General features: G+C 39.3%; 4 protein-coding genes and 1 long non-coding RNA gene across 9 annotated transcripts; 4 read left to right on the forward strand and 1 right to left on the reverse strand.

The window, feature by feature from the left end:
• The first annotated feature begins 26,246 nt into the window (after positions 1–26,246).
• On the forward strand, positions 26,247–49,268 carry LOC306996498 (uncharacterized protein). Of its 4 annotated transcripts, XM_079609033.1 has the most exons (9): positions 26,780–26,913; positions 27,010–27,115; positions 27,197–27,330; positions 27,443–27,616; positions 27,715–27,922; positions 29,044–29,256; positions 45,990–47,067; positions 47,744–47,810; positions 47,958–49,268. In XM_079609033.1, exons 2-6 carry the CDS (start codon positions 27,083–27,085, stop codon positions 29,113–29,115), a joined length of 621 nt encoding a protein of 206 aa, XP_079465159.1. In that variant the 5' UTR covers positions 26,780–26,913; positions 27,010–27,082; the 3' UTR covers positions 29,116–29,256; positions 45,990–47,067; positions 47,744–47,810; positions 47,958–49,268. The 4 variants fall into 4 exon arrangements, with proteins under 4 accessions (XP_079465161.1, XP_079465160.1, XP_079465159.1 ...); XM_079609035.1 differs by lacking the exons at positions 27,443–27,616; positions 27,715–27,922; positions 29,044–29,256; ... (1 more) ...; positions 47,744–47,810; positions 47,958–49,268 and adding an exon at positions 26,247–26,597 and having other exon boundaries at positions 26,712–26,913; positions 27,197–27,321; XM_079609036.1 differs by lacking the exons at positions 26,780–26,913; positions 27,010–27,115; positions 27,197–27,330; ... (1 more) ...; positions 27,715–27,922; positions 29,044–29,256 and adding an exon at positions 44,719–45,821.
• On the forward strand, positions 42,112–44,402 carry LOC306996799. Of its 2 annotated transcripts, XR_013797185.1 has the most exons (3): positions 42,112–43,254; positions 43,759–43,831; positions 44,112–44,402. It is a non-coding gene; the product is annotated as an uncharacterized lncRNA (long non-coding RNA). The 2 variants fall into 2 exon arrangements; XR_013797184.1 differs by having other exon boundaries at positions 42,112–43,831.
• A 7,434-nt stretch (positions 49,269–56,702) lies between the features above and the next one.
• Positions 56,703–58,363, forward strand: LOC306996881 (uncharacterized protein). The gene is made up of 4 exons (XM_079609794.1): positions 56,703–56,944; positions 57,073–57,333; positions 57,443–57,535; positions 57,905–58,363. The coding sequence occupies exons 1-4, from the start codon at positions 56,815–56,817 to the stop codon at positions 58,165–58,167; spliced, it is 747 nt and encodes a 248-aa protein (XP_079465920.1). The 5' UTR covers positions 56,703–56,814; the 3' UTR covers positions 58,168–58,363.
• A 585-nt stretch (positions 58,364–58,948) lies between these two features.
• Positions 58,949–61,046, reverse strand: LOC306996929 (uncharacterized protein). The gene is made up of 2 exons (XM_079609882.1): positions 60,682–61,046; positions 58,949–60,080 (listed from the first exon to the last, which is right to left on the reverse strand). Exons 1-2 carry the CDS (start codon positions 60,990–60,992, stop codon positions 59,183–59,185), a joined length of 1,209 nt encoding a protein of 402 aa, XP_079466008.1. The 5' UTR covers positions 60,993–61,046; the 3' UTR covers positions 58,949–59,182.
• Positions 61,047–138,500: 77,454 nt separating this feature from the next.
• On the forward strand, positions 138,501–143,587 carry LOC306997447 (coiled-coil domain-containing protein 106-like; the record flags this gene model as incomplete). The annotated part of the gene is made up of 5 exons (XM_079610752.1): positions 138,501–138,543; positions 138,661–138,780; positions 138,946–138,974; positions 141,611–141,757; positions 143,462–143,587. The coding sequence occupies 5 exons, from the start codon at positions 138,501–138,503 to the stop codon at positions 143,585–143,587; spliced, it is 465 nt and encodes a 154-aa protein (XP_079466878.1).
• Positions 143,588–144,179: the final 592 nt, after the last annotated feature.

Raw genomic sequence — 144,179 nt, forward strand, 5'->3', positions numbered from 1 at the left:
TTAGTACATTTTATATTAGCCTATTAATGCATGTCATAGCCTATTATTAATGCAGACAATCAAACAAACAAAACATTTTTTTTATACAGGATATAAAACATTTTTTTTAGTTCCTAGCCTATAAAGAGTTTGTAAAAACATGGTTTTAAGGAAGGTGCGATTTGCCAGGGGGACGGGGATTTCCTTCTGGTCTAAACATCCCTGCTTCTGCTGAATTATTTTAATCCCCCCTCCCTCCACAGTATTTAATGCTATAAATTACTTCACCAATAGACCATTTAAAATATATAAAATAAAGATATGCAACAGGCACGTTTAAACGACAAACAATAAAATCAGAACCAGTTTCAGTTACGTTCATTTCCAGTGGCCTTAATGCAAGCACGGCTTTCAAAATGTCACAAAGCGTTTTGAGATTATTTTGAATGAAATATTGAAGTTTATAATTAATTATTTTGGGTGGCGCTATCCATTGTTCTAAAGTCGGGTTTTATTCTGGCATGTTGAATTAGTGTTCGGCAGACGCGGCAGCGGGTTCATTTTGATTTATTTTTCTCATAACAGACAGCTAAAATAACTTAGGCCCTAGGCTACTCCGTAGTTTTTTAGTCATACAGATCAGAGTAGAGTAGCCTACATCGGTCAAAACTGTAAACTTTTATTCATATTAGGCTAACGACAAAAGTTTATCTGTCGTCTCTGTCTCCGGGAACTGCGCGTCACAAAAATGAACCGAAAGCCACTTTCCTCCGCTCAGTCACGATAAGAAATCGGCTATGTCTAAAGCCTTTAAATGTCTAAATATTTAATAAATGTTATCTGATTAGGTAATCCGTATGAAACCGAGAAGTGCAGAGGATCTACTCAAACTAGCTATTATGTGAGCGCTTCCCAATGATGAACGGACAAGGGTGAAAATCTCGCTATAATTAAATGTAGTCTAGGCTAAATCGCCCTGAATTAAATTGTAAAAACAGATCAAGGCAAGGCAAGGCAAGGCAAGTTTATTTATATAGCACATTTCATACACAATGGTAATTCAAAGTGCTTTACATAGAAGAAATTAAAATAATCAAAAGAAATAAGAATAATTAAAACAGTTTAGAGTAAAAAATAAAAATAAAATACAGTGCAAACAGTCGGACGCACAGTAGCACAGTGCTCATTCAGTAAATGCTAAGCTAAACAGATGTGTTTTGAGTCTGGATTTGAATGTGGCTACTGTAGGAGCACACCTGATCTCTTCTGGAAGCTGGTTCCAGCTGCGGCTGGCATAATAGCTAAAAGCGGACTCTCCTTGCTTAGAGCGAACCCTTGGTATTTCTAGTTGATGTGATCCTAATGATCTGAGTGATCTGTTGGGTTTATATTCAGTGAGCATATCTGCAATGTATTGAGGTCCTAGGCCATTAAATGATTTATATACCAGTAATAATACTTTAAAATCAATCCTAAATGTGACTGGAAGCCAGTGTAAAGACCTGAGGACTGGTGTGATGTGTTCAAATTTTCTGGTTCTGCTCAGAAGCCTGGCGGCAGCGTTCTGTACGAGCTGCAACTGTCTTATGGTCTTTTTGGGAAGGCCAGTAAGGAGTCCATTACAATAATCCACCCTGCTGGTGATGAAAGCATGCACAATTTTCTCTAAGTCTTGACTGGAAACAAAGCATCTAATTCTTGCAATATTTTTTAGATGATAGTATGCTGATTTAGTTATTGATTTGACATGACTACTGAAGCTAAGGTCTGACTCTAGAGACACACCAAGATTCCTGACTTGATTTTTAGTTGTTTGACCTCTAGAGTGAAGGTATGCGTTCATCTTGAGAACTTCATCTTTGTTTCCAAACGCAATGACTTCAGTTTTGTCTTTGTTTAACTGAAGAAAGTTTTGGCACATCCAACTGTTGACTTCATCAATGCATTGGAACAGGGAGTCAATGGGGCTGTAATCGTTAGGCGATAGGGCTAAGTAGATCTGTGTGTCGTCTGCATAGCTGTGGTAAGAGATTTGGTTCTTTCTCATTATTTGGCTCATTGGAAGCATGTACAGGTTGAATAGGAGTGGCGCAAGAATTGAGCCTTGAGGAACTCCGCATGTCATGGATGTCCACTCAGACTTATGGTCACCTATACTCACATAATAACCTCTCGCTTCTAAGTATGACCTGAACCATTTTAGGACTATCCCAGAAAGCCCCACCCAGTTTTCCAGCCTGTCAAGAAGTATGTTGTGATCAACAGTGTCAAATGCAGCACTGAGGTCGAGTAGTACCAGCACTGATAATTTGCCTGTATCAGTATTTAAGCGAATATCGTTAATTATCTTTATGAGCGCTGTGTCTCTGTGCTGTGATGCGATCGGAAACCAGATTGAAAATTGTCAAAGTATCCATTCGAGCTTAAGAATTTGTTCAGCTGATTGAAAACAACTTTTTCAATTATCTTGCCTATGAAAGGAAGATTTGAGATCGGTCTGTAATTGCTTAATATAGTCTTATCAAGATTACTCTTTTTTAGGAGGGGTTTGACAACTGCAGTTTTTAAGGAGTTTGGAAAACTTCCAGAGAGAAGTGAGGCATTTACCACTTCTAGGAGATCTGTTTCTAAGCTGTTTAACACACTTTTGAAGAAAGATGTGGGAAGAGTGTCAAGGGCGCAGGTTGATGTTTTAAGGTGCTGTACGGTTTCTTCCAAAATTTTGCCATCAATTTCTTTGAAATCAGACATAGTAACTACTTTCTCAGGTTGTGGTCTGATCTGTCTGACCCCAGTGCAACTCAAGGATGTGCTGATCACCTTTCTGATATTATTGATTTTCTCAGAGAAGAAAGAAGCGAACTCACTGCACTTGCTGTCTGAGAGCATTTCACTGGGAATCTGGCTCGGGGGGTTTGTCAGTCTCTCTACAGTAGCAAAAAGAGTGCGTGTGTTGTTTAAGTTGCTGTTTATAATATCTGAGAAGAAAGTCTGTCTAGTTTTGCCTAGCTCCATATTGAAAGCATGGATGGTGTCTTTGTAGATGTTATAATGGACTACAAGTTTTGTCTTCCGCCACATGCGCTCTGCTTTTCTGCATTGTCTTTTCATATTTTGCACTGCTGTTGAGTTTCTCCAAGGTGCCTTTTGTCTACCACTCTTCCTGACCTTCACAGGAGCAATATCATCAATTACACTTTTAACTTTTGAGTTAAAAGAATCAAGGAGAAAATCAACAGAGTCAGCAGATATGCTTGGTGTTAAAGATATAGCCTTCATAAATAGTACACTAGTGTTCTCATTTAAGCATCTCTTTTTGACAGACACAGATCTAGCTTCAATGGCAGGAGAGATCAATATATCAAAGAAAATACAGAAATGATCAGACAGTGCTACATCCTTAATAACAATCGATGAAATGTTTAGACCCTTACTGATAAGTAAATCTAGAGTGTGTCCACGATTGTGTGTCGGTCCATGTACATGCTGAGTCAGATCAAAAGTTTTTAAAACAGTTTTGATTTCTTTTGCCATATTGTTTTCTGCATTGTCTATGTGGATGTTGAAATCTCCAGCAATAGCAAAACAGTCAAACTCTGAGGAAATGGTTGATAACAGTTCTGTAAAGTCCTCAGCAAAAGCTGAAGAGTATTTTGGAGGCCTGTAAACATTGATAATTAAAATGCGTGGAGCACCTTTTAACACAATACCCAGATATTCGAAAGACGGGTAATTACCAAATGATATTTGCTTACATGGATAGACATCTTTGAAAAGAGCAGCTACTCCCCCACCTCTCCTACCCGCTCTGCAGACACTCATAAAAGAAAAGTTAGGAGGGGATGTTTCATTGAGGACAGTTGCACTGCAGTTGTCTTCTAGCCAAGTTTCATTTAGAAACATAAAATCCAGGTTGTATGTGGTTATTAAGTCATTGACTAGAAGTGATTTATTTTTAAGTGAGCAGATGTTTAAGAGTGCTAACTTAACAGTCTTACTTTTTGTCCGCACAGCAGTCTTAGTTTGGCGTGTAATAGGCACCAGATTAGATGGGTTTGCTGTACGGCTTTTGAAGGCCTTAGACTTTCTATCATGTAATCGAACAGCAATAGAGAAAGATACAGGCACACAGGGTTCCCGCTTGTTCTGTAAACATTTGAGAAAGTTACTGTTATCATAGCGGGGACCCGGCACATATCAATGAGAGCTGGTATCAGTTGTTTTTAGTTCACCTCGAGCAGAAGGAGGAGGGTGTGAGCTCTGTCGTTGTGGCAGAGCCCGAAGAACTCTTGCAGGAGGAGGGGGAGGGCGAGCGGGGCCAGCTGGCTTTGGTGGTTTTGGGGCCTGCCGTTTTTTGGTTGATATCTGGGGGCTTGCAAAAGAGTGGGATAGTTTGGTTCCAGCATAGACCAGTTTTTCCATTCTCTCTGAGAAGCACAGAAGTGGAGATGCTGGAGTTAGAGATAGCGTGTCTGGTGAGAGGGTCTCTGGTGTTATCGGAGGCTGTAATATGCTGTCCTGGTTTCCCTGGCTGTTTTCCAGGAAGTCGTCCTTGGGTGCTGAATCTTGGAGCAGTTCTAGTATGTCACAGTCTGTTTGTGGTGTTGAGCTCTGTGGGCAGGGCTCAGCTGAGATTGTGTCCGTGAGCAGAAGTTGTTGTGGCTGAGTGGTGTTATCATTGTCCTTGGGTGACGTGTCAACCGCATGTCCATTCAGGTGCTGGAGTGAAGTCCTGTGGTCATCCATACTGTGTCCAGGTGTGTGTGTGCCATTCAGGTTGAGTGGATTGGCACACACTGCAGAAGGATGATTGAGGGAGAAGTAGATATTGTCCTTTAGCACTCTTGAACCAAGTTTGTTTGGGTGGAGGCCGTCCTGTTGGAACAGTTGGCTCTGACTCCAGAAAAGATTGAAGTTGTCAATGAAGTTCACTCCTTTTATATTGCAGGTTTTTTGGAGCCATGTATTAAGCCCAAGCAACCGTGAAAACCTGTTTGTTCCTCTTGCTGGGAGTGGTCCACTGATGAATGTTTGTACTTTCAGTCTTTTAAGTGTTTCAAAAAGTTCATTGAAATCCTTCTTGAGGAGTTCTGACTGCTCTTTATGAATATCATTTCTCCCCACATGAATGATGAGTCGATTTGCAGTCTTATGTTTCATCAGAATGTTCTCAAGTTCCCTGTTTACATCAGAAATTGTTGCTTGTGGAAGGCAGCACGTAGTTGTATCCCTGCTACTAGTGTTTCGGATAATGGAGTCGCCCACTATCAGAGTCGTGTGCCCGGCTAGGCTCTGAGCTGTGTGCCGCTGTCTGCTCGACCTTGAGCGCCAGTTAGCATCAGTGTTAGCTACTGGCTTATCCAGTCTGTGTTCGATCACATTCATCACGTTTGGAGATTCCTCATTTACATTCATTAATACTTCAAATCTGTTCTCAAGATGTATAGGCGGTGGTAGGACACCAGTGTTTGCAATCCTTGTCAGAGCCATATCTGGGGTAGAGGATGCTACTGCGGCAATATGTGATATTCGTGACAATCTGATGTCTCGGGTGCCTTTGGGTCTCGCTCCCTGTGTGTGCCATCGATTTGTAAGTCGATCGGCTTGTTTCTCTACACTCAGTATAGCCTGTTGAGGAGCAGTAGATTCATGGCACTCACCGGTATGCTGAGGGCGTCCATGACGGAGCTCTGTTGTGTGTTCCGTCTGGTTTGGTAGTCCCGCAAATAACTTTGTTTCAAGAACTGCAATCCTTTGTAAAAGTCTGTGGCAGTTTGTGCAGCAAGTAGATTCCAGAAGTGGCATTTTCTCTTATCCTTATGCAGTTGTGTTTTCTCTTCCCCGGAATGTAAGCTTTCAGTGGGAGGCTGGTCGAATAAAATAATTCAGCTTTTTTTGTAGTAATCCAAGCATTTGAGCACTGTGCTGATTTGCTGAGGTTAAAATTAGTTGATAAAAGAAGATAAAATATAAAAAATATAAAAGCGATAGAGCAAAGCGCGGAGCAGTAAGCAAGAGCGTCCGAACAGTAGCTGAGCAGGAAGTGGAAGATCAGATAATTTATTTGTCGAAATGTTGCAATATTGTTTCATTTAAGTTCATAATTCTTATATAAATGTTATTTAGTTTAGCAGCAGCAAGCACTGTGGTTCTAGATTTATATATATATAAAAAAAAAAAAAAAAATCACAAATCGCGCACCCTGGTTGTAGGGATCCAAAGATCCCCGTGGAATTTAACATTGAGTTGAACATTGTATATTTATGACAACAAATGAACATGCGTTTGAACAAATGAACATGCGTTTGTATTTATGTTTGCTTGGAAAAAGCTGGCCAAACCGAGGTAGCGTTTTATTTCTTCAATTATTGAAATAATTAAATGTTTATTTATAAACTTTTATGACAGAAATATTAGCTTACTAGCCTACATGTAGCTTAAATAATTAAATTATTTCATTATCAACACTTTACTAGCCTAATGCTAATGTATAGAATAAGTGTGAATTGCGACTTCTCTTTGTTGTAAGTCGGTCTCATACTCAGATCGCCTGTGGGGGGTTGGGGGTTCAGGAGGTGTTAATGTTCTGTCTTTCATATGCAGAGTGAGCCTGATGACCAGGCAAAGGCAAAATACTTTTAAAGATAAATCTCTCGAAGTGTCCAAATGTAGGCCCTTAAATTATAAACATTGTAGTTTTATGTATTGTATTTAAAGGGGTTTCACACACACTTTCAGTTGAAGTGTTCAATCCATTTGTTTCAACTGGTTTTGTAGAATTTTAACATGTTTGACCAGTGAGTTTGTCAACAATCTGGCATTATCTAAACATGAACTATCGACGAAACGGGTTCTTGCCAACGAATGCAAGTGAGCCGCAGATACAGAACGCTTTTATTCTCCACCTTGTTTTATTGTACGGTGAATTCAACCAGGCATTCTGTTTGAAGCAAGACTCAATCATTTGTTACAGTTTTTTTTCGTGATTTGTATGGATGACACACAGTGACATACGTATTTATCAGCTGTATGATGGGTCGAGAGACCCGGTGCGCGCAGTGAGCGAGACCAAAAATAAACTAAAATAAAAGAGATCCAGCGCGAGAGAGAAGCAAAGAAAAACGCATGATCTTAATTTATGTTGCTTTGAACTATTTTCGTTTTGTAGACTAGCCTACTGTTTTAATTGTTTATTTAGCTGCAATTTCTTTGGCAATACATATTTAAAATGTCGCAAGAATAAGATTCTGTTTCTTACTTAGAAAATAAACTCAATGCAACCCTGTTTTAAATAAATAAACTGCCCCCGACACTTTATTTAAACCTTGAAATGTCCAGGATCTGTTTTTTTTTTAATTTCTTCCTTTGCTATGGCGGGTAGCCTATCAATGTCAGTCATCGTGGATGATTCACAAAACAATAATTTAGCAGATTAAAGATAGCTTCATCATTTTCATTTTCTGACGCGATCGATTGATAATCTTCATTCATCAGTTTTGTCGTCTGTGCGGCTCTACTGGAATGTAGCAAATTTATGTTGTAATGTGCCATTGATAATTAAACAAAACGCTTGACTTCAATAAACAGTTACCTATCTAAGCATCAAGAATGGTAAAACATTTAATGCTGTCAGCTAAGGCTAGTGAGATTCGATCTTGCATCGCTTGAAGCTCCGTGAAGCTCGTGCTGTTGCGTTGTCCACAGAGTTATCATCGGACCGCTGTTAAGATCACGTTTTATGCTCTTACAAAGCCTCATTGATGTAGCCTAATATTTTTCTATTGCAATGTTTTGTGTTGAAATGTTTTCATTATTTATTAAATGTATTACATTTAATTTCAGTCTTGTGATTATATGAATTCGTTTAACTACATGTTTTACTTGAATTGATCTGCTAGTACCACATTTCAATCACTCTCAATGAGCCGCGGCAGATTACGCAATAGAGAGAATAAACTGACACTTTTCAAAGTCTGCGATTGTAGCGCCTCTTAGCGGTCAAAGGCAGCAAATACACACCCGCAATTCCCGCGGCGGTAAAAGTCTTATTCTGGTTGAGTACCATCTGTACGTGCAGGGCTGCATAAAATAATAACAATAGTAGGCTATAGCAGGCATCCATCGTTAAAAAGGAACACTTCAGTAACACTACACTAGAGAAAAATATATTTATTTTATTATCATATGTTACTCCAAATGTTTACATCGATATGACGTTATGAAATGAGATTGGAGTAAAAACATGAAGCCTATGTTTGGTGCGTTTTGCGGATCGGGACACATTTTTCTGTCCGAGCCCGGCCCGCGTCCGATAGGCATAAATATATATTTTTCTCATACTAATTACACATGTACGTTTGTTTGTGTGGAAAGTATTCGGAAATGTCAACAGATGAGCGCATCAGCGCGCAGAGCAACAAGGCTCTTAACACAGGCGCGCATGCACGTGTTTCGTTGTCACGGCTACATAAACAAATTTCCGCACACAGGAAGACAGATGTTATGGTAATATTTTACATACATTTTAACGAACGTTTGCATCAAGTGAAAGCATTAGGCACATTGGCTATCTACATAATAAGCTGTTTTAAATGTAAAATGTTCAATGCCGCTCTGATGTGGGCTCGGGTCGGGTATCCATCCTCTATTTCAAACACACAGCGCGACTGAGAACATTCACTGAAGCATCGAGCAACAGTTCGACTGCAATGTGAAGTTTATGCAACAATACTATCTAATATAATTCAGAATTATTTCTTACCTTAAAATCTTTCTTGTCTTCAAACCGCGTTCTTCTTCTTCTTCTGATGTAACTCCAATAATCTCACAGCGTGTCTTCCAAACTCGACGAACAGCAGAGGATTGATGAAGTTTGGCGGCGCTTTGTTGTTGAGGTAATGGGTGCGGTCGCGCGACGCATGGACGATTTGCATCTCTAGGGCCGTTTCTCAATACCAAGTTCGCAGAGTCTGGACTTGCGTCCTTCCGAGTTTGGACTTGCTAAGTTCGACTCAGAAGAACGAACTCTCGAGGACGGGAGTCCAGTCATTCTACAAATGGAACGGCAGCGTACTTGATAGCGTCACTCAGCACGCAATAAGGCCTACATGCTTCAATTAACTTCATATTTTTTATTTTCAATGTATTAGATATATTTGTATTAACAAACTAATATGTACCTACTCTGATTATTTTCACTTTATATTTATAATACAATTGTATATGATATTAAACAACTGCCTCTTTTTTATTTTAAAAACTATTAAACATTAGGCTAATATGTGGTTCAGGTAACATTAGGCTACCTACTGTGATTATATTTACGCCATTTAAAATAGAATAAAATATGTGAAACAACTGCCTCTTTTCATTAAGAACAATCTAGCAACAAATCCAATCAGCTACAATTTAAATGAAAAAAAAAAAGCGGGAAAAATGGTGGAAAGGTGTAAATCAAAATGGTACAGTTTAGGATTGCCATTGCAATTGCTATTCTTTATCAAGATGCTGAAGAGGAGGCTGCCGAATGGAGGAGACAAATCCGGCAAAGAAGAGCCAGGGTGCAGCGGAGGATGGCGAAAAGACAAGACATATTAGCATGTCTCTCCAGCTTTGTACGTTTTTCTAATTATTCTTTCTTCATGAACTGCCCATATACTTATGTGGACTTGATCGTTTTCTAGGTACATCCAAATGAAAATGAATAATAACAATGTATTTCTAACAGGTGTTTCAAATATATATATAATCTATTCACTCATATAGACACCTTACTAATCTTACACCTTACATAAAGTACTAACTCACTAAAGTTATGTGAACTATTGCAGGGATATCATGAGACTAGATTAGATTTTTCAAAGTGTACCTAATAAACTAACAAATACAATAGAGGTCTGACAGTTAATAACATTTAAAATAATTAGCCAACACTTCACACACCTTTTATTTGTCTTTTTGGTGCTCAAATAAGTTGATACTTTGTTTACCATCTTTATATAGTTAGGTGTACATCAAATTACTGCATTAACACAAACAGGACATTTAATGTCTATAATAATCATATAGGCTACAACTTTTAGACTCTTAAGGTTTAGACAAGAAGGTTGTGCTAGTGCTTATTAATAAATGAATGAAACCGAAATTGAAAGAAAATGTTAGAGGGAAATTTAATTCTGGCAGACTTTAATTTTAGACAATATCCTTAAAACAATTGAATAAATAGCCTATAGTAATAAATACATGAAATATAGTAAAAACATTTGAAAAAATATAATACATACATAATGCAACAACAGTATATAGTAAAAACTTTTTTTAAAGCAATAAATATAACAAATACATAATACAACAAAAGTAAAAACATTCTTAATTTATATATTATCTATATATTGTAACAGGAACAAAGTCCCACTTGAAAGTATTCGCAGATCAATGACCAGGTACCTATCCTGGTCAAGTTTTTTTCTGGAGAGGATTTAAAGCCAGCCTTCAGGCTCTCCAGGAACAGCATCAACACGCTGGTACAGATGCTGCCCCGTCAAAAAGCCCATGGATGGAGCCATGAAATTGAAGTGCTTGTTACGGTTTATTGGCTTGCCTGTGGAGCGTCCTACATGGTCACTTCAGATAACTTCAGCATGATCGGAAAGTATTTACACACAACTTGGTAAGGCTCTTTCAATAACAAAAAGTAGAGAAACAGGCAGATTACCTTGTATTTATCTTTTAGGTTGTTCCATTTTTTCTTGGCCTGTTTGACAGTTATGGACAAACCAGAAGTGGAAACAAAATGCCTATATGCAAAATAAAACCATAAAGATTGACATGATTCCATCTCAGTAACGTATTAATTTTTATGCATGAAGACTGTCGAAATCTATCTCCAAACCTTCAGACATACAGGGAATTATACAAGCACTCAAAATCAATACTCACTCCCATCCACTTTCGGAGGAATTGCGCCTCCCGTTAAAAAGGCTTTCGTTGGCCACCCGCCACTCTATCAAGGCCCGAGTTTCCTTAGCAGTCCCTTGATAAAAAATAATGCTCAAGTTAATGAAAAATAATAAAATTCTAAAAAAATTTGGTTAAAAAAAAAAGAAATAAAGACAAGCAAACTATTTGGTCAAAACGACAAGAGCACTCAAGAATAAGATTTGCGGCGTTTGAGACAAGTAGTTAGGAAACTTTTCCCTCAGGCAAAATAATTGCCCATTAGATATACCCAAAGCACAGTAGATCAAATGTTTATCCACTACAGAAACAACACAGGCAGCACCATATTTTACATTACGTTATATTTTTTAGGAGGACTTGCCGAGGGTTAACATACTTAACGTTAAACCAGCGCTGGATCGAAATCTTCTGAGCAAATTTTAAAATAGTTGCTAACCTTAAAATTTGACGGAATAACATGAAATTTTATACGGAAGTATAAACATTCTGGCATCAAAACTCTTACAACTACATTTCGTGATACAACAACAATAGTATTTCGAAATGTATTACTTACAGTTGTGAGTTTTCTCCTCCGCCATTGATGATAAACGGTGAGGAGAACCTGGTGCGAACTGAATTTTGGGTTATGGCCCGTATCAAGTCCGCACAAGTCACCTCTCCATGCATAATCGGTAAAAGGGTTTTCGTTTTGAATCAGATAATTTAAAACTACACACTTAAATGATTATAAAGATATAGAGCTCATAAATGTGTGATAAGTATTCGCTGAGTTTTGTTTATGTTTAGAGACGTGCTCAAGAAAAAAAAAGTTCACGAGACAGAGAGGCAGAAAGCACACCCTGTTTAATTTCTTTATTTTACAAAAGCACAACGTTTTGTTTTGATTGTAAGTGGACACATACAAAAGTAGACATCTCACAGATTCTTTTTTCATATTTATTAAGTCTGTATGACCATATATGACGGAGTATTTTAAGTTTATTTAGCTGCTATGTAAAAAAAAAATCGCACAAATCACGCCGGCGTGATTGCCGACCCCAGAGGGTTAAACAGAGAATATTTGGTTTCGTTTTGAATCAGATAATTTAAAACTACACACTTAAATTATTATAAAGACACGGAGCTCATAAATGTGTGACCAGTATTCGCTGAGTTTTGTTTATGTTTAGAGACGTCCTCAAGAAAAAAAAGTTCACGAGACGGAGAGGCAGAAAGCACACCCTGTTTAATTTCTTTATTTTACAAAAGCACAACGTTTTGTTTTGATTGTAAGTGGACACATACAAAAGTAGACATCTCACAGATTCTTTTTTCATTTTAATAAGTCTGTATGACCATACCTGATGGAGTATTTTAAGTCTATTCAGCTGCTATGTGAAAAAAATCGCGCAAATCATGCCGGCGTGATTGCCGACCCCAGAGGGTTAAAGCCATTTTAGACTTAATAATGTATATTGCAATGCCTGAAATGCAGTCTGAAGTTCCTTCATTGCTACTGATATGGTGGAAGCCTGGGTGTAAACCACTGTATCATCAGTGTATAAATGTAATTTAGCTTGAACATCTCTATCCAAATCATTTATAAAAATTGAAAACAGAATGGGTCCTAAGATTGATCCCTGAGAGACACCTTTAGTTATCTCAAGAAAATCAGATTTATAACCTTCAGCATAAACACATTGATCAACAAAATAATTCTGGAACCATGCAACAGCCTTCTCACTTAAACCAACTGAACGTAGTTTGGTCAATAACAATCCATGATCAACTGAATCAAATGCCTTAGAAAGATCAACAAATACTGTGAATCTGATGATGATCAGAGCAAGACGCTGATGATTAAGACACTGTGAATCTGATGATTCACAGTGTCGAAAGCAGCAGACAGATCCAGGAGAATGAGAACTGATGATTTGGAGGCAGCTTTTGCGATCCATAGGGCTTCTGTGACTGACAGCCATGCAGTCTCGGTTGAATGCCCTTTCTTGAAGCCAGATTGGTTTACATCTAGTTGGTTGGTCAGAGTGAGGAAAGATGATACTTGGTTGAAGGCTAATCGTTCAAGTGTTTTCACAATGAATGGTAGGAGAGAGAGACAGGTCTGTAATTCTCTAAGAGTGATGTGTTTAATGTCGGTTTCTTAAGCAGTGGGGTTACCCGAGCCTGCTTGAATGCTGTAGGAAAAGTGCCAGTGTGGAGGGATGAGTGGATGATGTGTGTGAGTGGTGGTAGAAGTGTGGGAGAGATGGCTTGTAGAAGGTGTGAGGGGATGGAATCTAGAGGGCAGGTGGTAGGGTGACTGGAGAGGAGAAGTTTAGATACTTCTTCCTCGGTTAGTGGAGAGAAGGAGGAGAGAAGGTTTTTGGGAGTGGGAGGGGTTGGACTGGGTTCATGTGTGTGTGGAGCTGAGAACTGACTGCTTAAAGAGGAGGTGGGTGGTGGAGGTGGACAGAGGAAAGAGTTGAATGTCTTGAAAAGTGTTTGTGTGTTAGCGGTGCTGTTGATCTTGTTGTGGAAATAAGAAGATTTTGCAGCATGAACATCAACAGAAAAGGAAGAGAGCAAAGATTGATACATACTCAGGTCAGTTGTGTCTTTTGATTTGCGCCATTTCCTCTCTGTTGCCCTGAGTTTGGTCCGGTGTTCACGAAGAACCTCAGATAACCAGGGGTTAGAGGGAGTAGTGCGTGCTGGCCTGGAGGAGATAGGGCAGATATTGTCTAAAGAAGAAGTTAAAGTGTAGCATAAAGTATCTGTTGCGGTATTAACATCCAGAGATGAGAATTGAGAGGGTGAGGGAAGAGAAGATGACACAGCAGAGGAAAGATGGGAGGGAGAAAGTGAACGCAGGTTTCGTCTGAAAGTAACTGGTAGGGGGGTTGGTGGAGCATGGGTAGAGAGTTGTAGATTGAAAGTAATGAGGAAATGACCAGAAACGTGGAGAGGTTTCACCAAAATGTTGTCTGTGATGCAGTTGCGTGTGTAAACCAGGTCCAGTTGGTTGCCTGATTTGTGAGTACCTATGGTGATGAGCCGTTTGAGATCGAATGAGGCTAGGAGAGAGATGAAGTCTGTTGCATTCGGCTTCTCTAGATGAATGTTGAAATCACCAAAGACTACAAGTGGGGTGCCATCCTCAGGGAAAGAAGACAGCAGCACATCCAGCTCCTCTACAAAGCTGCCCAGTTGACCTGGGGGGCGATATATGACTACAATATGGATCTTAATGGGAGTTGTAAGTGTAATAGCATGATATTCAAATGAGTAGTTATTGCATAGAGAGGAGAGGGTTGAGTATTTCAAATTGTTAGAAATAAGAAGACCTGTGCCCCCACAACTCCCAGACTGGCGAGGAGTGTGAGAGAAAGAGAAGTTGTTTGAGATATCAGTCGGGGTTGCTGAGTCTTCTGGACGAATCCAGGTCTCAGTCAAGCCTAAAATATTAAGAGTAGAATGAGATGCAAAGGCTGGAATGAAATCAGCTTTGTTGACTGCTGACTGACAATTCCATAGACCCACAGAAAGAGAGAGAGGTGTGTGTGAGGATGAGAGAATGGGACGCAGATTAGCAGTATTGGCCTGCCTTCTGTGCGTGATGAGAGAGCGTTGTCGAGAGACAACAGGAATGTATTGAAAGCACATATTGAGTAAGGGAAATACTATACCAGTGTGAAAGGAAGAGGGAGAAGAGGATACTTAAGTGCCTTTTAGGTGTCCTTGCTCGGTGGAGTCGCGCAGGTAGAGTCGATGGTCTTTACACGAGTCGGTCTTCACACGAGGAGAGCTGAGCGCTACCGCTTCCGCGACAGCGCGCACACTACAGAAATATAGTGAATCAAACGCCTGAGAAAATGGGAGAAATCAAAACTGCCTGTTGGACAGCACTACACTTAAGTGCTATAAATTTAAAACTGCAATACTTTTCAGACGCGGGTGTTATTTAAAGTAGGAACGCGTCTAATTAAAATACAGATTTGTTTGAAGGTAAAAATGTACAAATAACCAAAGAATCAAAAATAGCCCTACACTCTAAAAAAAATGGTTCTTCAGCGGTTCTTCAGGGGTTCTTTGCGTGCTTATGGTGCTATATAGCACCACTACCATTTAAAGAACATGTTAAGCCCAGTTTGGTTCTTCAGCGGTTCTTTGGAGTGTTTAAGGTGCTATATGGCACCATTACCATACGAACCTGTTAAGCCAGTTATTTAAAGGTTCTCTCTCTTAGTTTAGTTGGTGATAGGATTAGAAAATCTACATTAAAATATAGTGATTTTCCTGAATACAAGGCCAGCCTATATTCCATGGCCACCACAATACTTTTTGACCACAGAAAAAAATAATAATAATTGTGTGGATGTGAAGTCTGGCTATAGGCCTACTGAAATTATCACAAACTTCAATCAAAAGCTATATTCATATATTAACTGCTTTTGTTATTTGTGTAGGCCTAGTCAAATAATTAGGCTCAACAAATGAGTGACCGGGAAGTTGTTTAAAAACGTGTTTAAATGTATACTTACAAAATGTGAAAATGTGTCAAAAACTTGCTGTTGAATTCTGTCATTTTGAAAGTAAAAAAAAAAAATAATAATCATAATAAAAATATATATAATTAAATAAAAACGTACACGTGCACTGTGCATGCCAGGTGCACGTGAGCGAGCGCGAGCGCCGCATTCCATAAAGAAAATTCTAGAAAAACTGCTTCGTTGGACCGTTTTACTCGACGTCAACCAAAACCAGGACGAACAGACTTCAAAACAAGACAGAAGAAGATATTTTTTGAGGTGAGTGTCATTTACTGTGACAGGAATATGCTATTGATGTTGAGTTACTTGTCAGGGGGAACTTTTTCTTGTATTTTGCAAATGTTTTACCATGTTTTGTGACGTTAATGCTAAGGTTAGTGTCATTCTAATGTTAGCTGACTGTGGTGTCTGACCAACCGTGTTGGCTAAATAAAACGCTAACTTGCAGGTTGAATCTTTTGCTCAATATAACAAAGCGAATAGCATCCAATTGACGTAAGTTTTAACCAAACATACTGAAACGCCTGGTCTAACGTTAATCGACAAAGCTCGAGCAATAACTTAACTGTTTTTTACAGTCTATGCTTTACACAGAGAGAGTTGTAACTTAAGTTAACGTTGAGGAGAAACGGTTAGGGATATTGTTTCACCAACACTGAAGTGTAAGTAAGTGTAACGGGGTTGTTATTTTCTTGAATATCTCTAGATATAACGTTTAGAGGTCGACCGATTCATCGGTTTTGCCGATTAATCGGCACCGATAGTTGACTGGTGGAACTATCGTTATCGGCAAAAATATATACCGATAGTTTTTCCTGGTTGCGTCCATTGCTGGAGCGGCTGAGAAGCGCGCGCTGTCATTCATTACACATGAGAGCTGAGAAGGGTCTGCTGGCATGATGCAGTACAAGAGCGGCCTCTAGAGGTGTAATAAAAACACGTGCCTCGTGTTGTTTATTTCGACACGTGATTCTGCGTGCTGCAATGAGAGCACATGCTGCGCGGAGAGCGCTGACATCAGATGCGCGTTTAAAGCACCGACAGCTCAAATGTATGTATACAGTACATTTTGTCATATCATTATAAAGTGATTAATTTGTTGACTAAATGCTGCATTAGTAGAGAAAGAACAGCACAACAGTAACGTTATGTTTGTTTGCCTTCGAGGCTGAGAGGACACTAACATTAGTAGTACCTCAAAGCGGTTAAAACACTGACAAACATAAACGTAAGTCCGACCCGAATGTTTAATGTCACAATTGTTACCCTCTATTTGCATTAGTTCATATCCAGCTGGTCACTTTTATGCATTAAATATGCAGAGAAGTTGCATATTTAAAGCTAGAGACGTAAGCAAACTGATATGTTCATACAGCCGACAGAAACATAAACGAATCAGAAAAGCATTCGATTTCGGTTATTTATTTTTTTCATCTTCACTTTAATACAAATTTTGTTACTTTTTTATTAATTAAGTTGGCTTGAAAAGAACTGTTAAATAGTTACATTTTGAATGTAACTGGTTTTATTTGTTATTTCAGTATTAATTTTTGTTTCAGTTTGAATTAATGTCTTTTATTGACTTAAATATTTATTCACATTTATATCATTTCATTTAGCATGTTTTCATGGTTCAATACAGTTTTATAATTTTTATAATAAAGTTCAGCACTGTTTTACTTGGAGTGTTATGTTTGTTTTTATCCAGTATCAATTTTAAAAACTATCGGTTCATTAATCGGTTATCGGCAAGTATGGCCCAACCTAGCTATCGTTATCGGTAAAATCCACTATCGGTCGACCTCTAATAACGTTATGACACTCCCGTGTAATATCCTCTATGGTAATATCTTTATAATATTGGTGGTCTAACGGCTGACAGTTTGTTCCCCCAGTGGCAGGCTTTTCGTTTCCATGGATACTGTGTTGTCTTTACTTGTAGTGTCTCGCCTGCAAGTGTCTACGTTTAAGGCGAGACACTACAGGTGAATAGGGTAACATTTTTAAATAATAGATATCACCATGAAACTTCCTCAGTTGATTACTTGCACAATTAAAAAAAAATATTAAAATTTCTTAAAATTTGTTTGTGCAATTATGCAAATTATCTCATTAAATATGCATGATTTTGCATATTTCCGGTAGATAGAGCCAGGTGTAAAATTCTTTTTTAATTTTGTTTACACACAAGATGAAAAAAAGGGATATATTTATATGCTTTCATTACCTAGTCCTAGGAAATCAAAATATAGGCTACTGTCCAAAAATCGATATTCACCATATTTTTTCGATCAAAATGTCACATAAATCAGGCCAGGAATGATTTATTAACAAATTCCTCTGAAAAATGTATGTATATATATTTTCAACGTTTGTTTTTATAGCAGCTTGAAAGAACTCAATGAAGGAGTAAACTAGACCAAAATCTTAAAAATTAAAAACCACTGCATGACAAATCGATGTTTTTGCCTGTGCCTGCCTTAAGGTAAATAGGGTACACAAATTTAACATAGATATCACCATGCACATTTTCTAGTTGATTATTAGACAATAGACAATATTATTTTGTATTACAGGTTCTCTAAAATTTATGTTTAAATATGCAAATGGTATTTTTGTATCTAATCAAATATCCGCTAATTTGCACATTATATTTCAAGACCTTACACACTGGATTAAGCCAGGTTGAAAATTATTATTTTATTTTGTTGACATATTAGACTAAAATGTGTTTACACTGGGAATTTCACTTATCTCTTTTTATTACTTTTTATTTACTACTCAACATGCACAAAATAATTAAATAATGAATGTTTGTGATCATTGGGCTGCAGATAGGTCTATAGGCTTACATTCATGCTAGTGTTGTAATTTGTTTTGTTTTGTTAGTTTTCTCCCTTTCTTTAGGTAATGACAGACTTCAAATGTTGGACTTCTGTCCAAGTTTGCCAATGGTTAAGAGATATTGAATTCTGTGAAACTTTTATGGGTGAGCTTCAAGTATTCTCTGATCGATGCACCAGTGCCCTAATTGCCATGTAAGAACAGTCTCTGGCCCTGTCCCAAATGGCGCACTTGATGTGGACTTTCGGTCTCGTGGACTTAAATTGCGCGTGCTCGCTGAGTCTACGAGTCCGTAGGCCGTCCCATTCATCACTTTAACGCTCTGAAGTGTGCTCAGCAGCGCCCCCTTTGTACCCTTGAAGCGCTCTTCCGCGAAGCCCGCATAGATGCAGGCTTCACGCACTTTAACTACCCAGGAATCCTTGCGAATTTGCGAAAGGCCAATCAGACAACGAATGGGAGGAGCTTTCGCTCACGTTAACATGGATGAGAAGAAAATATTTAAGTGTAAATATCATTATGGTTTTTATGACCTATGTGTACATTTTACCAGTTATTACCTACAGTTTATACAAACATTATGGTCATCAACCAGTGGTTGATATCTCAAACATAAATATAAATATATATTTATATTTTATAAACATAAATAGCTTGCTGAATAATAGGCTACGATCGCATTATGATTCATTAAATAAATATAACCGAATGTCAGGGCTTTACTGAGTCATATATAAATGTAGAAATATAATATTTAAACAACAACCGGACCGTCTTCCTATTTCCGGCGTGACGATCGAGTCTGTCCCAAAAATACCTCTCAATGCGCCCTCGTGGACTCGCGCCAAGGGCCCTTTAGGTCTGCACTACATGACGTCAGCAAAGTGTGGACTCTGAGGAAGTCCACAAGTCCGGAGTGTGCCATTTGGGACAGGGCCTCTTACAACAAATACCTCAAACACCTGCAGTATTTCCATGAGAATGAACCACATTTCTTTGCTGTATGTGGACACAATGGCTGCCAAAAAAGGTACAAAAGAGTGAGTTCTTTACGTGTCCATGTTTTCCGGACTCATAAAATCTCGAGAAACGCAGAGGATTCTGAGAACGATCAGGAGATTCCAGGCAGTTCAACTACTATAAACGATTTTGAGGAGACTTTTGATTCTGAAGAACCAAATATCTCTTTTTCAGAAAAAATAAGTGGGTTCAGATCACTAATTGAGAGACATTTCGCATTGTTTTGTTTAAAACTTCAAGAAAAGCACATCCTCCCCAAAACTGTTCGGCATACTATTACTCATGAAGTGAAAATACTCATTGAACTTTTTAATGAACAGTCTAGGGACCTTCTACAGTTCTGTCTAGAAGAAACAAATGATGTTTTATAAACAAAGTTCGGGAGGAGCACGTTCAAATAATTGATCCAATTATCACATCATTCCAACCAGCTGTCAACAATCAGTAATCAACATTTCTATCCAATCAGCATGAGTGCAGACCTATATAAATACTCATTCGACTCACCAACGTTCCTCGACAGTTTTTCAGCATCCCTCCACCACCCCGTCTCCTCACACTCGCCTGGTTACTTCCTAAACCAGCAATACGGGGGGAGTACTCTGGGTTCGGGCCGAATACCGAGCCCGGAGCCCTCTCCTCGGACAGCACGCCAAATATGCATACCATTTATTCCATCTGACTTATTTGTGAGTGTGAACTCGTGAAATATCAATATTGACAATCATTCAAACTTGAAGTCCTTGGTTGAAGACAACCTCTTTGGGAAGTGTTTTGATGTTATTGTGTCAGACTATCAGTTTGAGAGATACTGTATTAGAGAGTTTGGATTAATTGAACCAGTCGAGTATTTACTCGGATATGACTCAACAGGAAGAAAAGAGACTTTCCAGTATATTCCCATTTTGGAAGTTTTAAAAAATATTCTGAAAAACAATGATGTTTTTCATTATGTTGTGGAAAATCCAATTTTTGATGGAGAAACACTTAAAGACTTCACAGATGGATTCATTTTTCAGAAGCATGCCTTTTTTGATGGTTCTGAGAAACAGCTGAGGCTCCAGTTATATACTGATGAATTTGAAATTTGAAATTGTTTAGGATCCAAAAGACAGATCCACAAAATTTTAAGTGTCTACTTTGTTCTTGGAAATATTCCTCTGAAGTATCATTCCAGTCTTCAAAATATACATGTGGCTGTACTTGTCAGAAACCGATTGCTTCAGAAGTATGGTTATGAGCAAATTTTGCATCCTCTTCTTCGTGACCTTTGTGAACTTCAGTGCCGTGGTGTATCAGTTGACATTGAAGACCAGTCCTGTGTTTTCAAAGGCTCCGTGATTTCTATTTGTGCTGACAATTTATCAGCCCATTCCTTGGCTGGCTTCAATACTTGCTTTAGTCAAGGACGGATCTGTCGTTTCTGTCTGTGCCATCACCGTGACATTGGTAACAAAACTGAGGAAAGTGAGTGTATTCTCCGGACTCCTGACACACACCGTAGACATTTACAAGTAGGGATGGCCCGATACCACTTTTTCCAGGCCGAGTCCGATACTTTCATTTTTGGTACTCGCCGATACCGTAACCGATACCTGTATTTTTATTTTCAATTAATTTAATTCATGCATTTGTCATTTTTAAATGTATTGGTAGAGAAACCAAAAGAATGTCAAATCATATTTGTTTATTAAATGTAAACTTAATTTGTTCATCAAATATATTTAATGCACTGCATATTCATTACTGTATAAATTAAATATAGATGGATCTTTTTGTGAAGTTACCAAAAAATGTAGCCTATTTAGTCAAGAGATAATCCTTTGTCTGGTTAACATTAAAGGACAAGTTCGGTATTTTACACTTAAAGCCCTATTTACAGATCGTATCTGATGAAATAGAACGGTTAAGTTTAAAATTTGGACACATGTTCCAGTCCCGAGAATTTTGGGTTTATTTCGCTTCCCCCCCACCCCCACACAATGGTTGTCTATGGCCACTGGAAGATTCCTTCCTAAAACACATTAAACTTTCGTTTACAAAGACGTGAAACTCACCGAGTGGTCAGGGGTGTTCACTGATACGGGCCCAAAAAAAATCGCTGAAAAAGATGCTTTCCAACAGGTTTTATCGTAGTTTTTGTCCAACTCCATTGACTTGTATTGAATGTGCTGTGTGAGGTACGATATTCCTCCGCCGCTTCTTCTTCTGCTTCTTCTGTGTATTCAATGAAATGCCAGCGGTTTGCTTGCAATCGGCAAAGGTGCATTATCGCCACCAACTGGTGTCTATTATTCAAGCTCTCAACGGAAGAATCTGGGTGTGACGCGTTTGGCAAAATAGGTCCACAAACGCTAAATAAAACTAAAATTCTCGGGACAGGAGCATGTGTCCAAATTTTAATCTTAACCGTTCTATTTCATCAGATACGATCTGTAAACAGGGCTTTAAGTGTAAAATACCGAACTTGTCCTTTAAAACACAGCAGCAGATTAATTCAACTGCTGCCCCTTTAAGACCGAACGCACGGACCCCATTTGAATTATACTGTCTACGTTCACTTGACATATAATATACTTTGTTTACTAGGATACTCGCCAAGATGGGCGTTTTTACATAGTTTTGTGTGAATTCATCCGTACAAGCGCAATAGTGAAAGAATTCCACTCAGTGGCTTTGGATGTTTGAAGTTCATGTAACTTCTTGACCTGCAAATGTCCTGTAATAATGTCGTTAAACATAAATAAGGTAACAGTTCATGTTTTACTTACATATACGATTTAGTTTTAATCCAAATATACGTGCCGAGTGAACGATCAGCAATCCAGAGCATTCAACAGAAGTGCGCTCTCTCTCTCTCTGGTCAGTTAATGTTAATAATAAGCTACATGCCTCGTTTTACTTTCTTTGCCATTGACATCCGACTGAACTACAAACTTTCCACTGACGTCTGATGCACTCGACCAGCTCGCGCTTCGGTGCCGCGGCGCGCTCAATCCACTGCGCGTTTTTCTCTTATCATTATATTTTGTTTAATATTTCACTAATATGATACATTTACTTCATAGACAGCCTTCTTTTTTATCCCCATTATACTTTCTATTGTCAGTGCTTCTTTGTCTGGACACAAACACTGTACACACGCTGCCTGGTATCGGTTGTTGGTATCGGGGCGCTTTTACGAGTACGAGTACATGAGCTCAGTATCGGGCCGATACTGGTATCGGTATCGGGCCATCCCTATTTACAAGTATCAGATGGTAAATCCTTGTATGGTGTTACTGGACGCTGCCCTTTTGATAAACTGCCTCATTTTGAGGTTACTGAATCCTTTCCGCCTGACTTGATGCATGATATTCTTGAAGGGGTCATCCCACAGGTTCTGAAATTAGTCATGCTGAAGCTTACCCGTGAAAGGCTGGTAACACTGCAACAGTTTAATGAACAGCTACAACAGTTCCCCTTTGGACAAAACGATATCACTCACAGGCCTGTTTTGCTGAAGCCATCTGCTCTGCTGCAAGGTGTCATCCCTGGAAAAGCTGTTGAAAAACTGACCCTTTTCCGACTCTTACCTTTTTTGATTGGAAGCTTCATCCCTCAAGAAAATACTTACTGGGCTCTCTATTTGCTATTAAGATCTATATGTGACATAGTACTGGCACCTGTGATCAAAACAAGTTGGCTGAGTCCATTATCTGCTCTCATCACAGAATTTCTGAAGAGTTTTCAGAAGCTTTTCCCTGACAACTTCACTCCAAAGATTCACTTTCTGGTTCACTATCCTCGATTAATCAAACAGCACGGTCCACTGAGAGCACATTGGTGTCTCAGGTATGAGGCTAAACATCTGTACTTTAAACGGCTTTCATCGATTGTAAACAATTACCAGAATATTGGAAAGACTCTGGCAAAGCGCTATCAAATGCGCCAGTGTTGGGAAACACAATCAACTGTAAACCATGGCTCGGAGGATGTCCCATACTCTTTAATAGAGATACCTTTGAATGCACTACCCTCTCAGCTTAAAGAGATTATTGCAGAGGACACTGCTGAACTGAGTGAGACACTCTGGAAAACCAAACAAGTGCTATATGACAGAGTCAAATACACCACTGGAGACTTCTTGATCCTTGACCTTGTGCATGCTGAGGAAATCCCAGTTTTTTTGAAAGTTATACATATTGTTAAGTACCACAGTCAGTGGAAATTGTGCGGAAGACTCTACAAAACGTGGTGTTTCTCTGAGCATCTGCATGCCTACGGTGTCCAATCAACAACTCAGTGGGTGGCCATTACACCTGGGGAGGAAACTGACTTCCATGCCCTTGACGCATACACGGATCAAGAGGACAACCTGTTCATCACACTGCTTCATCGGCCTGTGAGATATACTAAGTTATTTGCAACTTCAAATTGATTTAAGTTTACGCTATGGTTTGTTTGATTTCAGTGATGAACAGAATCGGAATCTTGGTGTTAGTGATGCAATGTACCAGTCAAGCTTTAATTTGTGATTAACCAATACCACTTTTTTTACTAATGCTCTCCTGAAAGGAGAGTTGCAAGGTTATAAATTTGCTAAGCTACAACATCATCAATTTAGCTCTGATTGCTGCAATTGATCAACAGAATACAAATTTGTCACAAGATTTTGTCACTCCCTAGAATGTAGCTTAGGCAATCACAATGGCCCTCATTTATGAAAAGTGCGTACACCAAATTTCCAGCGTACACCCAAAACCACGGTGACTTTGCGATTTATCAATATGGACGTTGGCGTACGGCCATGTACATGTACGCACGTTTTGAGTTAGTGCTGAAATGCGCAGAAAAACAATTCCTAACACCACAAAATGCACTGACAAACTAAAGATATGATATATTATGACCCACTGTAAAAAAACAACAACATAGAAATTATAAACTTCAGTGTTTATTTTTGTGAGTCAAGCCCGGCAGGTGCGCACGGACTGGGTTCAGTAATGAAAGGCTTTCAATGACCAAAACATAATTCAGACTGACAAAATAATTAAAATGACATTATTCTTCTTTTAAATAATAATAATACAAATAATAATAATAACAAAGACATTCTTCTTCTAAATAACAATAAGCGTCATTAATAATCAAAATCATAATACTATTAAGAAGAATATTACAAATTGTCATGCAATTATTCACATCATCTTCACTATTGTACACCCCATTACATGTGACGTCATGCGAAATTCAACGCTAATAGTTTCAAAACACGTGCTGTAAAATAATGTAGTAGTAGTAGCCTTTATTGTCACTTAGTCACAAGTACCAGCGAAATTAGCCATCAACCTGTCCATACAAAACATACATACAATATGACAATGGGGTAGACAAGACAGGAAGACAGAGGATTGAGGAAAATAATACAGCATGACATGAGGATAGGTGAGGGAAAAAAAGGCAACTCCCAGACTATGCTCCTGTGAGGAGTACAGTCTGGGAACAGGAAAAAAAACACCTCAGCAACATTAGCACATAATCAGTACGACATGAATCCACAAGACTTGCAACAGGGGAGGGGAGTGGGGGATGGAGGTCACCCCAGCACAGGCAAGCAGCCATCCGGTCCTGCAGCCATTTTCAGCGCTGGTCACAGACCCGCCCGCTAGGCTGTGGGGTACAAAGCGGCGAAGGCGAGGGATGTGGGGTGGGGGGTGATTGCATATCTGTATATATATGTAAGAGTTTGTGTATGTGTAGGCCTGGAGATTCGCTCCGCCTGGCATCCAAATCTCGGTGCCTCTGTCCGCAGGATGTTATAGCGTTAACACAGCAAGTTGCCATGGAGACAACCTTGATTAGGTCCCAAACAGAGTCAACAATCAGCAGGTGTCTGTGAGAAATGGGGGAAGGAGCAAGAGCGGCTCACTGCAGTGCTCTTCCGGGGGAGTTGTTGTTCCAACAGCGGCCTTGGCCGAGGCCAGTGCTGGTTGAGGGGGGCCGAAAGCAGATAAGATTGGGATTATTTGGTCTTGGGGCGAGTAGCCGCATTCCTTTGCACGACTACTCTCTTAGTCGATGAAAGGCCCATTCAGATGTATGGCCCACAGAAACTGATTGGTGTGAATGAGTGGATTAGCAAGTTAGATTGATCTCCTGTGGGAGGTTCTAACAGGTTTCTATTGTTTGTAGCCCATAGGCTATGTCTTCATGTATAAAGTTCTGTCTCACAAACAGAACTTTGGGTTAAGATTGTTGAAGGGCGACATGATAACATCGCTGCTGAAGGACTGCTACACTACAAACCTTCAATAAATTCTTCTCCCCACAAGAACTCTGGTCAAGCTTACTTATTTTATGTATTGGAGAAATCTAATACATTGGCGAGCCACCCATACCACTGGTCGACCAAATACAGCCAAATCTAACAGTGTTTAAACCAGAGGACAATGTTTCTTTCATTTCGATAATTATTTTATTCAAGAATAATCATTTGAGGTCAGAGGTCATTGTGCATGCTTCTAATTGTTCATTCAAAAACTGCCACCATTACAAGCATGGTGGCCAAACTCTTTGTTTGTGAAAACGTTTTTGAATCATCAGCATCTTTGTAAACTGAGCTTTAATCTGATTTTAACACAAAAAAACATGATAAAAAGCTTGAGATTTTTACAGAGTTTCAAAGAAAAAAAAACTTTTATCAATGTAACAGAGTATTTGCCACTGCTTTTTCTTTTCTTTATTGTACATTTTTGTATACAGTAAAACTGTGTCACACAGAACAGGCCAGTTACATTTGAATTGGGGTTTTTGTCTTACCAAAAGAATAAACCTTGGGTTTTTAAAGTTATGTAAATTTAATTATAATTTTTTTATTATAGTTTTTTAATCTCATTCTTTCAGATCATTGTTTAAATAATTTATTCTATATCATGTAATTTTGTCTTGCAGGTCTGCTGATCGCACCGTTGTGCACTGCTTGCAGTGCCACATGCCGCAGGACAGCCTCTCTGTTCATCTGGCCCGGGTCTGCATGAAGAAAAGCACGCCTGAGGAAGGAGCCTCTGAAGTTCAGAAAGCCAAGGCTTCGGCCAGAGAGTGGGTCCGCACCAACAGGACCTGGGACTTCGAGCAGATCTGTGTGCTCCTGCCTGACCGACGCTCTCGGGTCACCATGGTCAAGGAGCTTCTTCGGCGTGGTTTTTTTATCACGAACCAGCCCCGGGAGTCTGACAGTGACGAAGAAGCTGCTGCTGCTGCTCCGTCTGATCTTCCTCAAACGTAAGGGCAATACTTAAATGCTTAAGCTGAAATGCTTAAATGTAAATACTTATCTTACTTAGTATTTTTATCAATAACTTTAATAGTCTTGTCTGTTATGTTTAATCCAAACAGCTGGTTTGTTCAGAGGGCTCCTGGCATCAAAGACTGCCAGAAGATTGTGAGAGTGGCAAAGCCAGACGTGCTGAGGATCCAGAGGGACCTGCAGGTGGGCAGAGAGCTCTCCAACACAGACCAGGCGCTGTACCGGTATTACTGCGAGGCGCTCTTGGTGTTCGTCCACATGCAGCGTCCAAGAGCAGTGGAAGCCATGACGGTAAGTTCATCTATTTTAACGAGTTTACACTTCTGATGTGCTTTAATATTGGCACACTTATGCATTTGTAAATGACACCTTTTCAATATTTTCCAGGATGCAGAGTGGGTGAACAGGAACGCTGGCTGACAGGGTTGTGATCGGCGTACAGAGGGAGAAAACTTCTAGTATGCAGATCGCCCTGACCCAAGAGGAGCAAGCTGTAAGTTTTACTATGATACAAACTGCTGATTGCTTACCACCAGTGTTTTACATTTAATAACTCATTGGTCTTTTTTCGTAGTGCTTGGAGCTGTACTTCGCATCCATCAGGCCTGAGAACATCCAGCCGGAGAAACTCTGCAAGAGTTTCTTTGTCTCGTCGTCCGGCGTGGATGTTCACAGTGTCTCGCGGGACATGAATCTGCCCCATAAATTGTACGTACCAACACAGATCCATGTGCATGTGTGTGAATGGATACACTTAATTGCATCTTGTCTCATCAGTCACCTCACAATTAACCTTTCCTTTTTCATTTTCTTTCTGCAGGTACAAGCTGGCTCCTTTCTCTTCCCAGTGTGTGCGGAGGGCTGTTGAGGCGGCAGCAGAAAAGGTCCCGGCGCAGCAACAGGGGGCGCTGCACCGTTACCTGGCCCTCAGCGCTGGTGCGGTCCGGCCTCAGGACGTCGTCGACGCAGCTCTGCTGCTGGAATCATTGGCCAGGTATGTCTCTTCATTGAACCAGGGCATAACTCATCACAAACAATTTGTGTCATTCATCATTTCTTATATTATAAACCTTATATTCCTTACTTATGCAGCACTTCTGCGGACGAGACATCCATGGCCACAAGCGGTGCAGCTCGGAAGGACTTTGCTGAGTTCGTGGCGAGATTTCCTGTTTCGCCGGAGGGTCAGCCGCCATCCAAGAGGCAGCGGGTCGAATCAGGGTTTCCTGATGACAAGGGTTTGTCTTCTATGACAAGTGGCGGACGACCCAGTACGCCAAGAGAGAGGAATATCTGCTGTGTAAGTTTCCGAATCCATCAATAATAGAGCATTGACACTAGGGGTGTAACGGTACGTGTATTCGTACCGAACCGTTTCGGTACAGGGCTTTCGGTTCGGTGCACGTGTGTACCGAATGACTGAATGCAATATTTTGTGTGCGGAACATAGGTACATTTTCGTGTTTCCACACGAACATATTAAGTGGCGGAAGTCTCCGCGTTCAGCGCAAATCCCGCCCTGCAGCTGATTCTAAAGTTTTACCCCTATGGTTTTACCAGTGTTTTACCCGTTGTCACTGTAACCTAAACCAATGAAATAGACTGCAGGGCGAAAAAAAGCTTTTCCGCTCTGCGTGCGCCGCCGCACTCTCCGTTCCGTGTGTGTGTGTGTGTGTGTGTGTGTGTGTGTGTGTCGGCCCGCTGCGCTCTCTGCTCAATGTTCGAGTCCGTGTTTGCGCTGCGCGTTCTGCTCTGTCGTTAACGGCCCAAACACTCCAATCATGTACCGATCACGCACTGGAAAAGCAAAGTCCGCTCAAATAAGGTGAAATTTTTCAGTAGTACACTTCTATTTGCTGAGCTGGTATAGTTATATATATTTGAGGAATTGCAATTTATAACAGCAAATTGTGCAATTAATTAGTTCATTTTTTTTTTATCGATTCCCAGCCTTAATTTTTAAATATGAGCAGGCCTACAAGCTGGGATTGGTAATGCTGCACTGTAATCATAGTTATTTATTTATATTTTTCATTATATTTTATTATGTGATATTGGTTTGAGACTGAGAGTATTTTATTTAGTGGAGAACTTTGCAGCAGTATTTTATTTCTTATTCTTTTTTATTTTATATATATGTTATTATATTTTATTAAAAAGTGTTTAAAAAAGTGTAAACAAACTGTTAAAAAAAAGTTTATAGTAATAAACAACCTGCAGTTTAATGTTTGCATTTCTTTCCCTTACTGTACCGAAAATAAACCGAACCGTGACTTTAAAACCGAGGTACGTACCGAACCGTGATTTTTGTGTACCGTTACACCCCTAATTGACACTCATTAACTCAACACAAAAACTAGGCCATTCATTTACAGTGACAAGTGATTCACATGAGTAACATTATTCCATTCTGTCTTTCAGCACATTTCACGGTCCGCAGGCCTTCGGCCGCAAAGGTGGCTCGACTTATCACACAGGAGGGCTGGAAGGTGAACTGTCCTAAGCCGGAGGACATCGAACGGCTGTGGACACCACCTTCGAAGGCAGCAGTTGAAGAGGACAGGTTCATCCTCCGCTGTGTGTCCGAGCAGACCTGGTCCGGCCTGGTCATCAAAGACTTTGGTGCCAAGCAAGGTGTAGTGGCGGACAACTCTTAGCTGGGACGTATTGCTTAGCTTCTTTGACATATTGCTTAGCTTCTTTGACAAGCTATCTCAAACAAGAGAAACTTGAATTGTACCTTTTTTGAGGTGGATGAGATGGGATTCCAGCAGATAGGTAAACAGGGCAGGTAAGCAGAGTGAGGCAGGCAGCAGGCAGGTAAGTAGGTTGGTAGTAGCAAACAAAGCATGGACTCCAGTAATCCAACAAACGATTGGTAAGTGGTTGAAAAATGGTGGTTAAAAAAGGCACAACTTAATATCAAAAATAATGTCGAAATAGCGATTCAATAGCGATGTAAAGAACTGTATGCTTAAATACGTTCCAACAGCTTCCTTGTTCTCTTTATTTTGTAGAGGTGAGAGGCGGCCATCTTTATCTTCAAACATTCTCACCCCCTGTCAAACTAAAAGTCCATACAAAATAAAGGACCCTAAATCTAACAAAATATACCAGTGCTCCAATAGCACAACAATTTAGATTAACCTAAACTCAAAATGGCTCCTACATAGCCGGCCCCTTATAGCTATTGTAGGAAGCAAGCTATAACTAACTAAATGTAATTTTCCAAGGAGCCATACATTATTCCCTTAAACTCAGTATGCATTATTTACAAGAATAAATGTGTGCAAAGATTCAGTATATGCATCTGTATGACAGTGTGTGCACGTGCGCAAGTTCACTCAGGTCTCATTCAGCTTTAGATTGCTGGCCTTCTACTAGCAAGCAGATCTTACTGATAGGTCTTTCAAGCTGGCTTGTTTTGGTTTGAAGCCGTACACTGCGGACCAAGCCTTTGGAGTCAGGGAAGGCTTCAGTGACTCTAGCCAGCATCCATGATCCTCTTGGCGGCGTGCTATCAGCTGCTAGCACGACGTCGCCTGGACAGAAGTTGCGTCTGACACGAGACCATTTTTGCCGTGTTTGCAGAAGAGGGAGGTACTCTCGGACCCAGCATTTCCAAAATAAGTCGGCAATGTACTGGATCTGTCTCCAACGATGTCTGGTGTAAAGATCTTCTTTCACGAACAAACCTGGAGGTAGAACAGGCTGCACCTTAAGCTGCAGTATGTGATTAGGCGTTAACGGCTCCAAGTCATTTTGGTTATCAGAAAAAGTCGTGAGTGGACGGCTATTGAGAATGGCCTCAACCTCACACATTACTGTCTGAAGGCCTTCATCATCCAGATACTGCTGGCTGGTGACTGACCGTAACGTCGTTTTGATCATGTGAATCAACCTCTCCCATATCCCTCCATAATGGGCACCATGGCCTTTTGGAACAGACTTTTTTCAATTTGTTGCATGTTCCAAGGTTTCAAGGACTCTTTTAGTTCCTTTTCAGTTGCAACAAAGTTTGTTCCATTATCTGACCGCAACTCAGACACTGGTCCTCTTCTGGCAATGAAACGTCTGAATGCATGAATCAGTATCAAGTGAATGTGCAACCTCCAAGTGTATAGCACGGCTGGTAAGAAGTGAAAATCACGCCGTACCGTTTTACAATGCTGCGGCCTCGTTTTACCTCTAATGGCCCAAATTAATCAACCTCTCCATGCGTGAAGGGCGGAAGGTCAGGGGTCAACCTGTCAACTGGCAAGTCTGCCATTTTCTGTTCACCTGCACTCAACTTGATTCTTCTGCACCTGGTGCATTCATAAACTATCTTTCTGGCCAGAGTGTTGGCGCAAGGAATCCAATATCTTTGTCTGAGTTTAGAGAGCATGAAATTTCTTCCACTGTGTCCAACTTCTTGATGGATGTGCTGAAGTAAGAGCTTGGAAACGTGATGGTCCTTAGGCAGAATAGCAGGGTGTTTCTGTTCAGTGGGCATTGCCATTTTACTCAGACGCCCACCAACCCTCAAGATGCCATCAGCCAGAAGAGGATCCAACCTGTAGATGGAGCTGTTTCTATTGTGCATGCCTTTCTGCAAACAGGCTATTTCTTGTGGGAATCCCTGCCTTTGGCAAAACTGTAAAATTGCGACCTCAGCATCCTCTAGATCACTGATTGATAGAACATATGGACCTGTCTTTTCATGTTTTCTTTTTCTTGTGGTCATGATATGTCTGTTTAGATCTTCCTCGCCATTCTTAAATAGTTTCAACAGAACAGACTTGAACCTCAGGAACCATGCCACAGCTTTCTTGAGCCTCATCCAAGTTGAGAAATAATTCATGAGGTACGTAGTGGCGTCACCGTTTTTCTTCACAGCAACATTGACAGTGACAACTCCTTTTCTTAGTTCAGGGTCATCTTGAGAGATAATGGATTCAGATGGAAGCTCTGGCCAGCAATGAGATGGTTCCTTTTGAAAGTCTGGGCCACTGATCCATGTTGTTCTTTTCAAGAATGTGTTGACATGTAGTCCCCGGGAGGCGTAATCAGCGGGATTGAGTTTTGTGCCTATATACTTCCATTGGGAGACATCTGACGTACTTCTGATGACATTAACACGGTTTGCCACAAAGGTTAGGAATCTTCTGCTTTTATTCCGAATGTACCTTAGAACAGTCATGCTGTCATCTGTCCAAAACAGAGATCTTTCCAATTCCATATGCAACTCCTCAGACACCATCTTGTCCATTCGTACGCCCAAAACTGCAGCAGTGAGCTCCATTCGTGGTGTGGTCATTAGTTTTAAGGGAGCAACTCGGGCCTTTCCCATTATAAAGGTGACGTGTACCTTGTTGCTGCTAGTCAGCCTAAGATAGGTAACTGTTCAATACCCAAGGTCACTCGCATCACAGAAGTGGTGCATCTGTGCTGTTTTGACATCTCCAAAGTTGTTTGGTACAAGACATCGGTTGACTTTGAACTCCCTCACTCTTGGAAGATCTTGCCACCACTGCTTCCAGGCTTGAGCGTGGATCTCTGGCAATTCTTCATCCCATCCAATGTTCTGCTTGCATAACTCTTGCAAGATGTGTTTTTCGGAAAGGTGAGAGGTGCAAGGAATCCAAGTGGATCATATATAGAACTGGGACAGAATCCCACGTCTGGTGCATGGACGCTCCTTTATGGTCACCTGGAATGTGAAAGTGTCTTCCTTAACACACCATTGCACACCGAGAGCTCTTTCAACTGGCAAATCTTCTATGTCAAGGTCAAGATTCTTTATGTCCTTGGCCCTCTCAGGCTCTGGAATGGAGACTAATACAGCTCTGTTGTTACTAATCCATTTGGTCAACTTAAATCCTTAAGGCCCTCTGTGTCCACCGCCTTCAACAAATCATCCACGTAGAAGTTGTTCTTGACTGTGCAAGTTGCATCAGCTGAGAAGCACCCTTTGTTATCCTCAGCTGTCCTATTTAAAGCATAACTTGCACAGCTAGCTGATGATGTTGCGCCAAAAAGATGTACGATCATCCTGTACTCTTTCAGTGTCTGACTAACGTCCCCATTTGGCCATCAAAGGAAGCGCAAGAAGTTCACATGATGAGATGGGACCTTTACTTGATAGTACATTTTCTCCATATCAGCCATGATCGCGATGTTGTCAAGACGAAAACTGACTAAGACCCCAATTAAGCTGTTTGTAAGATTGGGACCTTGCATGAGTTCAGTGTTCAGTGAGGCACCCTGATAAGCTGCAGAGCAGTCAAATACCACACGCAAGCTCCCCTTCTTTGGGTGAAACACACCATGGTGTGGAATATACCACACTTTTCCATTTTCCTGCATCAACTGGTCTTGGGGTACAAGTTAAGCATATCCGCATGATAGGACCATTTCCATAAATGCCCTATACTCATTATGAAAGTCACTATTCCTTTGAAACTTTCTTTTTAAAGACAATGCTCGTTGCTCTGCCATGTGATGGTTGTTTGGCATCATAGGATTATCCTTCTTGAATGGCAAAGGCAATTGATAATGTCCAGCCACTATTTCAACAGAGCTGTCCATTATCTGCATGAATTTGTGGTCTTCCACTGACATTTGTTTCTTTTTCTCAAAACTCTTTTCTGGGAAATCATGGTTGTATTGCTGAATCAAAAGTTCACTCAGGTTATCAACAAAATCCGATGTGCATGAACATATTTCTGACCATGCTTGTTGAGACATGCATCCTCAGCGTGGAGAAGTCCATTCACCACCCAACCTAGTAGTGTTTTAACAGCAAAGGGTCCATTACCCTGGCTATTGATAATTCTCCAAGGTTCCATCAATTTGGGTGCATTAATCCCAATCAGAAGGTCAATCCCTGCATTAATGTTGGGAATGTCAACATCTTGAAGATAAGGCCATTTTCGAACATCTTCTTGTCTGGGGATATGTTCTCTGTTGACTGGAATTTCCTGCTGAGTGTAAACTTCAGGTAATTTTATGAATTCCTTTCCTTCCAGGCTACACACTTCCAGGCCCTTGACTACCAGGCTGTTAACGTATTTCTTTTGCCCCATATGTGCGCAGAAGTATTTGTTGATGTTTTTCCATTAGCATTCAAGTTCCTCCTAAGTTGTTCTGTGCAAAATGTTGCAGAACTCCCTGGGTCAAGGAAAGCGTATGTCTGAACTACATGATTTGAATTACTCATTTTGACTTGAACTGGTATTATTGCAAGTGTACAATGTTTATCACTACAATCAAGTGCCTCTGTTTTCATTGAAACCAAACCGCTGCTCACTGCTTTTTTGTCTGAAGGACCTGCATTACTCTGCTCTTTGGTTACATTTTGAGGTATATGCAAGATAGTGGGATGTAATTTTTAACAAATTGAACAGGTTTGTCTATTTTTGCAAGTCAAACTCATGTGTCCTTTAGCAAGAAAACCAAAGCATACACCTTTAGTCTTTAGCAGCTCAACTCGTGCGTTGTGAGACTTCTTCATCAGCTCTTGACATGACACAAGCTCATGCTCACCATTACAGGTAGGACAGAGTTTTGATGAACCGTTTTTGGGCACATTGGATACTTGCATTGTGCTCTCTGTGTTGTTCTTTGGCGCAACTGCTACTGTTGTGGCGAAACTGCTCCCCCTGCTCTTCTGCATGGAACTCATTGGCTTGCTACTGTTAGCGGCTGTTTTTGGTGACCTTCTGTTTGAGGAGCCGTCTTGGAGGTTACCAAAGACTGGGTCTTGTAGAATCCTGGCCTGCCTTTCCAGGAAAAGGACAAGATCGGCAAACGTGGCTCTTGTTCCTGTTCGTTCCCTCATGCCAAAAGCATGTGATCTCCATTTTTCTTTCACTTTGTAAGGCACCTTGGAGATTAGAAGCCTCAGGTTTAATGGAAGGTTCAGCTCATCCATGTACCTTAAGGTACGCATTACATTACAGCATCCACGGAGGAAAAGAGCATAACTGTACAGAGCTTCTCCATTGTCTGATGGGATATTATTCCAATTTAAGGCTTTATCCATATAAGCATTAGTAATTATAAATTCATCTCCAAATTTAAGTTCCAATAGCCGTTTTGCCTCTGCATACCCTCTATCTGCATCCATATGAAGGCAACTTCTGACCAGCTCCTTGTGCTGGCCAGAGGTGTATTGTTCAAGGTAATACAGTCTGTCTTGGCTATTGCTGGTGTTTTTCTCAATACAGTGTTCGAATGCCTGCATAAATGGTCTGAAGTTCAGAGGTTCACCGTTAAACATGGGTAGGTGCCTAGTTGGAAGTAAGGTCATTTTCTGTTGCTGTGCAATAAGATCAGCAACAGCACCCAGGTTGCTGGTATCTGAGCTTAAAGGCGCATGTGGAAAGGAAGTACCTGCAGCTGCTTGACTGGTCGGATTCAATAGTAAGGTCTGAACAGACCTTTGCGAACTCCGCAGTCTTGTATCCTGTGTAAAAACCTTTTGCAACGGTCTTTTGGGAACAGTAGAGATTCTGGCATATTCCACTGGTGAGGGCTCTGGATGAACATGTTCATTGGTTCTGTCATAATTGCTCTCCAGATACACATTCATGCCATCTCCTGGAAATTCTGAAACTTCTGCTGATATGAGTTTAGAGTTCATAGATTCAGCATCAATGCTCTGTAACACTCACACTTTTGCATTAGTTGCAGCCAACTCTGTTCAACTCTTTCCATTACATTTTGCACTTTAATTCTTTCCATTTCCAAGGCGTGTTTTTTCTTCAGTCCTTCGGTACGTTGCAATAGAGCTGCCTTTTCAGCTTCAGCTTTTAAACGTGCGGAAGACACGGATGAAGATTTTGAGGCAACACTGGCACCAGAACTTGCTGCCACAACGGATATACTGTCCAGAGGAGACACCACAGTTTGGGGTTCAAAGCTTTGAACACTGAAACATTTTTGAATGAGGTAGAAATGTGGAAAAGGTTTGCATCTTTGGTTGGTACCAATCATCATCGTCACTTTTCTTTTCCTCTTCCTCATACAGCACTTGCACAGATTGATGCACATCTTTAAATTCATCCAATGCCACACGGAGCTGTTCAATGCCTGTGTCAACAGCTTTAATATCTCCACCTTTTAATAATTCCTTTAATTCATTCATTCATTCTGTGTGTACACACGCCAAGTTCTCTTACGTAGAGTTCTCTCCTACTGCGTCGAAGAGACGCTTCGGGAAAGATATTCTTTTTCGAGATTGAAGCCAAAAATTAATCCTTAATTTTGTAAATATGTAAAACGCTTTTCTGTAGCATACAACCTAAGGCGGAGCGAATCACGCGCCCATTGGCTGCTTAGCCAGAAAAGCACAGCCTATGCGAGGCCAGTGACGCCAACCAATGAGGACGCTCCGCGCCTTCTGCGTCACCTCCCGCCGAAACGGGCGTGGTCTAGGCCTATAAATATGAGCATAGCTGTCTTCCACTCTGATTTTCTATTCTTCACGAAGCTACACGCATCGTAGGACCGGATTCGAGCCACCACAGCCGTCTGATACAAGCACCTCAGCAGGACGAGCCCTTACCTGAAGCCGCTGGTCTTCGCCGCCTTCAGCCGCCGTTCCCTGCTGCGCTTCTCCGGCGTGGAATATCCTTTACATTATGTGTGTGTGTTTTGTGTGTGTGTTCGCCGTAGCGACACACAGTTTTTCCACCACTAAAAGAGCCGAGCGTCTTTTTCAAGATGTCTCGCACCTCCTGTGGCTCGTGTAGAGCCCCGCTCAGCGACGGGGACCACGTGCTTGTGTTTCCTGCCTGGGTGATGATCACGCAGCTTCAGCTCTCGTCGATGGCGGCTGCCATCACTGTGATTTGATGCCTACGGTGACTCTGCGGACTCGCCTGGCGTTCTTTACTGAAGCTGCATCTTTCCGCCCGCTGTAGTGCCGCGCCGTGAAAAGCGCCGTGCTCAGCGGAGCCCGGAACCTCCCTCCACCACGAGGTGCTGCTCGCCGCTGCTGCCGCCAGCTTCTCCGCCCGCTTCGCTGGACTCTCTGACCGACGGACAAGGGCCGCTGTGTGCCGCCGCGTCCGTCATGGACGAGGGTGAAGCCGCGTCTGTGGAGGACGACTGCTATTCTCTCCTCGCTTCGGGTAGCGAGGGATGGGCGAGCTCCGAGGATCTCCCCTCCCCCGCCGCTCGTGAGCGTCAACGGAGAAAGACCAGCATCGATGCGCTTACCGGCTGGGTGGCTGCTTTTCTGCAGAGGAACGTACGTTACCGTCCTCACGACCCGCGCCTTTTTCTTCCTGAATTCACGAAGAAATCGCGGAGTCCCGGAAAGCCCCGTTTTCAGCCAGGATGCGCACTTCTGCTTCGAGGAAAGCTACAGTGTTAAAATCCCGCCGCGGCCGGATTTCACTAAAATGTCTCGCTCGCACAGTCCCAACATACGCGACCGTGCCAGTGTATTTTGCAGTCACCAAATCGGCATCAATGCCCGTTTGCCTGCACACAGACGCCGTTTTCACGACGCCCCAGGTAAATCTGAAAATGTATTTTCTGGTGTCCCGGCCACGGCCGATGTTGTGATGTGTGTATCCGTAATGCCCACGACCTAGTGCCCATTCGTACACACAAGCACAGCCCTACACAATACAGGGTTTGCACACATAAAATCGACTCATGTCGGTTGTGCTTCACATGTAAGTTAGTGAACGTGCCCGCTTTTCAGTGCTCACAATTACTACACACTGCATGTCCCGTGGTTTCTGTAAAAACGAAACGAATGCACGGTCAGTCGGTTCTGATAGACAGTACTCTCTGTGCTACACGGTGTCCCGGCCATGGCCGATGATGTAATGTGTGTAACTGTATGCCCACGACCCAGTGCCCATTTGTACACACAAGCACAGCCCCACACAATACAGGGCTTGCACACATAAATCGACTCATTTCGATTGTGCATTATATGTAGTGAGCGTGCCCGTTTTCAAGCGCCCACAATCACTACAAGCTACATGTCACACGGTTTCTACGAAACGAAACCAATGCACGGTCAGTCAGTTCTAATAGACAGTACTTCCCCGTGCTATAAATGTACCCGCGTTCATGCACCCACATTTATTCTCAAACATACCGAGCCGTACGGGGCTCTCACCGCGCGCTCTCTCTTTCAGCTGAGAGAGCTGAGCGCGCGCGGGCTGCCCGCTCGATTAAGCGCGCCCCCGCATCACGCTGCAATGGCGCCCATGTTACAGCACACGACTGCTCTCGTGTCGCCGCCATTTCGCGACCAGAGCCCGGTTTTTCAACCCGTGCAAGCACAGCCCTGAACAACACAGGGTCTGCACACATAAAATCGGCTCATGCCGATTGTGCTTTACATGTAGTGAGCGTGCCCACTGTCCAGTGCCCACAACCACTACACACTGCACGCTCCGCGGTTTCTGTAAAAACGAAACCAACGAACGATCAGTCAGTTCACATACACAGTATTCCCGGTGTTATAAATGTGCCCGCCACCTCGCGCCCACATTTATTCACAAATATAACGAGCCCTACGGGACTCGTCCCGCGCACTCTCTCTCAACTCAGGGAGAAGAGCGCGCGCGGGATGCATACTGTGTTAAACATGCCCCCCGCCTCAGACGCCACGGCGTCCATGTTACAGCACACGGTTGCCCTCGTGTCGCCGCCATTTCGCGACCAGGGCCCAGATTACATTCAACCCCTAGTCACGCGTGCAGATGCATGGGAAAGACTTCCCGGGGTCTCAGAATGGGTGCTAGAGACTATAAAAAGAGGCTATTCGCTACAGTTTTATCGACGCCCTCCCCGTTACACGGCGAGAGTCGAAACCACGGTAAAAGCAGAAGTAGCACATCTACTTCGAGCCGAAATAGCGAAGCTATTGAGCAAAGGGGCCATAGAGCCTTTATCTCAAGCTCAGAGCGAAGGGGGTCTGTACAGCAGATATTTCCTGGTACCGAAAAAAGACGGGGGTCTCAGACCCATTTTAGATCTGAGGCATCTGAACAAAGCGCTAACAAAGCGAAAGTTCAGAATGCTCACGACCAGAAAATCCTCGCGCAGATTCGCCGAGGAGACTGGTTTATGGCAATAGATCTGAAAGACGCGTATTTTCACATACAAATTGCGTCACGTCACAGGCGATTTTTGAGATTCGCCTTCGAGGGCCGGGCATATCAGTACACAGTCCTGCCATTCGGCCTGTTCCTAGCACCTCGTACATTTACAGTGTGCATGGACGCGGCGCTGGCACCCCTGAGACTCCGAGGCATTCGAATTCTGAACTATTTGGACGATTGGCTGATTCTGGCTCAATCGCCTTCAGAACTCGCTCACCACAAGACCCTAATACTCGATCACCTCGAGTGCTTAGGTCTGAGAGTCAATTGGGAGAAAAGTTCACTGTTTCCCAGTCAAAGGATCTCCTTTTTGGGACTGGATCTGAACTCGCTGTCTATGACAGCACAGCTGTCATCACAGCGCAGGCAAGACACCCTGCAAATGGTGAAATCCTTCCGCAGCGGCCATTTAGTGCCGCTCAAGAGATTTCAGAAAATGCTAGGCCTCATGGCCTCAGCCTCAGCGGTACTGCAGCTGGGCCTGCTGCGCATGCGCCCACTGCAGTTCTGGTTGAAAGCGCGCGTACCGCGCCGAGCATGGTTGCACGGTCGCTATCGCCTCAAGGTCAATCAGGAATGCATTTCAGCCCTGACACCATGGAGAGCGTCAGACTGGTACCGGTCAGGTGTAAGCCTGGGGACTCCCTCGAGCCTGAAGGTGGTGTCCACGGACGCGTCCACCTCAGGCTGGGGAGCACTGCTCGACGGCAGACCGTTCTTTGGCCAGTGGTCAGAACGAGCCAAACTACCGCACATAAACTGCCTGGAAATGATGGCGGTGGACTTTGCGCTGAGGCGTTTTTGTCCCCGGATAAAAGGGCACCACGTCCTGGTCCGTTCGGACAACATGTCGGTAGTAGCCTACATAAACCGCCAGGGTGGCGTGAGATCCCGAAACCTATTCAGGTTAGCGGGACGCATACTGGTATGGGCCCAGCACAACCTGCGCTCGTTGAGAGCAATGCATGTGCCAGGCCACTTGAATGTAGGCCCAGACAGACTCTCACGGAACAAAGTTCCGACGGGAGAGTGGTCTCTACACACACAGACAGTGCGTCTGCTGTGGAAAACGTTCGGCAGAGCGGAAATAGACCTGTTTGCAAACCAGGAAAACGCTCACTGCCCAGAATTCTTTTCGAAGAGCACGAACGCGCTGGCCAGTGTCTGGCCCCGCCGTCCGCTCTATGCTTTTCCTCCTGTCTCACTCCTGCCTCAAGTGCTGGAGCGTATCGAGGAAAGCGGATGCGCGGTGCTACTAGTCGCTCCGTACTGGACGAATCAACCCTGGTTCCCAGTTTTGATGCGACTGAAAAGTACTGCCCTGTGGCCGATTCCAGTGAGGAGAGACCTCCTCTCGCAGGCCAAGGGCTCGATTTTGCATCCTCGCCCGGAGCTCTGGTCCCTACACGTATGGGCCATAAACGGGTACCCGCTAACCTCCCAAAGGGAGTGTTAGACACGATCGAACAGGCTAGGGCTCCGTCTACTAGACGGCTCTACGCTTCCAAATGGTCGGTGTTCTCTGGTTGGTGTTCAGACCAAGGTCTGTCACCACTTCAGTGCGGGGAAACGGAGATTCTCTCCTTCCTCCAAGAGCTATTGGATAAGGGAAGAACCCCATCCACGCTCAAAGTCTATGTGGCTGCCATATCTGCGTTCGTTAATCCGACGCTTGGCCATTCACTGGGCAGAAACGACCTGGTGGTCCGTTTCCTTAGAGGAGCCAGGAGGTTAAACCCTCCAAGGCCTCCTTCAGTCCCCGTTTGGGACCTTTCTACAGTGTTGAACGCTATGAAAGGGGCCCCTTTCGAGCCTATTCACTCAGTTGACATGAAACACCTGTCTTTCAAGACCGTGTTTCTTTTGGCTCTCGCTTCAGTGAAGCGCGTGGGGGATTTGCAAGCGCTCTCAGCTAGAGCTTCTTGTATGGAGTTCGGGCCAAACGACTACTGTAGTCGTGTTGAAACCGAAGCATGGGTACGTACCTAAGTCCCTCAACACACCGTTCAGGGCTCAGGTCATCTTCCTGTCGGCCCTGCCGGCCTCGGAGGACGGAAATAGCTCCCTTTGCCCGGTCAGGGCATTAAGAGCTTATGTGTCCCGCTCCGCTGTTTTTCGACAGACGGAGCAGCTCTTTTGTTTCGTTCAGTGGGCGCTCTAAAGGGCGAGCCGCGACGAAACAGAGTCTATCTCGATGGGTAGTGGATGCCATTGCGCTAGCCTACGCATCTAGAGGTTTGGAATGCCCCCTGGGCATCAGAGCACATTCTACGAGAGGCATGGCCTCTTCGTGGGCTTGGTATAGCGGAATCTCGTTACAAGATATCTGTATGGCGGCAGGCTGGGCCTCCCCGTCTACATTTATACGGTTCTATAACCTAGAGGTTCCTGCGTTGCAGGCTAAACTGCTCTCGGTCTAGAAGACTATGTTTAGTGTTCCTGCCCCGCGTTGCGGCCCAGGTCACTTCAATGTTTAAGCATCACTCACTGACAATGTGTCCCATGAGCATGCTATTACCCCTCATATATATATAATATTTCATATATATGTTGTTATGCCCTTAGAGGCACTACTATAAAGGGATGATGCTATTTTTAGCCGCTCTCCCTATACTTCTTGGGGTAGGCACTTGTATGCCAGGGCGCGCGCGCCCTTAGGTGTCTGTGTCGGTCCAAGAGCACGCACGGCGGGTTACATGGGGTTCCCGTAGCGTTCTTTCGACGCAGTACGAGAGAACTCTACGTAAGAGAACGTACTCGGTTACTAACGTAACCTCGGTTCTCTCTAGGAGAGGGAACGAGTACTGCGTCTCATGCCGTGCGTGCCCACGCTGCGTCGCTTTCGTGACGAAAATCAGTGTGTTAGACAGCTATGCTCGTATTTATAGGCCTAGGCCACGCCTGTTTCGGCGGGAGATGACGCAGAAGGGCGCGAAGCACCCTCATTGGTCAGCGTCTCTGGCCTCGCATAGGCTGTGCTTTTCTGGCGGAGCAGCCAATGGGTGAGCGATATTGCTCCGCCTAGGGTTGTATGCTACAGAAAAGCGTTTTACATATTTACAAAATTAAGGATTAATTTTTAGGCTTCAATCTCGACAAAGAAATACTTTCCCGTAGCGTTCTTTCGACGCAGTACTCGTTCCCTCTCCTAGAGAGAACCGAGGTTACGTTAGTAACCGAGTACGTTTTACATATTTACAAAATTAAGGATTAATTTTTGGCTTCAATCTCGAAAAAGAATATCTTTCCCGAAGCGTCTCTTCGACGCAGTACTCGTTCCCTCTCCTAGAGAGAACCGAGGTTACGTTAGTAACCGAGTACGTTTTCCTCTGCGCGTTGCGCAAAGCTCTTTAAGTTTGTCGTCAGCCATATTTGAGCCTTTTTGAGAGCAAAAAAAAACAAAAAACAGCACAGTTATCTTCAACTCAGTTCATTCTCATCTGGCTTCATTTAAGCTTATATGTGCATGAACAAAAAATCATGGTCCGCTCCAGTAGCAAATCCAGTAACAAACGATAATGCACTCCAATAGTGAACTTGAAAAAGGTAATGTTCTCAAAAGATCCAAAACTTTGTTGACTCCAAAGTATCAAAAAACTTTTACGCTTCAATAACAGTCAAACAAATGCTTCCATAGGTTCCAAACAATTTGATTGTGAAGCAGCGTAAACAATTGCAAAGTTCTTTACTTATTGTAGTGGCGGACCACTCTTAGCTGGGACGTATTGCTTAGCTTCTTTGACAAGCTATCCAAAACAGAGAAACTTGAATTGTACCTTTTTTGAGGTGGATGAGATGGGATTCCAGCAGATAGGTAAACAGGGCAGGTAAGCAGAGTGAGGCAGGCAGCAGGCAGGTAAGTAGGTTGGTAGTAGCAAACAAAGCATGGACTCCAGTAATCCAACAAACGATTGGTAAGTGGTTAAAAAAGGCACAACTTAATATCAAAAATAATGTCCAAATAGTGTTCAATAGCGATGTAAAGAACTGTATGCTTAAATACGCTCCAACAGCATCCTTGTTCTCTTTATTTTGTAAAGGTGAGAGGCGGCCATCTTTATCTTCAATTATTCTCACCCCCTGTCAAACTAAAAAGTCCCTACAAAATAAAGGACCCTGAATCTAACAAAATATACGGCTGCGTTCGAAACCGCATACTTCCCTACTATATAGTAGGGGAAAAGAGTAGGCGAGCGAAAAAGTATGTACGAATCATAAAAGAGTAGGCGAGAATTACCTGGGTGACGTACTAATTATCGCGAGATTCAGACTTAAGTGCGTTCGAATATGCCTACTTTCCTACTATATAGTAGGCGAAAACAGTACGTGAAGGAAGAAGTACGTTCGAAACATCAGTATTCATAAAAGAGTAGGCGAGGAGTTCCCGGATGGCTTACTGCTTCCAGACAGATTTTCGAGTGCAGTCCGATGGATACTCTTCTATCCCAGGAGGCCATGCGAGAGGATACGTCATTATCAAACATCACAGAGATCAGCGACGCGCGGGGTTTCAAATGTGAGTAAACACGGTTCCTTGTGTTAAAATTGCATGTGTTAAACTACTATAGAGTAAACGTTTTAACTGTTGAAGGTGTAAAGGAGTTAGACAGTATAGTATAGTTGTGATTTTGCTGTAAAAACAAGTTTTATTATGTATAGCTCTAGCTGACAGGGGAGCTCCAGTATAAGGACACGTAAGTTACGTCTCTAAAGGGGATTTACATAAACATCTTAAAGACGCTTATTTTAAACGTCTATTTACATCTGACAGGAAAATCTTTTATAAGTATTGCAGTATTGCACAACATGAAATATACATCTGAGTGGTATGTGTGCTATTATGTAGAACAAATCTATAAATTAACTAAACATAAGTTATCTATTTTATTTGTCCATTAGTACTGTTGATAAATTGAGGAACATCTATGTTGGATAAAAAGTTAAAACAACCTCAACATGTAAATGTAGTGTTGAGCTCATAAATCACAGAGGTCATGGGAGTCTTGTCTGGATGTTACAGGGACAGAAGAACAGATGTGTGTTTATCCGGTGGAGAGAGGCTCATGAAGCTGATGCTGCATCAAAGGCTTTGAGTGAGTATACTACAGAAATTAATAACAACAACTATTTAAATATTAAGTTGTAGTTTATTTTAATTATTGTAATTTCAAACAGAACTATTAAAGCACTTTTCTGATACTCTATTTCTGTGCATTTGCTGCTCAGCTGTTGTGGTGGAGCAGGACCTGCAAGGAAAGATGATGGCAGCATTTGTGGAAAAAAAGCGTTCTTGTCTTCTAAATAGTACTGAAATCAAATGACATTGTGCTGTTAAAATGACTGCTTTTGTGTTATGTTTGTGCATTTTTGTAGGATCTCAGCAGACTGGTGTGAGCACTGAGGATGAGGAGCACAGAGCTGAAGATCGTGCCATGGACGAGACCCTCCATCTCTCCACCGGCCCTTATTGCCTCAGATCGTGAAGCACAACACATCACGCAACAACCTCCGGCACGGCTCAGCTCTGGTGGTCGGCTGGTTCATCAGAATAAAGCGCAGAATGGGAACCGCTGTGTTGAGATGGCAGTAGATGTGGTTCAGCGCCTGTAGCCTATATACATGATTGTAGTTTGAATAAAGCTTTGTTTCATGTGTTGACTTGTATATGCATTTGTTTATTGTGTGGTGACTTTCATTCATTCATTTACTCATGTATTAATATTTATCATTGTTGTCAGTAAATCAAATATAATTATTTAATTAATTAATGCTTTAATTAATTGTTTGAATGAAAATGTAGTCATGAGGTGTATATATATATATATATATATATATATATATATATATATAATGTTTGCATTCATAATATGAGATTGTATACACAGGAAAAAGGTTGAATATCTTAATATATATTTTCTTAAATAAGTAATTATAATACATTTAAAAAATGCATTTTTTATATATTTATAGGCCTGAGGGATGAAACGACAGAAAAAGAGGAAAACAGCAGTAAGCCACTTTTGCTTGTGGATGAAAATGTTTGGAAATAAAATTAAACAACATATTAGATAGAAATAGAAATGAACAACATATTCAAAAGATGACAATTTGGGGATTTCGTTATAAAAAATAAATAATATCGTTAAGGTTAAACCGGTGGGTCACATAAGTAGGGTTAAATATAAGAACTTAAATCAACCCTAAATGTATTCACAAAATAAATGGGCAGCAGTTTCTTTAAAAATACCATAAAATGAGCAAGTTTAATCAATATCAAGATATTTACAGATAGATGAATTAAACGTGTCGTTCAAATCTTTTAAGTTGTTGCACTTGTGATAACGCGGCGTAGGTCACATGATAACGTCAACATGGCAGATATCCGGTTCGCATTCATACTTAACGAGATTTGGCTATAAAGTACCTACTCTTTTAGCGCTCGTTAAGTAAGTACTTATTGAAATTAAGTACCTACTCATTGAGTATGCGGTTTCGAACGCAGCCTATCAGTGCTTCTTCTTCTTCTTCTTCTTTTCGATTAATGGCAGATTGCAACCATGACTATAAGGTGCATACCTCCACCTACTGTACAGGAGTATGTAACATGAGCTATATTGTGACTATATCATAAATAAATAAATAAAAAAAAATAAAAAAATCCTACTATATAACCCTATATTTTAAAAATATTGTACCACTGCTTCCTGAGTATCATTAACCCCATCTCCTATTGTTCCTATCAAACCTTCAATATTCCATTCTCTTCCTGCCTGTCTTATTTTTAAATTTAGACTCCTTCTCTCCTCCCTATATTTCCTACAGTGTAGTAGTACATGTTCAACATCTTCTTTTGACCCACAATCATAGCAGTCCTCTGTTTGACCTATGCCTATTAAAAACATTGTTTTATTTAACCCTGTGTGATCAAACCTCAGCCTGGTTAAAACGCACTCTTCTCTTCTATTATTTCTAATTACACCCTGTGCATTAACAGATTTTTGCAATCTGTAATTATACCAGTGCTCCAATAGCACAACAATTTAGATTTACCTAAACTCAAAATGGCTCCTACACAAGGTTTAGGTAAGAAAACCTTTCATTTGTCTTTTAATGGCAGAAAAAAACAATAATGTAAAATGTACATTTTAGCAGCCATGAACTGCAGCAAGAACTACATTTACATTCTGAACTGTTTGTCTACATGTAATGTTTATTCATTAACTCAAAAATGTCATGTTTTCTTTATTTTAGGAGTCGTGGCTACACGGACGTTCTCAAAGCACGACGTCGTCTGCGACTACCACGGCCGGGTCATCTCAGCTGCAGAAGGGAGGGCGATGGTGGAGGGCCAGCATGACGAGGCCGGGTACCTGTTTTTCTTTAAAGCTGGTCAGACAGACCTGTGCCTCGACCCCCAGAGCTTTCCTTGCGAGTGCCACCCTGCTACTGACACTGTTGGCAGGAGGATCAACCACTCGACCAAGGCACCCAACCTGAAGCCGTTCCACTGCAGGTTGCGTGTGAATGGGGAGGACAAAGATGTCATCCTCTTCAGGGCACTGCAGGACATCAGTGTGGGCGCCGAACTACGGTTTGACTACGGAGTGAAGAGGAAGTCCTTCCGTGGAGAGGGCCTGGAGCTGGAGTGGCTGGATGAATAGGCCTGGTCCAAAGGTCTTCTGGCTGGACGTCTGATTTGTGAAATATTGTTTTATGTCACAATACTGGGAGCTTGCGTATGGACTATCGACATTGGTAGTTCATGTCAATGGAGCCCCAGTTGTGTCATAACATTGGTAAGTTCATGTAAAAGGAGCCTCAGTGTGAACATTGAAATGATTGACTACATCTATGTCCTGGAGCTGGAATGGCTGGATGTCTGACAACCCTGACAGACTCTATAGTAAGACTCTCTATAATATTGTACAAATATTTATGCTTACTGTACAGTACTTTCTATAAAGTAACATTTCTATAAAGTACCTTTTATACTACTGCTGAATCAGATCGAATCCATTAATACTATGAACAGCAGCTATGCTAATTATTTCCCATCTGCTTTTCTGCTGTTATCTCGGACGCTAGTCCCGAGTAAAATAGCGTTCGTCAGCTCCAGTTTGTATCCGGCCTCTCATGGAGACTTCAGATGCCCTGACACCTGTGATGAGACGACTCAACGCCTGTGAAGACACGACTCAATGCCTGCGAAGACACGACTAAACGCCTGTGAAGACACAAATCAACGCAAAAATTCCTCACTGGAAAGGTGTGAAAGGGTCAGCCTGAGAAAAACAACTGATGTCAAAAGGTCAACAGGTTGCAGTTCCAGGTAACACTATACACTATCATTACTAAGCAAGAAAAAGTTAAATGGATTCAAAAAGTGACAGTAAAGATTTATATTGTTGGAAAATGCAGTTTTCATTTCCTTTCATTTATTTGTTTATTTTACAGGGACAGTGCTCATTAATTAACAGTAAAATAACTGTAAATGAGCCAGAGTCAGCTCAACAGGTTAACTTTCATCTGTTGTCCCTGGCCAGTTATTATAAAGGCAAGCTAAAATCAAAATATAAAAAACATAAAATGACTTTTTACAGTCCACAAGTAATAACAACATAGAAAAGTAGTGATAAAACAGATACAACACACAACAATAAGTAACAAGCAACATCAGCATATAAGCTAAAACATAATGAGAGATTTCTAAGTCTGACACAAGACAATCTGCTAGCAAGCAACAATTCTCAGTAGACAGTCAGTAGTGCACATATCTGATTATCAATTAGCCAGTTCTTAAGCTGACCAGTAAAAGAACGATAAGTGAACGACAGTTCTTTTTTATTTTGCATTAATTTGGTCAAAAACACAGGACATCCTGATCAAGTAAATACAGGCGTGGTGATCATAAGAGTCTTCTTTCAAATAAAAATAATAAAAGCGGCATTTGTGTTTAATAATAGTAATAATAGCCTATATATATATATTTGTTATCTTTGTTTCAGTGTAAAGATGAGCAGTGACAGCACTGTGAGCGACAGCGGTGTTGTCACATCGGGAGTCAGTGATGTGGTAAGTAGAAATAAGTATTGATAGAAAATGCTTAGTCGTTTAGCCAAATCTTGATCTTTATTAACTTGATTTATAACAAATTAAAAGCTTGTGGTAATAATTCAGATTTCATTAATTTTTTCAATGTTTTTTTCCTTCTTCCCCAAGGCAACCACTGAGATGATCAGTCGCACTGATAGCGAGCACACGTCCTCCTCGGAGGAGATCATGGGAGGAGGACATATTCCTCCTCGTCCTCCTCCTCCTCCCCCTCCTCCCAACAGCCCCAATTTGCCCCGCCATCGGCCGCCATCTCCTCCACGACCTCTTCCCCATCAGGAGGGGTTAGAAGTGGACATGCAGGAATTCAATGTAGGCTGTCAAACTCTCAGTTGCAATTGTGGTGTTAATTCGATTTTTATTTCTCTCCAGTATTTTGCAGACGATGAAGAGGAGGAGGATGACTGATTTATTTTAAATAAAAAATTATATTTTACATATCATTCTGGTCTTCTCTTCTCAGTTTTTAAATATATTTCCAAACCAGTATACAGTACAAGTCTTAAACCCCCACCAGCTTTATTTTGGTACAGGTATTTTCTGTTTGCATCTAAAAAATAAATAAAGACATTGAAATTCTAATGAGTTGGGCCGTGCTAAAGCTGCTGCTAGTTAAACTTGATACCAACTGTGTTTTATGAAAAAAAGTGTTTAGATACCAACAGAAAATACCTTATAAACTTACTATAAGAGCTTCTGTGTAAATGAAATGAGTTTTTTTGTAGTTAAACGAACACACCTGTATTTTATGAAAAGTGGACAACATAAATACACAAGAAACATACAAAACAAAGTAAAGAGAACTATATACAATAACAAAACTAAAGTGTTAGAGTAACTGCTCCCATGTCTTCAACGTCTGCTCTTCTTCAGTCAGAGAGTTCACATCGCTGTGTTCATCAGGCAGGCAGACTAACCCATCTCATCTTTAGAATAACTGAACAGGGCGCCGCAATGTTTGTTTTTGTTGCAATGCATTATGGGAAGTGAAGTTTTTTTCTGCCTATATGAACAGTAGCGCGGTACAAGCTAAGACGACAAATCCCAGAGTGCTTTGCGTCAAAATCAAACATGGCCGCGGCCATGATACGCTACGATACTGTTTCCCGAATGCGAACTGAACGAAAACTCGGCGAAAACTCAACGGATTATGCGAGGACCGAGGTCGTTCGAATCGTCTTGACAAACTGAAAAGAATAATATATGTTTCATGACTTTGAAGGGGGTTTTCACGGAGATCAGTGGGCGCGCGCGGTGACGTGAGTCATGGACTCAGACCATGAACAAGGTACCCTTCTTTTCAGCTAGATTTGACCTTTTTATTCATTTGTAATGAACATTAATAACTGAAAACAGCTAGGTGATACAGATGATGATGATGATAACAGTGAAGACGACACATGATGACAGGTAGCCAATGAGAACAGGCCTGATGAGCTTGTAGAGACATGCAATGTGTATTATTTGTGCTGACGTCATTTCCATTTAGCTCAAAATAAGCTCTTTAATTTAATAGTCCTAGTTAGTGTTTGTGTGTGTATCCATCCTGCCTGCACCTGTTAGCTAATAGTGTGTAAAACATTTTTGTGGTTGTTTTTTTACAAAATATGTATTACATTAACCTTTTCTTTTTTTTTTACATTAAAATATAATGAGATGATTATTGTTTGTAATGTTGCTACTCAATGAAGAAAGTGCCAATGAATGACTGCTCTGTTTATTCTGCTGGTGCAAGTGACATAATTCCATCAAAATGTTGATCAAAAACCTGTTGTGCAATATCCACTGGTTGTAAACATGAATCCATAAACAAACCATGTTGCTGTCGATCATGAAGTGTTTCATCAGTGATTTCTTCATCCTCATTCTCAATATTGTGCTCTTTATCGACACACATGTCCTGACATCCCTCCATATCATTTTCATTGTTATCACTTGTATCATTGACCTGTTCTTCTGCTTTACTCAGGATTAATCCAAGTTTCATTAAACTCTACATCTTCATACCATTTGTTATTTTCTTTTAACCTTTTAAGTGTCACCCCCCTTTTTTTGAATATACATGAAAATGCACTTTCCGAACTTAAATGTTTGTAACTCAAGAATGCTTTGGAATATGGATGTAAGATTGGTCTTGTTTTAAAGAAGAAAATTGGCAGATTTTTGTAGAAGTGAAATAAATTAAGAAAGTGTAACAGAAAAAAAGTTATAGAAGTTGGAGTTTATGAAAATAAAATAAAATAAAAATTAATTATTCATATTTTATATAAAATATATTTTTTCAAAACCCTGGTGACTCTAAAACTGCACAAAAATCAAAGCCAAAAATCTGAACAAGTTGTGTTTTAAATTTTATGGTGATATCTCAAAAAATGAGCTTTCAGTAAGATTTTGTTTGGGCGCAGTACCACACTTTTTCACTAGTTGACATTACTGCCCATATAAGGGCGCCTGTATTTCCATATATGGTTTTTCTTTATTTCTAAAACATTTTCAGACCTTTTTTTCTAAAATAATTGAACAAATGCTATCTTTTGAACTCTTGGCATGAAAACAAACTGAGGTTTCTACCATTTTTTTCATGATTTTTCATGTTCATCACTATTTCAAAATAAAGGACTGAACACCTTAGTAGTATGAAAATATTATTGTTGCAAATTGATAAATTACACTTCCTCTGTATTATATTTTGAAAATCAGTCACCAAATATGAAAACTAGAGATTGTAAGCTTTCAAATTATATATAGTTTGTCAATATTAGTTTAGGTTTAGTATAGGATATTACTATTTTAAATATGTAATGAATTTGGGCCCACCGGTGGGCCGGTGACACTTAAGGAGTTAAGTATTCCAGAGCACTTTTGACATGATCAGCGTGTACAAATTTGTATTTATAATGTCCTTTGTACGTTAATTTCCTCTTAAGTTTTACTCGTATCATTAAATCATTATTTTCTGATCTTGGTAAAACATTCACTACATCTGTGACATTAGATGGAACACATGTCACTGGTCCATGAACACCATTCTGTCCTCCTCGAGGTAATGCCAGCATCTTCATGAATGGAATATTCTTTGCTATTAGAAGTTGTTCAAGAGAGTTTAAACAGCTCAATTCAACAGGAATAGGATCCAGAGCAAGATTGTTTGCTACACTTTCAGCAGGCATTTTACCTTCACTGATCTTTCTATCACATGTGTGACAAATCCAGAGATTCAGTTGGAGAATTTTTATAAACACAATCTTTACTGCAGTTTTTATTACACTCATGCAGATAATCTAGTGTTATACATTTTTCTGCAATACAGCCAGCATGGACTGATTTTTGTAAATATTTACTTATTTTACAGTGTTTGACCTGCATCTTAAAGCAGCAACGATGACAAACTGAACAGACATAATCAGGACCAGTAGATAATTTTTCTTTAAATTCTTCAATTACACAGTCAATCTCTTTCCTTTTGATTTGCCTGAAACTTGTCGAGTTTCAACATTTCTAAGTTTAATACTACTGGCAAAACTATTATCATTTTTATATTTTTCTGTGTTGTAATCAATCACCTTAGACTTGTGCATTTTATTTTCATTATATTTTTGAATACTGTACTTTTTCACAGATTCTCTGTGTGATATGTCTTCTTTGTATTTGTCAACACTGGACTTTTTGACTGACTGTTTATGTATTTAATTTTCCTTGTATTTATGAATACTATAGTTTTTCACAGACTTTTTGTGTGTTTCATCTGTACTATACTTACATATGCTATATTGTTTCACAGCATTACAATGCAAATCATTTGAATCGTATTTTTTTGTGCTATATTTTTTAACTTTTTCTTGAAACTGTTAATTTTGCTTGCATTTTTCAATGCTGGATTTAATTTTTTTCTCTTTGTACATTTCATGTTCATGATATCTTTTCTTTGTCTCCATTTTTTCACCTCTTTTAAGTTATCATTACTGCTGTATTGGACTTTCTCTCTATAAAGCTTACGTGGGTCTGACTTAGCTTTTAACAATGCATGAAACACCGAAGCTTCAAATTGTGACTTACAAATGGAAGCACAGCTATGATCTTTTCTCTTTACACATACAACAACTTCATAGTGACAGCTATTTACATGATTCAAGTAAATCCCTTGGTATTGACAGCTATGACTATTAGATGACACATTTGAGGCTGAATATTTAAGCCATTTATCTTGACTGTATGTAAATATGTCTATACCAATTAAATCACTGGCTGCTTGTATTTCCAGCTCTGTTGCCCAAGTTCTGACATATTTCATTCTTGAACTCTCAATGTAGTTTGCAACAGAAGTGTGCCCTTGTCTGAGATACTGAATGTACCTTCCTTCATTCTGCAGTATATGTGTTACAACAGCGTGTCTCAGTTTTCTGTGTTCTTGTTCACTTCCACTTACAGCATAAGCTACCGATCTGAAAAAGCAGTTACCATCACCCACAATATCTTTGGTTTCACAGGGTTCAGCCATTTCAACGATCTCAATTGGATTATTCTGTTCTTTTACAACGTGTACTAAGTTCAGCTTCAAGCAAATACTTTTTTGTTGCTGTATTGTTAATCGACTATTGCTGTAGTAATAGTGCTATGTTAATTGCTGTACTGTAAAATGAAAAGAAACACTGTCAATTTGAGAAATAAATTCAACATCAGCTGCATTTTCACTAGGGCAGGAAGAAAACAGTCCGGTATTCTTTATTTGATCTGTGCTTGTGAAATCAGTCAAAGAAACACTGTCAGTTTGAAAAATTCAACCTCAGCTGCATTTTCATTGCTTGGGCATTCAGAAGACTTTCCTGGGTTCTCTTGTGTACATGTTTCATTCACAAGTATTTGATCTGTGCTTATGAAGTCAATCATAGAGTGACTGCAACTTGCCATTTTTGATCTTACACCTTCACTCACTCTTTCTGCATCGGAATTTTCCTCCACCGCTGGATGACACACCAAATTTTCATGCTGACTGTGTTTGTCATTCATATTTGCCTGGACCCCCGTTACCTCAAATGGACGATTATGTGCTTTCAAGGACGCACCAAGTCTCCTGAAATAAATGACCAAAGAGTCTATGCTGGGATGGAAAACCACTACACTCTTACCACGAGCTGAAACTGTTCCATTACTGAGTCGTGCATGTGGATCAATCACTGCATACCACGAACCTTGTCTGACAGCTGCACTTAATGTTTACCAAACACGCATCAAACCTCTGGAATACTTTATTTAATGCTTCATCAAGTGACATGGCAACACCTTGCAGACCAGCATCATATCGATTAATTCCAAACAACCCAGTATATGACACAGGAGAATAGTTTATTGAAAGACAACAATTATTCAGTGTGTGTGTGTCAGGCAGCTCAGCAACTTCGATGTAGCCATTCACAGGATCGTGGATTTTGCCGGCGTCTCTCATGGCACTGTACAGGTCATCTACATACGTCAGAACATCATTCAGGTCACTCGGGGTCCATCGCAACACATTTTTCACCTTACACATCAAGATTGCAGTTAAACTGTTTGAAGCACATTGCCTGCCACTATTGTCGCCAAAACATTTATCCCCCTGATGGAAAGAGCCTCTGATAAAAGATTTCTGTGGACACAAATCAGAAACAGCTTTCATGGTCATGTTAGTATTTTTTGTGGCAGGTAAAGATGTTGAGGGAGATTCAGGTTGAATTTCAGAGAATGAAGTTGAGTTTTGTTCAGAGTCTTGTTCAGACATTTGTTCAGAGTCTTGTTCAGACAGGTTTTCAGACTGGTTTTTAGACCCGTTGTGATACACACAACGTTCAGTTATTTCTGCCAATTTTTTAAGAGGTGGCAGAGCCTCTTCAGGATCTGAAGCCATCCGGTCCACCATCCTCTTTGCTTTGTGCGTGGCATCTGTCACACAAAAACACAATAAGATACATTTACTTACACATTCCTGCATTCTAGTTGATAAACAATATATAAAAACTTTTAAAAAAACATAAATTAGTGTTTAATTAATGATAATTTGCATTCCACTTTGTTTTTTTTTTGCTGCAGATACAATGATTATTATATGAAAAAATGAAATAAATATACAAGCATTAAGTTAATTTGATTGTAAAATGTTTTAATGTTAACTACATAAGTGTACAGTTGCTAACTATTTAGGTATGACACCCCAGCTGATTAAAATACCCAAACAAAACAAAATGTATTCTGCACACACAGACAATAACATTTACCTACGTGGTATTTATGCTTTAAAATAAAGAGTATTATAGAAAACAATGGAACTGCACTAAAAACGAAAGATATTCAGCAATGCATCATTATCCGAATCCCCCAAAATAACTTTACATCTGAAAACATTCTCAAACCAACAGATTGCACAACCCTGTTTTAATTGGTTATACTTACATCTAGTGGTAAAACTATGGTTTTATTTTACTTTATATTTATAACAATGAATACTGATTTTCCTCACCTTGTTTAGATTTTAAATACATTTTTCCAATTTTCTTTATTTTTATTGACAAAACACACTGCCACATCCTGTTCAATATGGTCTTTCAAACAAACATGCCAATTGAATGCTAAGAAAAAATATATAGTGAATATATCTATATGTATTATATGAGTTTAAATCTGCATTATTAAAACAGATTTTTATTATCTTCATTTTTAGAGGAAAGGAATGTTCTGCAGGGACACATTAAGTTTTACTGTCATTTTTTTATCCTTTAAAGGTGCCATGTGTAATTGTCTGGCAAAAAAATCAAGTCATACTCCACATTCCATACCAGATGGGGGCAGTATACCTCCATAAAGGGAATTGGTCTACTCTAGAGTCACAGACGAGAAACGGCATAGTCTCTATGCTCCGCCCCTACCTTCACAACAACCCTAGAGCAGGGGTCGGCCAGTAACTTTGGCCGCGGGCCAATATTTTTTTTATCCAGTAGATGGCGGGTCAGCTACATGGAATAGGCCTATTCGTTACGGTGAAATCACAAAATATAATGCACACAAACGTGTCCCTACTAGGCTACTTATATACAACCACTGATGAGCATAATCGGTTTTGATGAAGAAGAAAAAACGAAAAAAAAAAAAAAAAAACTATACAAATGCAGATTAGAACCCAGGACCTTTTACACACTTGACGAAAGTTCTACCACTGGACCATTTAAGCACACGAGAAAATGTCGCGGATACATCTAATTAACGATAAATTAAACCCCATGTACTATTTAAATCGATTGTTGGACATGTTATTGTACATATATCTGATTTAGCATTGTATTACCAATGGACTGTTCAACTTTTGAACTTTATTCACTTTTTTAAATTATTATTTATTCGGGACACAAGAGGTCTGCGCGGGACTGTTTTTTTCCGTCCCGCTCCCACAAGGTTCAATTCAGCAACCGCTTAAAATACTTAAAAGTAAAAGCTTAAAAGTGTTCACCTGCTTTAAAAATTTAGATCTCGTTTTCAGAATCTCAAATCTCAAAAACAAGTCGTTTTTCATTTTTTTATTTTTGGTTTTAATTTGGGGGGGAAAAAACGATTGAACGAATGATACACGGCAGTGATGCGTGGGTCAATGTATAAACAACCCGCACCCGACCGACGTTTTCAACCCGCCTGCAACTCGGACCGCAAACAAAAGAAAGAAAATATTGTACCCGACCCGCTTCCTGGCCCGCATATTGGGCCATAGACGTAGGAACTAGGGGTGCGCATTTTTCTGAATGCTGTGTTTTGTAATAAAGGCTTGATTTATTCATTTATTTCGTTTCATTTTCTTAACAATTAAGATGCTGCATGTGTTTATCCAGTCTAATCGAAGTGTGCGTCTCTCCTCCGAATTTCCCAACAAAAATCCCGCCTCCTCTCAGAAAATACATAAAACTTGCATTACTGAGCTATATACGTTTAAAAGTAGCCTATTAAAATGGCACAATGGCATTGCTCAGTTCAACGTTTTGGGAAATCGGGCATTTTGTCCCGCGTCAGCTCTTGTTCATAACGCGCTCAACATTCAAAAGGTAAATAAGGATTTCCCACTGTCATCTCTGCAGACTGAGCTCGTGCGTCATCCTCGCGCATTCAGCCAATAAAGTGTAGACCTATGTATTTCATAGAACATTATGTCTAGTACTATATAAATTACAAAGGTTTAATTGGCATCTTTATTTCAAACGACCCGACCGACCGCGACCCGAATATCATTAAAAATATTTTTGGATGACTCGTGACCGCAGGCACTCGTCGCTCATTTTGGATCATCCCGCGCATCACTGATTCACGTGGCCTATTTGTAAACCGTTATAGTAATAAAAAAATAAATAAAAAAAATGGACTTCCAAAATAATCCGGCGGGCCAGAAAATATTGCTGGCGGGCCAGTTTTGGCCCGCGGGCCGCCAGTTGCCGACCCCTGCCCTAGAGCCATAGCCGAAGCCTAATCGAGGACGTTTTGCCTCCAGAGGAACGTTGGGTGATGTCAAGTGATTTTGAAACATGACATCTTCAAGGTTCAAGGAGTCTTTATTATCCCCAGGGGGTAATTCGTTGTGCAGCAGCATAAGACATAATGCTGCGTTCACACCAAGCGCGAATATGCGTCAGGCGCGAGTGATTTCAATGTTAAGTCAATGGTAAGGCGCGTTTACGCACGTCTGGAGTTCTTGCGGCGCGAATGAGGCGTTTGGCGCGGCGCGGTAGACGCGAATTCGCCTCATTCGCGCGTCTAGTTCACGCGAATTGAGCGTTTGGCGCGATACGCGCGTTAAGCGCGAATTGTGCTTTTTGTGCATTCACGCGTTTGATGCGAATTCGCGTCTGCCGCCCGAGTTGAAAAATCTGAACTTCTGCGTCAAATTCGCGCCGCGTTAACCAATCAGGAGCCTGCTTGATGTTGTGGCGGCAGGCCCGCCCAGAGTCATTCATTCAAAATGGAGGAACGTATAATTTTAGCTGTGAGCAGTCGGCCGGAGTTGTACGACACGACTTCGTATATATACAGAGACAGAAATAAAAAGGACCTCGCTTGGAAGAGTGTCGGTGAGGAGATTGGGCAACCTGGTAAGTTGTAAATAAGTTACACATTTCACTTTTGAGTCACGTACAACGGCCTTCCCGCCGTTTTTTAAAACTATTTTCCCCCTAATCTACAGCTACTTTTCGCTAAACAAGATAATGTGTTTATTCAGAGGACATGTGCAGGAAAAAATGGAAGAGCCTCAGGGACACGTACCTGAAGGAGAGGAGGAAGGAGATGGATAAGAGGAGTGGGTCAGCAGCAGGGTCGGTGAAGAAGTGGAAGTACTCACTGATCCTGGGATTCCTCGACCCCTTCGTTACCCCACGGGAGACCACCAGTAACATGGGGGGGGTCAAGGCCCAGGTCATTGAGTACAACCACCCCAGGGACCAGGGAGAGGGAGAGGCGGAAGTAGGGGATACGGAAACAGGTGAGTTTTCAATTAAGCCAGTTTACAAGGCATGTGCTGTCATTGTTTACAGATGAAGAGTATAATGTAATCTCTCTATGACTATTAACATGTAATATTGTCTTGACAGAGCCTACTGATGAAGAGGCTGATCTGAGATCCCCTGCCGCTTCTCCTGTCTCCTCAGTCCCTGGTCCTTCGCTCCCTGCTGCTGCACCCACAGGTGTGTGAACATGTCACGTGCAGAAAACATCAGTACAGTATACACTCATAGCTTTAACATTCACTAATAATCATTGTATTTGTAAATGCAGACTAAATTCTATTGCAATGTATGCAACCAATCATCTGCATGCTTTTTAATTACTGTTCATTTGCATGTTTATGTTCCTGATGTTTATATGTCTGAAGTATAACTTTATGTAAAATGTTAAAGCAAGTTCAAAATAATTTCACACTTGTATTTAAGCACTGGCTGTGTCACTCACACAGGCACAGATATTATTCTCCCAATATCTAGACAATTGTGTTATTTCAATTATCATCTTTCTGTCTTCTCATTGCACTGTGTGTTGTATTTTTGATTTCACAGGCCAACAGAGGAGGAGAGGCACTCGGCGGCCGCGTGATGGTACGTCGGAGGTGGAGCAGACGCTGCTCGAGCTCCTGAGGCGTCCTCCAGCTCCACCTCCACCACTACCACCACCACCGTCTGCTGACGAGCACTTCCTCCTCAGCCTTCTGCCTTTTCTGCAGAGCATGCCGCCTCAAACAAAAGAAATGGTTAAATTTCAAATTTATAAATTGGCGATGGAAAACAGCACCGTTGTGCTAAATTTGGAACTAAATAATTAAATTAATTAATTAAATAAATAGAGGCCGCAGGCTCTGCAGGAAACGCAGAATGCCCTCCTTCCTCTTCTCCTTTGTTCCCTGAGGCTTTTCCACCTTCCAAGCGAGGTCCTTTTTATTTCTGTCTCTATGTAAATAGTTTGTACATATAGTATTTTTTTTAAGTTTATATTTTTATTTATAATCAAATTATTTTATGTTTGGCCTGAATAAATTATTTTGAAATATGACAATGCCTAGTGTGGTTCTAATGCACAACATATACATCATCAACACATCATAACTTGATTTTAATATATGACATTCATTTTGTATTGAATGCTATTTATTCCATATCTAAATCTTAATTATATGAAACATTATTATAGTGTAGTGTGTCTACTACACTATACTGTCACTATACACTATAGTGTAGTGTGTCTACTACACTATAATAACAGAACAATAATAATTATAATAGTGTGTATACTTTAGTGTGTCTGGACAGTGTTGTGTGAGGAAAACAAAGAAATCACAGGACAGGTTAAATACTTTGGGAGGCTGGCTCCATTTATCAGCAAAACAAAAATAAATCACAGATTTTACAGTAATAACCTGAACAAAGAAGTGGCATAGACCTATAGAATTATTATCGTGGAATTATCGTGGAAAACCGTTGAAAAAGTTATTGACTCGGGGTCTAAAATTATTAAATGTGCATGTTGTGGTGGACCTGACAGCCTGGAACTGGGCCAGCAGGAGTAGAGCAGACAGATAGACCAGACATGACCTGCAAAACAGAGAGGAGGCAGAACAAAACAACATACAAACCAATAATCAACATATTGCATTTAATAATAAAAAAATATATATATATATACATATGTGTGTGTGTGTGTGTATATATATATATATATATATATATATAATATATAAATAATGGAGGTAAAACTCTTTTAAGATAGTCATGCTCTTTATAGGTTTGTGGGTGGCTCTTAAAAGAGCCGTTGTGGGGAAGTCATGAGGAGGACTTCAAACACTACTCTGTCGGCTGCCATGCTACCGCTCCCTCCGCCGAGAAGTGTGCCATGAAGGCATCCCTCACTCGGACTGCCTCTCTGGAGGAGTTGTTTGCCGCAACCCGACCCAGACCTGGCAGCGGCTCCTCTCCAGCTTGTCCCGCGCCCCTCACAGCAGGTGCCTCTCTCCCCTCCGAACACCTCATGAAATTGTGGAGAAGACACGTCGCCTTCACACACTTCTCCGCAACTTCAGGGTGGACCTCGATGAGCCGCCGGTACATCCTCCATTGTGAGGAGAGGATGCCAAAGGCGTTCTCCACCACCAGCCTGGCTCTGGAGAGACGGTAATTGAAGACACGTCTCTCCGGAGGAAGGCTGCGTCCAGGGAAGGGCCGCATGAGGTTCCTCCGCAGCGGGAACGCCTCATCAGCCACGAAGACATGGGGCTGGGGTCCTCTGTCTTCAGCACCAGGTATATGCTGGTCAGGAGGCAGGTGAAGTGTGCCAGCCTGGAGAGCCTGTCCAAAGGCGGAGTTCGCCAGAATCCCACCGTCACTGGTCCTGCCGTACCCCCCAACATCGATCACCCGGAAGCGATACTTCGCATCCACAACTGCAAGCAGAACGATGGAGAACGTTCCCTTGTAGTTGTGGAACTGGGATCCTGAGTTTGGGGGTGCCTTCATCACCACATGCTTCCCATCCACCGCTCCAACGCACAGAGGGAAGTTCCATCGCTCCTGGAATCCCTCTGCGATGGACCTCCAGTCATCGGTGGTGGGCACAGCCATGTAGTCCTCCACAAGGCAGTCCCAGATGGCAGTCACTACCTGGGCGACGATCTGGCATACTGTGGAGACACCAACCCTGTAGCTGGACGCTATCGTCCTGAACGAGTCCCCAGTGGCAAGAAACCTAGAAAACATTTTTATAAATATTATTAAAAGTACACTTGTAGTTACATATTCAACTATACAATCAACAGGTATACTATTAAATGGTTTATGGTATATTAAAATGCCAATAATCACTGTGTTTATACAGAGAAACATGACACTGAATATTTTAATTTCTAGGTTAATGTCTAGGTTATAGCTAACTCAGTATCACTAGTAAGATCACTGTGTTTATACAGAGAATCATGACACTTTCTAGGTTAATGTCTAGGTTATAGCTAACTCAGTATCACTAGAAAGATCACTGTGTTTATACAGAGACACGACAGTATCACGTCTGCCAATAGAATTTTAATTTCTAGGTTGATGTCTAGGTTATAGCTAACTCAGTATCACTAGAAAGATCACTGTATTACAGAGACACGACAGTATCACGTCTGCCAATATAATATTTTAATTTCTAGGTTGATGTCTAACTTAACGTTAGGTTATAGCAGTTAACGGAGTAACTTACGTTATCACTAGAAAGAGCGCCAACAGTGGTATCCGTACCACAGTTTAAAAAAAATATTGATAGCATAGCAAATACTGTATTTAAAATAGCATATACATTTACTAACCGAAGACAGATGGACAGGCGCTCCGCAGCTGGGATAGAGCGCCTGTAGTTGGTGTCCTGGAGGGTGATCCTCGCTCCGATGCGGGACAGCAGGTCATCAAACTGGGCGCGGGACAGGCGGAAGTACCGCTGAAACCGGCCGTCATCCAGCCGCAGCTCCTGGAGCAAATGGTGAAATTCGCCAAACTGGGTTCGCCTCCGAAGGGTCTGGTGGACCCAAATACGGCGACGATGATCCCTACGCCGCTGTTCTGCTCTCCAGAGTAAATACAGTGCGGTGACTCTCTCGGTAAATGATCGCTCATCAGACATCTTGTAAAAAGATGGCCGCCAGCGGGTCTCGAAACTGACTTTCGCCTCTTGACGCGCGTGACTTGGTAAATTTCGCTTCAAACTTTTTTTTTTTACGCGCGTCAATTCCGCTCTTGACGCGCGAATGAACACAAAGTGGTCACGCGAATAACCAGACGCGGCAGGCGCGAATTTTGACGCATATTCGCGTTTGGTGTGAACGCAGCATAAGTAACACACAAATTATACAAAACAACAACCATACAATCAGAACATAATAAATATATACTACAAGCTACTTCAAGCTACTCCCCTTCACCAGTGAATATGTTCATATTCGTTTTGTTCATATTACATTTTGAGTTGTATATACACATTGTTTGAATTAAATTAATTTAACAGACAGCATTCTGTCAACATCATTGGTCAACATCAGACAGCGCACGTGAACCGATCATCTCTACTACAGTAAAAAAAACACGAACATTGTTGAAAGATACAGTAGGCTACAAATGACCTGTTCGCGCCACAAACTGTTCTCCGTCCTTAGCGACCGAGTCATTGAATGTGAAACAGCCGGAGCTGTCGTTAGCGAGCAGCAATATTCAGACAACGAGGGCGCGCGCGCCGCGCTGATACCCCCGTTTCAGTTTCTCGAACCCGCGCAGTGCGGCGGTCAGAACACGAGACCATTCTGCCCCTAGCTATGCATGGGAAGCGATCCCGGGCGTGTCAGAATGGGTGCTGAACGTTGTAAAACAGGGCTATGCGCTGCAGTTCGCTCGCCGTCCCCCGCGCTTTCGAGCTTGGACCGTGACGAGCAGTCCTTTTCTTATCTGATTTGATTTGTGCTTCAGAGCGCGTTTTTTTCCCTGCAGCGGGTGGTGGTGGTAGGGGTCTCTCTCTTGCCAAGGGCTTCTGCCATCCTTTCTTTCTTTCTTTCTTTATTAGTTCATCCACACATAAAATCAAGACAGATGGCACAACCAAGTGGCACATATCGTAATGTGTGAATCAGGTCTCCCAGAGAAGCTATTCAAAGCTTATAATAGGGAGCCTGAGGACATATTGAAATGATACATTATAAACAAATACTTAAACTAAACACCAATCACACAACAATGATATCATACGAAAATACACAATACAACATAAGACACACAAGGACAGGACAATGCATTTAGGATCAACTGTAGTCTAGGTAAGCTACTGGAAAGGTTATAGATATAAGCGTAAAAGTTCTTTTTTTAGTGTTTTCTTAAAGATGGATACAGATTTCAACACCTTCAGCCTGCCATCTAGCTCATTCCAAATCTTTGGGCCTCTACTTGTTATGATGCTCAAATTTGCACTTTTAAGTCTTCTGATTTTACCAGTAATTTGATGTTTGTTCCTAGTGGCATGAGCGTGAAGCGGACTACTAATTGGAATGAGCTGAGATAGCCTGCTGTTTGTCACATTAACTACTTGGTGCATAATACACGCATTGTGGTATATGTTCAACTCAGTAAGCCGAAGGAGACCTAAGCGGTGAAAGAGAGGTCTTGTTGGAGTGTTGTACCAAGACCACGATATAGCTCGTATTATCTTCTTTTGTAGACTTATCAATTTATTTAAGTGACTCGGGTAGGTATTACACCAAATTACGTTACAATAACTAATATGAGGTTCGAACAAGGTTTTGTACAAGGTAAGAAGAGCAGGTAATGTAAGATAATGCCGTATTCTGAAGAACAAACCAACGTATTTTGAAAGCTTGTGTATCAAGTGATCAATGTGGCATTTAAAGTTTAGACATTTATCAATGTGAACCCCCAGGAACTTTGTAGAAGTGGTTGATAGTATCTCCTCATCATCTACATTGAGGCAAAACTGTTTTGTAGCTGATGCCCTTATATTTGATTGAAACACTATATAATTCGTTTTTTTAATGTTGAGGGATAATTTATTGCACTTGAACCAGACAACAATTTTTTGTAGTTCTTCATTTAAAATAATTTGTAAGTCACTTGAATTTTTATGTGACAAAAACAAATTGGTGTCGTCTGCAAACATCACCTTTTGAAATACTTGAGAGGAATTCACAAAGTCATTTATATATATATTAAAGAGTAATGGACCCAATATTGAGCCTTGGGGAACCCCGTATTTAAGTTCTTTCATTTGGGATATATGATTATTAATCATCACATATTGTTTCCGACCATGTAGGTAACTTTTAAACCAATCAAGTGCTACTCCTCTAACACCATAGTGATGTAATTTCTCTAGAAGAATATTAAGATCAATAGTGTCAAATGCCTTGGATAGGTCAAGGAAAACACCAACTCCACAATCACCCTGGTCTAAAGAATCATTGATTTTTTCAATAAGATCTAAAACAGCCATAAAGGTAGAGTTCTCTTTCCTGAAACCGTACTGTGGTCTTACTAGAATATGAAGCTTATCCAAATAATGACTTAACCTAATGTGTAGCACTCTCTCTAATACCTTAGACAGAGATGGTAGAACAGAAATTGGACGATAATTGCCCATATTATTTTTATCACCTGATTTATAAATTGGAGTAATTCTGGCTATTTTTGTCATACTTGGCACTATGCCATACAAAAGTGATAGGTTAATGCAATGTGTAATCCTCTCTTCCCTGAATTGAAATGAAGTAGTGGACTGTACTTTCCACACGATTGACATCAGGTTCAAGTACGCCCACAAGCCGTGCGAGTTATTCGTGTATTGCAGGTTGGCTGGTGGTTATGTTGCCCGCATACCGCCTCCCATGGCCGAAACTGTTATTACGACGCCTGTCGGGCCGTGGCTAGTAATGCTAATGCTAATTAAGGTTGATATCTCTGCAGCACTATAACTTGACATTTTTTTAATGACATCATCGCCGTTATTTCTTCTCATTCTTTTGATGCGTGTAGCTCATTTTTTGGATATTTTTACCTCAATTTTTACACATGGCACCTTTAAGTAACGTCTTACATTTATATTCAATTACATTGTTATTTATTTACAGTTACTAATCTCATAAAATATTTCAATTATTGAATTACATGTTGACCTTTAAACCTAAATTGAACTGGTTTAAATGGTGCCGGTTAAGTGATATTTAAAGTTGAATGTAGAGAAACATTCATGCAAAATGGAAAAACTTGAGTGAATTTCATGTAGCTTGAAGCGCATCATTCTGCACTCGGGAAGCGCATAAGAGCTTTGTGTTGCACTGTATTGGAGCCTTTCATATTATAATACTATTGCACAATGAAACAGCCTTTCTTGTTCTGTCCGATCTATCATATTTTGGTGCGTCATTAAAAAGCTGCGCTATACATTTAAAAAATGTCTTAATTTTATACTATATATCGCCGATTTTTTTTTAAATCTTGTTTTCCATGAATGGATTTTACAACAATACAAAGAGGAATGTGTAACGTTTTACCAGATTTCTTACTACACTTATTGTCTCTTATTTGTTCCCTACTAAATGTTTTTTTTTAAACAAAATATTCAGTTTATCAAATTGTGCATTCATGATTTTTCTAAAATAAATTTTACTGCTGAATTATCCACCAATCTAGACTATAATAGCATTTTAGTCATAGATTATGATATTTGTTTTGATTTGTTGTTTTTCTTTATAACGAAGTTGTCTGTATTAAGTAGATTGTGTTTAACACCAAAAAAAGAGTGATTATCAGTTCAACACAGAGTTATAGAAATTCTACTTGATAAAAAAAAAAAAAAACACTGAGCTGGTATCAGATCGGTATCCGTATCAGTCGATACTCACCACTTTTTCAGATGTGATCTGATACCAAAAATTTTATCAGTGCAACACTAGTTAATGCATTAGCTTTAAGCTAGAAATAAGTTATAATAATTTAAGCAGCTTGCATCAAACACATTTACAGCAGCAGCTCATTCAGTTTCTATGCTATTTTTTTCCCCATAGAAATGTGTTATTCAGAGCTGTAATTTGACACGGACCTTTGCAGTGCACAGACCCAGTAGCAGTTTCAACATTAACTGACATAACATCTGACACACAGTGGCACTTATTGGCACATTCAGTCTGCATTGCATTGGCATGTGTCAGTGTATAGTCACATTATCGCGACACACTGACACGACACCTGACTTAGGGCTGGGGGATAAAACGATAACGATAGTTATCGCGATATAATTTCTCGATAAAACGATATCAAGAGTTCAATACCTGTTTGATAATGTTTATGCAGCAAAAGCGAAATGAAACTCATTTGAACCGCGCTCCACACGGGCCGTTTATCGGCTCGGCTCAAAGTGCAAACAGCAGCGCAGCGCGAGCTCACTGGAGCAGAAGCGTTTACTCTGATCGGCCTCGTCACGAGATCCAGTGAGGAGCGCTTGAATTCAGCGAAGAACACACACCTCTCAGTGATTTAAACCAGTTTAAAGGTGGATGAAACGGCGCTGACGAACAGGAGAAACACTGAGTGCAACGATACAGTCAGAAGCTTTTCCGTCTACACATTCCCATCATTCACCATGGATTTACTGTAACGTTAGCCTAGTATATTAACTGCACCATGAAATGTGGGATATACATTGAATTGTATTATATTATTAATGTTGACAATGTATTAAAGGACTAATGGAATATAATTACAGTATTTAATCAGGGTTCCTGCACAATTTTTAAAGTCAAATTTAAGGCTTTTTAATACCTTTTTAAGACCTGAAGAAATCAAAATTAATACCGTACATTGGGGGTGCGCAATATGGACAAAAATATGTCTCGACATTTTCAAAGTTTTGTTGATAATAATTAGATGATATTTTACTGATTTTGTACTGGTACCCTGGCTGGTGTCCCTGTTGTTGACAGCAGACTCACGGAGATATTCATATTTTTTATATTCTATGCAGTGGTCAGTTCACAGTAGTGACTGAAATTAACATTTTTATTAAGGGGCAATATTCTCCACCTTAAATTGATTTCCAGGGGCATTTTCACATATGGAATTTTTTTCTAAACGTATTTATAGGTATTCATCACCTTTTATGTCAAATTCTAACATCCAAATTAAATTATATTAGAATAAGACAGTACTACCACTGTCAAATTAAATCATTAAATTAAAATCCATCCTTGCAGTGCAGAGGTGACACAGAAGCGGAATCCAAACTGGCATTACTACATTTACACTTCATTTACAATTGCATAAATAAAGCTATTCAATATTTAAATATGAAACTAAAACCATCAGTAGGTGGCGGCAAGTCACTGTCTTAATAAGCGAGTTGTTGGAATCACTTATTCAACCGATTTGTTCAAACGGCCGATTCATTCAGAAAAACAAGTGATTGTTCATTGAATCACATGATTCGTTCAAAACGCGGATTTCAGTAAAAAAAAAAAAAAAAAAAAAAATCACTGCTGTCTGTTGGACTACGGTTTCATTATGAGATTCTCATCGGCGATATAAAGTGAAAATTGACAATAATATTGTGTCTAAAAAGTAACTCACAATGTTAACTTTATTGTTAATTTAACTGTTGTATAAAATAAAAAGCACATTTGCAACTGTGCACAGGAAAATGGCACTCTTGCTCATGTGATATTCTGATATAACAACATAATATGATATAAATATAAGACAAAAACTAATTTGGGGACATATCTATAACTGCACTGACACATCACGCAGTGAAAGCAGCATGAGAGACAAACGCGATGTCAGCTCGCACTCGCAGTGCCTCGTACAGTTAAAACAATGATTACAATATCATCATAGTAGACAATATCACACACTCCTAAGCACATAAAGAATGAACTTACAATTGAACTTACAATTGAACTCACATTTACTCGATCTCTTATCCTCTCCTCTCGCGTGCAGGAGACAGACGCAGGCTAATACGCTGCCGTAAATGACGCGAATTGTCACGTGAGCAAGCAAATACACAAAGATAGAATAATAAAAATAATATGTACACTAATTAGATAGTTTTCATTTGAAAAGCATTCAGATACATCAAAGTCAAAGTGTCATCTAAAATTTAAGACCTTTCATAAGTAAAAATTAGACTTAAGACTTTTTATGGCCTTAAATTAAAAATAACTAATTTAAGACCTTTTAAGACTTTTTAAGGGTCCGCGGAAACCCTGCTTAATGTATTTAGGCTACTGTTTTTCATACAAATACTATAGAAACCATAAAGTATCATGTTGCCATGATAGTGAGGTGCTGTAGGCTATGCCTGGTTTTATCTGTGGTTATCATGATCTAAATGCATGATGCTGGATGACCAATGGTTCATTTGAATAAAACTCACAGTCAGAATATTACATTTTACCAAATAAAAATAAGCACATACAGAAATTAAGAAATACTTTTTTTCTATCAAGATATTTATTTTGTTAAGTAAAAATGACATGTTTGAATGTTCTACCTCAGATTTGCCAAATGTTTTGATAACCTGACTGACACAGTCTCTTGGAACATGCCGCCGTATGTTGTGACACCTCCAGTAGTGACTAACAGATGAATCAAGCAGCTATACTGTCATAATTGTGACAAAGTCCTAAATAGCCTAACTTTGTGATATTTTAAATATGTATTAAACATTAAAGTCAGTAATATTTTTTTCAAACATGTTCTTTGCGTCACACCTATTTGTGATGCGCTCTGGGAAAACCCACCACATGGTGAAATTTGACATATTACATGTTTTGAGACCATATTAAAGCTGGGTTCAAACCCTTTCCAAATCTGTTTATTTATTTTTTCGTTTGTAACAAAAGTTGTGGTTATCTGAAGTCGGCTGATCGCTGTGATTTTCAGAATTAGAATTTTGAGAAAAACAGGTTTAATTAACTGTCACGTCCTGCTAGTGGGACGACTGGCGCTCTTTTTTATTGCCTTTTTTTCATGACATATTTTAGTAATAATCATAGATTAGGTATCATTCGAAAGTTTACGAACTCAAAATTCTTCCTGTGAAAACCGTTTTGAAATTGGACAATTGAGAGGCGAGCAAAATGTTTTAAGCAAGCAGCTACTTCAAACTCTCTTGTGCTCTGCTCCGCATCTGTTGTGTAAAATTCTAAGTCTTCAAAGTCTGGTTCAGGTTTCAAAGAAGTTCTTGCAGAGTCAAAGTTTCAGGTCTCAGAAGAATCAACTTTATTGAGCAGTTCAACAAAGTGAGATGTTAGCTAGGCATCTTAATCCAACACTGGTCCGTCAACAGGTCTTATACATTTTTCTTATCTCTTGGTGTCCAATTAGTGGTCTTCCCGCTATCTTTTAGCGGTTGCTCCTCCCCACTATTTCGCCACAGTTAGAAATGCTTACTCGTCTGATTTACTTCTAATTGTGGCCATCCTTCAGCGCATGCGTTTAAAAAAAAAATGATTACATACATGTTTTTCTGGGTACTTTTCCATTACACACATGTTTTCTGGGTACTTTTCCAGTAATGTTATCACATGATCTTTGGACCTTTTTCTACATACCTACATACGTTTACCTGCAAGTCTGTTTTAGGTACCTTCCAAGGCCATCTTTACATAACCAACCCAACTGGCCTTTTCTCATGACATCTTATGTTTTCTAGCTCTTGCACCATTTTAATTTAGATACATGTATGTTATAGATGGATTTCTCCAACACATCACACCACACGATAACGTTGGATAAAAATAATAAAATAAAAAATTGTGGGCGGAGCTTAGGTGGAGGCAGACCTCTGGCCACTTTACTAATGCTAGTTAGGAAGTTTTGTTAGCTTGTTTTTTAACAATGACTGGAGAAAATCTGATTTTATCTTAATGTGCAAGATCATATTTGATTATTCTGTCTTACAAGGTTCTTCAAAAAAGTCTATCACAATATATCACAACAATGTATACAGTCATAGATAATTCACAAATAATCACAATAATTTAGAAAACATTATGCAATAAAATTTTAAAACAGAGCCTGTAGGCAAATCTTGCACCAAATACAAGATGACATTTAATAATAATAATAATAATTGAAGCTCCTTATTATGTAGCCGAATCTATGCTGGTTTGTATTGGCCGCCTCCAGTTTTCCTTTTGTTTTACCTCCAGCTAGCACCGTGACGTAATTGTGACATCAGTGGTCTATTGCCTATATTATCACTATATATTATGAAAAAAGTAACATCTTACCTCAAATCAGGTTACACAGTCTTCTGCAACATAAGAGTAAAAAAAAATACTTATAAAACATAAAAGCAAAAACATATCATATATAGACTTCATACATGAGTATGCATAACCAAACAATTATCTTTCAATCTCTCAATTAACATCAGAAGGATCAGGCCCTTCCTATCAGAGCTACACAACTGCTTGTTCAGGCGCTTGTTCTATCCAGACTGGACTATTGAAATGCTCTCCTGGCTGGTCTCCCAGCTTGCACTGTCAAACCTCTGCAACTGATCCAGATGCTGCAGCTAGAGTGGTTTTCAACGAGCCGAAGAGAGCACACGTCACTCCTCTCCTCACGAAATAGCACTGGTTGCCGATTGCCGCTCGCATCAAATTCAAGTCACTGACGTTTGCCTACAGAACAACCACTGGCACTGCTCCCTTGTACCTGAACTCATTACTTCAGACTTATGTGCCATCCAGAAACTTGCGCTCTGCAAGCGAGCGGCGTCTTGTGGTGCCATCTCAAAGAGGCACGAAATCTCTCTCTCGGACCTTCACCATGACTGTTCCCTACTGGTGGAATGATCTGCCTATCTCAGCCAGAGCTGCTGAGTCCGTAGCCATTTTTAAGAAACTGCTGAAGACGTATCTTTTTCGGCAGCACTTGAGCACTTGATCCAGTACTACTAACACTTTATCTATTCTTAAAAAAAAGAAAAGAAAAATGCGTTGGATTGAACTGTGAAGGGTCATAGCACTTACATACTGTTGTCCTACTGCTAGTTTAATTGCTTCTATTGTTTCTCATTTGTAAGTCGCTTTGGATAAAAGCGTCTGCTAAATGAATAAATGTAAATGTAAATCTTTGACTTCCATAGTATTTTTTTTCCTACTATGGAAGTCAATGGGTCTAGTTAACTGTTTGGTTTCTGACATTCTTCAAAATATCTTCCTTTGTGTTCAACAGAAGAAAGGAATTCATTCAGGTTTAAAACTATTTGATGGTCAGTATATGATGACAGAATTTTCATTTTGAATACACTATCCCTTTAATGCTGATGCCTAGGCCTACGTGTTCTCAACTGTTTGTTCACTTAAAACACAAATGACTGCATTTACAAGAATACCAGCCAACACCTTTATTTCACCAGCAATGTTTCTGCATTTCACCTCTCAACTTCAATAAGTTGCAAAATGCAACTAAATTCAGAATCATGTGCTGATTATAATCATTACAAACACATATCAACTTATTTTTTAATCTAAGCACGCCCCGCACTAGTGTATATTATATCAGTTATGCATTTTTCATTAAACTTTAGCAGGAACTTTTGCCTGTGGTTTAAAAATACCATAGAAAAACAACTAGACTAACTTAATATAAATTCAAAGCATTAATTAAGACAAGTAAACACTTTTGAATACTACTAACACTTTATCTATTCTTAAAAAAAAGAAAAGAAAAATGCGTTGGATTGAACTGTGAAGGGTCATAGCACTTACATACTGTTGTCCTACTGCTAGTTTAATTGCTTCTATTGTTTCTCATTTGTAAGTCGCTTTGGATAAAAGCGTCTGCTAAATGAATAAATGTAAATGTAATACTACTAACGCTTGAATACTAACAGTTTCTGGGTTATTTCCAAGACAATACTCACAGATACCATCAGCATGCTTTTTCATTAAAAATAATTTACTGTTAAGTCTGGTGTGCCCAATCCTCAGCCTGGACAACACCACTTCTTCATGTCTAGTTCTACCTGCCACTACATTCTTATTTAGGCCTACTTCAGACTGTAAGTTAAAAAGATGTCTCCCACTTGATTCATTTTCCCAACAGCGCTGCCATATTTCAAAAGTTCTTGATTTAATAATACTTTTAACTTCTGCTTTACTGTGTTTTATGTCAACATCAATGATATCTTTATCTGCTGCTTTTTTGGCCCCTACATCAGCCAGCTCATTCCCCTCCACCCCTATGTGTGCTGGCACCCATAAGAAGGAAAACATTTTACCCGCCTTTTGCAATCCACTCGCTAACTGCAATACTTCAAGCAGAATGTCTTTCCTGGACCCTGAATGGGAATTCTTGATACTTAAAATAGCAGAACTGGAGTCATACTACAGAATTGGATTACACACAGCACGTACCCTACACTGCATGTCTTACACCTTTCCAGAAAGTAGACAAAATGGCTTCCTTCTTCTTCTTGCTATTTTACGGCAAATGGCTTCCTTTCCGGTCAAAAGGGAAAGTCAATACAGCACGCACCATCTAGTGGATGGATTTAAAAAAACACATTAAAAATGAAAAAGATGTTCTACAAACAACACTTGCAGTAAACATTTTGGTATCTTTAGCCTAATTCGGGCTATACATTTTTTTAAAATAATATACACAATAACAAAATAATGAGATTATATTTGTATTATTATTATTTTCTCATAGTACCAGATAGTTCACTGGTAATGTAGATTTATATAATTAATTTACAAATAAATATATGAAATTCTTCTGGACCATTAAAATTTACTTTCACAATGACATTAAAAATCACATTTACATTAAAAACAAATGTGTGTGTGTGTGTGTGTGTGACAATGTAAAGACGTGAAAAAATGCTAAATTAAAAAAGAAAATTCTAGGTTTCAGGAAGATGTAAGTTATTTTATAAAGTCTTAATATCAATTCAAAAGCACATGTGAATTAAACTTTATTAGGAAGTAGAATGACAAAATTACAGCACGTGGCAGCAGAAAACCACTCATTGGCTCACTTTTATTTTAAGTGTTAATTTCCAAGGACAAATATTTTTTTCACTTTTCTTGGCATAATGTAATTATGAAAATATAATGTAAGGTTTAATTTCTTAATAAACTTAAAGGTTGTGTAGGTAAGAATTGTCTAAAGAACTTTTTTTCAAATTGGCTTAAACTGTCTTTATATACCAATACATAATTAAAATGTAAGTACTGCCGGCGTGCGCGCAGTCGCGCACCCGTTTTTAGGCGGGAGTGACTGGAATTAATGAGCTGTGTTTATTGAAGATTAAATACACTAGAGTCACTCAGTTTTTTATACTCTCTATTTCAGAGTACTTGCATTTTAATTATGTATTGGTATATAAAGACAGTTTAAACAAATTTGAATAAAAGTTTTTTTAGACAATTCTGACCTACCCTACCTTTAAGCAGAAAGTCTATAGTACCAGTGCAGAATAACTGTTGTAAAAAAAAAAAAAAAAAAAAGGTTTTAAACTTGTGTGTGTCCGTGACTGTGCGAGTGCGTGACTGCGTGTGTGTCTAACAGACCGCACACAGAAAATAAAAAATAAGCTATAGCCTATATTACAACAAAGTATAATATTTTTGTGATAGTTGAAAGCTATAGTTCTAGTAAGTGGAGTTCGCGTCACGTGATGTTAGTTTTTTTTTTATTTTTTTTATGGCGTATTTGGGGTTGCGTGGGTGCCTCCGTAGACTCGTAATCAGTGGCTCTCGAAAGTGGGCGTCAAGTTTTGAGCCAGGTGGGACAGAAGATTGGTTGAAACGACTGACGTCAATGCGGTGGCAAAAATGCAACCTATGGGATGACGAGGAGTCAGCAGTTGAAAATATTTAAATGCGTTTAGCAGTTTGAATTGGAAGGATACATTTTGTTAGTCGCTTGGTGTGGACAAGTTTTCGTTTTTATCAGGTATGTCCCTTTATAGTCAAAGTAAAGACAAGATTGTTAAAATGGAATAGTGTTATGTTTTGTAGGTTAAGAGCGAAGGTATTTAATGGGTAATTCAGTATTTGGAAAGAAATAAAAATAACCGTGTAATACTAAATGTGTGAAAAAGTGTTTCGACAAGCGCTGTTGTGTTGTGGCAGAAGATGATGTATGTAAGGGAACTGTATTGTACGGAAGCCCTGAGAGGCCATGGATTATTTATATTTTTTATGTTGTTTTCTTGTGATCACGACTTGCTTTTTTCTGTGTATTCAGCAAGTATAAGCACCTAAGCAGAATAAAGCAGCATCATGGATGATCGCATTCGCTTTTACTTTGATAACGGACTCACTCAATCTGAAATAGCTCTGTCTGTCAGTGATTGACGACTTTCACATTAGTGTCCGACACTTGAGAAGGAGGCTGTCAAGTCTACAACTTTATCGTAGAAGACAATATAGCGACCCTGAACGTGTAGTCAGTTTCATTGCCAGCCAACTGCAGGGACCAGGACGTCTGCATGGCTACAAAAGGATGTTTGAAAGATGCCGATTAAAAATAAGTATGGAAAAGTTGATAAATTAGGAATAAAAATGTGCGCAGCAGTGATGGCTTCCTTATCGTCGTACTTACTCGGAATGAAGCGCAACACTGGGCGCGCCACCTAGGCGTGCGATGACACACGGTTTCAAGATTTTCCAAATGAAACTAATTCACTAAATGCTCATAACTCTTTTTTTATAAAGAAGATATATTATATTCATTTTATATATATATATATATATATATATATATATATATAAGAAGAAGCAGCGAGATTTTCTCAATACAATTACGTGACGTCGAGATCATACATTAGAACATAAGTCGTGATCACGAGAAAACAACTTTTCTTATCTCGAGATCACGAGAAAAATAAGTCGTGATCACGAGAAAACAAACATAAAAAATATAAATAATCCATGGCCTCTTAGGGCTTCCGTAGTATTGGTTTCATTGAACGTACTATTTGCAGATAAAATGCGTACATATTTGTAAGGCCTTTTGGAGTGCATGCAACGACGGTGAGAGAACGTGTCGTCGAAAGAAATTGCATGTGGGTGTGATTAACTGAATATGCAACTGTAATTTAGTTAAAATAGAAGGCTTAAAGATGGGCAAAGACAAATATTTTTATGCTACCTATTTGTCTATTTAAATTAGCTTTGTAGGTAGACTGTCTGCTGGAATGTCAAAATGTGTTCAGTGTTCAAAAATATTTAAATTGTAGCTTTGTAAGTGATGTTTCTTTGAAAACCAAGACAACACTTAAAAAGAATTGTATGCATATATTGCAGTATGAAATGTAGTCCGTGCAAAAGCAACATGGCAGGCAGTGAGTAGCATGAAGATGTATATAAGGGTTTTGATGTGATTTTTATTTTTAAGCAGTACTCGAGTTGTATATGTATAAATGGACATAAAGTAAAATCACATAAAGTCATTCAGCGGTTATTACATGAAGAAGGTTTAAATTTAATATTGGATGTGTAGAAATGAAGTCAATTGAAGAGGGTTTAAAGGAACTGTTGTTGTGTATAGTGAAGGGGGAATGCAGGTTGTATTGTGCGTGAAATGCAAAAACTGAATGAAGATGTTTTGTGTTTTGCAGATCTCCTATGAAGCTCAGTGGTGTAGGGTTTTCACCCTCAAAGCAGATACACAAACGACATACTTGTCAACAGCAAGTCAAAGGCGTCGATCGTTCGGCGCTTGGCCTTTGCATTTGAGGACAAATTGATTCCAAGCAGCGCAGTCAGGGTACTCAGTCCCATCATCAAAGATTTCCGAGAGTTTCAGAGGTGTAAAACATTTGTTTTCGAACTTCCAAAAAATGTGTTTGTGTGAAACACACATTAAGGCGAGACACGGCAGGCAAAAACATAGTTTTTTTTTTCACTGGTCAATTTTGGGATATTTGTCTTCAATATTTGTCTTCCTTTAGACTTGTGGTGAAAAAAAGTCCAAAATACACATTTAGGTCTTTCTTTTACTACATTTTGTCTATTTGCGTCTGTAGATTTCTCTGAAATTTAACAAAAGTTGGCGTTCTAAATCAACGCGCTGCTCCGCGATCTCTGTCTGCTTCCTTTAATCTCACACACCGCTGGAAAGCTCTCTCTCTTCTGTACAATGCTGTCAGATCCAAATATGGCCATTTCCTTTTAATCAGCAACCAATCGTGAAAGTATAATGGGCATTTAACCCTAAAAGCGAAATCTCATTGGCTGATGTCAATTTCTGACAACCTGATTCGTTCAGATGCATCACGTGACGCGCTCTGACATTTAGATGTGTGTTTCTGACTGTTTTTCTGCTCAGTTAAAGGCCATAAATGCTGTGTTTATAAGTTTTGATGTGATTTAGGTGGTTTGTATTGTTGCTGCTAATGATTTGATAAGATATTGTGTCTGTAAATAGTTGTTTTCACTAAAAAAGTATGATTTTTTACATTACAAATCTTTAAATGCCTTTTCCTCGAAATGAGTTTTTTGTCATTCTCCAGTGACACATCTCAGCCTAGGTTGCACCGATGTACACCAAACTCTCCAGTTATACACTTAGCAGTATTCTGAAGATATGTTCAGAGGGATTTGTTAATGAATCATTCCTGGCCTGATTTATGTGTCATTTTAATTAAAAAAATATGACGAAAATCGATTTTTTTAAGGCTATGGACAGTATATTTAGATTTCCTAGGTAATGAAAGCATATATCCTGAAATCCCTCTGAACATCTTTTTTCATCTTGTGTGCAATCAAAATGAAAACGGAATTTTGCACCTGGCTTTATCATATGTTCAGATCTATCTACCGAAAATATATGCAAAATTGCGCATATTTAATGAGACAATGCATAATTTGCATAATTAAACATACAAATTTCCAAAAACTTGTAATACATTTTTTTTATGAACTTGTGTAATTAATCAACTGAAGTTTCAAGGTGATATCTATTATTTTAAAATTGTACCCTATTCACCTGTAGTGTCTTGTCTTAAGTTACTGACGAAATCAATGGAGGGACGGAAAGCTCTTACATTTTCGATAGAAATGTGTTCATGAATCTTGTAACGGTATGAAGGGATAATGGGTATGGAATGACACAATGTTTGTTTTTGGGTTAACTACCTCTTTAACCCTCTGGGGGACCAAGCTGTTTTTGGGGCCCTTGGGATGTTTTGAAATGCCCTGACATTTGTGCTTTTTTCAGTTATTTATAAACATGTTAATGGCAAAGGTGTAAATTCACTCTATATAGCACAAACGGGGCTACCATAATATGTGAGCAACATGTATGTACATATTTGTATTTTTAAGAGAATAATGTTTATGCGTGGTTATTGAATAAAATAAAAATGAAAGTTGCTGAAATAGACCACAAAACGCATAGGGGAGAGCCGGGACGATTGAAACGCGGGACGGATGAAACATTGAGGTTTCCTTGAAAACCACTCACGTCATGTACGTCAAAATTCGTCAGCACGTACAACACGCAATGCCTACCAGACCCGCGAAAACATTTCTTCTTTACGTCATGCCGTTTTGGATTTAAAGCCGGAAAGCTGTTTTTGAGTGCAGTAAGTGAATTATTTCGTGCGGTACTTTTTTTGACTGACAAGTTGTATTTATTGTTTCATGTGCCATTGTTATGATAATACGGCAGGTGTATTAGTACTGTAACACACCCTTAAGTGTGCAATATCAAAGTTTTTTAGTTTAGGGACTGTTCGTTATTTATTTAAGGGGCCACCGGAGGAGTTTTGAGATCTATAGTCAAAAAAGGCTTGACCCTCCCTTCGCCAGCAATAAATTTTTCTATGACCCTCCAAAATGATTGTGAAAAAAGGCATGACCCTCCCCGATCATTTATTGATTACTTCTGTACTGGTTTGCGCTTGGCAAAGATGTTCAGATATCTCTATGCCTCTACACCAAACGTTCATTAAAAGACTCCTGTACACCCGCCTTTTTCAAACTGGCGGAGCGCTGACTCGCGGTAGAAACTGCATGATTTGATTTGTTAAACATGAGGATAATCCGTCTGGCATCGCCGCTCACTCTAACGTTAACCTAGATAATTGTTCGCTATTCTTAGGCGCATAACCAAGTGTGTGTGCGCAGTGTGTAGCGCGCACTGCATGACATGGAGGCGCCGATGCGATTTGCATTTTCCTATCAACAGTGGAAACAACTTAAAATACTCTTTTTCTGGCCATACAGAAAATAATAATGCATCAGTCGCAATAATTTTATTTGTGTAAACTCACAATAACAAGAAAACGTTTTGCTTTCGTAAAATAAAATAAAACAATCAGGGCGCGCTTTCATGGTCTCCGTGAACTGGAGCGCGTCAAAAAATAAGCAGAAACATATCGTAGGATATAGCATACTAGCCTCAAATATATGAGAAAAATATCTATATAAAGCTTGATATGTCCACTTTTAAACGAAAAAAAATCTAATCGAAAGCAAATATCATCTGATTATGTAATCCGTATGAAAGACGAATTTCTCTTAGGCGCACTTTACAGCGGAGATGTATGGAGACATGTTTGCAGCGGACACTGATTTAAAAAAATAGTTTATTAATAAACAATTAAAATGCATCGTTATTTTTAAAGACATTATTATCATTAGCCAGCCTGCTTTTGCGGCAAGATTTAAGATTGGGCTATATCCCTCCATGCAGTATTTAAGCCGAAATTAACGTGCGACGTAGTCAAATAGGCCTATTTAGTAGGCTATATGGCAACTATACATTTACTATATTTGACATTATTTAATTAGTAATAAGTATCCAGCTCTTTACGTTAAATTTGTTGAATTAACAATTAGTTAATGAACTAATAAAATAATAGAACAAAGATTAAATTAAGATGCTAACTATAATTCTATTTAACATGACTTGTTCCACCACGCAAATGACTGTTTTTAAGGTGACAATCTGTTACACATTTGAAGATTTACTGTATCTTGAAGATTGTTGTATTGTTATCTTCTGTTATAAAGATTGACATTTCGTTAATTAAAAAAATAAGCACATAATGTTGTTCAAATGTTCTGTTAGATGGTCTGTGTTGACTACTTTTTGAATTTTGTATAATAATATATCTAATGAAGATATATTAACAAAAAAAATCGTATATATTATATATAAAACACTGCAACACGCATCACTGCAGATGATCGAGCGAACGTGCAAACTATTTGAAGAATTGAAGATAGGATTTAAATCAGTTTTGCTAAAACGCATTTATGCGACCACACCAGGTGTAAATGGAATCGTTTTGATAAATCAGATAGCTATCCGATCTGAGAAAACGCATGCAAGTGGCCAGGTGTAAACAGCCCCTATGTAGCACGCGTTATTTGTGTTTGTTTTCAGACATAACAGTTGTTTTATACTTGTGCGATATCACAATTTTTGATCGTGGATTATTTAATGTCTCCACGATCTGCTTTTGAAGAAATATGGTAGTGCTACAGCGCACATCTATCAGCTGCAGTTCTGGCGCCTCAGTCCCTGTAAACTCGACGTATAGGCTATATCACATGCAGCGGTAGAGTTACACTCACAGGACACTGCTTGTGATTCGCAATCACAAAAGTTGATTATTTGCTCGAGCTTTAAAGCTTTGCCGGGTAAGCATTTCATTGGCGTTCTGTTCTGACATGATGCACTATTTCTGAGCGCGCGCGCACTGTCAAACAGCGCCAAACTGGACTTGATCTTTCCATCTTTCGCGTCTGATTTTTGTTGGGTCAGACCCATCTGCTAGCTATGGGGGGACCGAGACTGAGGGAGCTACATGGAAAAATATGCACAAAACTAGCCACTTTGAAAGTTTGTTGTTTTCATGAATACAAAAGTTGGGTGACCCTCCCCCTAGACTAAAAAAAGTTAGATGACCCTCCCCTCAACAAAGAATAAAAAGGCATGACCCTCCCCTATTTTCCTCCGGTGGCCCGTTCTATAAATACCGAACGGTCCCTTAAGGGAAAAACAGGTTTAACTGTCGGGATGCGCTGTCGGGACGAATGAAACAGCGCCTCCCGCCAGTTAAACCTGGTCATAGGAAAACCACTGTTAAGGCTATTCAACTAGTAAACACTCGATATGACTCAAGGAAGAAATGTAAGATAATTAATTGTAAACGGATTTGTCTGTCTTCGTCAAAATAGCCTATTAGAAAGATTACACAAAATGCGCATAGGCTTATCGCCTATGTTTAATGGGTGATAGAACAAAAATGGTTAAAATGAACCTTTAAATTAAAATAAATTACAAAATATGTTTGTAACAATATGTACATAAGTTACTTGTCAGGTATTGTTCATAAAAACAAGCATTAGATGAATAGTTGCCGTTTAAACTGTTATGTTTCATCCGTCCCACCCCTGTGTTGCAACCGTCCCGCTCAGGTGGGACGATTGAAACAAAGCACAACTACCGATCAAAGTCAATTTGTACTTAAATCATTCTATATTTGTACCGAATAACACATGATACTAAGAGAACACATATGTGCGTTGTTGATCACACACACACAAAAAATCTATCTGTAACCTTATCGTAGAAAATGACGTTTATCTGAAAAGTGTTTCAACCGTCCCGGCTCTCCCCTACTAAATATGTGTTCCGGAGACTTTTGACTAATAATTGTTGTCGCTTTGAGTTCTGGCTTCAAAATGATGTGAAAAACATCCTGCCTAATCGTTCACATAAAACAATACATTGATTTAAACTTTGTAAGACTGTTTTTTTGTCAGAAGAGGTTTATGCATGGGAGTGGTAATGGCCCATCAGTATTAATGAAATTCAGACCCGGGGTGTGACAGACACTCCCCCAATGGCCCATCAGCCTGAACAAAGAGATTCAAAGGTTTTGTTTTTCAATCTGTTTTATTGTAATTTTCTCTATGTGGAGGAACTAAATGTTCAACTGAAGACACAAGTGAACATTACATGCCTGGCATTTCCAAGGTGTGTCCTGCCTTTTACCAAGCTGTCCTTTGCAAAGCAGAGATCTTGCGACCAACTGTGCAAAAATGAATATTTCGCAAAACTGCAATGGAAACAGTTTTTGCGCATTTACAGTCACCTGACTTAGAAGACGCGGTGTGTTTGGGGTCTGTGTACGCAAATAATAATAATAATTATCATCATTATTATAACATTTATTAGGCTACATATTTAGAGACGCTTTTATCCAAAAAAGGAACAAAGCAATTTGTCAAAATGTCATTCATAATACGAGTTAGACAATAATAATACAGGGCTGAGATTATCACAAATAAACACAAGATTTTGACGCATATCCAAGGGTTATGGAGGGGAGTGTGGAGCGCAAACACTTGCATTTTCCTATCAACAGTGGAAACAACTTAAAAAACTCTTATCATTTCTGGTCATACAGAAAATAATAATACATTATTCACAACTACTTTTATTTGTGTAAACTCACAATAACAAAAAAACGTTGTGCTTTTGTAAAATAAAATAAAACAATCAGGCGCGCTTTCATGATCTCCGTGAACTGGAGCGTGAGAACTGAAACTAAATATAGCCTATGTAGGCTAAAGCTTGAAATGTCCACTTTAAAACGAACAAATTCGAATCGAAAGCTAATACATTCTGATTATGTAATGCGTATGAAAGGTGCAGTTCTCTCTAAAAGCGCATCTGCTTAACAGCGGAGATGGAGATGTTTTTACTCGACTTAGAAAACAATAGTTTATTAATAATATTAATGGCTTTTCTCATTCAGCACTGATGGAAAAATATCAATTCCAGGTTCTAATTTGGCCTTAGAAAACCAGTAAAATCGACATGTTTTCCATATTAATTTGTGAAAATATCTGTAAAACTAGTGGGTAAATGTACTTACTCTTTCGCTCTTTTGGATACCGCAATTCCGTCGGTGTTTACGTTTCAAGATGACGATGAACAGCCTGGAACATCTGGCTCTAGCAGCGCTAAACGCATTCGCTTGGAGGTAAGAGTTGCTTGACTCTATTTCTGATCACACAAATACAGTCGTCTGCAGTAAAGTAGGGCATCACAAATTAGTTAGTTGTATATACATTGGCTGTTTACAATGTAAATCTGCCATCTTCCGCATGTTTTTCTTGCTAGTGGTAATGTGTCGTCATCACTAAAAATCCACTCGTCAACAGTGAAGAAGCAAATTAGCAATGTAACGTTAGAAAGACGCTTCAGAAATGTTCTATATAATTTTGCTTGTATCGATGTAAATCAACCTTGTTTGACGTTCTAATGTTTTTAACGTTATGGAACGTATGGTATTTCAGACTCGAACAGTGTCTGCTGCTGCCTTGGTGTCGACGTCGTTGGAAGATGATGAACAATGTCTTCTAACCTCAACACCAGTCAAGAAACCTACTCCTATACAAACAGCAGTGGTTCGAATTCTGAAACTAATGTATAATTGAAATGAGTGTAATTTAACATTGAAAATAAAACTTTTTTTGTTTTTACTGTCACCATGCCCAAGTACACCTGAAAGGCCTCAATACAAGTGCCAGCAGCATTGGAGTTTGTCCGACCGACGAAAGCTATCAGCTTGAGTCAACCATCCCCCCCACATCATCGTCATCATCAGAAGAAGAAGGTGTAAAAGGACTGGCGTGAAAAGAAGATAATTGTCAATGAATCCAGCCTCATGTCACTTTTCAGATTCTGCCAGATGTGCGGGAAAACAATATCTTCAAAGGTCATCTTTGATTCTGGGGCACAGAGGAAGGTGAAATTGATTTGTGGCCATTGGGGGACTTGGACATCTTCACCTGATCTTAGAGGAATGCCAGAGGTATATCTCCTTTCTGCGGCAGCTATTCTGTTCATAGGTGGAACATACACAGAACTGTCAGACTGGTGCAAGACCATGGGTGTCCAAATGATTGGACAGACTACATTTTACGCCATACATAACACATATTTGCACCCTGCTATTGAGAACTTGTATGAAGACAGAACAAACGAAATCTTGGCAAGAGTTTATTTGGAACAGGAGGATGGGAAGAGGCCACGCTTGTCGGGTGATGGCCGATGTGACTCGCCAGGTTTCAATGCAAAATACTGTCACTACACGTTCATGTTGGACGATACAAAAGAGATACAACACACAGAACTGGTGCAGGTAAGATACATATACATGGATACAGAATAACAAAAATGGAAAATTACTGCTAATATGTTGTAAACTTTGATAACATCAAACTTCTCAAACTATAATCTTTAGTCTACAGAGGCCACTAGCTCTGGAGCCATGGAGCCACTGGGTTTTAGAAGGGGAATGACAGAGCTTCTGGACTTGGGCCTTGACGTGGAGGTGATGACTACGGACCGCTCCTCATCCATAAGGAAGACAATGAAGGAACAATATCCTAATATTCAACACCAATTTGACATCTGGCACACAGCCAAAGGTATGTATTTTTTTTTCCAACCTTGTAAACACACGGACCAAATTCTCCACACTTCTCACGACCTACCACCATTGACACCATATAGTGTCACTACTCACCCACTCCCAGATCTGTGCAACCTTGCTGAACTCAGCCATTGTAGAGGTGTGATTTGTTGTTTATTCTACCAAAACAACAAACAATCCACACGTCTGCACTGGCTAAAGGCAGCAAACCTTTGGCGCTAGGTGAGGTGTGAATGGTGTGAGGTTAACTCAATTATCATATAAATTTTTTAACAAAAGTAAATATATAAAAGCCTTGAGAGGGTGAATGTGGACAATACAGAAATAAATGGAAAATGTCTGTGTTTGACCAAAATTGTGCTGCATTTACAACCACAGGTTTCCGGAATAAAATGCTGATGAAAGGGGAAAAAAAGGACAATGCAATACTTCTCGCATGGTCCAGGTTAGAGTTGTTTTTTTATCTTGCAGAAGATCAAATGGTTTAAAAGGTTTGAAATTACTAAATTCAATATCTTTCACAGGTCTGTCGTAAACCACATGTGCTATGCATGTGCCACAAGTAAGGGGAACATAGAGGTAAGGGATCATAAACTGCAGTAAAGTATAATGTGTTTCTTTTTTGCATTAGTATCAAATAACAAAAAATTAATTCACACAGGCACTGAAAAAGCGGTGGAAATGCATTACACACCATGTTTGCAACGAACACGAGTGGAAAGATAATGACGGAAAACAGCATCGGTGTGACCATCCTCCTCTTACCGCCCAGGACCAGAGGATTCGTATGTGGATTGAGAAGGACTCAGTGGCATTTCAGGCCCTGTCGTCGCTGATCTTAGACAAAAGGCTCTTGAATGACCTCGACCATATGGCACTCTTCAAACATACTGGTGAGAATAGAAGTATTTCTACTCTTGCATTTTTTTCTCTATCCAAATCAACATGTTTTAATTAGTCCTATCCATCCTCTTTTCCTATTTGTAATTGCACACAGGGCCACAGCTTGAACTAACGTTAGTCCGGGCTCCTCGTCCACGACAGGCAGGTCTTCTGCCTCGACTGCAGAAGCCGCCTCCTGTTCCTCCATCAACCTCAGCTGCTCTTCACTATATTGCGGCTCGTAAAGATAACCACGAACATCGGATTCAAGCAGCAGATTTTCAAAATCCTCTTCATCCATGTCCTGTTTTGTCTCTTCCGTCATAACCTCCTAGTTCCACAGCGCTTGTTAGCTTAGCCTCCAAACAAGATGGCGGATATTGCTTTCTGTATCTGCAAGTGAAGTCCCACCCACTGATCTGTAATAGGTCTGTAGCGTGAGTGGGTCCCACCCCCTGGATAAATGATGAGCTAGTGTTTGTAGTCTTACCCCTCATTTACACTGCATACGTGTGCGCTGCGACACGGCTACCGGAGCTGATCGCGCCCATTCTAGTCAATGCTTGTGTTTACACCTTCGCGACGCGGCGCGTTTCAGAAGCTTCCCTGAAGCGGCTCTCCGCGCCGCATCGCTAAATATAGGCGCCAAGTCTATTTTTGACGGACGCGCGTCCAAGTCGCACCGGAAATACAAAATAAAAGTAAAACAACCCTGTCAATTTCAAAATAAACACCATTTGCAGACTCCCAATTGTATTGCACACCAATATATTCTTGGTAGAAACCATTGACTGTAAGCTAGAAACCCAAAAATCAAGAAAAAACACGTCGGACAGGCAAATCCTGTGGTCTCGCGCATCCAGTCGCTTCACTTCTGAAATGCTCCTGGTGTTGTCACCGCGTGGAGGACGGAATAAAACCATGTCGGAGCCGTAATGCGCCGCACAGGTATGCAGTGTAAATGAGGGGTTACACCCTTATTCAAAGAAATTGGACTTCCTGCTTTTTATGACGCAAAATGAAGATTTTTGCGTCATAAAAAGCAGGAAGTGGAACACTTAAATCCTTATTTCTCCCATCTCAGGGGAAAATAAGGGAATAAACCATGACCATTCGAAAATGTGACTGGGTTTCTAAAGATACAAAGTCTAATGCAAATCGTGAAGTGTTCCTTTAAAGTCTGAGTCTGACCTAAGGGTGGTACTCCACACTCTGCAATCAAGTGTTAATTTTGAGGAACTACCTCCAACAGCGAATCGAATCAATGTTGTGAGGGGAGATGTCCTAGAATGTGCTTTTAGGGCAATTAGAAGAAGGCAGTTCGACCCAAAATGCAAACTTGATGTGGTGTTTGTAGACATGTGTGGTCAAGGTGAAGGAGCAGTGGACAGTGGTGGACCCACCAGGGAATTCCTGAATGCAGGGAATTCTAAACTCACGTTTTTTTGTGGGGCCTGTGTGGAGGAAGAACCTGGGACTGGATTCAATAGGTATGTACATGACGGATAGCATGTATATATATATAAAAAATATATATATACACACAGCAGGGTATCTGCACATTTTTTTAAGTCAAATTTAAGGCTTTTTAAGAACTTTTTAAGACCTGAAGAAATCAAAATTAATACCGTACATTAGGGGTGTGCAATATTAACAAAAATATATCTCGATATTTTCAAAGTTTTGTTGATAATAATTAGATGATATTTTACTGATTTTGTACTGGTACCATTAGGTTTGTTGTTGACAGCAGACACACAAAGATATTCATATTTAACATATTCTATCTGTGCAGTGGTCAGTTCACAGTAGTGACTGAAATAAAACATTTTATTAAGGGGCAATTTTTGCCACCTTAAATTGATTTCCAGGGGCATTTTCACCTAAATATGGAAATTATTTCTAAACGTATTTAGAGGTATGCATCACCTTTTATGTCAAATTCTAACATTCAAATTAAATTCTATTAGAATAAGACCGTACCACTGTCAAATTAAATAATTAAATTAAAATCCATCCTTGCAGTGCAGAGGTGACACAGAAGCGGCATCCGAACTGGCATTACTATATTTACACTTCATTTGCAATTGCATAAATAAAGCTATTCAAGATTTAAATAGGAAATTATTTATAATTTTAACATTTTAATTAAAGGGTACTTTAAATATGCAACTAAACCCGCCAATAGGTGGCAGTAAGTCACTGTCTTAATAAGCGAGTTGTTGGAGTTTTATTCAACCGATTTGTTCAAACGGCCGATTCATTCATTGAATCAAATGATTCGTTCAAAACGCGGATTTCAGTTTTTAAAAAAAGAATCGCTGTCTGTTGGATACAGTTTCATTATGGAATTCTTGTCGGCGAAATAAAGGGGGAAACAAACAATATTGACAATATAAAAAGTAACACACAATGTTAACTTTATTGTTAATTTAACTGTTGTATAAAATAAATAGCACATTTGCAATTGTGCACAGGAAAACGGCACTCTTGCTCGTGATATTCTAATATAACAACATAATATGATATAAATATAATAAGACAAAAACTCATTTGGGGACATACCTATAACTGCACTGACACATCACGCAGTGAAAGCATGAGAGACAAACGCGATGTCAGCTGTAGTTAAAACAATGATTACAATATCATCATAGTTCATAGACAATCCTAAGCACAAAGAATGAACTTACTATTGAACTGACATTTACTCGTTCTCTTATCCTCTCCTCTCTCGCGTGCAGGAGACAGACGCAGGCTAATATGCTGCCGTAAATGACGCGAATTGTCACGTGAACATGCAAGCAAATCCACAAAGATAGAATAATAAAAATAATACGTACGCTAATTAGATAGTTTTCATTTGGAAAGCATTTAGATACGTCGTCAAAGTGTCATCTAAAATTTAAGACCTTTCATAGGTAAAAATAAGACTTTTCATAAGTAAAAATAAGACTTTTTAAGGCCTTAAATTTCAAATATCGAATTTAAGACCTTTTAATACTTTTTAAGGATCCGTGGGGACCCTGACACAGGTATGTGTGAGGACAAACTGCATTGTAGTTTTTTCAGCCTTCTTTTGTTCATGGACTCATTATTCAATTTCGGAATGTCAACCATCTGAAATTTCTCAAGTTTATGTCTCAGTTGTTTTTAGGTTCCTATGAATAGTTACACATTCAGAACTTTAATGGACAAAAAATCAGTTGAAAGGGAGAGGATTTTTTTTTTTTGCTGAGAGTTGGACCAGGCCATGTTGATAAAAAGTGAGCTGAGCTCACAACTTAACATAACTTAACATACCAGTGTTACTGACTGGATGAGATCTTATCTGTCAAATAGAGTTCAGTATGTGAGAGTTAATGGTGAGACATCACCACCCCTGAGAAACGAACTGGGTGTACCCCAGGGATCTGTCCTGGGCCCTCTTCTGTTCAGCATCTACATAAATGACCTGCCATTAGTGTGCACTGGATGTGAGGTGCAGATGTATGCTGATGATACAGTCATATATGCTCATGCGAAAACTAAAGCCCAAGCTGCTGCCAAGCTCAGCGATACAATGGTACATGTATGTAAATGGCTTACTGGCTCACAGCTGTATCTCAATGTTAAGAAGACAGTCTGTATGTTTTTTAGCAAAAGCAACACTGTATCTCATTGTGAAGCCAATGTCTGTGTGTCTGGGGAGGTCATTCAAACAGTTACACAGTTTAAATATCTAGGCATTATTCTTGACTCAAATCTATCATTTAAACATCAAGTGAGAAAGGTAGTGCAAATAACTAAATATAACCTAGCGAACTTTAGATATATAAGGAACTGTTTGACAACACCTGTAGCAAAGCTATACATGAATTCTATGATAATTCCTCACTTAACATATTGTATGACAAGCTGGACCCAGGTATGTAGCACAACACTAAGGCCTATTTTATCACTTCACAAACAAGCACTTAAAGTATTGGACACAAAACCTAAACGTTTTCAACTAACCCGCCGGCAACTCGGACCGTAAAAAAAGAGAAAGTAAATATTGTACCCGACCCGCTTTTTTTAAAAGTAGCTAGTAAATGCTCATCGTAGCGTCATGGGCCATAGACGGAGGAACTAGGGGTGCGCATTTTTCTGAAAGCTGTATGAAAGCCAAGTGTTTTGTAATAAAGGCTTGATTTATTCATTTATTTTGTTTCATTTTCTTAACAATTAAGATGCTGCATGTGTTTATCCAGTCTAATCAAGTGCGTCTCTCCCCCGACTTTCCCAAAAATGTATTTATTTATTATTGCACAAGTCATACATACATGCATAAATGTTTAGTTCTTCATTCATCACGTGCATGACGTGCATGAACGAACAAACAAAAAAAGGAACAGGAAGAAGAAAATCTTATAATACCTGTCGCTTATTTGTGCACATCAAACGAAACTAAAAACAAAACAAAACAAAACAGCTGCTTTATGAATTAATCAATCAACCCCAATGCCCACCCCAAACACCAAACATTTTCAGTAATGACTCTCTTTACACTTAATTATCATCATTTTAAGCATTAGTCATAATTTTTCTTGTAACATTCCTGTATTTTTTCTTTATACAATTTCTTAAATTTACCATTTAAATTACATTTAATTCCATAAATAGACAAACACTTCTGTTTTTGTGTAATACGTGCGAAAAGAGTTTTAAAATGATATTGCCTTCTATGGCTATCTTCCTCTGACACAAAATTAAATACATTTTGTAAAACCATAGGCAGAACTCTCTGCTTAGCTTTCCACATACAAATCAAAATCTTCAAATCAACCAAATCTTTAAATTTTAGGAGTCCAGAATTTACAAATAAAATATTAGTGTGTTCTCTGTAGCCTGTCTTGTTGATAATCCTTAATGCTTTTTTCTGTAACAAAAACAAAGGTTTTGTATTACTAGGGTATGCGTTACCCCAGACTTCTGTGCAGTATCCAAAATATGGGAGTATTAGGGAATTGTACAACATATGCAACGAAGAATAATCTAAAACATCCTGGTCCATCAGCTTTTGCAAAGCCGTGAGCTTCTCCATGATGTTATCCATATTTCGGGTCACCTCCCTGTTGTTATCCATAATGCGGTTAATAGTCCCAGCCTGAGTGCTGACCGCTCTGCCCACTGCTTCAATCATGCCGGGCAGCATTGTGGGGCTTTGGACAGCTGTCACCGTCTTCTTAATTTCTTGATAAACCAGGGCAATGCCTAATCCAGTCAGCAAAAGACCTGTTATCATGGTTCCGAATAGATAGATATCTTCAATGTCCTCCACGGAAAGAGCCGCCAGACACACGACCCGCCACCTCTCCCACGCGTCCATTGTGTAGCCAGCTGCGAACGTTCCGGCAGGGCAGTCAGGTTCCCCCGAACCCAAGCTTCTCGTCGAGAAGATGGTGTCAATTGCGTTGAGAGACCAGTTGATCAAATCCATGATTTTTAGTTTGGAGAGCAGTGCGGAGAGAGTCTCTCAAAGTTAAGACATAAGACTAGACGAAATCGCTTCAATAAATGTTAACCCTTTGCAGAATGGAAGGATGATAGGAGCCACTGGTTTTATTTTCCAGAATGGCAGAACCCTGGAAGATTATGTCACCATCAGTCATCGAGCCACCTGCAGTGACCTCACACTTATGGAGGGATTTTGGTGCGGGCTGGATGAGGAGACCCCATATGGACGCTAGGAAGTTATATTAACTTTGCGCTCTGGATAGATGGGTCCTCGTTCACCGTTGACATAGTGGATGAAGACATCACAGCCACTCAGCCACCATCACAAACCACCTTCCTCACCACACCGCCTGAAGGTCAACACATTGTACCTGCCCGGTCTGAGAATCTTCACGTCAGCCCAGCCATCAGACCTGCCACCAGATCGGTCTCTAGTTTTCCAAGGATGATATCCAGCATCACCGATCTACAGCTGATAGAAGTGCGGTCGGCAAGAAGGACCGCTGCCACGCCCTTCCAGTATATCCTGAGCCCTGCCGAGCCTGAGCTCCACGCCAGCCCCGCCCAGCCCAGAGACTTCTTCACCTCTGCTCCTGCCCAGCTCACAGACTTTTTCACCGCTGGTCCCGCCCAGCCCAGAGACTTCTTCACCGCTGGTCCCGCCCAGCCCAGAGACTTCTTCACCTCTGCTCCTGCCCAGCCCACAGACTTCTTCACCGCTGGTCCCGCCCAGCCCAGAGACTTCTTTACCTCTGCTCCTGCCCACAGACTTCTTCACTGCTGGTCCTGCCCAGCCCAGAGACTTCTCCACCGCTGGTCCCGCCCATAGGTTAACGTCAGGCCTGCCCTGCCCAGCCAGAGACACAGGTTCACGTCAGGCCTGCCCTGCCCAGCCAGAGACACAGGTTCACGTCAGGCCTGCCCTGCCCAGCCAGAGACACAGGTTCACGTCAGGCCTGCCCTGCCCAGCCAGAGACACAGGTTCACGTCAGGCCTGCCCTGCCCAGCCAGAGACACAGGTTCAGGTCAGGCCTGCCCTGCCCAGCCAGAGACACAGGTTCACGTCAGGCCTGCCCTGCCCAGCCAGAGACACAGGTTTACGTCAGGCCTGCCCTGCCCAGCCAGAGACACAGGTTCACGTCAGGCCTGCCCTGCCCAGCCAGAGACACAGGTTCACGTCAGGCCTGCCCAGCCAGAGACACAGGTTCACCTCAGGCCTGCCCAGCCAGAGACACAGGTTCACCTCAGGCCTGCCCAGCCAGAGACACCGGTTCACGTCAGGCCTGCCCAGCCAGAGACACCGTTCATGTCGATTTTGACGAGGGAGCGAGTCTACTACATGTACACTTCAGGCCGTATCCTTTCCTGAGTGTTTCAATAAATCCCTTGTTGTATACTTTACCTGTTTGTGTTGTTCTGATCTGGGACAGCAAGGTCTAATTGATAAATTCACAATAATGCTTGCTATTTATTGAACCCCTCCTTCTTAATTAAATGTTTTCTCGTTTCCAGAACATGAGATAGATGGAGCCACTCTTGCTATTATCTCAGAGAGGAAGTCTGAGAGGCTCATTCCGGTCATTCGCAAGCAGAGTCTGTTTCTGGCCCAGTTGGATAAACTTAAAAGCACACCAATGACCAGGTAATCAGAACGGTATCCCATATACCACAACACATTGTTACATTGTAGTTCACCAGTGTTTCACTAACTGCTAATTTGCTAGTTTTATTTTTATTCTATTTTTTTGAAGGTCAAGTCTCTTATTGAGTTTCCCTTTTCTTCCTCCAATTTTTTCTCTGTAGAGAAAACCCTCCAAGAAACAATAACTCCAGCCAAGCACAGTCCGGTCCAGATACTTCTTTAGTGATTCCAACAGTGCTGAGGATGGCCATAGACAGAAGAGATTCTGATCTGAAGAGTGCAAGTAAAACAAAACTACGGAATCTATTGATCCAGACTCTTTTTGACCACCTCAGTAAGAAAACAATGTAAGTTGCTACTACTTGTGCCTTTCTAGCTTGATTAATGCTTGAGTAATTGCACTGCAACCAATAGAATACATCCAATACATCATTCTTACCAGACTTGCATAACTCATATAAAACTTTTTATGTTTTCGTAAATACATTTTTTGACCTGAAATTTCATTAAAGCCCCTATTGTGTTATTGTGGGTATTGGAAGGCATTCATTTTGTGTATGGGTGGTTTGAGATTTTTTGGGAAACTGAAATTTATTACATATATTTTTTTACTTGTCTGGCTCCTGAACAATTTAATGAAATGTTCATTTATTAATACATGTTGGGGGGGGGCAGCCATTGTTACAGTCATTATTAAAAGACTGCTATACACGTGTGTAACATCTGAAGATGAGGGTTAAACGCAATCTTTACTGATAAAACTCAGGCAGGACAGACACAACCACAACTAATATTAACGAGAACCGACAAGGGACTGACAGAATAGGGAGTATAATTTCACAGGATGAAATGAGGGAACTAACCAGACACAAGTGGAGGAAGATGAACTAATCCGGGACTAACGAGAACATGTGCAGACTAGACAGAACATAATTGTGACAATGTGCTGCTACCCTTAGAATTTTCAGTGTGTAGTTGCTATGGCTAGTATAGTTACTAACACCAGTATGCTTTTCTCTTTCTGATTTCCCTGTTAGGTACCCAACTCATCTTCAGTACATTGAACTTCTCTCAAACGTCACAATGGACCACCCATTCCTTAGGGAAAATATTGGGTCTGGATATGTAAGTTTTCAATTGTATATAATGATCGTTACTATGGTTACTAGGCAAGCAGTACAGAACAAGATGGTAGTGTAGCCTAGTTTGGCGTCTGAAATGGGAAAGTGTCAGTTTAATCCGCTGTGGCCACATTACGTTTGGGTCAAGCATGTGTTAAATATGACTGATCATTTAAATAAAATGTTTTTATTAGAGACAGTGCAAGATGAAATAAAAATAATTAAAGTGTTTAGTCTATCACATATTTTACCAGAGGCTGAAATATATTTGCACTACATCACATTATATCTACACAGATATTCGCAAACAAGCTACATTACGCATAAGGCAGCATTTTAGAATAATAACCTGTGTCATAGGCTAATCAAAACTGAGTGAAATATATTTATTATACAAATATGTTAAGAGAGTAGCCTAATATTGAGCATACACGAATGTTAGGGATATTGTAAGGCAATCATTTCTGTAAAATGTCAAAAGCAAGCCAAAACTAAGCAAAATACAGTCTGAAAATTCATACGAGTTCTATATTATCAGAAAAGGAATTATATAACACTAAACAACTTACTCTTATTCTCTTATTATATAGGTTGATGCAGGAGAAGACGAACGAAGCACAAGGGAACATCTGAGAGTAATGAAGGAGGAAACAAAGAAGCTTCGACCAAACATAGAGCTTCTCAAAGAAAGGATGGCGCTGATAAAATGCTATCGGAGAAATTTTGTGTCCAACCACAGCACAGAGGAGACTATATCTGAGTTCCCTTGTTTCAGACTGGCCAAAATGGTATGTACAGTAGTATATTAATTTACTCCTTATTTAATTTGGAATATAGTCATAACTCAATTAAATATTTACATGTCTTTTCTACTATGCCTTCATCTTAACATAAGCTCCTTTGGGATCTGAGAGGCCATACGAATGTTGATGTGGACCAACAAATTCTCTCACAGCTCTCAGTAATGGCACCTCAAGTCCTTCAAGTTTTGCGGAGTCCCCTGAAGGAGATGTTCAGTCGTGTGATTGATGATTGTGAAGATGGAAGACTGAAAAAAGGTAATTAAATCTGCACTGCTTAGATTTTCAGTGTACCACTGATAGGGCTGTAACGATACACCAAACCCACGATTCGGTTCGTATCACAATTTTTGACCCACGATGCGATATAAACCTCTATTCCTTTTTCTTTTTTTCTTTTCCTCAAAATATCTAATTTTATTAAAGCTAAGTAAGATTTTTTTTTACCTTCAAATGTTTCCAAAATGGTTTCAGTGGTTCATCAAGTTGTAACAGGGTGAAAGGCTCTTATGCCTCCACTTTTTATCTGCTAATAACTACGCTATGTAAGATTGCCAGATCGGGTCACGTTTCTGTAGTTCTGAGACAATTCTGCTTCCAACTTGTGGGGCGACCGCAGAGGAAAAAGTTCCATAGTGTTACTTTAAATAACATAACTCATCAGGTTTAGCCTATTTGTAACCGCGTTTTCACACAAGCAGCTGATTTTAGTTTTGCTTTCTCTGGCAGCGTAAACTCAAACAGCCTAAATGCCTGGCCCTTGTGGAAGATAACATTTCGGTTTCATATCGCATATCATTACAGCCCTAACCACTGACTGACACCCTATATACCTGAAATACCTTCCTCCATGTATCTGTCTTGCGTAATAGTTATGATTAATTACTAGTTAAGGGTAATTAAGAGTAGTACTAATTACTGTCTTAGTTAAAGGGTTAGTTCACCCAAAAATGAAAATAATGTCATTAATGACTCACCCTCATGTCGTTCCAAGCCCGTAAGACCTCCGTTCATCTTCGGAACACAGTTTAAGATTTTTTAGATTTAGTCCGAGAGCTTTCTGTCCCTCCATTGAAACTGTATATACGGTATACTGTCCATGTCCAGAAAGTTAATAAAAAGATCATCACAGTAGTCCATGTGACATCAGTGGGTTAGTTAGAAGTTTTTGAAGCATCGAAAATACTTTTTGGTCCAAAAATAACACAAAATAAGACTTTATTCAGCATTGTGTTCTCTCCCGGGTCTGTAGTGAATCTGTGTTCAGGACTCCGCAGTGACGCTGCTGACGGAAGACGCTGATGACGTGTTATCTGGTGCGCCCGAGCTTCGTTTACAGTCTGAGGGAGACGCACGCTATATTCAAGCTATTCTACATTGTTTGCGTGGATATCATTTTTTTAATGGTGCGTAAATGTGCATGTCGCGGATGAGACACTTTTACAGCGTGCGTTTCCCTCAGTCTATAAATGAAGCTCGGGCGCACCAGATAACACGTCATCAGCGTCTTACGCCATCAGCGTAACTGTGAAGGATTGACAACAGACCCGGGAGAGAATACAATGCTGGATAAAGTCTTATTTTGTGTTATTTTTGGACCAAAAGTATTTTCGATGCTTCAAAAACTTCTAACTAACCCACTGATGTCACATGGACTACTGTGATGATCTTTTTATTACCTTTATGGACATGGACAGTATACTGTATATACAGTTTCAATGGAGGGACAGAAAGCTCTCGGACTAAATCTAAAATATCTTAAACTGTGTCCCGAAGATGAACGGAGGTCTTACGGGCTTGGAACGACATGAGGGTGAGTCATTAATGACATTATTTTCATTTTTGGGTGAACTAACCCTTTAAGAATGTTTTTTTTAAAAACTAAGAAAACCTATTGGGTAAAAGCACCCACCATGTTATGTTAACCTAATTATGTTCTTTTGTTTAAAGGCCTACAGTTGGAAGCAGCTATTCTGCTCTTGCCTGCACTGTTTAAGGAGGACTCGGGGTTGCTGTTTGAAGTTGAGGTGAGCCATGAAGAGTTGACTACGGTGTGTGAAGCACAATCTAATCAAAGCACTACACTTATTGCTAATTTTGTTGTGCAAATGATTTCAATGCAAACATTAGTTTTTTGTTTGCTGGTCTACACAAACTATGCCATCAAAGTACCATATAACGTTATATTTTTTTGTTGCTGGTGTTAATTTTATGAATAAATATTAAAATGAATATTTTTATGGAGTTACTGTTTTATAAAAGCAATAAGCCCCTTGAAGCTGTGTTTTACAGTGGATTTAGAACAGCTGAGGGGCTTTTAGGCACTAAATATTAAATATTTTTAAGGTTTGCCTTTTCAAATAAATATGAGATGATGGTTAATGCCATTATCCCCTCTCCCCCAGGGCCATGCTCAGACCTGCCCTACTGACACCCCAACACCTAAAATGGTGCTTAAAGGCTGCAGGCAGAGTCATCCCATGCAGTACGACCACATTGTCATAATGTTGGATGGCCAGTCAATTACGGAAGAGAGTGAGGACATCTCGATGGCACTGGGCCTTGTCCTTTGTGTATATTTTCTGTTTGGGATCCAGTATCCTAAAGGACTGAAAAAGACAATGACATTTTTGGAGTGCGTTGTTTTAAAAATGAAAGATACAGCTGGACTTCCTGTTATGATTAAAAGGGTGTACAGCTCAATCTGTGCATAGGAGTCTCTCTCTCTCTTTTTTTTTTTTTTTTAGGGTTTACTACTCATTTAGCAAGTGTTGTTAATGTCTTTTATTTAAGAAATGAATTAAACCGTTTTAAAAATGTAATGTGTAACGAGGCCACTTTAGGCCGTATGGAGACGAGGCCACTTTCGGCCGTATGGAGACGAGGCCACTTTGAAAAGTGCTCGCTCACTCGCGCTCTCTCTCTCTCTCTCTCTCTCTCCGTCTGTTTCAATTTCAATTTTTTTTAGGGTTTACAACTCATTTAGCAAGTGTTGTTAATGTCTTTATTTGAGAAATGAATTGAAAATGAATAAAACTGTTTTAAAAGTGTAATGTATTTTGTTTCTCAGTAAGCTTTTAGTACATGATTTTCAATCTTTTAAGCCATGATTTGGTAAGAATTTAATTATCAATCTTGTTAGTAATTGTCATTTAGAAGCATATTGACTCATCAATTGTAGTATCTGGCATAATAATGGGCCCTAATACCTCAAAAATGAGGAGAACAAGGTTCTATATAGCACCATTTGACAAATGTGTCACAAATGCCTCTTAAGTGCAATATAGTACCAAAAGAGGTTCCCCTAAAAAACAACCAAGGTGCTATATGGCACCTCTTATGGTTCTACATAGCACCATTTGTCAAAGGTGCTGTATAGCACCTTTAAAGATAGGTGCTATATGGCGCTTAAAATGGTTCCCCTATGATTACGAGCCAAAGAACCACTTTTAATGCTATTTAGCACCATTTTGGTTTAGAGTGTACCTTCTGGAAAATAATACACTGAACAACACGAGAACTAAACCACTTGCGCGCTCTTGTCCTTTTCACACACTGACGCTTGTCCTGGCCTTGTTCAGATTCTCTTCGAGTTATATCTGTTTTACAGTTGCTGTCTCTCCAAGCAATTAACACAGGCAAAGCAAATAATCAGAAAATGGGAGAAATCGAAACTGCCTGTTGGACAGCGCTACACTTTAGGGCAATAAAATTTAAACTGCAATACTTTTCAGACGCGGGTGTTTGACCACGCCCACGGATAGCGCGTGCTATTCAAAAGCAAATGATCTGAGGCAATACATGCAAACCGGCCACATCAGCTCGATAAAACACATCAAGTTTAATCAGATGAATGTACTGTCATCTTGCAAGGCTGTGAGGAATAATTCCTGGGAAACTTACCTCAGAAGTGCTGGTTTCACTTCGAGGAGCAACGGATCCAGGAGTAAGTTTTTTTATATGCTTTGTTGTAATCGCGATATGGAATAGTGTCTGTAAACCGCAAAAAGACTGTTTAAATATGAATCGCGTTTCTGTGTGTGATGAATGAATGGCATATATGCGCGCTGTTGCTAGTTGTGACTAGTTTTGGATAGACTATAAAGTTTTTGCTGTAAAATAGACATCAAATAAGCTTTTTTTTAGCCAGTTTCTGCTCATATGTTAAATATATAGTATATTTTGTGTGCAATTTAATTAAATCTGTGCTCATAATTGTAAAAAAAATAAAAATGTATGTACACGCTAAAATAAAATACACTGTAATTCATTATAACTACAAGACAGCCATTGACATTGGCTTCAGAAAACCTAAGCAGAAAGTTTGAAATAGATTTAATACCTTGAAGTTTGAAGATATAAGTTTGAAGCGGTTTTAAAAGCTTGAAGTTTAGGTTTAAGTTTAGGCAATCTACCAGACAGCAAGATAGATAGATAAATGAAGTTTAGTTTACTGCTTTCAAAGCATTCGAGTATAGACCTAATTGAAGTAAAACCTGCAGAAAATGTAGTGCAGTTGTTTCAACTTACATTTATAAGTTAAAATAACAATTATACTTGTTCATTCAACAGAAAATCTAGTGCAGTTGTTTAAACATAAATGTTTTAGTTAAAATAACCATTTTACTTGTTTATTCAACTTCCAGTCTAGTTGGGGACAATAAAACTTAAATTGCTTGTTGTCTGGACAATCTAGTTATCTCTACACAAAAAATAAGTTGAAATAACTAAATTGCAAAAATATTTTTTACAGTGTACACTCTATACTTGGTCTGGCTGCTTTTGCACAAATTACTGCATCAGTGTGGTGTGGTATGGAGGCCATCAGTGTATGGCATTGCTGAGGTGTTATGGAAGCCCAGGTTGCTTTGATAGTGACCTTGAGGTTGTCTGTAATGTTGGGTTTGGTGTCTATCATTGTCCTCTCTATGGGGTTCAGGTGAGATGAGTTAAGCACAGCAATACCATGCTAAGTAAACCAGTTAAACCATTTAAAGTTGTGTGTGCTACAATATACACTCCAACCTTACGTTACATCCTTCATCCACGGTTAAAAGTGGAAACAGAAAGGACATGTATGAAGGCAATATAAACCAATATATAAAGCAGTACTTACATCATGCAGAGCAAGGTAACCATTTCACCCTTACATCTGCTTGCCCCTACAAAAAGACACAAACATATAATCAGGTTTTGAATTTCATTATTTTTGGGGCAAGGCCACTTGGCCTTCAGTTGAACTTAAATGGACTCAAATTACCACTTGCTTAAACGGTCAGTATTTTGTGATATATGAAACCAGATGAGCCACAGACAATAGAGAGATGATCAGAGCCTACTGAAAAATATATTTCTTACCTCATTTATCCTTCTTCCTGTTATGGAGTCATATTTGAAAACGTTTTGCCTACTACATTTCCGGCAACCTTAAATTACCCAAAAAAATTTTTTAACCTTAAATGTCAAAAAACTTTAAATGAAACTTTAACAAATTCTTAAGCTTGATAAAACTAAGTTATCGTTATAGTTCCTGGAATTAACTGCCCTTTAGCCATCAAATTCAGTGATTTCACAGCCGAAATGTAGCCTAATTATCCTATTGCCTAGTCTAAAGGTTATTGAAGCAGACTTGTAAACAGTGGTAGGGGGGGGGGGGGGGGGGGATAAGCTACCTGGGCTGCCCAGATGTGTGTGTGTGTGTGTGTGTGTGTGTGTGTGTGTATTCATCTCTCCTCAAGTGTGTATTGCTCATTGCTTTACTCCTAGAGTGTGTGTTCAGTACTGAAAGGTATGTATTCGAGGACAAACTCCTTTGTGTATCAGACTGGCCACTGAAAATTACTCACTATTAACTAATTGACTGTACTTAAATTTACCTGAAGATTTCTGTATTTCATGAATAATGATTACAAAAAAGAGGAAATTCACGGGAAGAGAGACAGGGTATAAATCTAAAAGATAAAATGTCTCCTTTTCCTGGGCCTGAGGGTGGGACTCGGGCTGGACCTGATGCTGGGGCTTGGTCTGGGCCTGATGCTGTGGCTCGGGCTGGGCCTGATGCTTGGACTCTTGCTGGGCCTGAGGCTGTGGCTCGGTCTGGGCCTGATGCTGGGGCTCGGTCTGGGCTTGATGCTGGGGCTCTGGCAATGTGGTCGTGGAGTTCCCTACAATATTGTTTGTGTATGTTAATTTTCGGTATTTCCCCATCATAAAAAAACCCAGTTTAAAACCGCCATGACTTAAATTACACAAATCCTACCTTCTTTGATCAATACAAAATTGTAGGCCTTTCTCATGGTGGCCACAATTTTTAGGTTATCCTCAGAGGGTGGCAGATGGGTCACCACATCAGCCACCCACTTTCCAGAGGCCTTATCCTTCTTGGCGAAAAATAGAATTGGGACCTAACCTAATGCACTTTGTTTTTTCACCTGTAATAAATAAATGCAGACAGCAAACATTAGTTATTCCCACTTCTAGTCCTACATACTTTTATAACAAGGGGGAGAAGTACTCTGGGTTCGGGCAAAAATCCCCCGGACAGCACGCCAAATACGCATAATCTTTACTCTGTTTAATTGATGTAAGTGTGAAAACTCTATACCAGTGGTTCTCAAAGTGGATTTGCTTTGAATGAGAAAGTTGTGCTTTATCGTTAAGAAATGCTCACCAATGACGATGTTATTATCTAGAATCTACATATAAAATCTTGATTATAAATGCACTAATAAATTAAAACATTAACATTTAACTTTTTTGTGATTATGACTAATCAAGTCTATCTGTTGTGAATCACTTGAATCACTTCACTCAGGTCATGATGAATCGTTCTTCCTGCTGCTTAGCTTGGCTTATTTGCCATTAAGATAGCTGATGAACGTGGATAAATGTTTGAGTCAGTCCACATCACATTTTGGTGATTCAAAATCCAAAGTTGACTAAAGACCAAGTTAGTACACACCAGCTAGAAAACACGGAATAGTGAACCCGGACACAACTTCAGAGAATAGAAATGGCATCAAATTATACAAAAGGTAGCAAGCAAGCATATGCTTAACCCTTATGTGCTGTTGGGGCTGTTTTCAGCCACTATGGGGTATTTTTTAGTCTTATTTTGGCCATAACTTTCTCTGTGTTTCAGCAAATGGAATGATTTTTGGTGACAAATCTTATTTTGACACACATTTTGGGAAAATGCTTTGAAATTTTTCAAAAACTCAACAGTACACTCTGGGCAAATTCACTACCCTTTCGTTATGTTCGTGGCTGAAAACAGCCACTACTTTAAACTGCTGTAAAAATTGATCAGATAAATATTTTTTTGATTTTTTTTTTGCATAAATCTATTAATCAACCTCAGTCCTGTTCAAAACTACTAAATGTTTTTTAAAAAATCAAGATTTTAACTCTTTAATTGCCAAATTCATAAATTATGTCACTGATTTTTGGGGGGGAAAAACACAAAATTACTTATTTTCAATATAAAATGTGATTGTGGACTGGATTTTTTTTTACCTTTTATCACAGTCTTGGACATGTCAAAGATTAGAAACAACATTGGTTTTGATGCATTGTTAGTTTTTGTGCAGCATCAGATTTTAACTATTTCTCCCTCATTTACTGTTCGTGGCTGTTTTTGCCCCATTGACTTCCATTATAACCACATTTTTTGATTGCAAAGCCATGACACCATAAAATCATGCATTTTTGATTGTTGGTGGTTTTCCCTGTTGGGAAGAGGTAAAATTAGTATTTTTTACTGTTGATAACCAGGTGGCACCATTAACCCTTTATATAGGCCTGTGCAAAAAAAAGCTTAGTTTCTGGCTTTTACATGGAGTTATATGGAGTATAATAGCATAATAAAGTGTGTGTGTGTGTGTGTGTGTGTGTGTGTGTGTGTGTGTGTGTGTGTGTGTGAGAGAGAACTCACCTTGATGCGTCTGAGAAAATCTAAATATGTACCTCAGCTCTCAGAACTACATGGAGTAAACAAAAAACAAAGTAAGTGTATTTATGCATCTGCCTTTTGATGGTGAGAAATGCAGACTAAACAAAAACTAAGCAAGTGGATTTGAACACTTGCATGCAAGCCTGCTTGTCATTTGATGGTGAGAAGAGCAGCAAGCAACATGAGAAAGGGCTTGACTTGCAGTGAAGTTCTAGAGATGATTCTGCAGCCGGACCCCTCCAGCGAGCTACATAGGATGGTATTGTCTTCTCCCTCTGACACCACAGACTCAGGAGAGGCAGACCATTATTTGGATGTGGCACCCTCATCATCCTCTCTAGCTTCCACTGAAGGCGAGGAGGATTCGGAGGATCCTGGATCTGGGTGGATTGGGAGAAACGGCGAAGTGTGGTTTTCCACCAACGCGGAGACAACTCCCTTTCTTCAGCCTGCCAGAGTCGACTCCAGGGCCGACGAGATTATTGACCTCATTGTCAGCATGACCAACCTCCAAAACGCAGAGCTCTGGTGATTTCTTGAATCTTGAGAGGGACATGGTGGCTCTAAAAATCGCACGACCACTGCGATCATCCCACAGGCAACGTGTGGACTCCCCTCTGGACCTGTAGACACCGGCCAAAATCAGTAGCTCCATGTAGGCACGGAGATCTGTGGAGTCCACCCCGGTCCAGTTTCTCATTGTGCGGCGCCCGTAAAAAACAGATTGAACACAGAATCAATGTTCTGGACCCTTGCGATGGCATAGCGCGTCGGCCATGAAGTCACGCCTCTGGCAGGCTGAAGAAAGGGAGTTGTCTCCGCGTTGGTGGAAAACCATACTTCGCCGTTTCTCCCAATCCACCCAGACCCAGGATCCTCCGAAATCCCCTTTGCCTTCAGTGGAAGCTAGAGAGGATGATGAGGGTGCCACATCCAAATAATGGTCTGCCTCTCCTGAGTCTGTGGTGTCAGAGGGAGAAGACAATACATCCTGCAGCTCGCTGGGGTCGGGCTGCATGATCATCTCTAAAACTTCACTACAAGTCAAGCCCTTTCTTATGTTGCTTGCTGCTCTTCTCACCATCAAATGACCAGCAGGCTTGCAAGCATGTGATAAATGTCCACTTGCTTTGTTTTTGTTTAGTCTGCATTTCTCACCATCAAAAGGCAGATGCATAAATACACTTACTTAGTTTTTTGTTTACTCCATGTAGTTCTGAGAGCTGAGGTGCATATTTTGATTTTCTCAGACGCATCAAGGTGAGTTCTCTCACACACACACACACACACACACGCACACACACACACACACACACGCACACACACACACACACACACACACACACACACACACACACACACACACACACACTTTATTATGCTATTATACTCCATATAACTCCATGTAAAAGCCAGAAACTAAGCTTTTTTTTGCACAGGCCTATATAAAGGGTTAATGGTGCCACCTGGTTATCAACAGTAAAAATTACTAATTTTACCTCTTCCCAACAGGGAAAACCACCAACAATCAAAAATGCATGATTTTATGGTGTCATGGCTTTGCAATCAAAAAATGTGGTTATAATGGAAGTCAATGGGGCAAAAACAGCCACGAACAGTAAATGAGGAAGAAAAAGTTAAAATCTGATGCTGCACAAAAACTAACAATGCATCAAAACCAATGTTGTTTCTAATCTTTGACATGTCCAAGACTATGATAAAGGTAAAAAAAAATCCAGTCCACAATCACATTTTATATTGAAAATAAGTAATTTTGTGTTTTTTTACCCCCAAAATCAGCGACATAATTTATGAATTTGGCAATTAAAGAGTTAAAATCTTGATTTTTTTAAAAACATTTAGTAGTTTTGAACAGGACTGAGGTTGATTAATAGATTTATGCAAAAAAAAAATCAAAAAAATATTTATCTGATCAATTTTTACAGCAGTTTATAGTGGCTGTTTTCAGCCACGAACATAACGAAAGGATGGAAATTTGAACGATGCACAAGGGTTAATTGTTTTGATTATGAGGGGGTCCTTGGAAATTGTTCTCCCACACAAAGGGTCCTTGGCACAAACAGTTTGAGAATATTAATGTAATGTTGTGCTGGATGCTGGTGGTCTAGTAGTTAGCAATCTGGATTTCTAAAGGGAACACTAAAAGTCCTGACACCCTTCAAAAATAATTATATTGATTGGACACACACAAAGCAAAATATGATAATAAAAATACAGTTTGACTGGACTCCCTCTTTATGGCCACCTATCCACCTGATCCAAACACTCTCCTCCCCCCCTTGGTTGGTCTACCTGTCTCTGCCCACGGCAAATGCAGCTTGGGGGACAAACAGAAACACTCATTTGGGAATGCCACCAACGGACATAAAATAGCCAGCTGCTATACAAAATCTGTTCTCGGTCCTACTCCAGTAGGTATGGTTGAATCCTTTCCACTTATAATGCGACATTACTACAGGGTTCATACACATTTTAACCAATACTTTTCCATGACTTTTCGCACATTTCCATGACTATGTATTCCTGAAAATGTCAGTAGACATTATAAGAATAAAAATATGTGTTAAAGTTTACCCTCAGATGTTTAACAATAAAATGGATGACAATTGATGTGGTTCAATACAAAATTAACATTTATTTAAACACACACAAAGTGCAAGATCTTTGAAGGACACAGGATCAAATATATCGTCGCTGCCCGATGAAACTCACGTATGTCCAAAACGGTTACTTTTCAGGAAGACAGAGCCTCGGGTTAAAGAGACGCTTGCAAGCTATCTCTCTCTGAGTCGGCGTCATTATAACCCCGACGTTACCCACCATCCATCATAATAATAGATAAATATGATTAGGCAGCGCTGGTCGGTAAAGTATATATATATTTATATATAAGGACATGGATGAATGTGAGGATGTCAGCGCTGACGCTATTCGAGAATTGCGGCGCGCAACAGATAAACTATACAGGGGAGGGACGGTTTCGAGAAATCGTTTTTCCTCGGCGTCCTCTGGAGGGCGACTCTCTGAGGAGGGTCGCAGCGCTGCCAGTTCGGTTGTTTCCTGCTGGTGGCCACGGAGTGATATATATTACGTTTTTCTGATGTAAAGAAAAATAATATAAAACATGTCTGTTCTTCTGAACTCTCTGCTTTCAAATAAACGAAGAAATAAACTATTCAGCGGCGTTCCAGAGGTTTCTTCCTCACCGATCTAATGTTCCCGAGACTGCTGGGCGGTAGCAGCTAAAGCTCCTCGCAGCATAAAGTGCTGCAAAAAAGTGCGTTGCCATTCGGGCTCATCCACAATCAAGAGGGACCTGGGTGGCGGTCGCAGTCTGGCCAGTTAGAGATACAGATGGTACATTATAAGACTGTAAAATACTATAAAAAAGTACTTACTCTGAGGACAACTGACCGTTGGGTCCTGCTGGCCTGGGACGCTTCTTCCAGTTAATTTTCGGAATGTGGAAAAAGGTCTGCAAGACACCAGCATTCAGGATTGCAGGAAAGTCCTTGTGATTTGTGATGCAGACCGAAGCTGGTACGCTGGCGTCCTCATCAATAGAAAGGTCTTGGATCTATGGCATGATGAGATCCCATTCGTGGCAGCAGTAGGACTCCACTTCTGTCTGCATTGGTTCACACTTAAAACAAGTACACCACCATTTGTCGGCCACTCGATGTCTCACTGCAGCAGCTGTGGCTCCAGCTTCAACTTGTTCGACTTCTCTGTCCATCCTCTCTCTTTCTGTCCTTTCTAACTCCATCTGGCGTAACTCGTCATCTGTGTATTCAGGTTCGTAAAGATAACCTTTTGGCTGTGTGTCGAAGTCAATGTTGTCATCGTCGCTGCTGTAGTCTGACATTTTATCTTTCTCTTTACAAGTTGTAAACAAAGTTACACGTGCGCGGCTCGCAGCTGGCTGTAGGTAGCGGCAGCGCGCAGTGATATGACGGGGAAGAAAATAGTGCTAAGCCATTACGAGGTCTGACCTATCCATAGACAGCGGTTTTGTGCTTTAAATATATCACTCTTTTGAACACATATTGATTTGAGAAGAAAAAAGCTTTATTGCCGTGACCCCAGCAAACTTGCCGGACTAATTTCATCTTGACCAAAACTGGACCGGAGCTCGGCTCACAGGACGCTGTCGGGGGTAAGTCATGGTCAATGCACCACACTGCTTATGGGGAAGCTATAGAGATTCATGTCTAAAATCCTGATCTAACCCTTTAAAACAGAGAAGTCACAATTCACACTTAATTCTAGACATTAGCATTAGGCTAGTAAAGTGTTGATAATGAAATAATTTAATTATTTAGGCTATGTAGGCTAGTAGGCTAATATTTCTGTCATATAAGTTTATTAATAAACATTTAAAGCTACAGTATGTAAGATTTTGAGCCACAAAAGGGCGCTGTTTCCAACAATAACAAAGGCGAATCTTGATGACGCTATGAAGGAGAGTGGAACGATGGGAGATGTCGTTTTCAACATCCAGAGACGTATGGAATTAAAGGGATAGTTCACTTTGAAATTAATTTTTGATATGTTTTAGCTTACCTCAAGTGCATCCAAGATGTAGGTGTCTTTGTTTCCACAGTATTTTCAATTTTGATATTTTTAGGTCAAACCGTTGTTGTCTGACAGTCATATCATGCAGGTCTATGGGGTCCATCTCAAAGAGCATGCACAGAGAAGTCCAAATGAAACATGATTTAATGACTGGTAAATGTAAGTACACATTGATGGCCTAAGACACGAAACGAGCGGTTTGTGTGAGAAAACGAACAGTATTTATATTGTTTTTACCTCTTGTAACACAGCCATGTTCAAGTGATCTGAGGGCGCGGGTGCTTCCTTCTGTGTGACGTGTGCGCAGACTGGTGCATAGATATATATACACTAGAAGTCGCATTAAAGACATTCGTTCCAATGAACTGCCGTAGCCAAGGCGACGTCTAGTGTATACTTCTATGCACCAGTCATCATCAAGTGAATCATGATCACGGATGAGGTAATTTATTAGTTTTTGTATTACTTGTAACTGTTACGTCTGAACGCGAAATTTTATGTCATGATAATGAATTAACTACAAGGAAGGAACGCGAAATGTTATGCTATATTATCCTGTTACAGCTATTTGTCAAATGATTTGTTAGATTAATGCTGCGTAGTTTTAGGATGTTCATAGTTAATGAAGTTTTGTTTTACGTGTTCAAACCAATCGTAGTAAAATTAAATTTGAACGGACATTTGCAAGTAATGGCTTAATATTTTTTAACAACAGATATCCGATTGTATTTAATTGCATTGCCATAATCTCGGTCACGGACTTGTACAGAATATACAATAATGACGGAAATCATAATAGGCTATTATATGCGTGGGTGCGGGGACGCGGACGACAATCTTGTATAATTTATAATGTTGATATAAGCTATCGCATCACGATAGTGTCGTGGGCAAGTGTGCCATCATATAATGTGGGAGACCCGAGTTCGTGTCCCAGCTAGAGGAACTTTTTTTTTTACTAACGCATATGTCCACGTGATATTGCGGAAACCAAGGATAGTGCGGATATTGCGTCACTGACAGGCGACATTTTTTTCCGGGACGGACAATTATTTAAAATTGGAATTTCTCTGAAATAAAAAATCTTTGGAGACGTTTGGGATATTGTAAGTACATAACTGCAGGAAATATATCACACTGTCCAAGTGATTTTTGGATCTTTTATTACAAAATTGTTACATATTGTATCTTTAATTATTTCAATAATTGAAGAAATAAAACGCTACCTCGGTTTGGCCAGCTTTTTCCAAGCAAACCTAAATACAAACGCATGTTCCTTTGTTGTCATGAATACAATGTTCAACTCAATGTTAAATTCCACGGGGATCTTTGGATCCTTACAACCAGGGTGCGCGATTTGTGAATTATTTTTATTTATTTATATATAAATCTCGAACCACAGTGCTTCGTGCTGCTGCTAAAATAACATTTATATAATAATTATGAACTTAAATGGAACAATATCGCTACATTTCGACAAATAAATTATCTGATCTGTTTTTACAATTTAATTCAGGGCGATTTAGACTACATTTAATTATAGCGAGATTTTCACCCTTGTCCGTTCATCATTGGGAAGCGCTCAAATAATAGTTTGAGTAGATCCTCTGCATGTTTTCTGTCCTAAACAATGTTCTATAGTAGCCTATTTCATCTGTTAATTGACATTAACCCCGCTTACATTTCAAAATACGGCAATAGCTGCTGTTTTGCACAATGTCCCTCGGAGCCACCTGGCGGTCATTTCGCGAATGACTTTGAAATGCGACTAGATTATTTTTACCGCGGTAGTTTTGCCGCGGTGCCTGCCGCGACGGTAATAGGCATTCTGGTTGAGTACCATCTGTATGCAAGTTCTAAGGACGGTTTTATCTCTAAAAAAGCAAAAAGAAAGAAAAGAAGAAGCTTCTGAGGGTGGTCCCCTCCGGGGTTGGACGGTTTTGAGAAATCGTTTCTCCTGCTTGCTTTTTCCAACGATCCTCCGAGGAGGGTCGTAGGAACTAAGTTAGTTAGAGGTAAGCAAGATCTGAGGACTGTCGTTATCTCTAATGAAACTTAGACAAGAAGTCCTGACGCTGAGGCTATCAGGCTTCTGAGGGTTCCTCCGGGGCAGGAACGGTTTTGAGAAATCGTTTCTCCTCGGCACCCTCTGGGGTGCGACTCTTTGAGGAGGATCGCAGCGCTGCCAGTTCGGTTGTTACCTGCCGCTTCGCCGCTTCAGCGCAGCGAAGTGACTGTTTAACCAAATCCAGAGGCCACATATTTCTCAGTGGGTCCTGCACACTATAGAAGGGTATCAGAATTCAGTTCGGTTCTCGTCCGCCCAGATTTCTAAGGGTCCTCCCCACAGTGGTGGACCTTGAGCAGGCTCTGGTTATGGAGCAGGAAGTACTGACACTTCTGCAAAAGGAGCTATAAAAGGGGTTCCTCCTCCCAGCAGACAGTCAGGGTTTTTCAGCACACGCTCAAGCACATGCATAAATCTTGCCGCAAAGCACCGGCAAAAGCAGACTAATGATAATATGTCAGAAAAATAAGAGGCATTTTTATTGTTTATTAATAAAATATATATTTCTAAATCAGTGTCGGCTCCAAACATATCTATATACATCTCCGCTGTAGTGGATGCGCCTTTAGAGAGAAATGCACCTTTCATATGGATTACAGCCTAATCAGCCGGTATTTGTTTTCGATTTAAAATTTTTAGTTTAAAAGTGGACATTTCGAGCTTTATATAGAAATATTCATCATGTTTTTGATTTTGAGGCTATACACTGTATTTCAGTTCAATATTGAGACGCGCTCCAGTTCACGCCATGGAGATAATTATAGCGCGCCCTGTTTTGTTTTATTTTATTTTACAAAAGCACAACGTTTTCTTGTTATTGTGAGTTTACCCAAATAAAAGTACTTGCGACAGATGCATTATTCCTTTCTGTATGACCAGAAAAGATTGAGTATATAAAGGTGCTCAAAGAGGACCGAATCTGACAAATGAGATCTGCGCAACACTGGTTGACCACGTTGTCAACCACGGCCTGACGCTGAGGGAGGCTGGACTGCGAGTACAGCCAAATCTAAGCCGATACACAGTGGCAAGTGTGATAAGAACATTTCGACTGGAAAATAGGTATTGTAAAAATATCATCATATCAAAAACATCTCCACGGTTTCAGTAACTGCTTACAGTACTGTATTCTATGCACTATCAGCACTTCTCCAAGCTAACATTGTCAATAACCACGCCTGTTTCAACGATATCCATCAGGTCTCAACATCAACACTGGCACGCATCCTAAATAAAAACATATTCAAATGAAGCAAATTTAATGAGTGCCTTTCGAGCGCAATTCCGAAAGGGTGAAACGACTGCGGCATGATTATGTAGAGGTATGTATTCACTTTAGCAGTGTAATCTTGCATCCTGTCTCATAATCTTTTACTGTAATATGTATACTAGACCTACACTGAACTACAAAATTTTGCCTGACACTGTTCTTCAGAGAGTTTTTACAAATGGATGGAGAGGAGTTCCAGCATGAGTTCATTTACGTAGATGAGCCTGGGTTCAACCTGACGAGAAAACGAAGGAGGGGAAGAAGCATCATTGGCCACAGGGCTATAGTCAATGTCCCAGGGCAGCGTGGGGGTAATATAACTCTGTGCAGCCATTACACAGAATGGGGTCCTCCACCGCCATGCCCATATGGGCCCTTACAACACAGCACTCATACTTACATTCTTCGACCAATTGCACAACATAACAGCAGCAAATCAAATCGATCATATGCAGAGTTCATATGCAATACATTGTTGTCTGGGACAATGTGTCTTTCCACCGCTCTGCTCTGGTTCAGAACTGGTTTCAGCAACATCCACATTTCACCGTCCTATATCTTCCACCATACTCTCCATTCCTCAACCCTATAGAAGAGTTTTTCTCGGCATGGTGGTGGAAGGTATATGATCTCCGTCTCCAGGCTGAGGTACCCCTCATCCAAGCCATGGAGGAGGCCTGTGACCAGATGGAGGTAGCAGCAATACAAGGATGGATTCGTCATTCAAGACGTTTCTTTCCAAGGTGTCTTGCTTTGTCTAGTTTTTATTTTTTTACAGTACAATACGTAAAGTGACATTTTGTTACAGTATTATGAATCTCCATGTCAACATTTTGGGCGTGTTGAGAAATAAATTAGTTTCTTCAGTCTGCAACATTGGTCTTGTGTAGTGTTTGGTGAATTTACATTATATTTGTACTTTGTTGATGGTAGCCTACTCTAATCATAGGGAAGTAAAAGTGCTAAAAGTGTTTTAGGTTTATCACAGCAGAGTGTAACTCGTGCAAACAGAGTATAGTAATGTGAAACGTGTGTGTTTCATATGGTAACAAAGTGTGGTTTTTAACCTGCGCTTCGATTGCACCATTGAGCCAGACACACCCAGTTTTTCTTATGCACACCCAGATACTCTTTTCTGGCTATGCTAGTTGTTTGTGTAGCCTAAATTTTTTTTAAATGACTGACATCAGACCACAAACAACATCACAGTACAAGTGTACAACGGTGATGTGGAGACGTCGTATATGACCAATTACAAGACACCTCCATATTATGACGTTCTGATCGGCTCATATTAGGGACTTTAAGCAACAACTGCTGATGGAAGGGCAACAGCAGCCAGAAGTAAACGGTTAACTGCCATAGCTAACACAAAAAAGTTGGCCCATGCAGAGAGAGCGGCGATTGAGTGAGCTCCAAAAGAGAGTGAGCAGTGTTAGCAAGAACAAAGCAGTGAATCAGAGAAATAAATGGTCTTCTGATTGTTTCATTTCGGTTACATTCTAAAGCACAAATAAACATGAACCCACCTCCACAGAACCCTGTTGGAAAGAGGATTTTGTGTGAATACAGCCGAAGCCACCGTCAGCCTTTAATATATGTCTGCTATAAGTGTGTGTGTAGCTCAGACACACAGACCTGCATGACAGAGAGAGAACAGAGAGGAAAGAGATGGAGACAGCAATGTAACCTGATTGCTACATTACTATAGAGTCAGAGTCCTGGGCCCGTATTCATAAAGATTCTAAGAATCCTCTCAGAAAACTCCTAATTTAGCTTAAAGGACAAGTTCGGTATTTTACACTTAAAGCCCTGTTTACAGATCGTATCTGATGAAATATAACTTTTATCTTAGTGAGGAGGGGGGCTGACCCCGTTGCTATGTGTGACACACTCTTTTGAAAACTGTGATTGGTTGGTTGTCCAAGAAGGAAAACATCTTTATGTAAAGGGTCTATTCTAAGCCTTCACATTGAAATTACATGCGTAATCTGGCACTATAGCATTTCTGCGCTGTGACGGAGATGTTAGCGTGTCTTTAATAAGATCAGTCACTAAACATGATCTCTGCATTATCTAATCTATAGCGTCTTATAGGCTAACTCACTATCCATTGTCTGCAACACATTTCTTCTCCCTCTTCGTCTTTCTGCCACTTTCGTCTGTAAACGCCCACATTTCTAAGAATTTTCTTAGAATTTTGTCACTAGGAGCTACTCTTTGCATTAAGATTTTTTATGAATACGGGCTTTTATTTTATGAGGAACCACAGGAAGTCCTGTTTGCCATTTGCGCTAGCTTCCCAGCTGATTGTTTAGGCCCAGTCAAAACAATGCATTTTGCAACAATCATTTATTGATTGGATTTAGCTGGAGGTCACTAATTTAGATTTAGCACACTTCCAGTGTCCTGCTTTGCTTGTCATCTGGCTGAAAAGCAAACTGTGATTACATAAGTCTGCTGGTGGTCTTGTGCTGAAGGATCCAGCATATTTGATTTGACAGTGAGTGTGACTCATTAAAACGTTCCGCCTCAACAGCGCTCCCACTTTAGCTGCGGATTTCAAAAGTTCCAATAACTTAAAACTACCAAAGAGATAGAAGTGAGGTATTTTAAAGCACAGGTGACCTCTGCCATCATCCCAAAGCAATTTTTGTTCTTATTTTCCGCAATACCAGCTCTTTAAAATGACTCTAGGTTGCAGCTAGGCTACAGCCAGATCAGAATTTGTAGTCTTTGCTGTTTGGAAATGTACAGGACAACACCAACAATTGTACAACGGATAGTGAATACATGCATGCGTATGCATTTCAAGGTTAAATAAATGCAATCTCACCTTCAACCATCAATTTATAGATGGCATCCACATTATCAAGACATTTCTTTGCAGGTGTGTTAAGGTGGGCATGCATTGGTAGCATTAGTTTTGTTTTTGTATGGGACGTCCCTGCCACCACCTTAGGAGGATGGGCAATTAGCAGCAGGGGCTTCATGCCAAGGGCATACAACTTCTCAAGCTGGAACAGAGAGGTAGAGAGATCAATTAGATACACAAAACTGTAGTTTACAGCTGAATTTTACAGTTTACACTGGGGCAGCAGTGGCTCATGTAGGTTGTCTACAAATCGGAAGGTTGGTGGTTTAATCCCCGGTTCCACTGAACCAAGTGTCGAGGTGTCCATGAGCAAGACACCTAACCCCAGCTGCTCCCCGCCTTGCATGGCTGACACCGGTGCATGAATGTGTGAAGTTACATCAAAGCTAGAAAACATCTACAAACAATGATTTTGACATCATTTTTGGATAGATAAATGTGAGGATTTGTATGAGTTTCAACTCCCTAGATATAATAGTAGGAAAAACAGTAAACATGAATTATATTCTTATTAATAGTGTGGATGTGAGGCAATTTATTAAACTAGTCAATTTATTTTCTTATGTCTAAATAATAAAACACTTTTGGTGAATGGGATGATCGGAAAACTACATACCAGAATGGCCGCAACATCAAGAACGTGGGACTTATTTTTATTTTTTTTCATAGATTCCAACCACTGTTTCTGCTGACTTTTAAATTTTTCAAGCTTTTTATGGACTCTTACATTTTGGGGTTGTGGATGGTTGCAAAAAGAACAAATTTTAAGTCCACAATATATTTTCCCTCCGCAGTTTGGGCAGGTCTTTTTTTGTGACCCTCCAGCCATTTCTGAACAGAAATAGATGGAAGTGAGAGAGATAGATAGAAAGAGTGATTAAAAGAGAGACAATAACAGAAAGAGAGAGATTGAAAGAGACAAGTGAGAAAGAGAGAGAGTGGCTCTTAAAAGTGCCGTTGTTTTGGTGTGTGTGCGTTTGTGTATATGTGTGTGTTGGTGGAATCAAAGTGTTGCAATATAGCTGTAAAACAAGAAAAAAGCAAAAGATTATTAGAATAGCATTTGTAGTAAATGAGCATTTCTTAATTGTTAGGACAGAGTAATTGTACTTATTAATTAAATATGTATCAATCACAACCACTACGTACAATACAAATCAATCCTTACTGTACAAATATCAGATTTGTACCACATTCACTTGACACAAGCAAGTGCCAACACATATCTATTTTTATTTAGGCCTACAAATAATGGAAAAGGTGCTCTTCTTCTGTCCTGTTGCATTTAAACACTTCTCATAATATCTACTGCTCTCTCTTCTCAATGTCACAAATAACTAAAGTAACAATTATGATGATTTCAGTGTCCTCTAAAATGGCAAAGTCTTACAAAAGTATGGCACCATAGTGTTATAGGATAATTATGTTAATTACAATTATGCATTAATTATATCAGGTATGAACCACTGCAAAAAATACTTTCTTAGTTAGTATTTTTGTTTTGTTTCCAGTCCAAATATCTAAAAATTCTTAAACCAAGAAGCGTTTACTAGAGAAGTAAAATGACATAAGAAATTCTATTTTGTTTTAAGATAAAAAGAAAGTAATTTTTGCTTAAAACGAGCAAAATTATCTGCCAATGGGGTAAGCAAAAAATTCTTGGTTTCCATTCGAATTAAGATTTTTTTTCTTGTTTTCCATTCGAATTAAGATTTTTTTGCTTAAAACAAGCAAAATTATCTGCCAATGGGGTAAGCAAAAAAATCTTAATTCGAATGGAAAACAAGAAAAAAAATCTTAATTCGAATGGAAACCAAGAATTTTTTGCTTACCCCATTGGCAGATAATTTTGCTCGTTTTAAGCAAAAATTACTTAAATTACTTTCTTTTTATCTTAAAACAAAATAGAATTTCTTATGTCATTTTACTTCTCTAGTAAACGCTTCTTGGTTTAAGAATTTTTAGATATTTGGACTGGAAACAAAACAAAAATACTAAGTAAGAAAAGCATTTTTTGCAGTGCGGTAATTCACATTGAGTCGCACTGAGCAGTCAAATCCTCTGGAAAGAATCCCGGTCCACTTTTTTATTCTAGTCCATCCCCGATTGCGGTAATTCTCCTTAGTTACACTTCTGACATTTACTTTGCACTTTGAATAAAACTTTAACCACTGCAAAAACACGTTGTTAATTGTTGTCTTCACAACACATGGACAAATACATGAGTTTAAACTGATTTTTGTTGTGGAAGTGCCACATTTTTCCTACTGCGCCGGGGCCGGGACAGATGTCATTTGGCTGGCTACAGGTAGCTAGCTAACTTAACTACTTCGGCGGGTAGCCGTGTAAATGATAATGCAACACTAACAATAAATTCAACTTAAACTCCAGGGATGATTAAATCCAGCTACAACTAAAGAAATAACAGCAAAGGTTTTGCGTGCTTTTTAACTAACAAACACCCCTTGGGTTGAGATACTTACTGTAGTCATGTGGCGGGAGAAATGAGTGGTAAAAGCGTTGCTGTGGTAACGACTGAAAGTCTTCTGATTCATAATAATAATAATTATTAATAATATTCGCTGCTATGACAGACAATACATTTGAAAAGAATAAAATATCGTAAATGGTTTAATAAAGTAAAGGGAACAATCTATTCAACACAGCCTCGGGCCATTTTTTAAAACTACATCTATAAATGGATTATATCACAAACAATTTATTGTTATTTAGACAACAAAAATTAACTAATACACTACAATAACGTATAAAAGGAGCACGTTTCGTAAACTAAGGCCCCGTTTACACGATGGGAAAACGCAGATATTTCTCTGCGTTTTGGCCTGTCATTTACACGAAAACGCCGTTTTTATCCCAGAAAACGATCATTTCTAAAAACTCCGGCCAAAGTGGAGATTTCTGAAAACGCCGGTTATATGTTGTCGTGTCAACTGGGAGAAACGGGGTTTTAGGTTCTCTCTTGTCGATTCTGAGGATTCTGATTGGCTTGCATGGCTTTATCCTTCTCCCTACACTGCCGCCCATAGGTTTAGCATAGTTATAAAGGCGCTCGACGGCGTATTTATGCGGGTTGTGTGCACGATGTTATTATTGAAAACGGAGGGGGAGAAATATTCGTTCCTCTAAATACCCGGCTATGTGTAAATGTGGCCTAAAAAACAACATTTACCGCTGCCCACTGTGACGTTGTTGAACCAGGGAATTCGTGTGTCCACCACGACAAATAAGCCTCATTGACTTTGTATGGGTGTTGTTTTCGTGGTGTCGACACGTAATTGTAACACATTACGTGCCACCACCACGCAAATCGGGGTTAAGGGGTCGTGTTCATTTCACGTAATTCTGTGAGATCAGGTTGGACATGAGTGCATGTTGCAAAGTTATATAAAAGAGCTGATTGGAACGCCATACCTCATTACATTATGCTTGCATACATAATTGCCATGTACGCTGCCTTACAAGACACACGATAGACTACATAAATTGCTTTCATGTATTCCTGCCAAACATTACACCCTCTTCATACTGGTACTATGGAAACACCACAAAAAACTCAAATTGTAAAGGAACGTTTACTGAAACAATTAAATTGTTATAAAATGCAGTACAATAAAACAACAATGCCCACAATTTATTAAAAGAACACCTTAAAATATAAATACATTAAACACTATATTGGGCTTTAACTAATACATCTTCAAAAGTTTGGCATAGGCTACTAAACAAAATGTGTTTTTCGAAACTTTTTTTTCCAAAAGAAATCTAAATACAAATTGTACATATTAAACGCAAACATTTTTGCATACAAAAATAAATAAAAAGGCATTACAATTTCCACAATCACTTTGACTAAAATCCAGAAAATGCTTCTATGAAAATAAAGTATATTAATAAAAAATAAATGTTTCTATATGAGCATGTTCAGAACAAACTTAGCAAATAGTAATGCCCCCCTTAAAAATAAATTGACAATTTTTTTTTTAATGTTCAACTGGGGGAAAAAAACATCCTAAATGAAAAGACAGTAAATAAATTAACAGCAATTAGTCTGCTTTAAATAAAGGATCCCATAAACATTATTAGTGCTTCACACTTTCAGGTTGCAGACAGGTTTCACTTGACTCGACTTGTTGGTCCAACAAACTATTAGCTTCAGCTAACACCGTCTCAGCCACCAAAACCTCACTTTCAGCAAACTCCTCAAACTGACTTTCCATCTCACCTTCAAGCAGACTAGCTGCTTCTCCAACCAAAACTTCAGGTTCAGGTTCAGGTTCAGCTTCAGCCTTATCAAGCTTCACCTTGCTCAATGCAATGACTACACTTTTCTGCAACTTGAATGCACAGACCCCCATTTCCAACAAATACTCCTCGACATTCTGCGCATCCAAGAGCAAGTTGCACAATCCCTCTTCCTCAATGATTTCTTAAAACTGAATTGCACAATTTGAACTCATCCTCCCCAAAGTCACCTGACACAGAGACTTTTGCTGTGACAGTTGGCAGAAAATTGATAATCTTCTGCAGCAGCCCACATTTCATACACCGGTGAAACTTAGCTTTGGAATCAAAATCAGCCTGCCAAGCACGGCACTTTATACAGCAACGACGGATACTGACCTCGACACCACTAATCTCACCTGTCACTGCTGTAATTTCTCCTTCATCTACAGTAAATGGAGTATCTATGGCCGGAGCAGAAAGAGCTGCCACTTGTTTAAATTGCGTAAATCGAGGGGCTGTCAAATAGAACTCGCCCTCAAACTCCCTAGTGCAGACATTGGTAATTTCATACAATTTATTATGCACCAACGCTCCCACTTGGGTCTCCCACAGACTCAGCTTCATACGACTAGTGTGATCAGCCACATAGCAAGTCTGCATGTCCACTGGTACTCCATTGATTGAAGCAGTTTCACTTGCAGAACCAACATGGACTGCTTTCACCTGGACAGCAGCAACCTGAAACAAAAAGTCTTTATTTACTTATGCACACAAACGCAAAAAGACAACATCTATTAAATATTCATACATGTTTTGTTCTGTACGACAGAAAAAACATTTAAAATAATGAATGGGAAATTTTTCTGTGTACAATCTACAAATCGGTCATGATGCAGAAAAAAAAAGTGCTCAACAATGAAGGGTTGACACTCTAAAACATCAAGAGTGCAAAACAGACCAGCCACATTTTTTTTTATAAGACCGACCATAGGAAATGAAGGGAAATTGAAATAAACAAAAACTCTACAAATCTGCCACAATGACGAAAAAAAAGTGCTCAGCAATGAAGGGGTGACACTCGAAAACATCAATAGTGAAAAACATAACATAATTAATCATTTATATATATATATATATATATATATATATATATATTATATTATTGTAATAATGTGACTAATATAATAATGCAAAAGCGTGTACACTTCACATTCAATTTATAAAAAACTATATATAAACCTTGGCAAAAAGTATTAGATATTAGATTAAATTTTCCACAACAGATGGCACTAATCTGACTTCAAAGAAAATTTTAAAGTCCTAGTCTCTATATTAATCTGAAAAACTACAATAATTGAGGACGCATTTAAAAAAAGAAAAGAAAAAAAAGTTATTTTCAATGGCAAAAATTAACCATACATATAAGTAACAAATTCTCTCAAAATTAAAATTTCTATTACACAAAAATAAATTGCATTGGTTTTTACTGAGATGGAGGAAGTAAAAATTGTAGGTGTCCAGTCACTTCTGACCGGGAAGATAACAAGTGTTGCACCCAAATGAAGAGCACCTGAGGGTTTATATAAATGGGCAACCCACACAGCAAAAACTCCAGTGTTAAATGAACTCTCCTGGGAGTTTATATGGCTCCAGACTCAAGAGTGTTAGGCCACATCCACACGAAGCCAGAGCTTTCCCTATCCGATGTTTTTTTTGCCTCGTTCTAAAAAATAATTCCGTAAATACGGCGTCGTCTCAAGAAATATCTGCGTACACACGAAACCACTGAAACCGACTCAAAACGATGTAGTATACATCCCAGACCAGTATGTGGTGCTGTAATTCTGCCATATAGATACAATAAAAACGGAGAAGAAGACTTTGAGCATGCGCATAAACCTTGCGCGCTGTATACAATAATATTAGGCACAGTAGCTTCTTCTTTTCTTTTTAACCAAGAACTTTATTAAACAATATGAACAACCATAAATGGCCTGGTACAATAGGGATCAGTCACGAATCACGATATTCAATTAGTTATCGGACTCATAAAGCTTGCCACAAACCCGGCAAAAGTAATGAATGAGTCAAATATAGCAAGGAGACATTTTAACAGTTTAAAAGTAGACATTTCAAGCATTCTATATATTTCTGAGTTTCGGTTAATTTATGAGACGAGTTCCAGTTCACGAGCAATGCAAGTTATATTGCGCCGGCGCGTCCATGTCATGATTATATTGTCAGCTATATTTGCTTCTTATTTATTAAATCCAGGCAATTGGTTGATGAAACTTTGATTAAAATTAAGATACAATTTATACAAAACGAAATTCACTTTAAAGAAAGGCTTTATACAAACCAGCTTTATATAAAACAAAACTTAATGTGGTCAAAATGATGTCTCCCGATATATTGCACATCTTATGATTAGCTACTCATGCTGTTCACTTTCATAAATCAACATAGATGAAATAAAAAACAACATATTATTTAAACATAAATATGAAACTAAATACATTTTCTTTAATGGCTACAACAGGCTTACTGAGAAATGTAATGTCGGAGTGGAATTTGAGCGAGCGCCGTTGTGCCGGCGAGCATGTGCGTTTTTTGAACAGCCTAATAATAATCAAATAATCAATAATAAAAATACATTTAAGTAAATAATATATAAAGTAATAAAAGAGGCTCAGTAGCTTCTGCAGCATTATATTATATTTTTATACAAGCAGTCGGCAGGTGTTGTTGCTGTTACGTGACTAGCAGTGTCCGACTAGTCGACATGACATCATCGTTTCACAAAATATACGGATTGGCTGTACACACGAAAACGCAAGCGTGTCGTTTTCAGATTTATCCACTTTGGGACCCGGTTTCAAAAAATAGCGGTTTCAGTCTCTCAAAACGCCGGATCCGTCTGGACGAAACGCCAATACGACACAAAATTTGTCCGTATACAGCTAAACGCGTCTCCGTGTGGACAGGGCCTTAAAGTGTTAAAGAATGTGTGTTAAATTAACACTCAAGAGTGTTAATGAGCTAATTAAGTGATTAATTGAGTGATGATTGATCATTATTGAAGACACCTGATGTTAACAAGCAGAATCACCAAAGGAGAAAATCTAGTTAAGACAGTTGTCAAGATTTGGTGATCAGTGTTTGCTTTAGTTGGGTTCTTGACCCTTAAATTATTAACTTTAGATTTAGTTTAGCTTTTGTATCAGAGTTATAACTGACATCAATATTCAGCCTGTGAATCTCAACAATGGTGACAATAATAAAGCATTTTGCAGTGCATTCTGGGTGCCACCAATCAAAACTTATTCATGACTCCCATCATGCATTGCAGTATGAATAAATTATGATCTGAATTGTCTTAGTAATTTCCTTTCCCTAATTAAATATTCTATTTGTCACCATTGTTGAGATTCATACACCGATTATTGATGTCTGTGTGCCTAAAATAAAGATTTTGTTTTATCAGAACAACTTTTAAGAAATCCTTTAGATCAGTGTTTCTCAACCCTGTCCTGAAGGACCCCCAACACTGCACGTTTTCTTTGTCTCACTAATTAAACACCTGATTCAACTCAGCTCATTATCACATGGGTTAATGAGCTGATAAGTTGAATCAGGTGTGTTTGATTAGGGAGACAAAGAAAACGCGCAGTGCTCGGGGTCCTTCAGGACAGGGTTGAGAAACACTGCTTTAGATTATTTAGAAAATTCTGGATATTATTCTGTAGGATCAAAGTGATGCTGTAATCAACAATGTACATTTAAGTCAGAGATTACACTCTAAAGGAGTTCAGTGATTAGGTAAAATTATGATTATGTCAAAACATAACCAACACCACCTGATCACCTGTTCACTTTGTTCATCTGAGAATTATAACTCGGATACAACAGCCAAACAAAATCTAAAGTGAATGATTAAAGGGTCAAAAGCCCAAATAAAGCAAACACTGATCACTATAATGGTGTCTTAAATATATTTTCTCCTTTGGTGATTCTGCTTGTTAACATCAGGTGTCTTCAATAATGATCAATCATCACTCAATTAATCACTTAATTAACTCATCAACTTTTAACACTCTTGACTGTTAATTTAACACTCATATTTTAACACTTTAAAGTCCGCGTGAACCGGAAGTTGCAAACGACTTTTCTCAAGTGTTGTGACGCATTTCCGAGTGAAAGGGAATATTGAACAGAGGGCAGGGTTTTACTTTAGCGCTCCTCCTCTCCATCTCTCGCCCATAGCAGAGTAACGGTTTGAGGGGAGTGGCTAAGCGTTTAAACAACCCAAGTTCTCATGCCTACGTCATCAGAAAAAAGAACCATTCCAGACCCGGAAGTAACTTTTCAGACTTTGATTAAAGATAACTTCGGCAAACAATTTTTTCCCGTGTATTAACTTGCACGGATTAATTGTTCACCACAAGACTAGTAATATCCGCTAACAAAGTAAATAGGGTCAATTTTGATTTCATGCCGACTTTAACACTTAGGCCACATTTACACATAGCCGGGTATTTAGAGAAACGAATATTTCTCCCCCTCCGTTTTCAATAATAACATCGTGCACACAACCCGCATAAATACGCCGTCGAGCGCCTTTATAATTAAAGCTGCAAGCAGCATTTATCGGTGTTCAAGCCTTTAAGGCCTTTGAGCACATTAAAGCATTTAAGACATTAAGTTGTATTTAGCAAGCTTTTAACCACTGACATAATAGATAGAAAAGTCCATTTACCATGATTTACAATTTACCATACATTTAGCATGATTTACCATAGTTTACCATGATTTATCAAAGTTTACCATGATTTACCATGTTCTAGGATGATTTATAATGATTTACTATGTTCTAGTATGATTCACCATGATTTACCATGACTTACCATGTTCCAGTATGATTTACCATAGTTTTCCATGATATACCAAGTTCTAGTATGATTCACCATGATTTACCTTGTTCTAGCATGATTTACAACAATTGAATACATTCTAGTTTGATTTAATATGATTCTAGCATGATTTACCATAGTTTACCATGATTTATCTTTGTTTACCTTGATTTACCATGTTACAGGATGATTTACCATGTTACAGGATGATTAACCATGATACACCACATTCTAGCATGATTTACCCTATTTACTGTGATTTACCATGTTTCTAGCGTTATTTACCATGATTTACCATGTTGCTAGCAATAATGTGAAGCATCAGAACAAATGAAGTGATAAACTCTGACAAAATATGATTGTGTTATAATAGTAGGCTAATTGTTATGTAAGGGATTTTTTAGTGTCTAAATATATACATGTAAAATGAAAGTGAGCCAATAAGTGGTCTTCTACTGCCCTCTGCTGGACATTCTACTTATTAATAGTCTTTTAACATGTACTTTTACAAGTCTTGATTTTTACCAGTATTTTGCACTAAAGAAAACCAGTTTTTCCATGTTAACTCCATTATGCATGCTTACACACATATTACACGTCAGTCATAATAAAAAATATATAGCTTTAAGCATTTGTTTGTTAGCCAATGCTGAAAGCTGATAAAAAGATTACAAAAATAATCCTGCTGCTCTCTCTAGTGGACAACCGTGGTATTGCAGCCTCCATCTTACAGTTGAAGTGAATGAATGAATGAATGGAAATTTGGTTTTTCACTTATATTTCGGGAACGAGAAGGCGAAATCTGAAACTCGGAGCTTAGATAGTGCTCGAGGTGCCCTGTGTAATGAGACCATCCCGGTGTTGGTGGGCGATTGGGGCCGGGAGTTATTCTCGTTCAAATGCAATCCTTTTTTGGCTTATATCTCAGGAATGCCCTGCCCAAATCGCACAAAAATCGAATCGAAGCTAGGTGAGGACGGGCCCTTTCCAACAAGCTATTCCACAAGGATCGGGGTGGTCTGGTTCGGGAATTACAGCCGTTCAAAGTCGGACGTCTCGCAAATTCGACATTCGCGGGGGGGCGTTCCCGAGTCCCGCGACGATAGATTTCGATTAAGAGCCTGGAGAGGACCTTAGTTACCATCAAAATTTGAGCGCGCAACGACTTTCCGTTTTCGAGTTATCAGTGAATTTGTTCTTGGGGGGGAGGGGGTGGGGGGGGGCGTGGCCACCGTTATACTTTCGCTTTCAGGCTTCCCATTTCTCAGTGTGACACAATTGTCAATAGTAATACTACAATAGATGAATTTTGACAAAATGTGATTGTAAATGTTAAAATAGTGATTTTATACAGTCTGAATATGAATTATAGTTGAGTAGTGTGACAAAATTACTATTTTATACAGCAGGGGGCAGTAAAATACCACTTATTGGCCAAAAATGCCATTATGCTCAAATCATTTTCACCTTCTTTTCATTTTCTTATAATTATTGATCTAGAGAGTCCAGAGAATTGTACTGCACTGGTTTTGAACATTATGATATGAACATTATATGATCATAAATGGAAAACACCATTTACAGCCAATACAGGCAATTTGCCATAGGAAATATATGGTTTTAAAGCTCTTTAACAGTTATAGCGCCACCTATGGTCTGATCTCCATGAAATTGTGCATGCTTGTTAATGATGTTATCTCACATGTGCTCACCAATTTTTGTGAAGTTCTGAGTTTTTATGTACGATTTATAGGCTTTTGAATGTATTTTGACACGCCCATTTTCAAAATGACCCTGTTATAGCCCTACGAAAAATGCAAAAGTTCAACTTTTTTTCAATAACTATTGATCTAGAGAGACCAGAGAATTGTTCTAGACTAGTTTGGTTCTGATTGGGCGAAAAACCAGGGACTAGTTCGCAAAAGTAGGTTTTTAACATATTCGTGAATATTTAATAAACGGTTTGATTGACAGCAGTGGTTCTAGAGGCAAAGTTGTTCAGCATGAGGAGATCTATCAAATGATATGCATTTTGTGACGATATTTGTAACACCACGTGATTACAGAGCCTTAAAACTCGTTAGCGCCAACTAGTGGCCGATTTCTTTCAAAACTCTTACAGACCTCTGGGGCCATGAGTTGAACATGCCCACTGAGTTTCGTTCTGATTGGCCTCCGTTAACATTGTCTAATAGGTGAATCAACTTCATTGGCCAATGGCGGCCATGTTTTTTGAGATACGCCAATATCCTTTTACACATAAATGGGGCCTTGAGCCAAGACACTGCATACCAAATTTCAAGTAAATCGGACAAACGGTCAGGTGTTTATATGTTTTTTCTGTGTTTTAGCGCCACCATGTGGCCAATCGAAGCGTTTTTGTTATCGTGACCTCAGATTGACCTCCTAAATATGTGTACAAAGATTGGTGAAGCTATCTCATTTACTTCTCGAGTTATAGGCATTTTAGTAAAATAGGCTCCTCCTACAACGTTCATTTTGCGCCCCCTAGCGACCGTGAATCGATAATTCAACTTTTTTTCGATCATTATTGATCTTCAGACTCCAGAGAACATTTCTGCACTGGTTTGGTTCCGATCAATTGAAAAACCTAGGACTAGTTAGCAAAAGTAGTTTTTTGACAAAATTCAAAATGGCGGGAAAATTTGCATACCGGAAATGAAATCGGAGATATACGTTTTGTTCATCAGGCCTCCAGCTTTCCAAGGATATAAGACACTTGAGTCTACGACGTACGGTCTAGGAGTTATGACCAGTTTCGCGCAATTGGTTGCTATAGCGCCACCTATAGGCCAATCGGGGTCATACTTTGATAACCTCTCCTCGATTTTTGTACTACCTATTGGCAAAGTTTCAAGTCTCTAGCTCTTACGGTTTGGGCTGCACGATGCGTTTTACAGGAGAATAATAATAATTAAAGCTGCAAGCAGCATTTATCGGTGTTCAAGCTTTTAAGGCCGTTAAGCACATTAACGTTAAAAGACATTAAGATTTATTTAGCAAGCATTTAACCACTGACATCATAGATGGAAAAACACCATTTACAGCCAATACAGGCAATTTACCATAGGAAATATAGGGTTTAAAAGCTTTTTAACAGTTATAGCGCCACCTATGGTCCGATCTCCATAAAATTTTGCATGCTTGTTAATGATGTTATTGCACATATGCTCACCAATTTTTGTGAAGTTTTGAGTTTTTATTTAGGATTTATAGGCTTTTGAGTGTATTTTGACACGCCCCTTTTCTTAAATTACCCTCTTATAGCCATCCAAATGCAAAAGTTCAACTTTTTTTAATAATTATTGATCTAGAGAGTCCAGAGAATTGTTCTAGACTGGTCTGGTTCCGATCGGGTGAAAAACCAGGGACTAGTTCGCAAAAGTAGGTTTTTAACGTAATTGCGTATAATTAATGAACAATTCGATTGACAGCATTAGTTCTAGAGGCAAAGTTGTTTAACATGAGGAGATCTATCAAATGATATGCATATTCTGACGATATTTGTAACACCACGTGATTACAGAGCCGTAAAACTCGTTAGCGCCAACTAGTGGCCGATTTCTTTCAAAACTCTTACAGACCTCTTTGGCCATGAGTTGAACATGCCCATCGAGTTTCATTCCGATCGGCCTCCGTTAACCTTGTTTGATAGGTGCTCAAAATTCATTGGACGATGGCGGCCATGTTTTTTGAGATACACCAATGTCCTTATACACATACATGGGGCCTTGGGCCAAGACACTGCATACCAATTTTCAAGTCAATCGGACTAACGGTCAGGTGTCCAGACCCCTTTTTATGTTTTTATCGTGTTACAGCGCCACCTAGTGCTCAATCGTCGCGATTTTTTTACTGCGACCACAAATTAAACTCATACATATGTGCACCAATTTTGGTAAAGTTATCTAATTTACTTCTCGAGTTATAGCCTTTTTAGTAAAATAGGCTCCTCCCACAATATTAATTTTACGCCCCCTAGCGACCGTCAATCGATAATTCAACTTTTTTTCGATAATTATTAATTTTCAGACTCCAGAAAACATTTCTGCACTGGTTTGGTTCCGATCGGGCAAAAAACCAGGGACTAGTTCGCAAAAGTAGGTTTTTGACAAAATTCAAAATGGCGGAAAATCCAATATGGCGGAAATTAAATTGATGTTATAGGTATTTTTCTTCAGGAGTCTAGCTTTCCAATGATATAAGACACTTGAGTCTAGGACATACGGTTTTTGAGTTATTAGCAGTTTTGCGCAATTGATTGCTGTAGCGCCACCTATGGGCCAATCGGGGTCATACTTTCTAAACCTTTCCTCGATTTTTGTACTACCATCTGGCAAAGTTTCAAAGATCCAGCACTTACGGTTTGGGCTGTACGATGCGTTTTAGGGGAGAAGAAAAATAATAATAATTAAAGCTGCTAGCAGCATTTAGCGGTGTTCAAGCTTTTAAGGTAGTCAAGGCAGTTAAGCATCAAAAGACATTAAGTTTTATGTAGCAAGCATTTAACCACTGACATCATAGATGGAATAGACCATGTTTTAGCATGATTTACCATGAAATACCACATTTTAGTGTGATTTTTCATGATTTACCATGTTCCAGTATGATTTACCATAGTTTACCATGATTGATCTTAGTTTACCTTGATTTACCATGATATACCACATTCTAGAATGATTTACCAGGATTCTAGCATGATTTACCCTATTTACTATGATTTTCCATGTTTCTAGCTTTAATAACTATGATTTACCACGTTGCTAGCAATTATGTGAAGCATCAGAACAAATGAAGTGATCAACTGACAAAATATGATTGTGTTATAATAGTAATTGTTATATAAGGGATCTAATATATAAGGGATATATTAGTGTCTAAATATATGAATGCAAAAGCACATGTGAAAAGACTATTAATAAGTCGAATGTCCAGCAGAGGGCAGTAGAAGACCACTTATTGGCTCACTTTCATTTTACAAGTCTTGATGTTTACCAGTATTTTGCACTAAAGAAAACCAGTTTTTCCATGTTAACTCCATTATGCATGCTTACACACATATTACACGTCCATCAAAATAACAAAGATATAGCTTTAAGCATTTGTTTGTTAGCTGAAAGCTGATATAAACATTACAAATATAATCCTGCTGCTCTCTCTAGTGGACAACAGTGGTACAGCCTCCATCTTATAGTTGAAGTGAATGAATGAATGAATGGAAATTTGGTTTTTCACTTATATTTCGGGAACGAGAAGGCGAAAAAATCTGAAACTCGGAGCTTAGATAGTGCTCGAGGTGCCCTGTGTAATGAGACCATCCTGGTGTTGGTGGGTGATTGGGGCCGGGAGTTATTCCCGTTCAAATGCAATTCTTTTTTGGCTTATATCTCGGGAATCCCCAGGCCAAATCACACCAAAATTGAATCGAATCTAGATGAGGACGAGCCCTTTCCAACAAGCTATTCCACAAGGATCGGGGTGGTCTGGTTCGGGAGTTACAGTCGATCAAAGGTCGGAGGTCTCGCGAATTTGACATTCGCGGGGGGGCGTTCCCGAGCTCCGCGAAATAGATTTTGATTAAGAGCCTGAAGAGGACCTTACCATCAAAATTTGAGCGCGCAACGACTTTCCGTTTTCGAGATATGAGTGAATTTGTACTGGGGGGGCGTGGCCACTGTTATAGTTTCGCTTTCAGGCTTCCCATTTCTCAGTGTGACACAATAGTAATACAACAATAGATGAATTTTGATAAAATGTGATTGTAAATGTTAAAATACTGATTTTATAAAGTCTAAATATGAAATATATAACAATATTAGGGAGTAGTATGATGAAATGACAGCAGGGGGGCAGTAGAAGACCACTTATTGGTTTAATATGCTGTTGTTCATATCATTTTCATCTTTTTTAACTGTTATAGAGGCAAATTTCGTCCGATCTCCATGAAACTTTGCATGCTTCCTCACCATGTTAGGACACTTATGCTCGGCAATTTTTGTGAAGTTCTGAGTTTTCTTTTAGGATTTATAGGCTTTTGAGTGCTTTCTGACACACCCATTTTCTAAATGACCCACTTATAGCCAACCAAATGCAAAAATTCTACTTTTTTTCGATAATTATTGATCTAGAGAGTCCAGAGAATTGTCCTAGACTGGTTTGGTTCTGATTGGGCGAAAAACCAGGGACTAGTTCGCAAAAGTAGGTTTTTAACATATTCGTGAATATTTAATAAACGGTTTGATTGACAGCAGTGGTTCTTGAGGCAAATATGTTCAGCATGAGGAGATCTATCAAATGATATACATATTGTGACGATATTTGTGACACCACGTGATTACAGAGCCTTAAAACTCGTTAGCGCCAACTAGTGTCCGATTTCTTTCAAAACTCTTACAGACCTCTAGGGCCACGAGTTGAACATGCCCACTGAGTTTCATTCTGATTGGCCTCCGTTAACCTGGTCTAATAGGTGATTCAACTACATTGGTCAATGGCGGCCATGTTTTTTGAGATACGCCAATATCCTTTTACATATACATGGGGCCTTGGGCCAAGACACTGCATACCAAATTTCAGGTCAATCGGACAAACGGTCAGGTGTTTATATGTTTTTTTTTGTATTATAGCGCCACCATGTGGCCAATCGACGCGTTTTTTTTATCGTAACCTCAAATTGACCTCCTACACATGTTTACCAAGTTTGGTGAAGCTATCTCATTTACTTCTCGAGTTATAAGCATTTTAGTAAAATAGGCTCCTCCCACAACGTTAATTTTGCGCCCCTTAGCGACCGTGAATCGAAATTTCAACTTTTTTTCGATCATTATTGATCTTAAGATTCCAGAGAACATTTCTGCACTGGTTTGGTTCCGATCGGGCAAAAAACCAGGGACTAGTTAGCAAAAGTAGATTTTTGACAAAATTCAAAATGGCGGAAAATCTATCATGGCGGAAATTAAATCGGAGATATACGTTTTGTTCTCCAGGTGTCCAGCTTTCCAATGATATAAGACACTTGAGTCTAGGCCACACGGTCTAGGAGTTATGACCAGTTTCGCGCAATTGGTCGCTATAGCGCCACCTATGGGTCAATCGGGTTCATAATTTGATAACCTCTCCTCGATTTTTGTACTACCATCTGGCAAAGTTTCAAGTCTCCAGCACTTACGGTTTTGGCTGCACGATGCGTTTTACAGGAGAATAATAATAATAATAATAATAATAAAAATCGGTACAATTACAATAGGTTTTCAGCACTTCGTGCTTGAACACCTAATAAAAATCTGTACAATTACAATAGGTTTTCAACACTTCGTGCTTGAACACCTAATAAGAACGATACCTTTTTGCCAGTTATAGCGCCACCTATGGTCCGATCTCCATGAAACTCGGCATGCTTCCTCACCATGTTATTGCACATATGCTGATCAATTTTTGTGAAGTTTTGACTTTTTGTTTAGGATTTATAGGCTTTTGAGTGTATTTTGACACGCCCCTTTTCTGAAATGACCCTGCTACAGCCAGCCAAATGCAAAAGTTGCACTTCTTCTTGATAATTATTGTTCAGCAGAGTCCAGAGAACTGTCCTAGACTGGTTTGGTTCTGATCAGGCCAAAAACCAGGGACTAGTTCGCACAAGTAGGTTTTGGACAAAATTGGCCATAACTTTTTTTTTTTTGCTCCAAATCGAATTTCGAGATATACATCTTGTTCGTCTTGAGCCAAGGATTACAGTGATGTGGAAACTGTGATTCTAGCCCAAAAGACCTTGGAGTTATGGCAAATGTAGTACTTTGGGTTGCTCTAGCGCCACCTATGGGCCAATTGGGCTCATATTTTGATAACCTCTCCTCGATTTTTGTACTACCTTAATCCAAAGTTTCAAGTCTCTAGCACTTACGGTTTGGGCTGCACGATGCGTTTTACGGCGGAATAATAATAATAATAAAAATCTGTACAATTACAATAGGTTTTCAACACTTCGTGCTTGAACACCTAATAAGAACGATACCTTTTTGCCAGTTATAGCGCCACCTATGGTCCGATCTCCATGAAACTCGGCATGCTTCCTCACCATGTTATTGCACATATGCTGATCAATTTTTGTGAAGTTTTGACTTTTTGTTTAGGATTTATAGGCTTTTGAGTGTATTTTGACACGCCCCTTTTCTGAAATGACCCTGCTACAGCCAGCCAAATGCAAAAGTTGCACTTCTTCTTGATAATTATTGTTCAGCAGAGTCCAGAGAACTGTCCTAGACTGGTTTGGTTCTGATCAGGCCAAAAACCAGGGACTAGTTCGCACAAGTAGGTTTTGGACAAAATTGGCCATAACTTTTTTTTTTTTGCTCCAAATCGAATTTCGAGATATACATCTTGTTCGTCTTGAGCCAAGGATTACAGTGATGTGGAAACTGTGATTCTAGCCCAAAAGACCTTGGAGTTATGGCAAATGTAGTACTTTGGGTTGCTCTAGCGCCACCTATGGGCCAATTGGGCTCATATTTTGATAACCTCTCCTCGATTTTTGTACTACCTTAATCCAAAGTTTCAAGTCTCTAGCACTTACGGTTTGGGCTGCACGATGCGTTTTACGGCGGAATAATAATAATAATAAAAATCTGTACAATTACAATAGGTTTTCAACACTTCGTGCTTGAACACCTAATAAGAACGATACCTTTTTGCCAGTTATAGCGCCACCTATGGTCCGATCTCCATGAAACTCGGCATGCTTCCTCACCATGTTATTGCACATATGCTGATCAATTTTTGTGAAGTTTTGACTTTTTGTTTAGGATTTATAGGCTTTTGAGTGTATTTTGACACGCCCCTTTTCTGAAATGACCCTGCTACAGCCAGCCAAATGCAAAAGTTGCACTTCTTCTTGATAATTATTGTTCAGCAGAGTCCAGAGAACTGTCCTAGACTGGTTTGGTTCTGATCAGGCCAAAAACCAGGGACTAGTTCGCACAAGTAGGTTTTGGACAAAATTGGCCATAACTTTTTTTTTTTTTGCTCCAAATCGAATTTCGAGATATACATCTTGTTCGTCTTGAGCCAAGGATTACAGTGATGTGGAAACTGTGATTCTAGCCCAAAAGACCTTGGAGTTATGGCAAATGTAGTACTTTGGGTTGCTCTAGCGCCACCTATGGGCCAATTGGGCTCATATTTTGATAACCTCTCCTCGATTTTTGTACTACCTTAATCCAAAGTTTCAAGTCTCTAGCACTTACGGTTTGGGCTGCACGATGCGTTTTACGGCGGAATAATAATAATAATAAAAATCTGTACAATTACAATAGGTTTTCAACACTTCGTGCTTGAACACCTAATAAAAATCAGTACAATTACAATAGGTTTTCAGCACTTCGTGCTTGAACACCTAATAATAAAAATCAGTACAATTACAATAGGTTTTCAGCACTTCGTGCTTGAACACCTAACTATGCTAAACCTATGGGCGGCAGTGTAGGGAGAAGGATAAAGCCATGCAAGCCAATCAGAATCGACAAGAGAGAACCTAAAACTCCGTTTCTCCCAGTTGACACGACAACATATAACCGGCGTTTTCAGAAATCTCCACTTTGGCCGGAGTTTTTAGAAATGATCGTTTTCTGGGATAAAAACGGCGTTTTCGTGTAAATGACAGGCCAAAACGCAGAGAAATATCTGCGTTTTCCCATTGTGTAAACGGGGCCTTCAACTCCCAGGAGAGTTAATTTAACACTGGAGTTTTTGCTGTGCACCAGCAAAAAAAATGTGTGGGAACCACTGATGTACACAAATGATCACAACTTAACCACATTAATACACATAACACAAAATAAATCACTTACATTCTGCTTTGGAGCCATGGTTTTCACCTCAGCTATGGTCTTCACTTTCAATGATGGGGATTTAAATGGATACCCAAGATCTGCCACCACAGAAATGGCTGTACAGGTACCACAGTGAATGTCATATTCACTGCCATTCTTACCTATGCAAACAATCACATTACCAATCATTTTACAAATCAATAACATTAGAAAAACACTTAAATATTTTCATAACTGAATAGATACTCACTAACTCTCCGTGCTATCCGGTCCAATTTGACAGGACTCTGATTCCTGTTAGCTTGAACAAAAGCTGTTCGTTTCTCAACCGCAAACACAACGACATCGTGGCACTCATCCCTGTTCACTTGGAACTCAGCATTGAAAAACTTATAACCAGTTCGAAGTGAAGTTTTTAATGCACTTACATTGTGGATGTATCCACAAACTGACTCATTGTAATCACTCTTAAATTTTTTGGCTGTTGAAGTGGAAGCCATTTTCTACTTGCTGTAAACTAGCTGTAAACCTGCTTCTGCTTCTTCTTCTTCTTCTTTTCGATTAATGGCAGATTGCAACCATGACTATAAGGTGCATACCGCCACCTACTGTACAGGAGTATGTAACATGAGCTATATTGTGACTATATAAAAAAAATACAAAAAAATACAAAAAAATCCAAACTAAATCCTACTATATAACCCTATATTTTTAAGATATTGTACCACTGCTTCCTGAGTATCATTAACCCCATCTCCTATTGTTCCTATCAAACCTTCAATATTCCATTCTCTTCCTGCCTGTCTCATTTTTAATTTTAGACTCCTTCTCTCCTCCCTATATTTCTTACAGTGTAGTAGCACATGTTCAACATCTTCTATGGACCCACAATCATAGCAGTCCTCTGTTTGACTTTTGCCTATTAAAAACATTGTTTTATTTAACCCTGTGTGATCAAACCTCAGCCTGGTTAAAACGCACTCTTCTCTTCTATTATTTCTAATTACACCCTGTGCATTAAGCTTTCGCTTGCTAGCCATTTTTAGTATGTTTTCTCAACGTTCTTCTTCTATTTGGCGCATATGGCTAATTTGGCCAAAAAATATAACATATTTTTGATTGTGAATAAATGTTTTGAATTCTGAATACTGGACATGGTGAGCTTAAAAACATTTTAGTGACAATAAAATGTTTTATTTTATTTTTGACAAAATTTGAGACCCCCTTCAAATTTTGCTTTTGAGTCTTTCAGAGGGTGAAAGACTCATTTGTGCTAAAACTTCACACACCAATGTCTGGGGACATCAGATGCATATGCTTGCATTACTTTTATTCATTTTAAAAACTATAATCCCATTAGAGTGGTTTCAGAAGAAAATGTGTTCACATATGAATATGGAACAACACAATCACAGCTTGAACGGTTTCCATTCAAACAACAAAAATCTTTCATCTGCTGTCATGATGCCATATTCTTTTTTCCTCTAAATAACAGTCTTTCTTTTAAACAGAAGAACTACCTTCGGTCCCTTGGGGGACCAAACCCAGGTGCAACCTTGCGCAAAATATTGTGCAAGGTTGCATCAAATGAAGTCTTGGGTGCCTACAGCCTTAAAGGGAAAAAAGGCAAACTACCCTTCCAACAAATGAAGATTTGTAACATCATCATAGGCAAGTTATCAGTAATTTTTTATATTAATAGCCAAACAATAGCTACAATGTTTACATAATATTATTCCTACATCTAGGGGCAATGCAGAAATTGTACAGATCTCTAAAGGCCAGTGAGATTGAAGACCTAATTTCAATGGTCCTAAAATTTGCCCCACACAGGCATTTAAAATGGTAAGCAATCGTGTCAGTTTTGTTTTAATTTTCAATGATTCAATGTACCTCATGCGAAATAAAAAATTCTCGTGTCATTTTTTACATGGTTTATAGCAGGGCTATTCAAACACATTAAACTTGTATTGAATAGGCCAAAGTGCAAAACTGCAAATACTGAGACATACACAGCTTTTACCCTTAAAACAGTAAACATAAGTAATAGCTTATATATATATAAAAAATCAAACAATCAAAATAAAGCTGTCATAAGTGCAAAACTGCACCTGCAGTTTCAAGTGTCAAGTCTTATTTAGGGAAATAACAACATTCAAATATCCATGAAGTATATCTTTCAGACATTGAGTATTTTAAAACTAGAAAAAAACTTTTCAAGTGTACAGTAAGTACAAATCTGCTAACTATGTGCTGTAAACATACTCTTGATGAAAACTAACTAAAAACAAGAATATTTTTTATATATATATTCTCGTGAGTATCCACGCCACTCGTAGAGAGGCAATGAAAGCTCTCTCTTGTTCGGTACAAAACCCGCCAATTGCACGCTGACTTTTGCACGCTGACTTCTCAAAAGAAGTTACCAGTCTGTCTATTCTACGTTGTCTCTCCACTGAGCCCTCTTGGTATTGCGCAGAAAAAGACGAATGTTTTGTACTAGTAAAATGTCTCTTCACATTATATTCTTTGGCCACAGCCACTGATTCGTTGCACAGTAAACACACAGGTCTATCGGTCCCTCGCTTGCTTGCCGTAGTTGGCACCGTAAATAAGTACTTCTCCGTCCATTCACTCTGAAACTTACGATTTTCTCTGTCAACTTTGCGGTTTGGCTTGGACAACGCCATATTAGATGCATGTGTCCTAGGCAGCGTGAGAACATCGAATCAGCGAGAATGAGGGTTTGTTTGTCACCAAGGAGAAGACCTGCTCTGCTCTAGAATCTTTGCCTGTACTCTTGTCTGTTCGCCGCGGCAGATTCGTAGATATTTTTTTTTAGACTTTTTTTTTTTTAGACTTTTTTTTTTTAGACTTTTTTTTTAATCTGCCGCGGGCCAGAATAAATTTCAATCGAGCCAAATTTGCCCCCGGGCCGCTATTTGAATAGGCCTGGTTTATAGGCTGATATTAGTTTTAATAAGGTTTGTAACTTTACAGCGACATCTAGTGATGAGTTGCCTTAAATCTAAACTTTTAACTTAAAAAGTAAACTTCATTATTGCAAACACAGCAATTCATTTTTGCACACCCCCACACAAACGTTTTTTCTTTCTACTGTATATGATGATTGCTTCTCATAGAAAATATTTGTGCAATCAGTTTGTCAAACTAATACCCTAGTTTTCACCATACACATTTTCAAACCTATTGATATAGATTTTGTTTGATGTTGTTTGTTGTTTCAAATATGTTAATTGTTTAAAATGTTAATATATCATTTTAGAGATTGAGATTAAATGTTTCTTTAAATACAAGTTATATTTATTTTTTTATAATATTTTATAAGATTCTTATGTTTTGCAGTTTTGTGAACAATAAACTATGTAAAAGAAGTGGCTTGTTGACTGATTATTTATCTGTACAGACATCAGAATGTAGAGGTTAGGAGAACGTTCTGGGAACCTTCTAGGAACGTTCCCTATTGGTTATCTAGGAAAGTTTTCTTAACGTAAATAGAACGTTCCCTTAAGGTAAGGGGCAATGTTAAGAAAATTTACCACGAAAATTTAAACTTTCCTGGATAACCAATAGGGAACGTTCTTGGGTTCTGGGAACTAAAAACTAAATTGTTAGCTGGGTTGGTGCTTTGCACAGCAAGCCTTTCCTCTGTAGCCATTTGATCATTCATTTTCTATGTTTTCCACTGCCACATATAAGTATTAACTTATTTAATTGCCTTGAACCCATAGCCATCTATATAGATTCACTGTCCGATTTGACATTTTTGGCGCCGTGCTGGTAAATGGCTGCATATAAATTAAACGTGACGTAAGTTAGTTTTGATTGGCCTGTTGCATTCTGAACCACCAACTTTATCTCTATCAGGACTGCAAACAGTTAGCTTATTTGCATCCCACAACCAATCAAACATGTTTCTGATGAGCTTACGAACGCAATGTCCAATCGGAGACATTTTAATTCGTCACCATGAGGTTTGCACTGAAATTCTGAATTCTCTCTTATTATCATAAACAACAGAAAAGATGCAAGTAAGAAATGAATTTTGCGTAACCGTCATTAGACTGAAGTCATGGTGTTTTATGATCACTTAAAGGTGCCATGTGTATTGTCTGGCAAAAAAATCATGTCATACTCCACATTCCATACCAGATGGGGGCAGTATACCTCCATAAAGTGAATTGGTCTACTCTAGAGTAACAGACGAGAAACGGCATAGTCTCTATGCTCCGCCCCTACCTACACAACAACCCTAGAGCCGTAGCCAAAGCCTAATAGAGGTTTTGCCTCCAGAGGAACGTTGGGTGATGTCAAGTGATTTTGAAACATGACATCTTCAAGCTACTCCCCTTCACCTTTACTAGTGAATATGTTCATATTTGTTTTGTTCATATTAGATTTTGAGTTGTACACATTGTTTAAATTAAATTAATTTGACACACAGCATTCTGTCAACATCATTGGTCAACATCAGACAGCGCACGTGAACCGATCATCTCTACTACAGTAAAAAAAACACGAACACTGTTGAAAGATACAGTAGGCTACAAAAGACCTGTTCGCGCCACAAATTGTTCTCTGTCCTTAGCGACCGAGTCATTGAATGTGAAACAGCGGCTGCTGTCATCAGAGAGCAGCAATATTCAGACAACGAGGGCGCGCGCGCCGCGCTGATACCTCCGTTTCATTTTCTCGAACCCGCGCAGTGCGGCGGTCAGAACACGGAGACCATTCTGCCCCTAGCTATGTGTGCGAAAGCATGGGAAGCGATCCCGGGCGTGTCAGAATGGGTGCTGAACGTTGTAAAACAGGGCTATGCGCTGCAGTTCGCTCGCCGTCCCCCGCGCTTTCGAGCCCGGACCGTGACGAGCGGTCCTTTTCTTATCTGATTTGCAGTGGCAATTCTAGGGGGTGGCCTGGGGTGGCCAGGGCCACCCCTGAAAGCTCATTGGCCACCCCTGTGGCCACCCCAGATCTGATAGGTAGTTGCATGTTCGTCAACACAACAAGAGATGCTGTCAATGATGACAGCTGATCAACTGATTTAGGGCCAGTACAATGTTCAAACGTTAAAGAAGCACCTTAATCCTTAAAATATTTTTGGTCTGTTGGCATAGGGGTGGAACGGTACATGTATTCGTATTGAACCGAAACGGTTCGGTGCATGAATTTACACGGAGAATACATGGTATAAAAAATAAATAAAACTCGCGTGCAAATTAATGAATGTAATGCTGCGGAACTACTGCTAGATACGCGGGTTATTTGTGGAAACCTAATCTATAGCCCCGCCTTAAGCTAGGTTTGTTTATACTTTCGCCTGCCTGCGCATCGCGAGCCTCCGATGACTGCGCGCGCGCCTCCCCAAATGGACGAGGCATTTACTTCGCGCTTGCCGGTGTACTATTCTTTGAAACGACAGGATGCGACTCGGTGTTCTCTAAACCACCAGGAATCAGCGGCGAGAAGTAGTAAGGTACATTCGTGAATGTTTATTTAAGTACAACACTTTAGTAGACCAAAACCACACTACAAAAGAGTTGTGTAAAGCAGTAAACCAGATTATTCCGTGACATTAGAGAGAAAAAATGGATATGAGAACGTAACCTACAACTAAATTAACGTTACATATTTTCTAAACATTTTTATTTAGTTTTGTGAACCTTTTTATAAAACATGGCCATTTATTTTTATTTAAAGGGCTTATGTCTGCTATTGTAGGCTCATTTTGTTAATGTAAGCAACTCATTTGGACCCAAGGTTAGGATTAGGCAATCAGCACATAAATAAGAGATGCTGTATTTTCAGTTTTATGGCTGATTGTCTTATTTTGTTTACAAGTTAATGTTAACTAACTTAATGTTAACAAGATAATGTGGGGTACTTATTGTTTATTGTTTACTGTTTACATATTACTTTACACACTTCAGGCTGTTGCAGCTGCTCATGGGACTGTATGACACTAGGTGGTACAGACTGAGACATGCACAATAAAATAAAAATGCCTTCTGCATTTTTGTTTTGCTTTTCCCTCCATTGTACCGAATTCATACCGAACTGTGACTTCTGTGTACCATTCCACCAGTTGGCATCATTGGACTTTAAGTCTTGTCTTGTGGTCTTATGGCCTATGTGAAAGCATTTTGTAGCAGGAGAATGAGCAAAAAGCAAGAACTAGCTACCTCTATTGCACTTTGTTACTATTATTAGAATCCTCTATTGTTCATGCGAGTTTCAAGGTTTACATAACATTACTTTATAGTAGATATGGCCACCCCACACTAGCTTTGTGTCCCATCTTGGCCACCCCAGTAAAAATGTCCTGGATACGCCACTGCTGATTTGATTTGTGCTTCAGAGCGCGGTTTTCCCCCTGCAGCGGGTGGTGGTGGTGGGGGTCTCTTGCCAAAGGCTTCAGCCATCCTTCCGCTCTCTTCCCTGAATTGAAATGAAGTAGTGGGCTGTACTTTCCACACGATTGACATCAGGTTCAAGTACGGCCACAAGCCGTGCGAGTTATTTGTGTATTGCAGGTTGGCTGGTGGTTATGTTGCCCGCATTCCGCCTCCCCGTTGATATCTCTGCAGCACTATAACTTGACATTTTTTTAATGAAATCATCGCCCTTATTTCTTCTCATTCTTTTGATGCGTGTAGCTCATTTTTTGGATATTTTTACCTCAATTTTTACACATGGCACCTTTTATGTAATATATTCCCAGTTTGAATAACCATTTTGGTTTTTCAGCTAGTGCTACTGAAATATTATTTCAATGTTTTCTTTATTTCTAATTTAAAAAAAGCGATAAACAATTCCATTAACTTTTCTTAGCTTCTTTTGTCTGTATCCAGAATATGTTTTTTCCTCCACAAATAAATTAATAATCATCATTACAATTTCAAGAGCAATAATCAACCATAATAATTTTGTCATAATGTTGCAGTTTCACCCCTATAATAACTTCATGTTTTTTTTTGCTATTTATCTTATGTAATGTAAATACATGTACATGAGGATCATTAAACAGTATGTGTAAATATACATAAATACCATGTCAGATGCAGCTTCTGTTCCACTTTTGCAGTGTACAAATGGCTTTAGTTGATGGTAACAGTTTGTAGAATTGTGATTGAATAAAGTAATTGATTAAATTTAAGTATTTGAAAAACACTGATACACCGGTTTTAATAAGGTAAAACTACCTATACAGTGCTTAACAAATGTATTAGACCTCCGCCATCTGTCAAAATAAAGAGAACGTATTTTTGGAGTCTGTCAAAAACTTGTTTAAAACTAAAAATGTTATTGTCATTTATTAGGCAAATAACTAAGTGAAACAAATAGTTTTTATTCACACACGATAACCAAAAAAACTTAATGTTTTGTATGGCCTCCTTTGGCTGCATTCTTGCTGGCATTTTTATAAATGTACTTTTCCACAGTCTCTGTTGTTATTGACTTCCAAATAGTTCTAGTTGGTCCCAAAGACTTGATTTGTATGAAACGTTTGTGTGATCTTTAAATGCACTAAATTCCAATTTTTTTTTAAATAAAATAATTATATTTTAGCTTTGGAAACACAACTGTGATTAAAGAGCTTACACATACTGGTGTGATTAACCATTACAGAAACATAAAAAATTATCTTGGTAATCACCAACACTGTTAGTTTAGGGCAGCTGTGGTACAAACTTACATTGGGTGGTGGTCTAATAAAATTGTTAAGCACTATACACACACACACACATATATATATATGTATGTGTGTGTGTGTGTGTGTGTGTGTGTGTGTGTGTGTGTGTGTGTGTGTGTGTGTGTGTGTGTGTGTGTGTGTGTGTGTGTGTGTGTGTGTGTGTGTGTGTGTGTGTGTGGTTGTGTGTGTGTGTGTGTGTGCACAGTGTATTTACTTTATGGGGAACTAAACAGGGCTGCATTTCCCAAAAGAATCGTAAGCCTAAGTTGATCATAGAGACCATTGGTGGCATTTGTTCTACTATCAACTTAGGCTTACGATGCTTTTGGGAAACGCAGCCCAGGATGTATGCATTTTGAATTTGAAATTAGCTGCTCTAGCTGAGGTCTTGTGCAGACTAGAGCTCTGACTCAAGCAAACCCTTGGTAACTTCAGCCAGATGCAGCCTCCTCTGTGTTACCGAGATTGACAGGAGCAGCTAACTTGTTTCAAATCATGTAAAAACTTAGCCCACATGCACCATTATTCTGTGTTCACCGTAGGTTTGGGTGATATTCCAAAAACTCCCCAAAACAAGAATTACACTTAATTCTCACTGACCTAATTTTAAAAAAGTCAGCATGTTAGGGAACATCATTCATTTTGTGCAAGCCTATTTTCATGTGTGACCCTTTAACCAAAACTACAACAGCCAATCACACTCTTGTTCCAATGTGCATATATGGGGAAATAAATACCTGATCTGGCACTGATGGCCACCCTAAGGCCATATTACACAAGGGTGATAGGTACAGGTACATCATGTTTAAAACAGAAAAAAACGTTTACTGTTTGTGCATATAAAAACTGTGGGGTACCACTGATCTTCTATTACTTGTTAATTAAAAAAATATTACATTGTTTTTTAAAAGGAGGACATGAGGAGTCTTCCTCCTTGGGGAAAAAAGACAAGCTGATGCTCATAGCCCAGGCAATAAAGGCACTTGAAGAGGAACGAGATTTTCTCCGTCAAACTGTCCTAAAACTCTCAAGTAAGAAACATGTATCCGTTTTGCTCTATTGACTGTTTTATTAAATAATTTAGTAATTACTAAACAAGTTGAATTTTTTAACTTCCACATCAATCCTGAACTGCTGATTACTTCTCTAAGCATGTTTGACTTTTTATCTCACTAAATGTGTTATTGTGTTCTTAGACAAAGGGGCAAAAAAGAAAGTTAAGAAAGTCTTAAAAAAACAGGTCGAATACTAAGCACAGCTCACGTGGTAAGCGCATTTTCTGTTTTTGGATCTCATCTTTCTGTTGATGTGTATTTACTTCATATAACACATGGAAAATATTGGTTATCAGTCTCCTTGACTACAATTGGTACTGATATCATCCCTGAAAAAATCAGTTGACCCCTAGCAAGGTTATTTTCGTAAACGAAAACTGAAACTATTGGTAAAAACTATTGGTAAAAAAACATTTTCGTAAACTGAAATAAAATAGAAATTTCAACAAAAATGAAAAACTAAAATAAACATAACTAACAACAGTTATTGAAAAAACTAACTGAAATAAAATAATTATCAAAAATAAATAGTTTTCGTAATTAATAAGCTCTCATCCTATACCGGACAATCATGTTTTTCCATTCCTCTCCGCTACTTTATTTTTTAATGTTTGACTGTTGCGCTCGAGTCTCGCGTCTTTTGCAGTGTTTTGTGCATGACACACGACATTCTAAAAACACGGCACTCAAGTTAAAATATGTTCAAACTTTAAAAGACGCTCGAGACCTTGCACCTTAGGTTTATGCAAATACAGCTGTACCTTAAAGGCACACTATGTAGAAATTGTACCTTAATATAACAAAAGGAAAAGAGAATCTGACCGCGTGAGGAGCCGGAGAAGAGTCACTCACTCAGGCTTTCAAAAAGCAGCACTGGATGCAACAGCGATGCTGACCTGGCGATCTGGTTGATGGACTAGTAAATAAATCTCTTATTTGTAAACTTGTTTGCGTTCTATGTTGTATGTTGTTGCGCTTGCCTGTAGTGTGTCATTTTTTTTACGATGTTGTTCATTCATCCATTATATCAGACGACGCTGTTGACGTTGATTCCTGCAATTATCATGAGAACAGTTGTCAATATCTCACATAATTATCAAGAGGTTGTAAATAGTGTAAACGAGCACAATTTGCAAACTATTATGATAAATTGCAATGATCATGTCTAATGACATACTAACGGCCAATGTTATGAAATAATGTGACGTGCATTTAACTTTATTGATATCATCAGGCATTTTGTAATGTTTACATAATCAAAAAACACAAATGAAATTATACAGTAGGCCAGTAGACTATAGGCTATTTACTTGTGATTTAGCTGCAATCATGTAAAAACGTCAAACGCAGTAGGCTACTTCATTATTATAAAGTAGTCTAACACTTGACATAAACTTATCATTATCCTATTACCATCATCAGTAGTTCAGTAGACTATGCAGTAGCCTAATATTTGTATGAAATCGTGAAACACATGGTCAATATCTTCGGAGTCTATCTGTGCCTGTTCCATGCTCGACGCTTCTTACGACAGTACACGTATTGTTTGTCAAAAATGAAAAGCTGCATAGTATGCCTTTAATTCCTAGTAAGATTACTATCTCATATGAAACTAAACAACAAGATACCACACATATTAGACAAACCACACTAAGAAGAAAATGGAAAAAAAAACAAATAGCCTAGCATGTCTATCCCACAAATAGTAAAGTAATACAATTAAATGTCTGGTCTGAATAGAACACATTAATATGATTATTTGATATTAAAATATGAAATAGACAAAAAGCAAAAATGGATCAATACAAAAATAGTGTTTGAAAGGATTAATAATAGAAATAACCATAAAATAATGTTTTTCTTTTTCTTATACACCATTTTTAATCAAATTACATTTTTGACTATGAATGAATAATTTTTACTTTGGTTCTTTGTTCAATCTCAAATAATTATTTTATTTTGTATTATTAAGATGTTTGCATGAGTTAACTGTAAACTGCAAACATTAAACTGTGTTGAAATTAAATGTCTTTAACTGGAAGTGTTCTGTTAACTTTGCTAAACTACAATTACTAAAACTGAAACTAAATATATAAAAACTAAATAGAAATGTGTTCACAAAAGAAAAAATAAACTAAAACTAACAAAACCATTATTGAAACTAACTAAAACTAAACTGAAATTTATAGGAAATTTGAAAATGATATCAAAATAAAAACTAATTTTAAAATACAAAACTATAATAACCTTGACCCCTAGTTTTAATGTATTCAATGAGTTGAAGTGTAAATCGAAGGCAATTGGCTTTGGAAGCAAAACTTGTTCGTTTTTTATTTTATATTCATTATATCTTGTTTCCAATATTGTCAGAACATTAACATATTTAGAAAATGTCTGAGAAATGCAAACTAATTTAATAAAAATGCTATTAAATGCTAATAAAAAATGCTAGCAGTTCAAGAGCACCAATATTTGTTTGTTTTTTATGTTTGTGTGGTGTGTGCCTTTAACTGGAAATTGATCAATTTGATGCAAGTCTTGTTTTGTGGTTTTGGTTTGTCTTATTAAAGGAAGCTCTGATCTTTCTACAGCAACAACTCCAGATGATGTATTGAAGCGGAACAATACAAATTTTCACGCCTTCAGGAAAGAAGGGAGAATCCAACCCGATCACACCAAATTTATTTGGCTATATAGCATGCAGTGTGTTTATCGTGTAATATATACGCAAAACTGCGTATCATATCCACGTAAAAACTATTTTTTGTGTATAAATTGCACGATAAACACACTGCGTGCTATAGAGACGCATTTGCGTGAGAACAGGCTCAGTATCAGTAAGGCATGCACCAAAGTTGGGGTTGACCGAAATACACTGGCATTAACAGCTGTTGTGGCAGAAATACAGCTTGTTGATCCAGAGTTTTACCGAAGCATCCCGAAGTTCAGAGCAGTGGCGCCTCCAGAAATGTTTCATAGGGGTGGCCAGATGGGGCCACTTAAAATCTTGGGGTGGCACACCAAAACTATAAACCATCATTTCAGAATTGTATTCTACTGTTGTAGTAACCCATACGGAAATGTAATATATGACATATCCCTATATCGCTAGTGACGCCGTCATATATGTTAAATATAAGACAATATATTGCTATCACATATACATACCGGTATCTCTACATATATGTTGATATAGGTTTTTAACATATATAAATTTGCCATATTAAATGAGTATATTGACATATATTAATATGATGTATATGATTATTATTTATATAATACTGTATGTTTTGACCATATATGTCACCGATATGTTTAATTTATATATGCCAAACTATTTAACTATTTATTTCAAGTCTACATATCCACATTTCATTTCAATTTATATCTCATTATCCACATGTCATTTCAATTTCTATCTCATTTTCGAATCTTTTATAAATAAAATGTATTATTTATTATTATTTTACCTCTTCTTGACCAGCTCATAAAAACAAAACAAATATTACACAAATTCTATTTGAAAACTGATAATTATATATGTGACATGTATGTAAAAAAACACTATTATACATACATCAAATATATGGGCTGGTTTTATATGTCAATTGTTCCATTTTCTAATAGGTTTTATATATGGGCATATATATGGGTATATATATATTTTATATATGTGGATATATTTCATATATGTATATTTCATATACCTAGGCTATGTACATATATTACATTTCCGTATGGGTAAACCGGCCTGAAGAAAACTATCAGAAAGACTTAAGGAAACTCCTACTGATATACTTTGGTTTATTGTGTTATATTTAACGGACATTGCATCACTTTGCATGAATTTCTTAAATGAAATAAACAGAGTTCACAAGCAGGTTAATAATAATACACACTCCATTTCATCATTGCAAATAACACATAGCCTATGACTCGACTGACAAAACTAGGAACTAACAGACACATGAAGTAAACTTGTGTGTAGTTTATAAAGTCCAACCTTGCACTTGTTGAAAACAATCTAAACTCTGTTTTTATGACGCAGCTCTTATTGATGCGACTTCCCAGCAGCGAGAGATGTGAGACTCTGCTGGTGGTGACGTAGCTCCGCCCGCAATATCACGCACACAAATGCCAGTGATGCAACAGCCAATGTCGAGTTTTCCCAATTAATGCATGAATTTAACAGCATTATTTAAACTCCGTTACACATATACATGCACCAGCTAACGACGTTAGCTAGGTAACTCTTGTCAAAACATGTCAAAGACGCATCAAAAAGCTGTTGTAACAGTATACTGTAACCATTTGGCACTTAAAAAGCAAGTCACGACACATAATTCCCCGTCTTCTTTTACTAAAGAATATGTTTTACTTATTTACTTACCGGTAGTCTTCGTCTTCTTTCTTAACTTCTTTTAAAATTGTTGACCGACGGGCACGCGCTGAGCTGTTGCTGTCTGAGCGCGCAACAGCGGCATGTACGGAGGGGCGGGGGAGGGGCGGGCTACTGTGCGATCGAAAGTCTAGATCAGCTTGCCTGCCTGGCTGTGCATTAGGGATGAAATGCATAACTGATGCTACTAAATTTTTTACTGGCCATTGGGGTGGCCAGGAGTCGGCCACCCCCTGGTGGCGCCATTGGTTCAGAGTCAAGGAGGAGAAACTCTGCGACTTTGCAAAGCGGTGCCTGCAGTCACTGACAGCAGACCTCAGGTCTACCATAGAAAATGCCAAGAAAGAGCGTAAACTGCTGCCAATAACATATAAGTTGAGATAGAAAGACATAAAACCTCCAAGCTGTTTATTTAATTATGTTTATACATTATTGTTAAGGTAAATTTTGTCATTCACGCCAATTATTGCTACACTGTGATGTACCTTATAACTGTTCTGAAATGGTAACCAAGGTTATTTTGACCATTTTGGTCATGGTATACAATGCTGTTCTAGTGTTAACCCAGCTGCAGGTTGTGTAATGTGTTAATAAACATTGTTTAGCTTTACTACATTCTCCCCCCCCCCCCCCCCCCCCCAGAAGCTTTACTAGATCCCCCCACTACTGAAGACTGCGTGTGGAAGTGGAACAACTTGTGTAAATAGATATTGTTGTTACAAAATGTAGTTACATAATTCCTGTTATACATGTGTACTTACTGAAGTGAAAAAGTGTTGTTACCAATGTCCTGTTTCACATTTGTACTGAAATATTTTGTATTTTCAGTAATCAGATTAATTTACATTGTGACTGTGTATCAGATGTAATCCACTGTCTGTGTCTGCAAAGGTGTGTGCCAAATGGTCCATACAGATGAAAGGCCCTGTATGGCCCACAGAAACTGATTGGTGTGAATGAATAAAAAGAATCAGCA

This window comes from Phoxinus phoxinus (genome assembly GCF_949152265.1).
Source record: "Phoxinus phoxinus genome assembly, chromosome: 4".
In the NCBI taxonomy this organism is placed as follows: Eukaryota; Metazoa; Chordata; class Actinopteri; order Cypriniformes; family Leuciscidae; genus Phoxinus; species Phoxinus phoxinus.

Bases quoted from the DNA above. Each gene is read 5' to 3' on its own strand.
- LOC306996498 (XM_079609033.1), top strand. From the start codon at position 27,083: ATGCAGATCGCCCTGACCCAAGAGGAGCAAGCT. The intron at 27,116-27,196 runs GTAAGTTTTACT...CTTTTTTCGTAG, and splicing joins TGACCCAAGAGGAGCAAGCT to TGCTTGGAGCTGTACTTCGC. The intron at 27,617-27,714 runs GTATGTCTCTTC...TTACTTATGCAG, and splicing joins CTGCTGGAATCATTGGCCAG to CACTTCTGCGGACGAGACAT.
- LOC306996881 (XM_079609794.1), top strand. From the start codon at position 56,815: ATGGAGGAACGTATAATTTTAGCTGTGAGCAGTCGGCCGGAGTTGTAC. The intron at 56,945-57,072 runs GTAAGTTGTAAA...GTGTTTATTCAG, and splicing joins TGAGGAGATTGGGCAACCTG to AGGACATGTGCAGGAAAAAA. The intron at 57,536-57,904 runs GTGTGTGAACAT...TTGATTTCACAG, and splicing joins CCCTGCTGCTGCACCCACAG to GCCAACAGAGGAGGAGAGGC.
- LOC306996929 (XM_079609882.1), bottom strand. From the start codon at position 60,992: ATGTCTGATGAGCGATCATTTACCGAGAGAGTCACCGCACTGTATTTA. The intron at 60,081-60,681 runs GTTAGTAAATGT...AATGTTTTCTAG, and splicing joins CGCCTGTCCATCTGTCTTCG to GTTTCTTGCCACTGGGGACT.